Source organism: Ascidia mentula, chromosome 6, assembly GCF_947561715.1.
Source record: "Ascidia mentula chromosome 6, kaAscMent1.1, whole genome shotgun sequence".
In the NCBI taxonomy this organism is placed as follows: Eukaryota; Metazoa; Chordata; class Ascidiacea; order Phlebobranchia; family Ascidiidae; genus Ascidia; species Ascidia mentula.
Window position 1 is genome coordinate 4,950,137 of NC_138571.1, and position 104,377 is coordinate 5,054,513.

A 104,377-nucleotide genomic window follows, 5' to 3' on the forward strand; every position below is an offset into this window, starting at 1 on the left:
TTCGTAAACAGGATAATCGTCTCAACGTGAATTCCGATGTCTCAGAGCAACAAGTGTATTTATACTCTCTACAAATGCGAAGCTTTTAAAACCATAAACAATACGACATATTGTTACTCAATGAATATACCATCTAAGGCAAAGAGAGATTGTTAATAAAACACAAAAATATGGATGATATTTGTTTAATTTGCCGATAAAAGCGGTGTCGACATTTTTAACTTCGGAGTAATCTTGAAATTGAACAAATTGTATTTGAGTTTCGAGTGCTGGAAAAGAAACCTTGTAAACACATAAATATGTGAATTCTCTAGTAATTGCCCACATTTTACTCGTCGTCATCCATAAATGGCATCTTCATCTTCAAATGTTTCAACTTCATCCATTCCTGAGATACAAAAATGTGTTGGTTTTATAGTTGCTGCTATAATTGCATCTATACGTTACGAGACAAAACAGTTTGCAAAGTTAAGACGTTTGTGTAAAGCTTGTCTGACAACAAGCCGCATGTGACAATGTAGCCTCTAATCAACTGGTTCGCCCGAAAGACTATAACATACACACAAAACACCAGAAAAGTTGGCACTAAATTTATTTAATGTCGTATATGTAAATGTTGTATTTATAGCGGTAGAATTTAATTTTCGCTATGATTTGTCTGGCTACCTTCATCTCCATGCATCCACCAAGTTCTTTTCTTGCGGTAGCGTTTTAACTCGGCTGAGCCTGAAGCAAAAAGGACGAGTCCCAGAAGGAGAGCGATCTACAACAGTATGTTCATCTACACATAAAACGACCTTGTATAAAACCATTACAACACTTAATGTAAATTCCTTGCCTTATCGCCGAAAAGTCGCACAAACTTGTCACTTTTTTCCACTTAACTTGGTGATTGGCTGTCGCACTGTTACGTGTTTTGTAATACTTCGTAAACAGGATAATCTCTTCCGATGTCTCAGAACAGTAAGTGTCTTTATTTTTGGAAAGTGTTTTGATTTGTTATGCGGTAAAATCAGCTTTACAAAACCTTTCGAAAATGTGTATTAATTTCTGCATTCTCTGTTTCTGTGAAAATAAGCTCATCTAGCTTCGTTGCGACCTCTAACGGTAAAGGACATTCCAAAGTCAAAGATTTTTTTGCCATCAAACCGAGAGTTAAAGTGTTGCTAGCAAAGTTTTAAATCAACCTTCACAACTTAAAGCACCTTTGCTTCCGCAGTAGAATTAATAATGACCGTTGCGAATTAAATTTGTCCAGCTAAGTCGGAAGTTACGGATTATCCGATATCAAGGTTGGCAATCTTTACATAGAAGAATATAAGTATGAATTACCTTATTAGGAAATAGCTGTGGCATGTGTTCTGTTAAAGCGCCACAACACTTGTTCGGGAACTTACGAACTGAATCCCAACTGATTGAATTGACAAACAAATGACTGTTGGAGCAAGAAAAAAACAATACAAATTTTTAGAAGATTGGAATTGTCAAATTACAACTTAAAGAAAAGTTAACATTTCTTTCCTTCATATGTTGTGACCAGTGAAGTGTGACATTTTTTGTACCCTGTATCTTATCATTTCGCATCCTGTAAAATATTCCAACTTTGATTGCATAGGAATGTGATGAGCAGCATTGCCTATACAACCACGGTTGTCTTACCCAATGCGCAGTTTTGATTTGTCCGTGCTAATGTCTGATTCTGAACGAGTTCACAATGTCGAAGATCTTTTTCAACGATTTGTAAATTTTTCGAATTTATGCAAAAGCAGATGGAAGCTCAGCATGCAGCGCAAGAAGCACAGGAACGACGCCATCAAGAGCAGATGGAAGTTGTGATGACGTTACTACACTAAGGTATTTCTGCCGCCCATATCAACGCACCCCAAGACGAGTTTTCTGACGAATGAAACCGGTGCTGCACAAGCTTCTGGCCAAACCTCGCATCGCAAAGTACCCCACCCCTACCAGTAAACGATTTGAAGATGGAAGATATCAAAGTTTCCATGGATAAACAGTTTGACCCCAAGCGTTTCGTGGCGAGGAAAAGATTTAAGCTTTGGAGCGAAATGAAGCGAAAGCCGGGGGAATCGATCCAGGAACTTGCAGCACGCATTCGTTAAGACACCAGTACCTGTAAATTGCCATCCATTTCCGATCGATTGGACGAAGCATTAAGGAGCTGTTCTGAATGCTTTAAATTAAGTTAAAGAGCGATGAATTATTGTTTTCACGGGCCATTAAGATTGCCACAGACACCAAAGATGCTGCTCGTGTTGCCATGGAAACAGTTTCCGGTTTGCAGCACGGAATCGTGTACAAGATGGGAAAGTTTTTAAAACTATTGCAGTAAGCCTTCATATTCCAAAGATGCTGTAAAGAATGGAGGAGTTGCATGCTACCGATGTGGAAAGAAGAATCACCTTGCTAACGAATTCCGTTTTAAGCAAACTATCTGCAATTTTTGCAGGCGGAAAGTTCATCTACAATCGATTTGCAAAAAGAAAACGCAACAACACGGTCCGACGGAGGTGAAGTACATATCTAACAGCGTGTTTAGAAACGTTGATACAGCAGAAACATCAAAGTTGGAGGTACCGGGCCTTATCAACACAAAGTCCTGCTTGCTGGATATTCTTGTGTTGCCCACACCTTCAAAAAACGGATTTGCGCCATTAGTCTGCAACAGCTCATCCTATGCCAGTTCTCGACTATTACTCTGAGAAAACGAAGGCAACATTTATTGTTACTGACATTCCACGACTCAGCCTTCGTGTTTAAGACGCATCCGGCGACAGAAGATTCTCTTGACCGTCTTCAGTTTAAGTTTGATGCACGTCCAATATATTGTTGTTCCCATTGCCCTGCAAAAGGATCTAAGCCAAGCTTACGATGCAGGGATTGCGAGAAGGATATGGACCCCGGTCAGGTTTAATGAGCGAGCACCCGTCGTACCGGTTCGTAAAGCTTTGTTACTTGGTCAAACCAGGGCAAAAATACGAGTTTGTGTTGACTATTCTGTCACGGTGAATCACCAGCTAGAAGCCCATTGTCACGCTATGCCGCTCCCCTAGCAGCTGTTGAGGAGATTGAGATGTGGACACACTTTCACGAAAATTAATCTGGCAGACACCTACAACCAGATTAGACTTACTCCTAAAAGCATTAAAAGACAATCTCTCAGCACGCAGCGTGGAATTTTGCTGCAGAATGTCGCTATATAATGTTGCTATTTGGAATCGTGTTCAACCAACTGAAGAAGCTCCTTTCAAGCAATAATGTTTTAGCTCACTGTCTTGTAACGCTTTAAATGTCGTAATTGGAGATGTCCTATATTTAATGGCCTTACGAAGACAGTCGTGCAAAGATGTGCTTTTAGTCCAGGTTACAACGAAAAGCAGAACGCGGGCCGAATTGCCCCACAAACGACCAGACAGCACTTTTTGCGGCAAAAAAATGTATGTGGGTAATAGTTACAGCCATTATTCTATAGCCAAAAACCTAAAAAAGAACGTAGTTAAGATTGAAAACCAAGACACTTTATACTAGTATATTTAGGTATAACAGTTCACGAGATTTGCTTGAAACGTTTCATAAACGTGACACGGTTGATTGCAATGTGGTCAATTTACATATTGCCAAATCATGTACAAGCCAATATTATAAATGGTGCTGTAATAATTATTTTCTGAATTTACGTTTCTTCTTACAAGGCTCCTACCCGATGTTGACATTGTCTCCGTAACAAGTGAACTGAAAAAATGTCCATGATAAATATTTCATTCTTTTTTTTTGAACAATTTATTCCGTATTTTTGAGCATTAAATTTGAAAATATATCATGAATAGAAGGACAAGGAAAAAATAAACATGCACCGATGCGAAACGGTAAGTTCAATAATGCAAATGTATGTTATGCCGACCATTAGCATATTTGACCCATTTTATTAAGTCGTGCCACGAGTTTGGGAAGAAAGTTAAAACCAACTTAATATCTCGACTCTCTGATACGATATTTTATGTGTCCTCGGCTTTTTGTAACAATTTCAACAGAAAAAGTTTTCGCAGAACGAAGACAACTCACAAATATAGTAACCTTCCATGGATGAAAGGTGGGGACATAAGAATAAATCGCAATTAATCAGTTTGAAGCCTTCTTGTGGAACCAAAGATGCGAAGAAAGTGAAACTGATTGTTCAACCTGATTGTATTTAAAATAAAAAAGATTTTTTTCGACGATTTGACAAACAATTAACACAAAGGGAATCGTTTTCGTCTGGCCATGCAGTTGGGCCGTAAAACTGTAGAAAGAATCAGAAGCTGCATAAGATTACATTATTTACATCGATTGTCATGTTTTGCTCATTAGCTCTTTGACGATGTAAAGTTAGTTTTGCAAAATAGTTTCTGCTTTTGTCCGGCCCTAATACTTTTGAGAACTTTTATTTTGAAAAACATTTATTGCACCGGTAAAACGCCACGTACGCAAGAGTGTAGTGAGACAGACAAGAAAATAAGGCGCTAAATCCACATCCGCACTGTCTACCAACAGAGTACAGGTGCAAGAATGTCTCATGTCGCGAAAATGTCTATAATGCTTTAACACGTAATGCCTTCAAGATAGGGACAACAGCCAAACATATTCGCTAATACATCACATCCCGTACTTATTTGGGTCGGTTGCCTTGGTTAATGTTGCCGATTTGTATATAATTCGGTTATCTTGTCCATAGCGCCACCTAACTGGTTGTAAAGAAACACATTAAACGCATGTGGTTTATTATATAAAATCACCTAAAGTACTGGGGTGGTTTCCTTATATATGTAGTAATTAGCAACACGAACCTTTTTATACATCTGTGACATTGTTAACTTACAGTAGGTTTCAAATATATACAAAATCCTTTACCCTTTATTATCAAATCACCCTAAACGTTTTAATGTTTTTATAACAGCTAAACGAGACGGACATAATCGTCATTTGCGCGGCCGTAGCACTTTTCCTGGCTATGGTTGTATTCTTCTGATAGGGTTTTATATATATCGACGAAGGCTTGCAAGTAATTCAAGGTGGAACCAAGTTGAGGAACAATATTTATCACACGGGGTTGTAGAAGAAGAGCTTCTTCGGGTCACAATTTTCCGCTACCGTGAAACCATTGTTTAATGCTGATAAATGTTTGTTATATTTTGACGTACGTTTTGCAATGACTATTTTAGTGTCAAGTGATACCATTGTGATTTACGCGTGTTTTTTTTTCCATTAATTGCTCATACTGCATACCAGTACAAATTTTGCAGCCACGTGTTATTTATTTTGCATGAAATTTTTACATTTTTTAGATATCCGCAAATATGATTTAAGTAATTTGAACGTAAATTAGGGTCTTCAGTTTTTTACGACTGCAAAAACAACATTGTTCAGCAGTATACAAACGATGTGAGGTTGCTATACCCATACTGATAACTGCAACACAACAACACCATACTGGAAATGGGTTTTTATACAAGTCAGTTGGGCCAAATAGAAAGTCTAAGTACATGTTTTATGAGTATTGTAATTGAAACGTCATATATATAAGTGGGTGCAAAATATCTGGAGTTATGTAGTCTATATAGAAAAGCCAGAGCTAGAATGCTGTTGATCATATTGCTAGTAAACGTTTCGAACTCATGCAGGATTCATCATCAGTGCTCAAGTGGGCACTCTAGCTCTAAATAATATAAGTTTCTAAAATACTCGGCACAGTTACTGACAAACAAATATTTTTTACTAGCACGCTGTATTTTCTTTATATTTGATGGTTGCACACACAAAGGAACCCGCCAAAACGGGAATTATTTTTATCGTCGTGGGGTGCAGCGCTATTGGTGTGGAATTTTGACCACAATCGCTTGTGTTATATTTTAGAAATGCAAAGTTACAGTTGAAACAAAGAATCCGAATATAATGTTCCTGTTGCTGCCAGGCATATTGTAATTTAATAATCCGAAGTCTGCGCCAAACGAAGAATTCCTTATCTGAGAGTCAGTGTTTGCGAGAAAGTTAGTTAAGGCCTAATTTGCTTTCTAAACTGCACTGTTTTGATTAACCATTGCGTCTGGGTCCACTCGTTGCCTTGCAATAAACCCCTGGTGATTGTAGGATGATATATGGTCTTTTCTCTTCCCATTATATAATTAAAAAAAGCATGTGTCTAAATTGTTTCTGATGTTTACAAATGTAATGTACTGTAGCGAGATACTCTTTATTGCATGAGAATGTCCAGTGTGAATGATACAAGGCAAAACGCTTTGTCACACATCAAGAGAAGTTAAAAAGAAAGGCAAAATATCCGCTACACTGCACACTCCTTCTTTGAAGGTTGTGTTACTTCGACCAGCTCTGTGAGATCAACAAGGGCCAGTTAAATGCAGCCAATGGAAACCTTATGGTAACTAGTGATGCACCGAAACAGCTATTTTTATATTCGGCCGAAACCGAATATTCGGCAAAAGTTGCCGAATTAATTCGGCCGAATAAACCGAAACTAATTTTGGTATATCATCTCTTTCAACGCAATAAATTTAAACAAAACATGTGCTGGATTGGATCTAATCTTACCGTACAGCCTTTTTTGGCTCATAAAGAATAACCGCGTATTGTTCTAACTGCTATAACTTGATTTTTATCCTTTTACCCAACACATTCGTACAGTTTAAACAAGGATTCTAAACTTTGCGTATCAGCGTTACATGCAGTAAAAAGGTTTCGGTTTCCGCCGAATTTTGCAGAAATATTCGGCCGAAACCGAATAATTGCGAAAACCTTAGTTTCGGCCGAATAAATTCGGCAAACCGAACTTTCGGTGCATCCCTAATGGTAACGTCCACCCAGTTGTGGGATTTAAATATAAAGGCATAAAATATACGTGCTGTATTTCTTCGACGTTTCGTCTGCCATGCGGCGAGACTTCATCAGTTACAATGCAAAAAGTAAACAACACTAAAACACGCAGGGGCAAAAAAGAAAAAAGGACACGATGACACCGCTTGTCAAATTACGTGCTAGAGGCAAAAACACCAAACATTGCAAGAGACACAACAGTTACAACAAATTATTGTAAACTTCCGGAAAGAAAACACATTGTTCTTTGTCGTTGATGCACCCACTATGTTTGTGAATGTGAATCGCCTCAAGAAAGAGCCGCTTGATGTGGTCCAACTCCTTTTCGAGAACTTGGGCTTTATCGAAGGCAACTTTGCGTCGCAATTTCACCGCATGCTTGGACAACGCGGTCTTACTGGCAACTTTCGATGTGATATTACGGTGATGCTCTTTCAGCCGCGTCTCAAAGGCCCTTCCGGTTTCGCCGATGTATACACCACTGCAATCCTTGCATGGTATCGAATAGACCACCTCCATTGGCTCGGAAGCCTCCGTAGCAATAGGTCGTGAAATTAGATTGCCAAGCGTTGTATGAGGCTTCGTGTAAACTTTTATGCCGTAATCCGACATCAATCTTCGCAATGTTTCGGTAAGGCCAGGGACGTAGGGAATTACAACTGTTCCGCTAGTGGGCGTTTCATGCTTCTGGTTTAATGCCGCTCTCGCGCTTAACATCCAGGCAAGATATTGATTTGTTCGCAGCGTATTTTTGACGACACTAATCTCTTTTGCTTAGTCTTCTACTTTCGAAACATTAGCGATCTTTCAACCGCTCTTTTATGTTCTATCAGCAGGTGTGCCGAAATATTTCGGATTTTTCTTTCCTCCAATTAAGACATATTCACTTCTCCAATCATTTACACTGAAATGTTGTGTAAATTTAGAGTATGGACACTAAAAAACTAATCAATATTTTTGGGTGCAATCTTTTAGACAGCTAGCTTCACTAACTAATCTCCTATTGTTGGCGACAACATGTGCAACACTTCAATATACGCAGATATACCCTAATTCAATTAAAACAGATTTATTCAAAAGCAAATATGTCGTGTACTGTCGCTAGTGGCGCAAATCCGGAGTTTGGGGTGAGGAAATTGTGCATTACTTTGTCGAGTTCGAGTTTGTGAATGTCGCTAATTTTTATGACAACAAATTCCTTACATTGGCATGACGTGACAGACATTTTATCGCACGGAGTATTTATTCGAAATATTATTTAATTTTTAAGTGACAGGGCTGATCCTCAAAGGTTAACACGTCTTCAAATCTTAACTTGATCCGATCTTTGTCCTGGCCATTTGTGATGGCGCTGCAGCCTGTGTTTGAGGTGGAAGCGAAGGCGATGGAAAGTTCTGTTTATTGCCGAAAGATTCTAACATCTTTTTTTATTTTCAAGGTGGTTACATAGATGGCCATCGATAGCTTTTTTTAAAAAATTTTGCAATGGGGGAATAGCAATGATAATGGCCAGTAATTATTGTACTTATTCACAGAAAATTTCTCTGCATGGAAATTTTAAATGTCAACTTACGCGACGGCAGGACACATAGCATAAACACTTTCAGATCTCCCGTAAGCTCGAAATTGTATAAATCCAGTTGTAATAGGTTTAACTCTAGGTGGCAGCATTGAGTCAATATGATTTAATTCCGATAGAAAATTCAACCGTAACCGACAGAAAGTCGTCAAAGAGGCATCCTCGGCCTACAATGACACACAAATTCTGAATATTACAAAACACTGTTTTTGTTGAAACTGATTTTGGGTAGACTTACATATATCTCTAGTCTCTAAAATTATTTCCAAAATTTTTTTTCACTCCAGTTTGCTTTACTTACCTTGAGAATAAAGTGTATCCAAATAGTATATTTGATAAGGGACCATCATTGTATAACTTTATATCGTAATACGTAGAAGAGACGTCGTACGTAACACCAAAATTTCCGGTAGATTTCCACACCTGCATTTGTGAAAATTAATGATATTTTTCTGCGACCGATAACCAGTTGAAGGCAAAACAATCAAATAAAACATGAAAAAAAATACATGCTGTCAAGAGATAGACAAATTCCACAATTTCACCTGTTTGTTTAATACTGAAAAAATGACGTCACACAAGCTGGTCGCAGTCTTTCAATGTCTACATTTTGCTTCATAATTTATTGTAAAATTTGGTTCGTTGAATTCCCTTCCTAGAGATTAATCGCATCATATCACGATCTGTCAGAGTTAACCTAGACCAAGTTAACGATAAATTCAAATGGTTTCTTAAGCGACACCAGATGTGGAAACCACAAAAAGCAATGTGCAAGATTCTGGTAAATTGCGATGAAACATTTGTAAGACTTTGTGTGGCCGCAATGCGTTGTTTTAGATGTAAGATGATTTAATTTATCGAATTACAATATCTTACCGAAAAAAAACAGGTTATGAAAGCATTGATCAAAATTTCCAACACCCAAGATTCCGATAAACGGATGAGATTTGCGACTGGACCATATACAGTCCGATATCTCACATCTGTAATAACATTCTTTTCGGAATTGTTCTGCATTTCGCAAAATCAAAATATTTCTCACATGCGTATTTTAATGAATACGTTTTTATCACAAAAGAAATAAGAAAAAAGTAATATACTACGTACGTGTAACTGGTTCCGTAATCTCAGGTATGATCAAAGCAATCGTAGGAGGGTCTGCATTCTTGATCCAAACGTAGATATATTTGCAAATGCAATATTTAGTCTATATTTTCAAATTTTTTTTTTAATTACATACGTGAGCTTCTGCCGAACCACACACCCCATTTCCACCATCTCTAAACAGATCCTTGTCATTTCCAAAATCGTAGAAATGAAAATTAGGAATTAGGTTAGCAATTTCCTTGGATTTGTTGGCAGTTAGATCCAGTAACCGATCCACATCATAGAAAGAATCTTAAAAAAATAGTGTAGATATTTTGGAATTGGTAAAAAGATGATTAACACATACATTCTTTAGTAACAAGTAGTACTTTTTAAAAGTTTGTTGCATATTTCCACCGTAGTTTGCCATGAATTCGTTCTCTGTTTGATATTGCACAATTATCTTGTCTCTACTGCCGTCTACCGGTGTAAAATTTGGAACATGGCGAATCATGACGTCAATACCCTTCGAAAAAAGCTAAATTCTGCGATCCCAATCAAACTTCATGTATACGTTAACAAAACTGAACTCTAAAAGACTTTGTATTGTTCACAACAAAGCTTTAAAAGAACTATTCCCCTATCGTACCTTGTAGCCAAAGTGTACTTGGTTCTTGTAATCTAAAATAGTGCACGTTTCGATGTTCCCGAATGTGTTGTTGTTTGACCAATTGTCAAAGTAATCTGAGAAACGACGCAAACATATTATGTTTGTAATTTCGTCACACAAAGTATTTCGCGTTACCCATTTGTTCAGCAATAATATGTGTAGCTACAAACCAGTTATCATTGAAATTTGTATTCGATTTAAATGTGTTTTGGTTAACAGTTGCTACCAAAATTCATCCACGTCACAGTTTGAAACAAACAAAAATAAGTTTTCTGCAATAAGAAACAAAACAAAATAACCTTTTGAACACTAACATATAGTAGTAATAACTATATTCATAAAAAAGACTCTTGTTGCACTACAGTACTTAAAATAAGTTTTGATGCTAACAGAACATTTATTATATAATAGCAACAAATTAGGTTACATTTGGTAAGATTATTTCACCTATTTATGTATATTTATATATAGCAGTGTTTAAGAATTTCGCAAAAGTTAAAACAAAATATCGTAAAACAGAGAAATCTTTGAGGCAAAATATTTATATTCCTGCGCCATTACGATCCAACCCAAAAGTCCTTTCAGGCAAAGATTGATTTACTGATAACTTTCTTGGTGGTTACTATGAATTACTATAGTATAGTAATAAATTTCGATACAAGTCAGAGCGAGATCTAATAATGTAACTCCCGCTGAGGTTTGACTCACGACCCTGGGCTTACCAATCCCCACACTCTACCGACTAAGCCAAGCTGTTTTGCGGGTATGTTATGAAGTGCGCAAGCGAACAAATTGCCAGGCAAACTTCATTACCATGAAGGGGAACTCGATCGTTATGTTCAGATAACGCAGCAATGTTTCGTGATCGTAAGGAACTGCGCTGTGGGCGATGCTGCCAATCTTGTCATTGCACGAAAAATTGCAACATTCATACAATTTTGCCTTGTAAATAACTGAAGAAGTTGAAACCAATTCATCGGAGGAATTCATAATTCAGAATATCGTTGATTGCAGGGATTATGCATTTTTGAATTGGACTTGTCGTTTACAAAACATAGAAAAAATTGGACTGCAATAAAAGTAAAGAATTAAGCGAAGAATACACATAGTGTAATTTTTCATTTTGCTTGTTCGTTTGTGGAAGTGAAGTCATGTTGTTTGCTTCAGTAAAACACATATTTTTTGTTTCTCTCCGCAAAAAATGCCAAGTCAAAGTCAAGATTGCATGACGCCGTTATTTGCTCTCAAGCAACTTTGTAAATGATACACATCACGGGAAACTGTGAGGAATGTTAAAAGATATTTTACAAGTTTACGTTTGTGTTTAAAAATCCATTTTGCAAGCAAAGTTTTGGGTACAATGACATTTGCTTTGTGAATGATTTGTCAAATGTTGGAATTTTACATCAAAAAGTGCAAATGTAATTCGTCCATAGGTCAGTAGAAATACATAATCATGATATATGAAATAAGCATACCCAGTTGTGTACTTCTGTATGCTACATTAAAAAGTGATGAATATAAGCGTTAACAGACCTGGTTCTTTTCATACGAACTGCTTGCGAAGTGCCAGTCCATGTTACCACGTAAATTATCTGCTATTTAAAATGGAAAACTAAAAAAAAACTTTACGTCATGCATATTACAATTTGAAATAGACTGTTATTTTGGCATAAAATTACCGTACTGTATTCTTTCTACGTTTCGTCTGCCGTAAGGCCAGGCTTCATCAGGTATAAATTGTAATATGTCTGGTGGCAACAGTAGTACAAAAACTGAAAACGTGAAATCGGATGTGTAATCAAATATCAAAAATTTTGCGCATTAAGGAGGCGTTTAACTTTAATAAAATGATAATTGTTAGCAGTTGTTCTTAAACAAGATTTTGGCTTTTAAAGCAACCTCTTATTTCAGTCACTACGCCAATCACATATAAAAATGTTTTTATTCTTTTCCAAAATACTTTTTTCAGCTCATAAACTACCATGTCATCACCAAGTCTTTCAAATACCGCTGAATACAAAATTGATTCAAAATGTGAAAAACTTGATGAAAGCAATTGTCGGTGTAAAATTTGTGAAAAAACAATGAGGATTACGTCATTTAACAACCACGTAATAATGCACACTGGAGAAAAGTCGCATCAGTGCGATGTTTGCGAGAAGCTATTTTGGCATGCTGGAAGCCTGAATATGCATCTACGCATTCACACAGGAGAGAAGCCTTTCAAGTGCAATGTTTGTGGAAAACTCTTCGCACAAACTTCACAGCTCAAAACTCACTCAACGATTCACACAGGAGAAAGAAAACATAGATGTAAATTTTGTGAGAAGCGTTTCTCCAGCGCAGGTGGGTTAAGGCAACACATACATATCCATTCAGAAGAAAAACTGTATGAATGCAAAGTTTGTTCGAAACGCTTCGTCCATTCATACAGTTTGACTTATCACAATCGGACACACACTGGAGAGAAACCATATCATTGCGACGTTAGTGAAAAAAGTTTACGGCATTTGTTACTTTGAAGAATCACATGAAGATCCACACAGGCGAAAAACAATTCAAGTGCACTATCTGCGGAAAGAAATTTACTGGATTAAGTGGTTTAAAGAATCACGGCATGAATCACACTGGAGTTAAACCTTTCCAGTGCCACGTTTGCGAAAAATGTTTTCGGTTTAAATCAAGCTTACGAAAACACAGTAAAACTGATACAGCATAAACTATTGTAAACAGTTCTGGCAGTCGAATGTTTTACGTTAAATTGTTTACCCGAGGTCTGAACCTGCCACGTCAATGCGATCAAATACGCGTTCGGTATATTTCCGGCGAAGATTTAAAACCGACGGAAGAATTAAAGAACGACATCGGTAGCCTTCGTCAGAAAATAACGTTCCAGCCAATTCAGCACTCCTGCAGTCAGTCTCAGAAATCCGCAACACACTAAGCGATCGCGCAAATCTCCAGAGCGGTTTAAGTTGAGTGGGATTTCTATATTCGAACGCATCCAAGGGGCACAGCAGCGTAGTTTGTGGACGTGCCGCAATCTTTTTAGCGCCATTATTACTTGTGCGAGCTATGTATAATGCAACTATCTATATGCGTGAGTGCTGACCTTGTCTTCCATTTTAGTGTTTTGCAATCAATTAACAGACAAATACAGCAAAATTCAATTGTGCTAGGTTTGATAAATGTTTAATTCCATGTGAAACTATATGATGGTTACAATCAGAACATTTTAAAAGATATAGTCGAATAGCTAAGAACAAGACAGCAAAAAAATCAGAAATCCTTCGAATCTGTTTGCGAATGGGCAAAGTCGATAGGAGTGTTTTCTTTGATGATGGTACCCGGAAATCCATTCCAGCCTTACACTCGGTGGCGGCATAGAGTCTATATCAAAGGTGTCTCCAACCGAAAAATGATATGGTGACGTCATATTGTGTTTGCACATAGCGTTGTAAGATAAGGTTGTCTGTTAATTTGTGACGTTACCAATGCAAGAAATTTGCAGATATACTTAATCGATGCGAATTGACCTGCAAACAAGCATTGTCTTTAGAATGTTTTCAAAATAACGATGATGCAAGCACAATTATTTGATACCTTTTTCCTACAGTTCCTACATGCGTTTCAAAGTTAAAATCTGTTGACTACAGAAATGGGAAGTAATTCCCGGAATCGTTGAAGAGGAAATTTAGTAGAGTTTGCTCAATTACTATATCATTAAAAGCAAAAAGAGATCCTCAATAAAACACAAAAATATCGATGATTTTTGTTATTTTGCCGATGAAATCGGTGCCGACATTTTTAAATTCGGAGTAATCTGCAAATTGGACAAATAATATTTGAGCTTCGAGGAGCCGGAATGTAGAAGAATTGCCCACATTTTACTCGTCGTCATTCATAAAGTTATCTTCATCTTCATCTTCAAATGTTTTAACTTCATCCATTCCTGAGATACAAAAATTTGTTGGTTTTACTGTTGGTTATTTACTGCCGTAATTCCCTCAATTCGTTACGAGACAAAATAGTTTGCAAAGTTAAGACGTTTGTGTAAAGCTTGTCTGACAACAAGCCGCATGTGACAATTTAGCCTTTAATCAACTGGTTCACCCGAAACACTAAAACATACACACAAAACACCAAAAAATACGGCATTAACTATATTTAATGTCGTGTATATAAATGTTGAATTTAAAGAAGCAGAATTTAATTTTCCTGATGATTTGTCTGGTTACCTTCATCTCCTTTTCGGTATCGTCTCCTTATTCTTCTCCACCAATATTTCCTTCTCCACCAAGTTCTTCGCCACCAGCAACGTCTACCGCGACAGTAGTAGGACTCGGCTGAGTCTGAAGCAAGAAGGACGAGTCCCAGAAGAAGAACGATCAACAACAGTTAGTTCATCTGCACATAAACGACAATGTTTGAAATTTTTACTACGCTTTATGTAAATGCGACTTCCACAATGCAAAATGATGATTTTTAGACCTCAAGGTTGCTGGTTATATAGAGTTGAAGAGCGTATGTTGTCAGCTAACGTGTTGCCATTCATATCCGTTGTTAGATAAAGTGTATTTATTCTTGCAAAAGGTACCATATGCGAACGGTGTGATGCTTATCAAATCAGGAAGCGGTATGGAAACACGTGACACTTCGCTGTTCTGATGCAGAAGTTTCTTGTTGTAAGTTTGGATACGAAAAACATACAAGAAACCGCAGTCGTTATTAATTACCCCAACTGCTTAGCAACAACTTTAAATTCCCACTTTTCAACGTACGATATGTTTTGTGTTTCGTTTCAACAAACCCTTGATAACCACGACTTCGTTTTTCCTTTAGTCTCTCGGTGTTTAGACTTACAACAAACATCATGAGCAGGAAAAAGACGAAGTGTCACGTGTTTCCATACCGCTTTCTGATTGGATAAGCCTCACAACGTTAGCATATGGTTTATAGCAAAATAAAAATCTCAACAACGTGAGATCCGATGTCTCGTGGCAGCGTTTTCTTTGGGATTTCTCGCGCCAAAAAATGCGTTTTTCTTTTGACGAATTGTCACGTGTTTCCACTTAACTTGCTGGTTGGCTGACGCGTTGTCATGTGTTTTCTAATACTTCGTAAACAGGATAATCTTCTCAACGTGAGTTCCGATGTCACAGAGCAACAAGTGTATTTATTTTTGGAAAGTGTTTTGATTTGTTTTGCGATAAAATCAACTTTACAAAACTTTTTGAAAATGTGTATTAAATTCTGCAATCTCAGTTTCTGTTAATCAGCAAATTTTTTTTTGGTGGACAGGAATTCAATTTGATTTGTTTTATTTTATCTTCTTACATACTCTGCAAAACATTTTGAATCACTCCTCCAGAACCAATTTAAAAAATCTTGTTTAAATTCTAAAAATATTGTTGGATATTGCATGATGCAGCAAATGCAGTTGCAAAAAGCAACACCTGCAAAATTTTCCGCGCTTCAAGAGGGATACGCCCTCAACTAACAACGGATATGAAGCGCAACACGATAGCTGACAACATACGCCCTTCAACTCTATGTAACCAGCAACGTTGAGGTCTGAAATTCATTATTTTGCCTTGTGGAAGTCGCAACGCAAAGGATGAGGTAAGCAATTTACATTAAGTGCTGTAATGATTTTATACATGGTCGTTTTTGTGCAGATGAACAAACTGTTGTTGATCGTTCTTCTTCCGGGACTCGTCCTTCTTGCTTCAGACTCAGCCGAGTCCTACTACTGTCGCGGTAGACGTTGCTGGTGGCGAAGAACTTGGTGGAGAAGGAAATATTTGTGGAGATGAATAAGGCGACGATACCGAAAAGGAGATGAAGGTAACCAAACAAATCATCGGGAATATTGTACTCTATCGCTTTAAATACAAAATTTATATGCACGACATGAAATATATTTAATACCGTCTTTCCTGGTGTTTTGTGCGTATGTTTTAGTCTTTGGGGTGAACCAGTTGATTAGAGGAGAAATTGTCACATGCGTTTTTTTGTCAAACAAGCTTTACACAAACGTCTTACTTTCGCAAACTATTGTGTCTCGTAACTTATAGATGGAATTACGGCAGTAACTAACCAATAGTAAAACCAACACATTTTTGTATCTCAGGAATGGATGAAGTTGAAACATTTGAAGATGAATCCATTTATGGATGACGACGAGTAAAATGTGGGCAATTACTGTGGAATTCACATATTTATGTGTTTTTAAAAGTTTCCAACTCATCGAAACTCAAATATAATTTTTCATATTCCAGATTACTCCGAAGTTAAAAATGTCGACACCGCTTTCATCGGCAAAATAAACAAAAAACATCCACAGGCAAAATTAGGTTGTTGGTGTTACAGCTTGATTATTACTTGATCATTGCGAAAACAATTAAATAAATACCAAGTAAGACTTGAAACAAGCTTTCGGGAATAGCTTTTATGCTAACGTTGCACGAGGCTGCTATCAAAGTTTTATGAATGTCGAAAGCCTTGTTTTAGCAAATAGTCTCAGAAATTTACACGTGAAGGCATTAATTCAAAGATTACACTAAATAGCTTCTGTACAGGAAAAAGCTTTGGACACTCGTTTCTAAAGTGTCTTGTGATTAAAAATCCTTACTCACGTGGGTGTAAATAATCAACCGCCTTCAACAAAATCAACCACTAGTTCGACCAATTGAAAAGAGTACCTTTTCCGGGATCTATGTATTTAGTAACGTCCTCGATGTAGTACGTGACACATGTCATGTTATACCATAAGAGACAAGCATTGTGATCGGAAGTTAGTCAACAATACTGTAGCGTCAGCGAGCACTTTTCAATCAATTTGTTGCTTTACTGTGAGTATTTAACATTGGTTTCAGAAATAGGCCTGGTAGAGGAAGTATTTTAGGTTTAAAAATAACCAAAATAAAATATAACAAAACTATACTGTGCGACTAAAATAACAAAACTATACAACCACAAAACCCTGTAAAAACTGTGCGATTTATTTGCTCTTTATCGATTACAGCTCCTACCTTCATTGGTGTGTTGGTTCGTAAAGTTTTGTTTTAACACTCTTTGTTCGCATTATACACTCACAGACCTTTGTTTCAGCTGTTGAATTTTGTAAAACTTTAAATGTTCCGGCCCTCCAGTTTGGCCATTCCTACACTATGCTGTAGCAACCGTTCTATCTTTACCCACTCACCTTTATTAGCCATTGGTGATATATGCAATACTGCTATCAAGGTGAAAAATTAGTTTGTTTATTTTCAGCTCCTATCAAGATTGTTTTCACTTGCCTACTCACAACTTGAACACAACAATCAAAATGCTAGACTAACAAAGTTTACACAAAGCAATAACATTCTTCACTCAATAACATTTCAGGCACCCACATCCTGGAGCAGATTTAACTGCTACTCTCTATCTCCTTCCTACAAATATATCTGCATTGCACAACGAAGTTCTAAATTGTCCCACAAACGACCAGACAGGTGGGTAATAGTTACAGCCATTATTCTATAACCAAAAAACAACAACAAAACATAGTCAAGATTAAAAACCAAGACACTTAAAACTAATTTGTTTAGGTGACAACAGTTTACGAGATACTCCATAAACTTTTCGTAAAGCAGCAATATTTATAAATGGTGTTTAAGATGCTTATTTTCTGTATTTTTGGAGTTGTACATGTGAGAATATATGATAAATAGAAGGACAAGGAGAATGTAGCGCAATGAACATGCACCGATACAAAACGTTAAATTCAATAATTGCAATAGATACTATGCCGGCCACTAGCATATTTGACCCATTTCATCAAATCGTGCACCGAGCTTAGGAAGAAGGTTAAAACCAATTTAATATCTCGACGCCCTGATACGATATTTGATGTGTCCTCGGCTTTTTATAACAATCTAAACTGAAGAAAAAAGTTTTCGCAGAATGGACACAACTAGCAAGTCAAACTAAACTTTGAAGATGTAAAGTTAGTTTTGCAAAATTTTACGTCATGAAACGAATGCCGGCAAAAGTCACGCACGAAAGACTCTAGCGAGACAGACAAGTAAAAAAGCTATATCCGCATCCGCACTGTCTATACCAACATAGCACAGATGAAACTATGTCTCATGTCGCAGAACTGTCTGTAATGCTTCATCACGTCGTGCCTTGGTCTTGTGCTTGGATATCAATCCTAGGTAAGGTCAGCAAACACCCAAGTATATTCGATAATACATAACAGCCCGTACTTATTTGTGAAGTTGGGTTCCTAGACCAATGTTGCCGATTTCTGTACAGGTCGGTTATCTTGTCCATAGCGCCACCTAACTGGTAGTAAAGAAACACATTAAACGCATGTGGTTTACTATGAAGAATCACCTAAAGTACTGGGGTGGTTTCCTACTGTAAGTAATAGTTAGCAACACGAACATTTTTATACATCTGTGACATTGCTAACTTACAATATACTTGCTATATATACAAAATCATGCACTCTTTATTATCAAAGTAAACAGTTTAAAGTGCTGCCACGGACACAACTAAAACCCGAATTTTATTGGTCAAAATCATCAGGATCATCTTGTGGAGTAGAAGTGTACCGAACTGGTGCTGTGGTAGAATTCCGAGCTGAAGGCTTATTGCGGTTGCGACCATGTTTTACAAGAAAACTATAAACCAAAAAAAACGTAATGCCAAAAATAACGAAATAAAAGACAAGAATTCCTTCGGCTGGTGGCCTCCATTTAATGGTTGGATTTGTCTGCAAATTCAATAATAAAGGCATTATGTGATTGACGAATACCCGAAATATGCAAAGTGTTGTTTTACTTGTTATTATAATTTTATCAAATTGTGAAATGTGCCATTTCAATCTTATGTCTACCACTGAGTTGTCTTGCTTTTGGCACTCTTTGAGAAGACTGACTTTTATATTATAACGTCCACGAGCTCTCGCGTGTAACCCTCGCTTCATCAGGTGTGAATGACAAAGTGATAGAAAAAACAGGCGCAAATTGGGGTGAAGAAAATAGACACGATGAAACGAGTACATTAGTTTGCTCTTGCGGCATCGTCGTGTTTGTAATCCATATAATTTTATGGATCGCTTTAAAAAGAACTGAACAACACACTGCGATTTGGAAGATGATTTACGCCGACAAATGTAAGACACGTAACATGATTCCTAGTTCCATTAATTTTGTAAATAAGAAATTGTACCAAGTTGTACCTTTGCAATAACAGGCTTATCGCTGGGTGGTGATGCAGTAGTGGTTGTTGGTGTTGTTGTTGGATCTCCGTGATCCGTGTAGTTTTTCACAGTGCGTTTCGTTACCTCGCCAGCAGTGGTAGTAATAGCGGGTTCGGTTGAATCTCTAGTTGCAATGGTTTCAGATTTGGCTGTGTTGTCTTTTTGAATTGTTTTATTGTCAAAGTATTCCTGCTGTTCGTTGTTCGTTTCTTTTGTATTGTTTCTGCTGGATCCATGTTCGCAACGTCTGCTACGAAGTAATAATGCTGTATTCTTTTTTGGGGGTTATTCCTACATGTGTGCGAATGTGGGGCGTGCCTGCCTGGAGTTGCCCGGAGTTGTGCAATACCAGGACAACCCGTCGGCAGGTCGAAGCAAGCTCGGTCGACCGGCACCAAGCCCCCTGTCTAAAAATCAAGTTAACACAAAGACATGCAAGCGAATCGCTTGCGTTCCAGGTATTAAACTGAAAAGAACAGATAATGTTGTATTCTTGTATTTGTTGCAACAAAGTACAAATTAAGACTGGATTTCTATACAATCAGCATTGGAATGATTAACAGGGTGCGAAATGAAATAACACAGGAAACGAAAAATGTTACGCTTCAGCGATCACAACTGTAATCAGCAACCGGCAACGGTTTAAAGTGTGCAAAGCTTCAAAAAAGGAGTGTTTCCAGTATAATAATTTATATAAAGTCCCTGGCTCCTTAAGCTTGCTTTACCCATTTAGATTTAAAGCTATATGTTGTTTATCAAACAAGTTTCCCACAGGAAAGACAATCTCACCCGATGAAATATATACATTTTTTTCTTGTGTTTTTCTCGCAGTTTGTGTGACCATCAGGACAAGGTTTACAAATGTGGTTGTTCAAATATTCGTTTGCTTCGCACGATCCACTCTCAAACCCTTCATCTGTCTTAATTTTAACAGGCTCCTAGACAAAAGTGGATATATCATTTGTTCATGTAAAACTATTTAAACTTTCCACTTTATACCTGTGCTCTGCACAATTGGGAACTGTAGAAAGCGATTAAGACAAACAGAATATTTTTTTCGAGAGCATCACTTAACTGGTTGATGTTTAAAAGGTTGCATGTGACTGCTGGGAGAATAAGCAAAGGCAAAAGTTTGTAAATTGTCCTAAATCGTTATCTGCGAAATGTAAATTGATTAACAAGTCGGTTATGGACAAAATATCACTACAATATTTGTTTTGAGTAATAACAGACATAACTCCTAATGTGGTCATAAATGTGGTTACATAGTTTCCTCAAGAATTTGCACAAAGCATTTTACTTGTATTGATTGTCAAATACTCGCATGTCGCATCTCACATGAAAATAAGACATCACCACACAATTTCCAAATTTCTTTGAATGTGAAACGTTTGTCGACTTTCTAAAAACTCTGAACTTGGTGTATACCATAAAAGAATTCGACATAAAAACTCCCAGCATATCATGGCAAACTTTCTACAACTTAAAGTCTGTATTCCCACTTGCACCAAAAGTCAGTCCAAAGTGCACCTTGTTTTCAACGCACTCTTACTAGTCATGTAAACCCAGTCAGGCCTTCATAGGGAAAGAGTCAACATTAACACAAAAGCTTGACGTGGTGGCGGCCGGTTGTTGTTCATTGATATTGGATCATCTTTGCCACTGTGGATTGTCAAGCCTGGCTTTCGTTTCACAATGGTAAGTAATTTAAGATGGACGCAAAATGCTGTGGTGAAGTCACCATTTTAGTAGTAGTGGCAAACTAAATTAAATAAACCGGGCTTCACACTCATATTTGACAAACGAACGTCTATATTTGGTTTGAATCATCCTAAACATCGTCATCCAATGCTAACTTACCTAATTAAAACATGTTGTGAACAACACAGCAGTCACCTTATCTGGTAGCACTACTATCAGCAAAATAAAGTTGATTACAAAGTTGCCTTGTCATGTGACTGTACGATACATTCCAGAAATGCTACTCAAGATGCAGCGTGCACCAAACAAATCAGGTTTGTACTTATTTGGCACAACAGCATTAAATTGGAGTTGTCATCACATACATTTCCATTATCATCGCTGTCACTATCTGTACTGTCTGTCAAACGTTATTTCAAACCAATGATTTATTTCACACCAACAGATACAGATCAAAGAGAACAAAAGACACACATGTGGTCCAGCACACGGTTTAAATACACCAACGTACAAGGTTAGTTAGGAGCATGCAAAGCTAACACTAGTGGCGCTAAATAACAAACACTACATTTCCCGAACACTACCTTTATATAAGCAAAGGTGGAGCCAATAATATGACCTAGTTTGGTGCCTAACGGATGACGGTGATTGTATAGTCACCACAAAGTGGAAGTCTTTGCTGGCCGTTTGGTCAGCAAAGTCGTCTGAAAGTCGCACCAGCTGCACTGATGAGACCTTATAGGTCGAAAAGTGGCCATCTGTCTGCAGCTTACACAACTATATCAGAAATTAATTAATTGAATATTTTTTTTGACAAAGGCGCAAATTCTTTTGCGTTGATTCATTTTTGGACTTTGTGAAAACCTTTATTTTACGAAATATTGTAGATCAGTTTCATTAACGTAGTCATTTGCTGTTCCAACAGTAAACGCGACCAAATACTACATATGTCGTAAGTAAACGCCCCGTGCATGAATTTATACAGATTAATAAGTCAATTGTCGTATAATAAAACTAAATTGAGTTTCCTGTCAATTATTTTACCACACAAAGACGCTCAAGGTATTTTAGACGCCGAAATGATTTGCCGCGTTGGCGCCAACCGCACTGCAAGTGTGAATCCCCTTGCCGTTTACAAAAGCGCGGGAAAAATCCGCGACCGTTACGCTTCGCCACCCGCAATCGTCAATCGCGTCTGGTGTGTAGAACCCGTAAGGTTGCAGCCGCAAAACCCAACTTTCAATGGTTAAAATTTCGGAGAATAATTTATTGCAATAGTTTGTGATCTGTAACTAAGTCAAAATCACTTAGTACAAATACATAAAAAACTTCACTCTCACGCCCAGCCAAGAGTCAAATGCCTTCTTTTCTGTTTGTGAATTCCGGCGTTCTACATCATACAAACTCCTACTTGTAAAATAAATAATCTGATCTTCTATTGACTGTGTTTAAAACTAACCCAGCGCAATGACCAATAGGATTAGAGTCGGCAATCACTGGTCGGATTACATATAAATCTCCCACAAAACGGCGCTAAACAGCAACTTTACAACTTTTACACAATCTGGCAGCTCTATTTTACTAATAGGTCTTGAAAAGCAAATCCGTACATTGATAATGTGTTTATGCAATCAAAAATATACACTTTCGCTCTGTTAAAAGTGAATTTCAACGTTAGATGAAAAACTAAATTAAGTTTACACAAACAAATCGCTGAAGTAAAGGGAAATGCGGTTACTTGGTTACAATATACTGGAATAGAGTCTGTGCAGAGCGCTGACGATACAAAGTGACATAATTTGAAAAACTCAAAATCCACGTGACAAGCATCCAGCAACCTCAATATCATCATTTGCCAATATGACATTGTTTGTTGTAGTTGGATAAATTGTCGCCCCGCATCCATAACACCATTGTTCGGTTTGTGTCAACATTTAAGCCTGTAAGGGTTAACAAATGCTCAAAGTTTCAAACGAAAAAGCTGTTGTGAAGTTAGTGCGCATTTAAGGTTTCACGCTTGGTCATACAACGATATAGAAACTGGCCAAATACGCAAATAACCGAAATTTACAGGAAGTTGCCACACGTCGAACGTTTACACAATACACGATACAAGAGGAAGCGAACTTAACAGCGCTTGCACTGTGCATCATATTTGGGAGCAGTAACATTGAATTAAGACGACAAGAACAAATGTGCAGCAAACAATTTCAATTTAAACTGAATGAAAGTAGCTTCGATCAGAAAATATTGTCCAATGTTCACACCAGCATTCACAAAAGGAAACACCACTTATCTTGTATTCATTATATAAGTTGGATCGTTTATTCATTATATTGGAACATCTGCTTATGAGAACATACGAGAAAAGTTTCAAATGTTCTGAAATGCTTTGTTCATACACTTATCCACAGATTCCAATGTCAAAATTTGTGCCCTTATTTACATGAACAGGGTGGCATTTTCATTTCCTCACTGGAAAAGGATTGGAAGCACTCATGTTCATGTAAACACGTTCTTCTTTAACATTTTCATAAACGCGTGAAGCTCCTTCAAATAAAGATTGTTCGAAATGCGTGAACTCACTTTTAAACAAGGGTAAATGCAGAAATTAATCTATTGGCAAAATCACATCTATTAAACTACTACAGGAATTATCAACATACCTCTATTTAAATGAAGTGTTTCACCTCTAGGGGTGTCAACAACCACATTATGTCTCTTTCTGTTCTGAAATGAAAAGATGGATTATTGTTGATGGAAAAAAATCAGTTTAAACTTACCACTATGAAAACAATTGCAACAACGCCTAGTACGACAACCAGAACAATGAATCCAACAAGAATTAGAATATTCATCCGCGTAAAGTCGTTGACGCCGCCTATAGTTTGGACAAGGTTTTGTTATCGTTGTATTGAGATTTAATGTAGGCTTACCTTTTCCGTTGTTGGTGTTTTCTGTGGTTGTTGTTCTTGTTTCCGTTGTTTTTGTTATGGCTGAGGTTATTATACCTCTTTTAGGTTTATGTGTCGTTGCGTCCTTTGCGTAAACTTCCGAACGGCTGCCCAAGGTTATAAACGAAAGGTGAGATCCAACCTCTACAGAAAGTTGGCCGGTTAGAAACGCTCGTATCTGAAAAAGAAATCCAAGTCTATTCACAACTTTAACAATTTTTAACAACAAAAACAATTATGTGAAATCAAAACTGCACAAGATACTAAAGGTAAAGCATTTCATGGATGTGTGGAGTGAAGTTTGAAACAATGTGTCTACTCTCATCGCATGAAAGGCCATCGAGTTTCCATCGCTTGGGTTATCAACAGTTTTACTTTCGGTGTGCCATCCATTCAGTTTCTTGTTTAAGCGGTTGTGTACTATAGATAAGCATGTGGCAACTCGCACAGAGGTTTAACTGCAACGGTGTTTCAAACAGACACCAGTTCGTATATCACAAGTTTCAAACACTTACTTTCGTGCACATACATACCTCTGCTTCGTAATAAGTAGCTGGATTAAGGTTTGGAATGGTTATACTTTTGTGGTAATATGATGTTTTTGGTATTTGCTTGGATCTATTAACGTGAATCTCCACCTGTTTTGATAATCTATGATAAAAATTTACTTTAATCAACTATGGTGTGTACCTTGGCTGTTAAATTGTACTTGCTGATAAATGCATCAATTCCATCCCAATAAACTTGCACCTCAGAGGTATTGGACAAAACTTTTGCATTGCTAGAAACTAACAGCGAGCGTTAAACGTGCGACCAGGAATACTTGTTGAGAAATTATAATGCTTACGTTTAATTTGACAAGCGTAATAGGCAGGTTTTGTGCAATTTACACTTGAATGCTCCCATTCAGTTCCATAATGCAGAACACTTTGCTGACAGTTTGGGTTGTCAATCAGGGGATAATTGGTCCGAGTTCCGTTGATCCAGTACCGAGTATCGAGAGATGTGATAAAACTCCCCCCGATTATTACATTGATATCTGCAGTTGTAACAATTTTTATTACTTGCGCTGTATAAAGCTTTGATAACTCGCCTAAAAAAGTAAAGACTTTGCATTCCTCAAATACCAAGAATGAAAGGACTGATTAAGCTCACTGAGTTACTTTAATATAATGTGGAAATAAACAGCAATAATTCTGGCCATTAATCATATTTCAAGCTTTAGGCCTACCTGGAACATATAAGGGATATAAAAAATGATGAAATGATCTGTACGTTTGTTGCACGTTTCGTAACAAACTTGACCACAATCCAATTTTGTAATAATGATAAATAGGTTTGAAGCCTTTCTGTGGCACCCAAGGTACGAAGAGAGTGAAGCCGGTTTTCCAAACTAAATGTAACTAAAATTGTTCGACTATCTACCAAACAAATCATTCGACCCATACGATCGAAACTATGTCACATTCTGTACGTCGGTAACTTGTGCAGTCTTCGAAAAGAAGTTGCCACTTTTCAGAGGATGTTCTCTCATAAGCTTTACAAAAATTTAATCCACTTAAGTTTGCCTGGTTCCTCCAACTGCTGGTATTTCTGAAGCACAAGGGTTACATGATATAAAACCTTATTGCAACACTTAAAATTGGGATTTTTGAAAACGTTTAGGAGTTGGACTGAGGAAACTTTCATGAGACGGATGATATATAAGAAAAGATGAAACCGGAATAAGTGAAAACGTTCTCTGTGTGAGAAACGAAATTTATATTCCCTTCTAGCGTTATATTCTGAATTACGTTGTAAAGAAATCCGCGTAGTGCAGGAGTCCAATACGTTCAGTACTTTTCCATTCACCAACTTCTGTTGGATCCATAGAGAATCTCGTCACCTCATCAAACCCAAATTTGTAGAACATATAAACCCGTGTCAGTCCTAGAAGAAGATACACTGTATGTTTAATTTATATTTACATAAGTATGATTAAAGGTTGTTAACCTCTTGTGTATTTTTCATTTATTAACTGTATCAGAGTTTCGTTGATTTGGGGATCAACATTCATTGCGAGATTTCCACCCAGTAAAGAACATTTCTCCTGTGCAGTGTTTGAATCAGCAAGATCATCAGATAATACCAATATAGTGTCCTTCACTGCACTTATACCATGCCTTGATTCTAGAAGTTGTCGTTTAGCAGGTTTTCAATTTTGATATAATAATTCATAATGTACCTGACTTGGCTTGCGAAAGATGAAACAAAATCGAATAAAGAGTCGCAAGTGATTTGTAGTTCATTTTCTTTGACGTGTTAATAAAACAACCCGGCACAATTATTGATGAAATTTTAGCATTAGATTTGTTGCAGTGTGTTAATGATTTCTAGAAATATTTCATTCTGGTCAACAATGATCAAAAATTAGATTACTTATAGCCTATTTCTTTCCATACCACCTTTACTCATTTACGACATAAGTCACCAACTTTCTGACAAAGTTGCCTAATTTTGCGCAAGGATTACATTTACTGTTAGGGATTACCTTGCCTGGCTGTAAAAACACAATACCTTCTAGTCCATTATGTTTGACGAAGAATACGTTATGTACCGTGTAGAAAGTACAAAGCAGAGAAACCAGAGTACGCAACTTCCTGTTAGCGTGACTAATAGGTTCATCGTAAAGTGAACCCCACAAGAATAAAACTTCCTTAAGCCTGGAGATACGCGAAAGTTTTGGCCGGGTGACTCATCAAAGTACCAACTTAATTATTCATCGTTATAAATGCGGCTGTGTTATTATGCTTGTGTTATTCTCCACAAAGTTCCATTTAAGTGTGCTTGTAATTCCTTAAACTAACAAGAAAGACATTAGTTTCATAACCTTCGTCTTCGCTGTTTTTTGCGTTGTGTTTCAACTTATTTAGTTTAAACAAACCAAATATTAACTTTTGTGTCCAAAATAAGAGGAAAAACTAAATGTATGAAAACTATGATGGTGTGGTGGAGTGTAAAATAGCGGATATGTTGCCTTGTTTCTACGTTCTCTCGCTTTGTGTTAAGTGTTCCTGGTTTACGTTTGGTTTTCAAGATATGCTCGTATAATAAAGAGCAACTCGTTTCAGAGGTGACCCCGACCTATTAAAAACGGTAACTTTTTCATTTGCGTTATGAACAACAGCAGAACAGAGACGGAGAATGCAATGGCAGTCAAGCTGTCTCCTTTTTAGGCGGCGCAGCTAGGAATTTGGTTTCAGCAAGCAGAGGCACAATTTGTCCTTCGCAGTATTTCGAGCGACAGGACAAAATATTTTCATGTGGCAGCTTTTTTGGATCAACCAACCACCGTTCGCTTAATATACGTGCTGGAAAATCCGCCGTTGGGATCGCTATGTAACAATCAAGGAATGTTTATTAGAGACGTTTACCATGACACCTTTACTGCGAGAAAAGCATTTACTTCATATGCCTCGTCTGGGTGACAAATTACCTTCCGCCCTCATGGATGAAATGCTTGCGATGCTTGGCAGAGAAAAAGGTGGCTTTCTTTTTAGAGATTTGTTCATGAAACGTATGCCAGATGAAAAACGCACTAATTTAGTCGGTCAGCAATTTCTGGATTATCGCATAATGGCAAGACAAGCCGATTCGTTGTGGAAGGCCAGTCGAAATGATCAAGGTTTTGAAGTTGCGCTTTTTGTGAAGAGTGCAACGAAGAGAAACTGTTTCATCGCCCAGACGCGGAACTGACAGGCGTCTGTGCTTCTATCAAGTGTGCTTTGGAAAGAAAGCTCTCCAGCGTTGCCAACTTTGTGATTTTCAGGAAAACGATTCAGCCGGACGCAACTAGCTGCTGTAGCGGCCGGCATGTAGTAGCCTGTTTTTATGAGTAGTAGCCTGTTTTACTTCTGAGACAAAACCTCTGTAAGGAATATTTTAGATGATACAGGACCTGAAATCAACGTTTTACCACCAACTAGAATGGGAAGCAGACTTAATAAGCAATGTAAAGTCCTTGTAACTGCCAACGGAAGCAATATTCGAACACGCTTTTGTTTTGGTGCACTTGCCCACTTGCAAATTTAAATGCAGGTTTCCAAGCCTCTTCATGGAGCTGACTTTTTACGCCGCCAATTAATTAGCGCACCATCAGCAAAACGAATCCCATCTTAATGCAGTTGCCGCAAGCAAATCCGAATTTCCCTCCTTGACATCGCCACACTTGTCCAAAACATGGTGTGCAACACCAGATCGTGACCCCTGGACCACCAGTCCACGCGTGTGATCGACGTCTTTCTTCTGAAAAACTTATCCACCTGCATATGAGCGTTTTCCCCAGCACAGCATAGTCATTGTAGGGTCATTACCGCCGTCGCAAGGATGCATGTACTTGCTTACGATTGTCGATCACGCGATGGCTGAAGCGGTGCCAACGCCTAATGCCACCACAGTCACGGGCGCTAAAGGTTTCATTTTTCATTTGGTCGCTCGCTTTGGCATAACCCTAGACATTTCCTCCGACCGCGGTCCACAGTTCACGTCCGAGCTGTGGACCAACTTTACGTCTTTTTTGGGAATTCAGCTTCATCGCACTTCCTCCTTCCATGCGCAATCCAATGACTTAGTCGAGAGCATAAATCGACTCATGAAAAGTGCCCCCATGGCTAGACTAACGGGATCTAATTGGGTTGATAAATTACCCTGGATTTTGCTTGTTATCCGGACTGCTCACAAAGAGGACCTTTCTCAGGCAAGCATTCTCAGATCAGCTGGTGTACGGACCCACTATTTTTGTCCCTGATGATTTCGTGATTGGGCATCTTGAGTCTCTCACACCTCAAAAACTGTTGCCTCAATTGCAGGAGGCAGTGCGTCAGCTTTCAACAACCCCGATGTCACACCACGCCAATGTGCAGGTGGCACTGCTGGAGGACCTTCAAACGTGACGTTATGCATTTCTTCGAACGGACAAGCAGCGGCCATGGACACCGCATTACAAAGGTCCTTTTCGCGTTGTTGAACGCGACAGTAAAACTTTTACGCTGGATTTGGCCGGACGCCATCATAAAGTTTTCGTGGACAGAACCTCACCGAGCCAGTCCCAATGGCACAACCGCCCAAGCGAGGCAGACTTCACAAGCGTGCCAGCTTGCAGCAGAATGACATTTACGAAACGCCCGACCATCATTCTTCGCCCTCTGCAACACGAGCGCATATTGCCGATTGTGTATTTAAGCGATCCCGATTTGTGTTGGCAGAAATGATGTAAGTGTTTATGTTGTTGAGAAACTAGCAACGGTGATGTGTTGTGTGCGCTGGAGTTTAATACCGGGTGTTCATTGTGTCAACAAAGTGTTTAAGTTTCGCTTTCGAAAGAATAAACACTAGCTTATTGGAAAGTTTGTCGCTTTATTAAGATTTAAGGGCAAGCATACCAGTTAGACAGTGGTGGTTGTAAAGAATTTACTCAGTCTTTGCCAGGTTGGCCGCCTATCATAGCCCTCGTTAAAAACGTTCAGAAACCGTGTGGTCAATAAAGATTAAAATTATATTTTTCATGCCTGACTGAACCACATTGTCATCACCCAATCAAAAAATTTCGCCCGGGCCTTAACCGCTTTTCTTTGGTTAGCTTGGCAGATAGGTATGGCCCGTATATGGATTTCGAACCTTAGCCAGACATATATCTCTGGTAAAAGTTCGACAAAGAAACACTACCAGCGATGGCCGTAGATGCGGGTCTTGTTTGGCTCATCCTTGTTACTGAAGTTAGGCCGAACAATATAACTGTGCATGTTCAGGCCTATTATCTAACCTCAACCTACTATGTCCCGCACATACTGAATGATATACCCTGCATACAATTATCATTGACACAACAATTCCAATAACCTTTCTTTAATTTATTGAAACAAACAATTTGCGTAATTATGAGTTCGCCCACCATCGCAGTTCTCCACTCCGGACAGAGATGGGATTTTTTCAATCACTGTAAAATTAAAAACTTTTTAATGGCACATAAATAAACATAAGTAAATAGTTAGGCAAATTTGCTCGAAAATTAGGCTAACAGTACCACAGACACAAAAACAACAGAGGCAAACTCACAAATATATAACATGCTGCAATGTACTGTACTTACCATTGGGTCAGTTATGATATTTATCAAATCTGCAGCCATAATTCTTGTAGGTGCTGCATCCTTTTCTCTCAATTATACTTTCAAATTTATCATTGTACAAACATGGGTTTTCTTTTCTTAATACCTATAGCAGATAGTTAAATTAAAGGTAGCCTATCTGATGTACTACAAAATCTTAAAACAGAAGCATCTGCCACTATTAATGCTGACAATGACACAATATTATTCCCAAATGATGCAATAAAACGGATTCAGTCAGATCCGCAACAAAAAGAAGACATAACGTCTGTTCACAGCGGACTCGTCTTTACCAGACCACGCTTTTCACGCATGAATGAATCCGAAGTAAAATTGCGCAATTTATTCTCACACATTGAAAGTTCAACCACGGTAATGACAAAATGTGGCTATCATAATTCCATGACAACATCATGAAAATAAAATCGCCAAATTTTATCAAGAATAACACGTAATATCAAAATTATTTCGAAATAAATATGATAGATCGCAATAGAAAATTTGCCTTTGAAATCTCCAAAAAATTAAAGTGTTTGTATTATTGTTCGTAAATTCAATTTTATGCAAGGCACCGTAGAGATATTTAACTTAGTCACTAGGGCTAAATTCATTTAAGGCAAACATGTTCGAGCCTTCAACGTGTTGATACCTTACAACCACACGCCGCGCAAGCGTCGCAATGCCACAGTTGAACCTTAGTAGATTTTTTTAGCTAATTATCAAGCATGGCAACACCATACCTAAATCTATTATGTATGCACTCATTTCGTACGTTATTCACATGCTTGGCCGCACGAGACATAATCGCAGAACAGCCGATTGTGTGATTAGAATGGCCGGAGATAAACGGTAGAATTTTTTTGATTGGGCAATAGACTGTGTATTTGGCAATCGTTTGAAAAATAATCTGTGATTATCAGCAAGTAAATTGACATGAGGCGTCAATCGCAATAATAAAACCAGATTTTTTCCCTTTGAAATTACCTCAGCATAATTTGAACAAAAAACTCAAAGCTGGTATGCTACAGATTGAGCAGACGTTTGAAACAACGCTGTGTTTATCAACAGTGCTGACTGTAATTAAGTTACATCAAGACCTGCAACAATGTGCTGAGTTGTTGTTTTACATCTGTAGGTAGATAATTCTTCCGAGACGTTGTATTCATGATTTGGACATAGCGTACAAAAGAAGGCAATTTATTTAGTAACATCGCAGGCTCTTTGGATTATTGACATTTACCTAAGATTATAGAGATTTATGAGAAAACGTAAAATGGAAAGACGTGGAAACAATATATTTGGTTTGAGCATTTAGACCATTGCAAAGCAAGTATGTATTTTAGCGACAATAGGCTGCCATCCACGTCCTGATTTCGTTTACTGTTATATCAAACATCCAATATGACAGGTAGGAACTTACGTAAGAATGAAAATAAAAGCTAAGAAACGACACAAGAACATTATATGAAAGTGTTTCGGAACATGAACACTACTTGTGAGTTGTGTGGCTGGGTCTTGACTCTTGAGTAATTTCAGGACAGGATCTGGTATCTCTATACGTCATATGGTTTACAAAAAAAATAATGTAACATAGTGTCACATTTTGCTACACAAATTTTTGGATCCGTGGTAAGTGTTTAAATGTTGCAAAATCAACCAACAAATCATCTTTAGCAAACAAGGCTAGCATCATTCATTGCGCGACTTTTCCTTAAACAAAATTTACACACCCTCGTTTTGACAAGCATCTAATTTTTAGATATTTTATAACTGACAGGCAAAGTCAAGTTATCGATCTGCAAAGTTATCCGTTGAATAAAACGAAATTGCTTAATTAAAGTTTTGTTTAATAATTTTTCCTGATTAAGAAACCATAATTTAAGTGGACTGTCCACTTTGCTAAACTTACATTCTTACCTCCTGATGAAGCCTGTTGCATAACAGCCGAAACGTTGAGAAACGTAAATAAAATAAAGTTTGCCAGAAGGGCAGTATTCAGCAATAAATATGCCTGGCAGCATCAGTAACAATTTACATAATTTACATAATTTGCCTTTTTATCTGATTTTGAACTTCAGTAGAACATTCTTGTCAAAACACCAACTGATATAGTTGTTATTGTCTACAGTGTTTATAGAGTTTCTGTGGTTTTAGACGTGTGATCACCTGGCAGTTTGTGCTTAAAATTTACTAACAAACCTATGATCTTACCTAATTTGAACCACTCGATTCCACTCATCTAATTCTCCTTTGTGGTGTTACAGGTTCATACAGTAGAGTTTGTATAAAAATAATAAAGTTGATTTTGTCTGGAGTTCTATTGTTCGGCCGTCTTGTTATAACACATCAACAAGAACAGCAATGTAGAGTTGTGTGGGATGCAGTCTGAAATCAAGGAGATCTTATTCAGATAAGCGGAATAAAGGGAGAACCTGGAATCACAGGAAGAAGAGGAGAGAAGGGTGCACGTGGACCACGTGGAGAACGAGGGCCTCGAAGTGAAATCCGAAAACAAGGACCAGACGTTGAGGAAATGAGGAGTATTGTTTTCGGTACGTGGACAAAATTAGTGGTTGCGTCAACGACAAAGAACAATGTGTTTTCTTTCCGGCAGTGTATAGTAATTTGTTGTAACTGTTGTGTATCTTGCAGTGTTTGGTGTTTTTGCCTCTAGCACGTGATTTGACAAGCGGTGTCAATGTGTCTTTTTTTCCTCTCTGCCCCTGCGTATTTTAGTGTAGTTCACTTTGAAATTGCGTTTGCGTTATACCTAATTAAGTGTTGCCAAATGGCAGACGAAACGGCGAAGAAATGCAGCACGTATATTTTATGCCAGAAGAGCAGAATATTTTTAAATAAAATCAAGTTTGATTGGCAAAATAAGCTTGTGCAGGTAAATTTTTGTCTGCCAATATTAGTATTTCACTTAATTAAAAGAATTTTATACCCCTTGTTCTTCCACAAAACTTGGTGTATAAGTTTACTGATATAACCCAAGGCACATGCCTTTAAGGGTCACGGACCATAAACACTAAAGTTAGGTTCACATAGGAAAACTACGCCTAAACTAAACGCTACCTATTGGGTCAGTGTATCGTTCGTTATTTGGCTCCACTGGTGTCAACCTTGCATGCTCTGGTATGCCGGAATATTAAAACAGTGCCTGTGACCACGTGTCCCTAGTTCTCTTTACTCTCTTTGTGTTAAATAAATGATTGGTTTTAAATAACGTGCGATAGACGGTGCAGTATGTGATGACAGCGGAAAAAGGGAAACCAACAAATATCTGTAACCAACCACATGGACCCTAAATTCGTTTTTTTTTTACCGCAATTGATTCTGGAAACAGTGCAAACACGCAAACCGCTTCCCCACGTTTGTGGAATGGGAAAAAGTAAACATGATGTAATGTGTTTACGTCATTATTTTGATGGATCATTGCACTTTACGTCGCAACACATTGCAAGCCGAATAAGTACAGAAGCCGAATGACAAAATACAAGATGCAATGGCAAAAAGGTTCCGTAATATCGGTCACTGACTAATACTTTGATGGAACTTTAATTGTCACTCAGATTAAACAAGAATTTACTTTAGATTACTGAGAAGAACATAGAAGCGAATACCGAGGTGAAGTAATTACGAGTAATGTCAAATGTAATAATAATTAATAATGGAGTGCAGCAGGCATGGTAACTTATATCCGTCTTGAGTAGTCACAAAACTAAACAATGTATATGTACAAATGCGAAATCAAGAATTATTGGCTTTTGATTTATTGAACATTCATTAACGAAAATATACTTTCTTGGTAAGTTGCGATGTGAAAGAAGGAATTTGTTTCATGCCTTGGAACTTTGGATCAGTTGCATTTACTTCGTAATCACGTGCTATTTGATGATTAACTCTCGTCAAAATCTACAAAAAAGAAGAATTATCAGACATACAAAGCATTTAATAATTTTTTGTGATTTAAGTACCTCAAGCAAATTCAGTTCTCCTCTGTATTTTAGAAATTTCTGGCATAGAGTTTGTATAAAAATCGATCCAGTGCCTTTGTTTCTCCACGCAAAGAAATCTAAAATAAACCCAGTTTGACTTTCAACAGATCAGGTACAAAAAACTTCATACTTGGTGGCGTGGAGTGAGCCAAAAGAAAATCTGCCTCCACCGGTATTGTATTTGACTTGGACTCATCTTCTATGAAATACGAATCAGGCACATCTTCTTCCACATTAGCCCCAACGTCGACCGTTTGTCCTCTGCAAGCCTACAGCAACAAACGAAAGCTTTACTTACCGTATAAAAGGTATGATGTAAATTTTGCATAACTACAAAATGAGTCAACCAAAATACTTTGCCTGAATAAAGAAGAGTTTCGGTTTTCCAGCTAAAGAACTGCATTTGTCTGCCGTAAACATGCTCGTCATTTCACTGAGTTTGTACTTCAAATCACGACTTAAGAGAAAATCGTCTTTCTGTCCATGTGTGAGAATAGCGCAGACAAAGCAGTCGTTTTTTGTGTGATCTTGATTGGCGTCTATTAATACAACTGGTGGTTTCCTGGTTTCCAATTACTATTTACTACTTCGTAATAATCCTGTGCTGTTCGCCATCATTATTTACTAGTTCGTAATAATTATGTTCTGGTTCGAAATCATTATAAACTGGCTCGCAATCATTATTTACTGGTATATACTTCTTGCAAGGGTAATATGGTATTTTGTGGTAAAAACCTACAAAATGTAAACTTCGACTTGAGTTCATCCAAGTTGAAATCTTTGTGTACTTCAACATTACGAAATCCCATTGCAGTTGCCAAATCAGATAACGCTTTTGCATCTTTTTCAGTTCCCTCTCTCAAACTCATCTGATTAAATTCCTAGGAGTTCATTGAAAACACAGTTGTTTGCAAAATTAAAAGGTATTAACAAACGAAAGTTTTTCATACAAAAAGCTACCTCATGGTTAAAAATGACGAAATACCCTCGGCTTGCGTGTTGCATGTTATATTCAAATTCACTTTGTAATGGTGCTTCCACGCTTGGTCCTGGTGTTTTGTTCGCAGATTTTTCTGAATTTGTAGCTGCTAGAGTGCTTGCAGGGGTGAAAAACAAAACAGGAGCACTTGCTGCTTCTGCAGCTGTACATTTAAATTGCACATAAAAATGTTAAAATATTGTTTTGAAATCTCGTTTTTGCATTATTATTCCATACCTTGACCATCAGTCACAGATTTGCCAAAAATATTTTTCTGCTCGTTTCCTGTACTTTTCTGTTTATTGCTTGTAACTGGTTGTCTTTCAACGCTTCCAGACCTTTTTCGTATGGATATTTCTAGTTGTGAATTTTCCTAGTAGATTGTATACCTTCAGACTTTGATCAAATTTAAACAGCCAGGGAGCATAACTAACACTTACCGGGAGTTTGGTACATACAGTTACTTCGTGATCCATGTTCATAGAAAAGGACGCTAAAACTTAACTTCCTATAACTCTGGTTAAAATAGGCAATTTTCGTGTGAATATAGCTTTGCCTCTGTAAAAAGGTTCAACTCTTTGTAACTCACCTCAGGCATGCACTGTAACTTTTCCCAAACGCGCATAAAGTAAATGCGGCGTGTTTGTGAAACTCACCTTGCCTTTCTTTGTTCATGAGTGCGCTCCTATAAAGGAAACCGTAAGTAAATATACATTGCGTTTTAATGGCCCTGTGACGCTGTGACGTTCAATAAACGAAAGTTGACGAACTTTCACATCACAATGAAACAACAACTTGTCATTTGTGGTACGTTTTAAATTTATTGCTTCGTCTGATGGAATTTGTAAGACTTGGATCCATCAGTGGAACTCAATTCCAAAATTTAGCAACTATATCAAGCTTTACTCAGGACATGATCGAGAAATAATTAAAACTCAAAAAGTGTTGTTTTCTTTCTGCACTTGTGCTATGATGTCCAAAGCGTCACAGACCATGTAACTGCGTATTGCTGACTGTTGGTCAAATTTCTTCTTAGCCTATCTAAAAATACGTAGTTGTTTATACACAATCAACCAATAATAACTGTACTTTAACCTGCTGCGGATTTATAACCTACACATACAAAAGTATAATCCTGGTTTTAATGTTTTGCGAATCTTTGTATCTTTGTCTTAACTTTCTTCTTATGAGTAATGGAGATCTACGGTAAATGTGATTTAACCAAATTAAACGTGTGTTTTGTGTTGATTGCTCTTTCTATACCGCAAAACTTAATCAAAAAAGCATCAACCTCTTGTTTAAACAAGAACCGTTTTTTTAGTTTATAGTACTGGTTCTCCTTGTCCTGTTGTCGTTCCAGTTTATCTTAAATGTCAAACAGAACTAACCGTGACCGGGATAACCTGAAAACGATTTTTTACGTAACAGTTTAAATAAAGCGGCAATCACGACACAAGAAAACAGCAATGCACGCCTCGATGCGCAAGCGAACTGTGCGGTTGTCACTATGTCATCATGATTTTGACTGATGAAATTTACTAACCACGTTTACATAGCGATACAACAGTTACCATCTTTCCTGTCGAAACACTGTACATGGAAACTGTGTGTACACTAACTGTCTACAGCTCACTTGTCTTTGTATATTATTACAGAATCCTTTTCAGTAGACCGCACTCCAACCCCAATGGAAAATTTTCCTTTAGAAACGAAAGAAACATTTGAAAGCATTCTGTATGTTAATTACTTTAAAACTGAGAATAAATGTGATAGTTACTGCAGCAAACAAAAACAGTTGACGGAAGATCAGACATTAAGACGACTTAAGTCATTTGCCTTTATCTCGAACCGATGAATCCTGTCTTAAACCGGCATGTCAAGAGAGTGACGAATCCCTGAAATTTCACGAACGTTTCGTCACCCGTTATTACATCACACAAAGTTCTAAACCAATCAGGTTGACAGAAGTTTGTGGGCGTGTCAAAAGAAAATATCCATTTTCTCATCTGACATATTTTTGTGTTGAGCACAAGTTACCACAGCTGTTTGTTAGTTTAGCAGGAGACTTATCAAAGGAATGTTGGCATTAAGTAAATATCTCGATTACCAGGATATAAAATTTCTGCGTATTTGTTTTGCTTTTAGCTGCTCGTGCATTATTTTTCGTATTTCGTAGTTAAATTTTGGTGAACATGTCGATGAACCACATTCTCCTTGAGGTTTTGTTGTGTTTTATTTCACAAGTTGCTTCGAACATCGGATTTCTTTGCAAAGCAGTGGAACCAAAGCTCATATTTACTGGATTAGGATACGTTGATGGTGTATGCAAGCCAAGTCAGTTTTGGCACGACGAAAAATGTCACCGATGTCCCGCCGGTTTAACCAATTGCTGTCCAAACACATTAAATACATGTTATTGGGATGTTGGGTAAGTAAGGAATGTTTAGTAATTTGCTACTTTAATGTGTCACAAGGTATCAGCTTAAACGTGCATAACTTATTGGGTATAAGAGGATATAAGGCATGCCCTTTCGGTTGTGCATTCTGAAGTAGTCACTATCTATAACAATCAGGAACATGCTTCAAGGCTAACTTCTAAACAGACGTTCTACAGATTTGTAAATTATTTAATTACGTTTCTTTGATGTGTATATTTAATAGTTACAAGATAAATTTAGATAATTTATGTTAGCCTGCCTTAAGCTACGTGTTTGTTTAACGCTGTAGGTTGTTACATAGATCAATATTTGCCTTCCTATTTAACTGCTCAACAACCCTTTGTCGTCACAGCCAATGTTCGTCCACATACAACTTTGAGAATCAATTTTCTGCGTCAACCGTTGGTGCTGCAGGTGATGAACAGGAAGAAGGTGCATTCAGCTCCACTTTGCAACATACCGCAACAAGGACAGCAATTCATTCCGATTCTGGAAACAACGTTGAAAACCAAACCGAAGTAGGGAACCAAGCCAAACCTTTTATAACTTTGACGACTGACGGAAAGGTAATACATTATAACATGGCTACACTTTGGTAATGCAAGGCTCTTCTGGCAATAAAGAAAAACTAGTTCGGACGACGTTTCGGTCCTTATTAAACAGACCTTCATCAGGACAAATGAAGTACAGCGCATAACACGGCGATAAATAGCCAGGAGTGAAAAAACTAAAAGAGCGCGAAAAAACGTGGAGGCGGCATAAAGAATTGACAACGCGCACCAACAAGGAACGATACCGGGGTCTAACGCACAGCGCCCTGAGATGCTGACATGAGGTTTAATCAGGGGGCGTGTCGCGCAGACCGTTTATCAAATTACGATAAACAGAAGGAAAAAATGTCTCCCTCTTATCATTCAGGGCGGATTCATGTGAATTTATATACAAAAACTCGATAAACAATCTCTTATATCTGTCATTCTCCCTGTCCATAATTATTGTATCTTTGAAATTAACTGCGTGTCCTGTTTCTGCCACATGTTGGGACAGAGCCGTCCATGCAACCTTCTTGGGTTTTCCGACATCCCGTTGATGCTCCTTTAACCGTGTTCGTAAGGCGCGTCCAGTCTCACCAATGTACACCTTCTCACTCTCTCGTGGTACTTTTGTTTTACGTTAGGCTTGTTACTTTGATTAACCATTGTGTCTGGATCTACTTGTGTTTTGTTTGTAACTAAAATATTGTATTTACCTGTCTGTTAATCTTGTTGTTCATTCTGGGATTCTTTAAAATAAAACTCGCTAATTTTGTGCTGATTATACTTTCGTGTCACAAAAAAAACTCGGAGCAAAAAAGAAAGAATCTTAAACAAAAATGACATTTGCATTTGGAATTCGTCCGGCTACTTGCTACAGATTCTCAGGTTATGCACACAACAGCCAAGCACCACAACTGAACGACGCGCAATTTGTTTATAGTTAAGCCATGAGAAAATATAATTCACGGGTTTATAAATCGTCAAGACAAAACAATATATCCCTTGTAACTGCTATGAAAATCGTGCTTTTTGTAGTATTTTTAATAAACTAGGATATAAATACTGACAAAATTTTGAAGATATTATATTGTACACGATCATAGAAGCAAACAAAGATAAACTAACTTGATAATTTAAAGACGCTGATCATACAAAGTGGGTGTAGGGAGCATAGCAATTTCGCAGTGCCTAAAACGAAAATTTATTCGAAAAAGTTCGTCTATGTGTTAACCCCAAGGTGGCAACCTTGAGCAAATATGATCCGAGTATCATCTTTTTTTATTGTTCACTGGGTTTCCTTGTGTCAAAATATTTTGCCTCAGATACAAGTTTGATTTTTTATGTCAAAAATTGTTTAATTCCAAGTTGTTCATCTAGCAATCGTGTTATTTTCAATACAAACAAAATAGCCAATAGTTGAACACTTCATGCTACAGACGTTTCGATTGTTATACTACAACCGTAAACTATCCACAACATGAGCAATACAATGATTTAGATATGGACATATTTTATCAAATAACATCAGCATTTTTGCAGAAGGCACAAGCACTTACGTCAAGAACATTTCTTTGTTTTATACTTTTTTCGCCTTCTTGTCTTAAATCACACGGTCCTTCAATTTTTTATAGATACAGAAACAAAGACGTCGCCAGTCAATAGTCATGTGTAGGCCTATATGGAAATAAAATAAATCAACTGATTTAATTGACTGATCGTTATGGACACCTACTTTTGGCATCTTCTGGTGGGAAAAGGTTTTGTCACAAATGGTTATGCACTGAAAAAGAAATGACATTCTAAGAGGATGTTTAATTTTCTATTCATTTCATAAACTCATCCTACCAGCAAATACTGTTGACTCAAGACTATGGCGTCACTGTGTATACGGAAACACTTTCACTTTGATTGTTTGCTCAGTCGTGTTAAAACCGTTGACGAAAAACTGATTGCGTGAACATTGGGTGCGCATACAATGTATTATTTAAAGATTTTGAGCATTGCTCTATGTTAACCCAATACCGGTTCATATTACTACACTTGATCCAGTGACTAGATAGGAAAGATTACTTACGCATGTTTCTCATCCTGAGTGGTGCAGTATCTTAAATGATTTGTTTGGGTACTTTTCAAGATTGGACACATGAGTCATGTTGGACACTTATGTTTTTATTCCACATTGGCACAAGTTGTTTGGGTACTTTTCAAGATTGGTCACATGAGTCAAGTGTTAATTACACATGTAGTAGTGAAATCTCACAAAGCATTGGTCCAGAATTAAAAGGTGAAATTGTGTGATTTGAAATTTAAAACTAGTTTATGAAATATCGCTATAATTGGTACATTTTTAGGAATTAGTTCATGATTGCTGAAATTAGAAAAAAATATACTTTTTATGATATTTGTGTATGAATTTAGCGTTGTTTGAATCCAATATTATAACGTGTAACCGCAGTAATATATTCTGGATCATGTTGTTATGCTTTCCAGTTATTTCACTATGTGCAGTTTTCCAAAAACCCACAGATAAATTTTAATACGAGCAGTGTTAAGAATTTCTTACGTGTGGAGTGGTTGAATAGTTAAGCCCATTAGAACTTATTTCAACGAACTGTCCTTCTGGAACAAACATTTCACTGTAACGGGCGTTTCGTCTGCCATTCGGCGAGACTTCTACACGATAACAATAATCTTGACGTAACAAAATTTACAATGCTTTTTTACAATTTACAAAACCGTAGCAATTAATAATATTTAGTTCAACACTTATAAATTTAGAGAATGTAACCACCTTATGTTGAAACAAACAAGTTGTAGTCGTTTATATTAATTGCTCAATATAACCAACAAGTCTTGCTCGCTTGAGATAACGTCACTGTGACAACAAAATCACTTTCACTTTAACCCTTTGCTGAAAACGCTTGTCAACATTCTCAAGGTTTTCTACAACAAGATGTTTGAAAATAAAAATATAAATATAGTAATGAAGATTCTGTTCCCGTAACTGAAAATACTACTCCAAAAACAACTTCTTTTTTTCCAGAAACGAAATTGTCTTCCAGAGATATTTTTATCTTCTGGAAAGGATTTATATAAAAATATCAAATTTTAATGAAATATGAACGTATGTTAATGAGCAAAACTACGTTTTATTTGTCCCTTCATCGACATCCAGTGTTTGCTTGATCGATTTCCGGAACACTACTTTTGTTCCGATAATACCCAAATCCTGATTTGGGGAACATAATTCAAAGACAAAAATGTGTTCCAATAAAATAAGAATGTTCCCGGAACGGTTTTGTAACGAAATTTCAAAACAAAGGCAAATAATATTGCTGAATACTGCCCTTCTGGCAAACTTTATTTTATTTACGTTTCTCAACGTTTCGGCTGTTATGTAACAGCCTTCATCAGGAGGTAAGAATGTAAGTTTAACAAAGTGGACACATTTGCGGCACATAAACAAAGAAAAAACGCTACAAAAGTAAGAAGAAGTGAAAAAACGATAAGAAAGAGCGAACACACATGCACTGTATACTATCATTAACTACACGGGTTATCATGGTTTTTGGAGTGCGCGATGTCTATCGGGATAATTTTCTAGCAGGTGTCGGTGCACCGGCGGAAACGGAGTTCGCTTTTTGTCATTCAGTGATGACGCATGCGTATTATTGTTCAATGACTCTAGAAACATCCTTCATACCTATCGAACTCGCGTTCCAAATTGATCGTTCTTGTGAAGTCCACCGCATGTCCTGTTTCGGCCGCATGTTGAGAAAGAGCTGTTTTATCTTCATGTTTTTTTACGTCACTTTGGTGCTCTTTTAACCTTGTTTTTAGCGCACGGCCAGCTTCCCCAATGTATACGCCGCTGCAACCACCGCGCGTATACATTAAAATTTTTTTTGTATATGTGCCTCAAATGTGTCCACTTTGTTAATCTTACATTCTTACCTCCTGTTGGCTGTTGCATAAAAGTGGTTCCTTTGCCAATGATACGTTCACGTAAGCTTGGCGCTACATTGGTGTTGCTCCTAGCTGACGAACGACATCTCACAAGTTAGGCAACTGTTGCTGAGTTTGAGACTTAAGTTGCGTTTTCACAAAGCACCCAGAACTAGTATAGAGGAGCCTTACCTCAGTTGAGCTGAGAATGCTTACAAATATTACACTTGAGTACGATCCGCTTAAACATCAGTAATTTGTTGTGCTGCAGCGAGTGCCAAATACTGACAATTCATTGGAATTCGCACGGCATTATTGGAATATCTTGAAAGAGTATCGGTAACTTGATTGCGTTTACCTACGATGTCGCACATTCGTGATAAATTCAAAGATTGCGCTCAAATGTATTTGCTGATATATTGGCCAATGTGCGGAAATCTTCGCAAACGCAACAGTTAAAAGCTTGTGACAGGCTTATGATAGTATATGCGGTAACGACAAAAAACATCTGGAAATGGCCATCTGTTAAATGAAATGCAAGTTCCTTGCCGAAGGCACCGTACTTTACATAAGTCTAGAGAAGCTATTTACCACAAAATGCCAACGGTCGCCTCACGCCATTATTAAATTGCTGTAGCAATGCGTCAAGAGCATTTTGCGAGACTTCAGATACCATGGTTGTATGTGCATTGGGTAATGGGTGATGTAGTCCCTAATAGGCGTTTTTTTGTCAATCTCACATCGGTGCTCTTGTGGCGGGTTTATGAGGACATCGATTAAACAAACCGCTGTTGACTGATCAAGAGAAGTTCCCACTTAAAATTATTTTGTCGAGTCACTTGAAATGTTCCGAAGAGAGAATTGGGCCTCTACTTGCTGGAACCTCATCCTCAGCTATGTCGTCTATAAAGTAGGCAGCTTAACTGCCACTGCATTCTGCGACTACTGGCTGTGGCCCAACGTACAAATGTTTTTTTTTGCGTTTTCACTAAACCACCAAGACCTATTGTGGAGGAGCCGTACACCTGCTGAGCTGAATGCTTGAAGTCATCTTTAGTGGCATTCCGAATATCAAGCAATACCCAAGGTATATCGTCAACGCAGTTGGGTCCTGTTACCCTTGTCACGAAGGCACAATGCACGATTTCCAGCGCCGTTGATAAAGTTTTTTGTTAAAATTGGTAAAGTTTTGCCCTTTGAAGCCTTATATGTTTAATAAATATTGATGCTGACGCGTGGACAACCTTTTAAAGCGATTGTCTTTTCTTAACTGATGTTACAAGAAGAGTTTGGTTAAACGCCAACTTCTTTCTGCTTTTTGTTTGAATAAGAATAAGAAAGCAAACAGTCATTCAAATCCAAAAAAGTTGGATTAATGTCGTTGTGGAAGCTTTAGCCACGGACTGGTAAAAACTTAGTTACCCAACTGTTGGTTTGTTTTACAAAATTAAAGCTTCGGTAATCGTCTGCTTTAAATACCTTGTGAACCGGGCAACATTAATTGCAGTATCAATTATAGGCAAAGTGTAAACAATTAAGGGAGATTTAACTTGTAAATCATAATCTTGCAAACTTTCCTAAGATTACTTACTACTATGGACGCCATAATTTGTGCTTGTCATAAAAAAGCGCCATATACCTACTCGTAAAGAAGAATATTACTTGTATGTACAAGAGTTGGTCGTCCAAGAGGGCAAGAAAGGCAAAAGAGCCAAGGAAATCTCTGGCAAAGGGCGAGACCTATAGGGCTGTACAATATTACTGTGGAGATTGTAATACTGCCGTAGGGATATTTTAGGCGTTATAAAACGACTAGTTTAACAGCGAGGGTGACAGAAAAGATCAATTGAATTTTAGTGCTTCGGAGAAACTGTTCATACAACGTCATTTTATTGATGTATTTGACCTAATAAAATTATATGGATCAGAAGAAAGTGAAAGTGTTTTACAGATTGGAGATAATAAAATGTATAAACTGCTCTGTTGCTCCTGGATTACTTCAAAAGTTGGTCAAGGTCGAACTAAGTGATTCCTAACGCACGGCCAATCTAATAAACACGAAAGAAGGTTTTAAATCACAAGTGCGATGTGGAGGTCGAATCAACACACATTTTTTTGATCTAACAAATAAATTTTACCACAAGAGCAGACAAAAAATGGTTAAATGTTTTCGCAACTAAAGCTAGCTATTTGCAGTTGCAAAATTATTTGATTTTGGTTTCACGAGTGTTGAATGATTTGTTACCACGTAATAAACTAGTCATCATAAGAAGCTTTCAGGGGAACTATTTTGAACATACGCCAATATTTACAAAGCAGTTAAACGCCAAGTTCCTTGTACTGTCCGATAAAGTGAATGTAGTTGACGGCAATAAAACCAATCGCTTTTTCACCTTCGCTGTGTTGGTTGTGACTGTACAGTTTAGTAGGGATGCGTTCAATTCTTGATTAAAACTGTTTTGTGTTGTCAGTTCGACAGTGAATCTGGGATTGAAGATAGAGGTCTTAACGGTTGTGCATTGAATGTATTTCAGATAGTAAGCAGTCGTAATATAAGAGTATAATTTGTATGCCTAAATTAAACATTATAATTACAGTAATATTTTGATAGCGAAAACGGTGTTTGCGACTGTGCCTTTAATGTAGTTTAGGGCATTGCGATGGCAAACTATTACGTCAATGAAGACGCCAGCTTATATGAAAGTGTTGACGTTGCGAGGGATCGCAGACCAAAACCTCCAGGAAGAAAACCAGGCAACAGTGCACAAAATGTGAGGAACTTTTCTGGATACCAAGACAGTGGAAATATAAGTTCCTCAAACGACACTACGGAGAGTAACCTGTACTTGCAAAGCAGTCCACAAACAACTGGGGGTGAGGAAGATAAATGGTTTCCAAAAAATCCGGAAGTTGGGCGAAAAAACTTGTCACCTTCACAAATAAATGCTGTTATCGAAAATGACTACACAGGAACAACAATCAATTTTCCCGTGACTGGCCAGGCAAATAATGCGACAAGGAGAGGTACGTACCGTCCGCAATGGCGTAAAATCTTAGAAAATGAAACGTTTTCCTAAGCTTCCGTGACATTGACTTTTCTAACACCATAATTCAACTACAGCTCGTTCTGGTCCTTTGCAACTAGTAGTTTTCAAATACAGAGAAGACTAGCAATGAAGCGAAATCCAAGTTGCTATTATGTTGTGTTGGATGGTTTTAAAGCAAAACAAAACCATTTGAAGACTTCAGATTTATTTTTTTAACTTATTTAAACACTGTGCTAACAGCCAGTCAGATGGTTCCGGCAGTTATCCGGAAAGGCCTGTTTTAGATATTACGGTTAACAGCATAACTGGCTGTTTTCAGAACAAATGAATATTTCACAAACTTCGCACGGTGCTTCTGATTCACCACCCAAAAGAAAATCAAAGAGCTTGTGGAAACCCTTACTTGTGGCTGTTGGTTTTGTCGCTGTACTTGTAATAACTACAGTGTTTGGAGTGCTTAATTTTGTAAACACACCAGTAAGTTGATTCACTTGTTTTATTTACTTCAGGTTTCCCTAGTTTTGTCAATTCTTTGGGTATGTTAGTAGATGTTTATGATATTTTTTGTTTTAGATTCCAGAAAACTCCTACGAAGGCAGTAAGTGAACGTTATCACCGTTCTTTTCTCTTTCGCAAAACTGATATTACACAATAAACTTGTTAAATACAAATTGTGATATACTTGCAGCTTCAGCAAATGTTCCAAACACCACTTCATCACCAATAACGAAACCAGAGCTTGGCACATATTCAAACCCAGCGAATTCATGTGTTCAACTAAAAGATGCAGACTTTGCCGATGGTATATACGTGATAAGAAATTCGGGGGATTCATACCAGGTAAAAATGTTGAAAGCGAAGTTTTTGCAAACCAACCATTATTTTACATTATTTGTCTGCTATATGTGATTGTTGTTAGAACTAAAAAACATTGAAAAGTATGGTCTGATGTCAATCAAAATCTTTTTTTAATGAAATAAACTTTTTATCGCACTTTTGTTGGTTTACAATCTTGGCAACATTGTTTGTGCAATTCTTTAGGCATTTTGTGATATGACAGCAGCGGGAGGTGGTTGGATATTGGTTGCAACTGTTGACCAAAAAATATTTGATTCATCAGAAAACTTTGGCGACGATTGGTTTCTAGATTCCAGTCTCGATATTGCATCTACCCAAAGTTTGTAATATTTTTAGTGAATCATCAGTAAATTTTGAAAGTTTTTAAATTAAAAAATAATGCAGCATTTCAGAACTGGATGAACAAAAACACTTTTGGAACAATTAACACTTGCACAAGCTTGGACTATAAAAATAGTGCTTACTTCGAATACCAAGTACGTTTATATCCTTATTAAGCGTTCTTTAAAAATTCCTACTGTCCATGCGACCGCATATATTACATTGCACTAGGGACGTGACATTATGCTGCGACATGTACCAAATTTTACACCAGCAGAGCGTAGTAGAGAGAATAGGTTTTTGGAATACCGAACGGAAAACGGAGTGATGACCATCTATGGCGGAAACTTACAGAGAATGTTTTACCACCATCTCCCTTTAGTTCCTAAAGATGGTCTGTTAAGCAAATTTCCCCTTTTATCACCTGGTTTAATTTGTTAATAATTATTTACCACTTTAGAAATTCACCTCAACGTCACTGCAATGATTAATAGTCTTGCTATCCGTGCAAAGGAAATCACCAAATTAATTCCGGATTTTTACAATTATGAATATGGAAATAATCCCTCTGAAATTCAGTCAGAGCCAAACTCTTTGTATCATCCAAGTGGCATGCAGGTTTATAAAGATTGAGTGTTATATCTCTTATTCAAACAAAAAAATTTCAAGGTTTATCTCAATTATCGTCAAACATCCGTTTCTTTGACAAACTGTTACGGAATTAACATTGAATACGGAAAAACGTACAGGTAAATTAATTCCATTCTCTTGTTTAAGTTTATTACCTGAATATGTATGAATGCTAAACTTCTTTGGCCACAAGTAATGAAACTACATTTAGTTGTAATGACGGAAACACAACATGGTCAAGTATAAAGACTCATCCTTTTATTGGACTATTGAGAGTGGGTACTTCTGACGGAAGTTTTGATAGCCTCACTCTTCAGGCACGATTTGTATTTACTTTTGTCTGTGTATGTGGTAATGATATGCCAAAAATATGTGGTATTTTAAATTCTACTAAATTTCCTCTTTAACGATTCCGGGAATTACTCCTCATTTCTGTAGTCAACAGATTCTAACTTTGGAACGTATCTTTGCATAACTGTAGGGAAAAGATATCAAATAATTGTGCTTGCATCATCGTAATTTTGAAAACATTCCGAGGACAATGCATGTTTGCAGGTCAATTCGCATCGATTAAACACAGATCTGCAAATTTCTTACACTGGAAACGTCGCAATGCAACAGACAACCTTATCTTACAACGCTATGTGTAGATACAATATGACGTCACCTTCCATCTGTGACGTAATGTTTTACATCCACAACACTGCGGTACAATAACCTTACCAAAACAGACCACCTTACTAGTTGTTTCTAACGTGACAAATATTAAATATTGACTGCAGGCATGGAAATCTTACGGTAACCTGAATGTGACCATGTCTCCCGAATACTCTCCTTACAACATATACATGACTTCTCATGCTGCAGTGCAAAACATGGTAATGGGATATACAATGTTTTCCAGGTAAGTGTAACAAAAATCAATAACACAATGTGTCAAATGTAGTGCAAATATATGTGCAGACGCAGCGGAGTTTTAATACCGAAGGATGATCTAGAAGCAGCAATGGAAAAGATCTTGGAGATTATATCTGAAAGTGCTTAAATTTAAATGATTTACGAAACAAAAATATATCTTTGCTTTTGTATAGGTACGATGTACGACGATGTACTTGCGGTACCAGTTCATTTTTCGGTTGGAGACGTCTCTGATGTAGACTCTATGCTGCCACCAAGTGTAAAGCCTTTACCAACTGGGTTTATTCAATTTCGAGCTTACGGCATTACTGGAAGCGTCTATGCCATTTGCCCCGCAGTAAAGTAAGAGCAAAAATATGCGTGTTTTTAATCATGTTAACAAGGTCAATTATCAAGGGTAAACGATTGGAGAAGTGAATTTGTTTGCATTGGGGGAAGAAAAAACCCGCATGATGAAACTTGCAGGGATTGCAACGACTTCACACGTAAAATGATTCATTTTTCCATTCGCTTATATTTACGATTTAATCAATGACATAATGTTTTAGACTGGAATGGATTTCCTGGTACCATCATCCAAGAAAACACTCCTGTGGACTTTGCCCATTCGCAAAGAGATCTTAATTCAACTATTATGATATTCTACAGATAAATGCCAAAAATACCTGAATATCGAAATTGAATTAAGCATGATTTGTACCAATATCAACAAAACATTGTCGAAATTTTCTTATTTTTATATTAATACTTTTTTCGTCATAATTGGCCAAAATAATCCAAAGAATTTCTGATTTTTTGCTGCCTTGTTCTTTGCTATTCGACTATATCTTTTGAAATGCTCTGATTGTAACCATCATATAGTTTCACATTTATCAAACCTAGCACAATTAAATTGTGTTGTATTCGTCTGTTAAATGATTCCTAAACACTAAAATGGAAGACAAGGTTAGCACTCACGCATTTTGATAGTTGCATTAAACATAGCTCACACAAGTAACAATGACGCTGGAAAGATTGCGGCACGTTTCACCAACTACGCTGCTGTGCCCCCTTGGATACGTACAAAGATAGAAATCCCTCTCAACTTAAACCGCTCTGGAAGTTTGCGCGATCGCTTGGTGTGTTGCAGATTTCTGGGACCTAACCCAGGAGTGCTCGGATTGGCTGGAACGTTAATTTCTGTGGACGAAGGCTGCAAATGTTGTTCTTTAATTCTTGCGTCGGTTTTAAACCTTGGTTTAACGGCAGAATTTCGTAGCTGGTATCTGTACACCGGTGGAAACAGAGTTTGCTTTTTGTCATTGAATGATGACGCATGCGTATCAATGTTCAATGACTCTAAAAACATCCTCTTATACCTATCGGACTTGCGTTCCAAAATGATCGTTCTTGTGAAGTCCACCGCATGTCCTGTTTCGGCCGCATGTTGAAAAAGAGCGACTGTACGTTTAACGTATGGTCGTTTCTCTTTTAATGATAAATGGTTGGTGGGTGCTTGTCCGTACGAAGGAACGATTAACGCAATGTTAGGGGTTCCTTTGGCAATGCTACGTTCACGTAAGCTTGGCGCTACATTGGTGTTGCTCCTAGCTGACGAACGGCATCTCGCAAGTTAGGCAGCAACTGTTGCTGAGTTTGAGACTTAAGTTGCGTTTTCACAAAATCACCCAGAATTATTATGGAGGGGAGCCGTACCCCAGTTGAGCTGAGAATGCTTGCAGGTACTTCACTTGAGTACGATCCGCTTGAACATCAGTAATTTGTTGTGCTGCAGCGAGTGCAAACAATGACAATCCATTGGAATTCGCACGGCATTAATGGAATATCTTGAAAGAGTATCGCTGACCCATTGTCCAATGTGCGGAAACTTTCGCAAACGCAACAGTTTAAGGCTTGTGACAGTATTATGCTGTAACAACATGTCCTTGTATACAATATCGGAAATGGCCAACTGCCAAATGAAAGGCAAGTTCCTTGCCGAAGGCACCGTACTTTATACAAGTCTAGAGAAGCTATTTACCACAAATTGCCAACGGTCGCCTCACGTCATTATTATTATTAAGTTGCTGTAATAATGTGTCAAGAGCATTTTGCGAGACTTCAGATACCATGGTTGTTTGCGCATTGGGTGATATAGTCCCTAATAAGCGTTTTTTTGACAATGTCACATCGGTGCTCTTGTGGCGGGTTTATGAGGACATCGATTAAACAAACAGCTGTTGACTGATCAAGAGAACTTCCCACTTGAAAGTATTTTGTCGTGTCACTCGAAATGTTCCGAAGAGCGAATTGGGCATCTACTTGCTGGAACCTCATCCTCAGTTATGTCGTCAATAAAGTAGGCAGCTTAACTGCCACTGCATTCTGCGACTACTGGCTGTGGCCCAACGTACAAATGTTTTTTTTTGCGTTTTCACTAAACCACCAAGACCTATTGTGGAGGAGCCGTACACCTGCTGAGCTGAATGCTTGAAGTCATCTTTAGTGGCATTCCGAATATCAAGCAATACCCAAGGTATATCGTCAACGCAGTTGGGTCCTGTTAGCCTTGCCACGAAGGCACAATGCACGATTTCCAGCGCCGTTGATAAAGTGTTTTGTTAAAATTGGTAAAGTTTTGCCCTTTGAAGCCTTATATGTTTAATAAATATTGATGCTGACGCGTGGACAACCTTTTAAAGCGATTGTCTTTTCTTAACTGATGTTACAAGAAGAGTTTGGTTAAACGCCAACTTCTTTCTGCTTTTTGTTTGAATAAGAATAAGAAAGCAAACAGTCATTCAAAAATAAAAAAGTTGGATTAATGTCGTTGTGGAAGCTTTAGCCACGGACTGGTAAAAACTTAATTACCCAACTGTTGGTTTGTTTTACAAAATTAAAGCTTCGGTAATCGTCTGCTTAAAATACCTTGTGAACCGGGCAACATTAATTGCAGTATCAATTATAGGCAAAGTGTAAACAATTAAGGGAGATTTAACTTGTAAATCATAATCTTGCAAACTTTCCTAAGATTACTTACTACTATGGACGCCATAATTTGTGCTTGTCATAAAAAAGCGCCATATGCCTACTCGTAAAGAAGAATATTACTTGTATGTACAAGAGTTGGTCGTCCAGGAGGGCAAGAAAGGCAAAAGAGCCAAGGAAATCTCTGGCAAAGGGCGAAACCTATAGGGCTGTACAATATTACTGTGGAGATTGTAATACTGCCGTAGGGATATTTTAGGCGTTATAAAAAGACTAGTTTAACAACGAGGGTGACAGAAAAGATCAATTGAATTTTAGTGCTTCGGTGAAACTGTTCATACAACGTCATTTTATTGATGTATTTGACCTAATAAAATTATATGGATCAGAAGAAAGTGAAAGTGTTTTGCAGATTGGAGATAATAAAATGTATAAACTGCTCTGTTGCTCCTGGATTACTTCAAAAGTTGGTCAAGGTCGAACTAAGTGATTCCTAACGCACGGCCAATCTAATAAACACGAAAGAAGGTTTTAAATCACAAGTGCGATGTGGAGGTCGAATCAACACACATTTTTTTGATCTAACAAATAAATTTTACCACAAGAGCAGACAAAAAATGGTTAAATGTTTTCGCAACTAAAGCTAGCTATTTGCAGTTGCAAAATTATTTGATTTTGGTTTCACGAGTGTTGAATGATTTGTTAACACGTAATAAACTAGTCATCATAAGAAGCTTTCAGGGGAACTATTTTGAACATACGCCAATATTTACAAAGCAGTTAAACGCCAAGTTCCTTGTACTGTCCGATAAAGTGAATGTAGTTGACGGCAATAAAACCAATCGCTTTTTCACCTTCGCTGTGTTGGTTGTGACTGTACAGTTTAGTAGGGATGCGTTCAATTCTTGATTAAAACTGTTTTGTGTTGTCAGTTCGACAGCGAATCTGGGATTGAAGATAGAGGTCTTAACGGTTGTGCATTGAATGTATTTCAGATAGTAAGCAGAAGTAACATAACAGTATAATTTGTATGCCTAAATTAAACATTATAATTACAGTAATATTTTGATAGCGAAAACGGTGTTTGCGACTGTGCCTTTAATGTAGTTTAGGGCATTGCGATGGCAAACTATTACGTCAATGAAGACGCCAGCTTGTATGAAAGTGTTGACGTTGCGAGGGATCACAGACCAAAACCTCCAGGAAGAAAACCAGGCAACAGTGCACAAAATGTGAGGAACTTTTCTGGATACCAAGACAGTGGAAATATAAGTTCCTCAAACGACACTACGGAGAGTAACCTGTACTTGCAAAGCAGTCCACAAACAACTGGGGGTGAGGAAGATAAATGGTTTCCAAAAAATCCGGAAGTTGGGCGAAAAAACTTGTCACCTTCACAAATAAATGCTGTTATCGAAAATGACTACACAGGAACAACAATCAATTTTCCCGTGACTGGCCCGGCAAATAATGCGACAAGGAGAGGTACGTACCGTCCGCAATGGCGGAAAATCTTAGAAAAGGAAACGTTTTCCTAAGCTTCCGTGACATTGACTTTTCTAACACCATAATTCAACTACAACCTGCTCTAGTGCTTTGTAACTAGCAGTTTTCAAATACAGAGAAGACTAGCAATGAAGCGAAATCCAAGTTGCTATAATGTTGTGTTGGATTGTTTTCAAGCAAAACTAAACTGTTTTAAGATTTAGCATTTGTTTTTTTTAAACTTATTTATACACTGTGCTAACAGCTAGTCAGATGGTTTGGGCAGTTATACAAAAAGGCCTGTTTTTCATATCACCGTTAACAGCTTAACTGCCTGTTTTAGAACAAATGAATATTTCACAAACTGCGCTCGGTGCTTCTGATTCACCAACAAAAAGAAAATCAAAAAGATTGTGGAAACCCTTACTTGTGGCTTTTGGTTTTGTCGCTGTGCTTGTTATAACTACAGTGTTTGGAGTGCTTAATTTTATGAACACATCAGTAAGTTGATTTTTATTTACTTCCGGTTTCCCTAGTTTTGTCAATTTTTGTGAATGTTAATAAATGTTTATGCTATTTTTTTTAGATTTCAGAAAAATCCAACGAAGACAGTAAGTTAAAGTCATCACCGTTCTTTTTTCTCGCTGAATTGATATTACGCAATATCCTTTTAAATTCAAATTGTGATATACTTGCAGCTTCAGCTAATGTTCCAAATACCACTTCACCAGCAATAACAACCCAACCGACACCAGAGCTTGGCACATATTCAAACCCAGCGAATTCATGTATTCAACTGAAAGATGCGGACTTTGGTGATGGTACTTACGTGATACGAAATTCAAGCGATTCCTATAAGGTAAGAGTATTGTAATGAAACTCTTGTCAAACGAATCTTTACTTCGCATTATTTTTATGCTAACGACGATTTTTATGAAAATTTTTCGTCAAACGTATATTTGCTACCGCTAATTCAAACACAATAAACTGAGTTCGGATTTAATTTCTTTCAATTTATTGGGTTTAGGTTTATTGTGATATGACGGCAGCGGGAGGTGGATGGATGTTGGTTGCAACTGTTAACCAAAACACATTCGATGAATCTGTTCATTACGACGATAATTGGTTTCTTGACTCTAGACATGACACTGCATCTATCCAAAGTATGTCACACGACTTTCAATACACTATCCTCAAGATATGCTTTAATAGATTAACAATTTTACAGCATTTCAGAACTGGATGAACAAAAACATTTTTGGAACAATTGAAACTTGTACAAATTTTGACTACAAAAATAGGGCTTATTTTGAGTATCAAGTAGGTTTTTATTATCATTGAAAGGTTTGTACAGAACATAGTGGCAATTTCACTGTGCACTAGGGTCGTGACGTTTTGCTTCGTCATGTACCAAATTATACACCAGTGGTTGTCAGCAGAGAACAAAGCTTTTTGCAATATCAAACTGAAAATGGATTTATGGGTTTTTACGGAGGAAACTTGCAAAAACTATTTTATCACCATTTTCCTCTGCAACCTACAAATGGTGAGTTTAAAATATTTTTCACTAAAACTTGCTACTTCTGCACACTTACTAATAACTATTGCAATGTTTTAGCATATCAGTTGGACATCGATGTAATATTGGATAGTCTTGCTATGGCAGCTGACGAAATCACAGAATTAATTTCCGATTTTTACCCTTATGAATATGGTAGTGACCCCAACGAGCTTGTTAATAATGATTCCATATTTTATAATCCCAGGGGTATGAAGGTTAGCATAACATCGAAATGTACTCTTTCATACTGTAACATTAACACAAACTGAAACACTTGTTATATTGAAGGTCTCTTTCCAATACTGTGCAAGTGGATGTTGCCTTATTGAAATAGAATACGGACAAACGCACAGGTACCAAAAAATAGTGCTATGATTATTTTAAAATAATCTGTTGTTAATATATAATTTATATAAACCTATTAAAACAAATTTCTTTGATAGTTGCAACGTTTCAAACACAACTTGGTCAAGCATAAAATCTCATCCATTTCTGGGATTGTTTAAAGTAGGAAATGTGGATGAGAATTTCAGTGATTTTTATTTACGGGTAAAGGAAGATTTAAAAAATGTAACCGAGTGTGCAAGCGATGTAATACTTTAGTTCTAAGAGATCTTGTGCCTTTAATTGAGTATAAATTTCATCATCTATAAGTCAATGTTTTTGGTTGCACATTGATCCCTCACAACGTTTGGTACTTTGTTTTGGAAATTTCAGAGTGCAGCCTAATTATTTGAACAATCGCAATTTGTTTGTAGGTTACATCATACCGACCTAGTACAGATCAGCAAATACGATTTCAAAAAAACATTACGTCAGACCAACAAATTACTTTAACGTATGATGCTACATGTAGATACAATATGACATCGCCGTCTATATGCGACGTCATGTTTTACGTCTCCAATGAAGTGGTATCTTCTTTCAGTTACTTGCATTTTTTTTAATCTAACACAAAAATATGTCTGTGATAAATAAAGGCTTGGAATTCATTCGGCAGCTTTGAGGTGATCCAACAGAATACTTCGGATACCTACAACATAGACATGTCAACTGACGCTCCAATGCAAAATATATTGGTTGGATATACAATGCTTTCCAGGTATAATTCGTTTAACAAGAAACAGCCAAACTGAAACACTTTTGCAACCTTTAGGGAGAATGGAGTGCTAATTGAAGAGACTGAAATATTTCTGGCAATGGAGAAAATATTGGAAATTGTGTCTAAAAGTACGTTAAATTTGAAAGTAAATAAAAAAGATGCTGATTTTAGAAGTTTCAGATTATTTGTATGACAATGTACATGCTGTACCCGTTCAATTCTCAATTGGTAACAAATCAGTTGTTGATTCGATGCTGCCTCCCAGCGTAAAACCCCTTCCAAGTGGATTTATTCAGTTTCGAGCTTACAGTAGTTCTGGAAGCGTTTATGCCATGTGTCCGGCAGTGAGGTAGGGATATAAATCAGTTTTGTTGAAAACAAAACTAATAAGGTTAATCTTATGATGAAGCGTAAATGATTGGAGAAGTGAATATGTGTGCATCGGTGGAAGGAAAAATCCTCAGGATCAAGATTGCTATGATTGCAACGACTTTACGCGTAAATTTATTGAAATTTGGCAATCTTTTTTATTATTTAATGATATTTTGCTTCAGACTGGAACGGATTTCCGAAAACCATAACAGAAGATGACGCTCCGGTGAAGTTTGCGCATTCTAAAAGAGATCTCAATTCAACCATCATGATATTTTACAAATAATTTTTAAATGTACATGTATATTGCAAATTCAGTAAAACATCCTCTAATAGGAACAGAGCAAAATCTACATGATTTTATAAAGGGGCATATATTAGCATACATTCGTATGTGCTTAATGTCAAGCTTCGTATACTATTGAATCTAGCTGTAGTATGCTATACATGACTAGCCATCATATTCTTTCCGCAGTATTACTAAAATTTTGTAATTAACACATCACTATTGTACGTTGGAATTAAATATTCATATATCCCATATTAGTGCTACTAAAACTTTAGTACGGCGAGGTTGCCGATTAAATTCACAAATGCAATCTCTAAAATATGATTTCACCACCTTTATCCACTTTTCTCTGTTTGTAAAATGTATCAGTTTGAAATCTTCTTGGCTCTCACATTGTCCCAAATTTCATGTCTTCTTCTCATCCACCGGAATTCAAAACCAGGTATCCTGGCCATGATTCCGTATCTTGTTCACATGTTGGTATGTGGATCGGGCGCTTGACCGAAATCGTGTACAAACGATACATGCGTTCGTAAAACTACGACAGCTGACAGTAAAACAATCTGCACCGCTTGTGCCCGAGAATGTAAATTTCAAAACGGAACTGTTTTACGCTTTTGTCAAGTAACTATTTTCTTGTCTGAAATGTCAACAACATTGTGTATTTTAGTTTGTTTACTTAAACATTGAAAGAATATTGTTTAATCTAATATCACATGACAGGTAGCATCACAAACGGCGTTAGTAATTCATTGTCGTTTATTTTTCCTTCTGGCGTTACCTAACTCATTATTGGTGCTCCCAACAGAATTAGCACTAGAATAAATGGAATAGGATATATGCAAATGTGCATGCGAAAATTGTGACAAACAACTTTAAATCCGTGTATAAGCTGCAGACAGATGGCCACTGTTTCGACCTAAAAGGTCTCATCAGTGCAGCTGGTGTGACTATAAGACGAACTTTGCAGACCAAACGGCCAAGCAACTTTAACTTTAAATTTTGAAACGATAAATCGTTTAAAACGCAATGTGTGCAAAAGTTGCAACATATGCGAGAAACAATATACTTTCTAAGTAGTTTCTGCACACGAGCGTACTCAAAACTCACATGTGATGCAACAAAGTTTTGTTTGCGATTGACAAGTAAATTTTCACCTTAAACCGGTTGATGCTTTATTGCGAGAGTTAGAAAGGGGCTAGCAACACAAAAAAAACACGAGTATATAAGGCGGCAATCGCGATATGGGAAAAAGGCAATAGCACGCTTCAATTCACAGGCGAACACTAAAGTGGCCACAGGACCCCCCTTTCAGAAGCGGACAATTGTCACGCTTCGTCGCCTGCAGGGGCAATAAAATCACCAGGAACGGTCAAAGTAGTACCGTAAACAAGCTCTGCGGAAGAGGCCTGCAGGTCATCTTTGGGTGCGGTACGAACACCAAGTAACACCCACGGTAACTCGACAGATACCGAGCAGTTGACCAATGGTTGTCCACAATTCGGACGTGAACTGAGGACCCCGATCTGACGATACGTGACTAGGAATGCCGAACCTCGCAACCCAATGAAAAACGAAAGCACGTGCACAAGTGATGGTGGTGGCGTCATCGATTGGTATCGCTTCCGGCCATCGGGTGAAGCTGTCGACCACAGTTAATAAATACCTTTGACCTCGACAAAGTGGAAGAGGACAAACGATGTTGATATTTATGTGTTGAAAACGAGATGTCGGAGGGCTGTACTCGGCAAGTGGAGCCCGAACGTGCTTCTGAACCTTGGCGTGCTGGCAAGCTACACATTGCTTGGCCCACAACGCTACTTGCTTCCTTAACCCATGCTAAACAAATTTGGAGGCAACAAGGTTGTTAGTGGTGCAAATGGACGGGTGGGACAACCCGTGAACGGCATCGAACACCTTCTTTTGCCAGGACGAGGGAACGACGGGCCAAAGTCTTGCAAGGGATGTGTCAAACAGCAGCGTGGTTCTTGAATTGCCAACCGGGACATTCTTCAGACGGAACCCGGTAATTGCTGTGCGATAAAATTGCACTTCATCGGTTTGTTGCGCGCGTGCCAGAGCCTCGCAATCAAGGTCGAATAGAGGCACACGTAGGGCATTCAAGAGAGACCTGGAAAGTTCGTCCGCGGCAGCATTCGACTTTCCGCTCATGTGCCGGACATCGGTAGTGAACTCTGAAATAGAAGAAAGTTGACGCTGCTGGTGAGCAGACCAAGGATCGGCAGCCTTCTTGAATGCGAAAGTAAGGGGTTTGTGGTCGGTGTACGCAGTAAACTTGCGCCCTTCCAGAAAATAGCGGAAATGCCTGATAGCCAGATGCAGCGCAAGAAGCTCGCGGTCAAAGGCGCTGTACTTCGTTTCCGGCTTTCTCAACTGACGGCTGAAGAAAGTAAGTGGGGCCCAATGACCGTCGGAAAATTGTTCAAGGACTGCACCAACAGCAGTCGCAGAGGCATCTGTCGTGAGCGCGGTGCAGGCTTGCCACTGTGGATGATGCAAAAGCGTAGCATTGGCGAGGGCGTCTTTAGCCTTATCGAAAGCCCTCTGCAGGTCGACCGATCACACCAGTTGTTTAGGTTTGCCCGCTAAAGTACCATAGAGCGGTTTCATAATATTGGCAATATTGGGCACGAACCTGTGGTAGAAATTGACCATCCCTGAAAACTCCTGTAAAACTTTGATGGTGGTCGGCACAGGGAAGTTCTTTACCGCGTCAACTTTGCTGGAGAAGGGTTTGATGCCGCATTGGTCGATGAAATGCCCAAGAAACTCGATGCTGCTTTTGCCAAACTCGCACTTTTGTAAGTTGACGACGAGATCGTGGTCCGAAAGCCGTTGGAAGAGCTGCTCGAGATGTACCATGTGGGCTGCATGTGTTGGACTTGGGACAAGAATGTCGTCCAGATAGACAAAAATAAAATCCAAACCTTGAAAAATGGCGTCCATGAGCCTTTGGAAAGTTTGAGCCGCATTCCTCAATCCAAACAGGGTTCGAAGAAACTCACACAGGCCAAATGGCGTGATTACAGCTGTCTTCGGAATGTCAGCTTCAGCCACGGGAATCTGGTGATAACCACGTACCAAGTCCACCTTTGAAAAAACGGAACAACCCGCGAGACGCGCGGTGAAATCATGGATATGCGCTATGGAATAACGATCGGCCTGTGTGGCATCGTTAAGGCAACGATAATCGCCGCAAGGGCGCCAGCCACCGGAAGGCTTTTCCATCATGTGGAGAGGGGATGCCCAAGGACTGGCTGATCGGCGCACTATGCGTAAATCCGCCTGACGCGGCAATGTACAGGTCGGCCATCAGTTACAATGTGGTGCTGAACACCGTGCTTAGGCAAGAAATCACAAAATCTAGGTGTTTTTACCTTTGGAAACTTCTCCAGCAACTTCTCGTAGGGGTAAATCGTGTACGTTTAACGGCAGCACGGATATCATAGATTTTAGAGTCAACAAACGATTTTTTATCTTTGGGACTTTTTCTTACTGCCAAAGTTCAATCATTTTATCCAGCCTCTGTTTATTCTCTACTATGACCGATATTTTTTCAAAAACTCAATAATTGTTGCCTTCTCGCGATTTTTTGCCGTGATGTCCGAAGTATCCCCGACCACGTGACGACATAGAAATTCTTAAACTATGGCCGTATTTTTAAAGGTTACACAAAATCATCATTGGCCTATCCAAGAATACATATTTGATTATGCAATCAACCCAAAATTACTGCATTTTGATTAACTGTGACAGATATATAACCTTCCACATACAAATTGAAAAACTTGGTTTCACTGATAAATTGACTTTTTCGATTATAACTTTTTGAGCAGACATGATTTAATTCCAAAGTTCCTGTTAACGTTTGATGGAGACATAAAGCTTTTGTAAAAGTGTCTTAACAATACCTAATTGTGACGTAAAATACCTGGTCCGAGGTATCCCCGTGTCCGAGGTATCCCCGGTCTCCCCTACCACACGATGGGAATAATATTAGCAGGAAACCTTTAACACCATGTTTCAGGCCCATCGTCTAAATATTTCGCGTAGAAAGTTCCCACAGTTTAGAGTATATCCACTCCATCACATTAAAGCAACAACTGACTTGCAGTAACTACGGCATTTACGTGGCAACTTGTACTACATGCAACAAGACAAAATTCGTTTCAGCACGAGGTGAAATGGACATCGCTCCACTTGTAGGGCGGGAAATGTATTTGATAACGGAGGTTCCTCGTAAATATGCTGATTACTGTGGTTGGTTGTTTTATCTTATCTTTCTTCTCGCTGCCACTCTGTACCCTGTGGCCTGTTGCGCCCTTTCTTTTGCGCATTTCTTGATCCGCTTGTTTTGTCGTATTCCATTGTTCGCTTTTTGGTGGCATGCAAGGGTTTTATTGAGATTTTTAATGAGGGTGCTTTTTTGTTTCTATTCGTTTTTTAGCACAGAATCTGACGACGCCCGTATGTAAAAATTAATATTTCTCTTAAATCCAAATAAAAGATATCCCTGACGTTGCTCGTCCACATTCTGTGTGAGTTATTTGGATTTAAAAAGATAAATAATTATAAAAGAGAAGAAATACCACGCAGTGGTGGACAAATTATGCACGTAGTTAATATAAAAGCCTATTACGTTTTAAATAAATTTTACACCGACAATTGCTTTCACCAAGTTTTTTAACATTTTGAATCAATTTTATATTCAGCGTTAATTGAAAGACTTGGTGATGACATGGTAGTTTATGAGCTGAAAAAAGTAATTTGGAAAAGAATAAAAACATCTTTATATGTGCTTAATGTATTAAAGTGACGTGATTTGTCACAGTTGAAATTTCGTAGGTTGAATGCATTGCACAAAACGAATGATACACGTTTGAAATACGACTGAGATAAGAGGGTTTTTTTTCGCCATTATCTTGTTCAAGAACAACTGCTAACCATTATCATTTTATTAAAGTTGAACGCCTCCTTAATGCGCAAAATTTTTGATATTAGATTACAACCGTTTTCAAATTTTTAGTTTTTGTACTACTGTTGCCACCAGACATATTACAATTTAGTCCTGATGAAGTTTCGCCTCATGGCAAAAGAAACGTCGAAAGAATACATAACGTTAATTATATGCCAGTGTATTAGTCTATTTCAAATTGTAATATGCCTGACGTAAATTTTTTTTTCGTTTTTTATTTCAAATGAAGATATTTTACCTGGTAGCATGGACTGCACTTCGCAAGCAGTTCGTATGAAAAAACGACGTCTTTTTACGCATATATTCATCAAACATTTTACTTGAATCTGGTGATTATGACTTAATATGACCTTTTAGCACTACTTTATGTAGGGTAATATATTCACATATATATATTATTTTATATATATTTTTATATATTAACGCCCTTGCAACTGTAAACATATTAAATAATCGCACTGCATTAAAAGTAAAGCCAATCCTTTTGTTGCTTGCTGTCAGTTGGCTAGCAAAGTTGATTAATGCATTCTGAAACTAAAATCTGTCTACTTCGAGCCGCTCGAGGCATTGTGTATACTGTATATACTTTTTCACTGTTTAATGTAGCATACATAAGTACACAACTGGGCACTACAGAAGTACCACACAATCTTAAAGTTACAAAAAAAATATACTTATTTTAAATGTTATGATTGCGTTTTTCCACTGACCTCTGGGTGGATTTTAAAGAATACATTTGAATTTTTAGATGTAATATTTAAACATTTCAGAAATCATTCACAAAGCAAATGTGCCAGCACAGCGCACAGTGGCTGCAAGGGGCCGATTGGCCAGTGTCCAGAGGCTCGGTGTGATGGGCAAGCTGCTTGTAGTGGCATAGTTTGTTAAACATCGTTGGTCCTCTCCGATAAACGATGGAAGCATTTGCCTGCAGACTCAATTCCTTGGGCGAAAGACGCAGTATATTAGGGAATGCTGTTGCCCAGATGAGTTTGTGCGGGCTTGGAAGCGAGTCTACCGACTTGCTGTGGAAGAATCTAGACTTCCAAGTGCTGGCTGTTGCTAACACATCGCATGTCATCCTCACCGGGAAATTGGATTTCACAGCTTTATCTATCAGCCACAATAGGGCCTTTTTGTAGTCGCTTTCATTCTCGTTTAAGCGCCGAATTCGTATGGCTTCGGAAAACACAATTGATTTAAACACATGGATTGGGTGGTGAGAACGCCCATTAAGAAAGCAACGATCAAGTGCTGTGGGCTTAGTGTGATTGGTGGTTTTGAAGCCCGCCAGTGACATGGGGTCGATAATGTGGCACACATCAAGAAATTCAACACCAGTGCATGGCTTTGCCGTTGTGGCTTGGCGGAAAGTTAGTTCCAAGCCTGCGTTACGAAAGCATTCCACCAACTTCTGTTGTATGACATTGGTGGTTTTAACCTCAAGCGACACCCATATAATGTCATCAATGAACCTCTTAAATATATACGCCTTTTTTATTGCTGTGGCAGCTTTGCAAACAATGTAGTGAACAGCAATGTTAGCCACCGATACTAAGTTATTGTCACCTGTGACAATGCCTTCTTTTTGGCAATAAAAAGGATCTGCATTCCTCAGTATGGCGTTGTCAATTCGATGATGGTGTTTCTTGCCCACGCGGTGAATGTTGAGTGACCATTCACAGCCGCCTTCTAGGCCTGGCGTATGATGGATCTGGGAAGGTTGGGATATAATGATTTTACATCTCCTGCCACAATGCATAGTTCCTGGCGCCGCATTTTCTTGGAGAGGTGTTGCGCATTTTCCATCTTCCACTTGTGGAGTTCTTCTAAATAGTCTTTACTGTCCCGGCAATATTCATTTACGTTTGCCTTGCAGTAAAGTACACTGATCGGTTGCAAAATGCTTTCCAGAAAAATCGTAGTTCGGGACGTCGTGGTGTTTCCAGATGCTTGCACCAGTCTCACTGGCATCTCTCCAATACTGCAATGCAGCAGCTCTTCAGGTGCGAGCTTGTGGGTTTTGAACAACGGATACGCATATCAGGGTTCGTTGCACGCAAAGAATTTTGCTGTAGGACCAGAGATATGTCGATAGTTGCAACCATGGAGTTTAATGCCAGCCGTGTTATATAGGATGGTATCGCTTACGACTCCAAACTTGTGCAGCTTAATGAGCTTATCATCACAGGTGTCTTTAATCTTTTGGATCTCCGAATCTACTGTGGAACGCGTCAAGGGTAATTGGTGATAAGCGGAGAATTGTTTTAACATTGTGGTGTTGTAGTCTTGTAAGTTCAGAATGATGATTTTCCCATCCTTGTCCGCCCTGCATATTACTATTTGTTTCTCCCTGGTCAATTTCATTAATCTGTGCAAACTCTCTCTGAAATTTGAAGTCAGATTATTTAGATTAACGAATAGGCGTCTTGCGGATGTCTCCATATTCCTGACTTTGGCAAAAACCATTTCTGATTAGGCTAGAACTTCTGCACTTAGTTCACTTTTGTTGGGCCTGTTAAGCTTCGGTATTTTAAGCTTTTTAGGGATCGGCTCTTTGATCTCGTCTTCTTCACCATAGAGACTCTGCCATTCTACACGGCGAACATGTCTAATGGCCTAAACCCATTCTGAATGTTGTGTTGTTTCATTCCACCGCGGCGTTGGCACAAAATTCAGGCCATACTTTAAGAGAATTTTATCGTTTGAATTGAGAACGTAGTCGGATTTATTTAATATCATGTGTTCCGCTCGATCCAAAAGTTGTTCGTCCAAACGTTTTTTGTGATGATAAGCTCATTAAGCTGCACAAGTTTGGAGTCGTAAGCGATACCATCTTATATAACACGGCTGGCATCAAACTCCATGGTTGCACCCATCGACATATCTCTGGTCCTACAGCAAAATTCTTTGCGTGCAACGAACCCTGATATGCGTATCCGTTGTTCAAAACCCACAAGCTCGCACCTGAAGAGCTGCTGCATTGCAGTATTGGAGAGATGCCAGTGAGACTGGTGCAAGCATCTGGAAACACCACGACGTCCCGAACTACGATTTTTCTGGAAAGCATTTTGCACCCGATCAGTGTACTTTACTGCAAGGCAAACGTAAATGAATATTGCCGGGACAGTAAAGACTATGAAGAAGAACTTCACAAGTGGAAGATGGAAAATGCGCAACACCTCTCCAAGAAAATGCGGCGCCAGGAACTATGCATTGTGGCAGGAGATGTAAAATTATTATATCCCAACCTTTCCAGATCCACCATACGCCAGGCCTTGAAGGCGGCTTTGAATGGTCACTCAACATTCACCGGGTGGGCAAGAAACACCATCATCGAATTGACAATGTTTTGCATTGACAACGCCATACTGAGGAATGCAGATTATTTTTATTGCCAAAAAGAAGGCATTGTCACAAGTGACAATAACTCAGTATCGGTGGCTAACATTGCTGTTCACTACATTGTTTGCAAAGCTGCCACAGCAATAAACAAGGCGTACATATTTAAGAGGTTCATTGATGACATTATATGAGTGTCGCTTGGGGTTAAAACCACCAATGTCATACAACAGAAGTTGGTGGAATGCTTTCGTAACGCAGGCTTGGAACTAACTTTCCGCCAAACCACAACGGCAAAGCCATGCACTGGTGTTGAATTTCTTGATGTGTGCCACATTTTCGACCCCATGTCACTGGCGGGCTTCAAAACCACCAATCACACTAAGCCCACAGCACTTGACCGTTGCTTTCTTAATGGGCGTTCTCACCACCCAATCCATGTGTTTAAATCAATTGTGTTTTCCGAAGCCATACGGATGCGGCGCTTAAACGAGAACGAAAGCGACTACAAAAAGGCCCTATTGTGGCTGATAGATAAAGCTGTGAAATCCAATTTCCCAGTGAGGATGATTTGCGATGTGTTAGCAACAGCCAGCACTTGGAAGTCTAGATTCTTCCACAACAAGTCGGTAGACTCGCTTCCAAGCCCGCACAAACTCATCTGGGCAACAGCATTCCCTAATATACTGCGTCTTTCGCCCAAGGAATTGAGCCTGCAGGCAAATGCTTCCATCGTTTATGTTTAACAAACTATGCCACTACAAGCAGCTTACCCATCACACCGAGCCTCTGGACACTGGCCAATCGGCCCCTTGCGGCCACTGTGCGCTGTGCGGGCACCATGGTAACCACGAGCCCATGGTGCCCACAACTACCTTAATGTATATGCTCGGTGTGATGGGCAAGCTGTTGGTCCTCTCCGATAAACGATGGAAGTTGCGTCAGCGATTAACATGTCGCGACCATGGGATATATGTGGCCTCGTGCAGAACTTGCGGAGCCCAGTATGTTGGGCAGACAAAAAACAAGTTCTCCACTCGCTGGAATGCTCATAGGTCTACTTGGTACCAGTTCGAGTGCTCGCTAGATAGCGATGTTACGGCGCTAGGTAACCACTACCTGAAGAAGCATAGCGAAACCTTCCAGCAAAGACCCATATTGCCAAGTTGCTATGACGTGACGATCGTGCAAAAACCACCTGCAGGGAGTTTGGATCTATATGAGGACTTATGGTTGCACAGAATACGGGCACAAATCAATGTGCAAACCATGGTAACACCATCATGCAAATAGTTTGTTTTGCTATTCCCCGCCCGTAGGTCTATGTTTGCGCTTGTTTTCGCTGTAACGGGTTTTACTTGTGTTGTTAACCTGTTTTTATCGTCTTATCATTCACCGAGTCTTATCGGTCGTACCTGTTCGCCCACAGGCCTACCTGTCTGCAGTTCGTGACGTCCATTCCCCTTCCTCTTTTTTTCTGTTTTTACATTTAGTTGCTTCTGTTTGTTTATGTGCTCTCTCGGCGTCAGCGCCAGTGGTTTTTTGAAAGTAAAGCAGTACAGACAGGTCTAACCACATGCAGTTAATTCATACTTTTATTATTTCTTAGTTAATGCTTGAAACCCGAATATTTTTATAGTTTTTATTAAATTTTTATTTATTTTTAGCTTTCGTAACATTTTTGCGTTAGATTCTTGACTCTTTCCTTTCTGTTTTTCCTTTTTGCAGTTTTGGTTAATGGAGAAACTGATGATGCCGTTTTGGGCGAAATATATTTTTCTCTTTATAAATCCATCTGAGCTGTCTAAAGATCGCTGTGTTGGGATTTTAATACATTATTATTGATACGGTGTGCGATCGACAGCCTGCCAGGGGCCTTTGGTTTTTTGATCCAGTTTTTATTTACTAATCACATTGGAAATTAGAATCTTTTAACAATAAACAGAACTTTCCATCGTCTTCGCTTCCACCTCAAACACAGACTGCATCGTCATCGCAGATGGCCAGGACAAAGATTGAATCAACTTAAGATTTGACGACCTGATAACCTGCAAATCTAACCTTTATTGTGCATTTACACCTTAAGTATGTCATTGGTTTACGATAAAATGTCTGTCACGTTATGTCCATAAACTGAATTTGTTGTCATAAAAATTAGAGAAATTTACAAACTCGAACTGGACAAAGTAATGCACAATTTCCTCACCGGCAATCTGGCAGCCGCATTTGCGCCACTAGCGACAGTACACGACATTTACTGTTTTGATTAAGTTCTATCTGCGCATATTGAAATGTTGCACATGTTGGCGCCAACAATAGGAGATCAGTTTGTGAAGCTAGCTGTCTAAGAGAAAAATATTGATTTTTTTAGTGTATGATAACGATATTTGTGTTTGTGTATACAATTCTATGCATAAAATGTACACTAAATTTACGCAAAATTTCAATGTAAATGATTGGAGAAGTGAATATGTCTGCATTGGAGGAAAGAAAAATACGAAATATCCTTTTTGCGATGACTGCAAAGATTTTACACGTTAGGATTGATATATTTTGCTTTTTTTGCTCCACAGCAACAATTAACTAAAAATTGTATTTAAATTGGAATGGATTGCCGGGAACGATCCATGGTGAAACGTATCCTAATGATTGTTCCCATTCTCAGAAGGATCTTAACTCAACCATTAGGATATTTTATTGCTAAATTGTTAACTAAATAATCATATCATCACTTCTGAAGTTGCATCACTGTTGATTTTACATAAAAAATTCACTAGAAAGACAATAAACTACTTTTGACAATTTGTGCTTCGATCTATACAAGCTAACTCAACCAACCAAAGTGAAAAATTTTGCACACGTGAATCTTAAATGTGTTTGGTGGGAATTAAACATTGCCAAATTTGGTACAGATAAAATTGAAAAAAAATTGTGAGGAGAGAATGTAAAAGGTATTACCTGGCTACATTTACCATTGCTTTGTTGATATTGCTACTTTTGTTATTGGCCATTTAAGTTTAAAATGAACATAAAACAAAAAAGTTAAAGTGCAAAAATTCTGGAAAAAGGTGGTTGCTTATTTTAACAAAATGAAATCAATTAAAAATTGCTGCATGTCAATCTTACTTAGCACTGACTATGAACAAAATGGTTTTTGAAACGTCTGCTTCGGCAGGAATAGCATATTATCTTTAACTTTTCTATTTGAAAATAAAACTTAAATAAATCTATTAGCGGGCGTAAGTCTATTTCGTACAAAAAGCCTATTTCGCACAAATGTATAAGTTTATCACAGTACGATGGAACGTATGTCATTTAACCTGAGAAAGAACCCTTTCAGGTAAGAAGTAAGAAAAATGACAAACAAAGTCAATGTACAGTTCAACTAGGTTAAATTTGTCCACAAAATTTAGTCCCGATTCAGAAAGTTCCGGAAGTTGATTAGAAAAGTTAATAATATCTAGTTAAACATAGAAAGCACATTTTTGTCTAACCAGAAGATACAAAAAGCCCTAACCTCAAGCATCGATGGTCATCATAAAATCATGGTAAAAATTGTCTGTGGCGTCAACACGCAACATTTATGTGGTTGTTAGTGATTTGATGTTAAAATGGTGAAGTGATAATTTATGACAAGAATTTAACTGCAGGTAGTTGTCATAGATAATTATGCAACCAAAACATGGTTTGGTGATGATGGAAAACGTTGAAGCAGGAAAATGCGATCATGCGCTGCTTGTGGTTTTTAGTCTGATTGTCCGTGGAATAACATTAAATTTAAATGAAATAGTTTTTGTTCAAATCGCAATGTCATTATTTATGATTTAAGTGTATTTTATATTGCGTGGTGATTTAAGATTGTTTATTGTGGAGATGCGTTGAAATGAAACTTTTTTTTTACAGTGATAAACTTATATATTTGTGAGAAATAGATTTAAGCACGCTTCTTACCAAACACTGTGGCATTCAAAATACATTAATTTGGGTATAAAGTCCCCCAGCATTGACATACTCCTATGTTGCCGATTTGAAATGTAAACGACACATGCACTTTACACAAATGATTTTTGTAAGAAAACTTTTCTCTCACTCGGTTGGCCATAAAAGGAAACACCACGTACTTTCCATGTAGTCACTCAAATTAAATTAGTTTAACATCAATTCCACATCACCGCAGTTCAACACAATAACAACCCGTAATTAATGACATGTTCACCAATGGTAATTAAGTGTTAACTTCTGACAAATTAACGATAGAAGATCATAATGGTTGAGTTGAGATCCCTCAGAGAATGGGCGAAATCAACTGGAGACGTTTCGTCCAGAATAGTTCCAGGCAATCCATTCCAATCTACGTATAATTTCATGTCACTGTTTTGTCTTTTGTGGAGGAGCTAACAAATAAATTCTAACGTGTGAAATCGTTGCAATCATCGCAAAACGGATAGTTAGGATTTTTCTTTCCTCCAATGCAGACATATTCACTTCTCCAATCATTCACACTGAAATATTGCAAAAAATAGTGCACGATTATGGATGTGACTGTACTGATCAGCTCAAAAATATTTGCATATGAAGCTCAAAAATATTTATAAATTAATTACGTTTGCACGCAACACACGATTTCGGAGTAGCAAATAACACTAAAGCATTTTTTCCAAAAACATCACGTAACAAAACAAGTTTCTTGAAATTGTTATTTTGTTTCGCATTTCTTATATACCTTACTGCAGGACACATGGCGTAAACACTGCCAGAACTTCCGTAAGCACGAAACTGAAGAAATCCAGTACATAGAGGTTGTACGCTAGGTGGCAACATTGCTTCAACAAAAGCATTATTTCCCACTGAGAATTTAACAGGTACTGCCAAATAGTCATCATACATGCAATCTTGGCCTAAAATATGAGTGCAAACTGTTTTTTTTTTTACTGCGGACATATTTTGTCTAACTTACAGATATCGGTGATTTCAGATGTTATTTCTAGCATTTTTGACATTGCTGCGACTATTTCAGATTCCAATATCAAAACACCGTTGTCTCTAAAAATAAATATTAATATTATTGGATATTGGTGCTTTTGGCCATGCGTATTTACCTAGAAAATAAGGTATAACCGAGTAGCATATTCGATAAACGATCAACAGGTCTAATGTGAATGTAGTAATATGCTGTCTGGTCGGTATAATCAACATTAATGTCACTTTCAGATTTCCAAACCTGCAAACGTTCAAAAATAAAATATATGTTAATGATCACAAGAATGCGCAAAAGCTGTTTTGCATCAATAACTACTTTAATTCATTATTTATTTTGTTTAATATAGTATTTGTCACCTATGATTTTCGTATAAAACTTTGCTTTTTCACTTTTTCACCTCATAGTTCGATATGGTAAAAATGACGTCACACAAGCTTGGTGATGTCATTCCATATCTGCATTTTGCATAATATGCCAAAACTAAGTTTTGATTAGTTATATTTTCTTGATAGAGAACCATCGAATCATTTGACGGCCTGTCAGACCGAACCTTAACGCAAAACAAAACAAGTTTAGGTTTGTTTTAAACTACGAAGTGAAATCCATTCACACCACAATTGAATTAATTCTCATTAAATTATTTTGACCACTTACCGAAAAGTCTAAGTAATCAAAACAGTGATCAAAATTGCCAACGCCCAACAATCCAATAAAAGGATATGACTTGCGGGTAGACCATGCTGAATTTGATACGTCACATCTGCAACAAGGCTTATTATAACCTAAGGTCTAAACTTTGATCAGGGTACTATTGCTCTGTGCAAACTACGCCAAGAAATGATAAGTCTAACAATATTTTTACTTGTAAATTTCGCCGTAGTTCACATAACGACCAAAACATTCGTCAGAAGGCGAGCAGTCTTGATCGAAACCAAGATAAATCTGTGATTCAAACAAGCACCAGTTGTTTACAACATTATAACAACAAGAACTATCTTACGTGAACTCCTGCCGGCTCATACATCCCGTTTCCGCCATCTCTAAACTGATCAACATCATTTCCGTAGTCGTAGAAGTAAAAATTGGGTATTAGGTCAGTAATTTCTGACGATTTGTCAACAATAAGATCCAGCACCCGATCCACATCATAGAATGAATCTTATTGAAAATGGAACCAACTAGCGTTTAGTATTTAGTTAACAAATCAAATATTAAGTTTAATGTTTAGTTTCATTGCTTTACAGAACTTCATTAGGCATTTAACAACATCTGGTAATACATACAGTCTTTGGTTTGAAGTGGGTAATATGCACTAAAAATATGTTGCAAGTTTCCCCCATGAATAGCCATAAAACCGTTTTCTGATTGATATTGCAAGAAACTCATTTCTTCACTGTCCGCAAATGGTGTGAAATTTGGAACATGACGTATCATTACGTCATCGCCCTAAAAAGGAAGAAAAATTATTTGTGCGTTTATATTGATAAAAAGTTATTTTCTAAATTTGCAGGATTTGTTAAGTATGAAATGTAGAATATATTCTGTTTTGTACCCTATACATGAAATAGGCACTATTTTTGTAGTCCAAAGAAGTACATTCAGCAATTGTCCCAAAGGTGTTGTTATTTGTCCAATTTTCAAATGAATCTGTGAAGAAACTGTGAAATAATAATTAAATTTTCTCCAAAAAAATTGGTGTACCTTGCAAATGTGTAATGTTGGTGTACGAATCTGTAAACCATTTATTGTCGCAATTTGCAGAACGATCAAATGTGTTTTGGTTTATAGTTGCAACCATCATCCAACCTCCGCCCGCTGCTATCATATCACAATAAACCTGAATATAAAATCTAACTAAGAAAAACTGTAATTTGTGAATTTCAAATTTCTTTGAATAGTTGCAGAAAAGTAGCCTTCAGAAGTTTCAGGAACGACTCAATTAACTTCTGTACCACAGAGGGCACCGTCAGTCTATGTATTTTCGTCGAAGGCAATTGTATAAACAATGTAATTCAAATCATTACCAAGAAGAAGTAAACATTAATATCGACCTGAAACGACTCAAGTTCTAACTTAAGATGATAAATTCCATTCACAAATCCCGCTTCGCGCAACTCAATGCAAGATTTTGCAGGACGTACAAAACTCCCAAGCAATGGTTCCTTGTCGCTATTATTGTTACCTAGAAATCATTAACTGTGTAAAATTCAGTTGTAGACATAAACTTATACGGCACGTTTTATAATTTGATGATAATATTAATAAACCTCTAAAATTGAATTGAATATAACATTTTAGTTTATAATATACGCAGCTTTCGACTGTGGTAAGCTTTGAGATAAAAATAACCTCACCTTGCACCGAGACAACATGTACTGCCATGATAACAAAAACTAGATTACGCAATGCAGATTTCCATGACTGCGCCATAACTTCCTATGCAAATGCAAATGTACAAAAATAACATTATACCTGCTGGTTACAGCAAATATCTTCAAAAACTTCACTCACCTGTAAATATCAGAGGTTATCAAGGATGATGTTGAACAACTTTATAATTTCAACAATAAAGATCTGTCAATACTGTCCCTACAGAGTGCAATCAACAACAGAAAGACATGTGATATGTCGCTTTCATTCCCTTCATTTAAAGATAAACTATTCTGTCTGGAGTGAAGAAGGCAACAAGTCAAACATTGACAACGGCAGAGTTGCGACACGTTTCGTATTCTTCAATGTCTGATATAAATTGCATGATAACTTTGTCATTGGTTTTGGCAACGTCAGTCAAAGGCCCGATCCATATATCAAGAAAAAACCTTTATGAGATTCGTGGCTAGGATAACCTATGTTGGGATTCCGTTGCGGACAAAAAATAAAAATATAAGAAAAAAGGTTCAACTCTATAGAAACAAATTCTATGATAAATAGCTGGGTAGAAGTTCCACTTGGGCATCACTTTTTGAATAGTTTATTTCATTCTAGTTAATTTTATTTTTCGTTTCCCAATCTATACAGTCGAATTTACACTAATGTAGAACATATATATTAATATGTGTTACTTAGCCTGGAAAAGATATGAAACTAACATTCTCATTGTTTAAACACTCCTTTAGCGATGCGAAAGGAAAAAAGTTGTTCGTTATCTTTTGTCAACAGAAGGTAATTGCTTGTCCCACGTATTAAGTCTACAGTTAATGCTGTACAAAGGCCATGAACACCATATTGGCAAAGAGTCTGAACTGTGAAAAGCCTTCCATTAGCAGAACAAACACATTTAGATAAACTTGTGTCGATAAGCAGATGGCTTAAGTCGCAGACAAGGATCAAGACTTTCCCAATAAGGTCGTTGACTCGTTGCTTTGAACGTGATGCAATGTGGGGCGTTCGACATGAAGGTGATTTACACACAACGATCGTTAGCTGCACTCAATCCAAATCCGTAGATGGAAGTAACGTATGGGATATAGCTAGAGAAAATATCAAAAATGATTACATTATTCAACCTGTGCAGGTCGGTATATGTCAAAACCACACAAGCAAAAGCAAACAATTAGCAGTCAAGTTAAATATTGGTTAAGGCTCATTCCCACTGGCTAACGATAGGACACCGATTGGAAAATACCCATGCAGCGCCCGATTTCGCAAAGCGTCTCTGATACGACGCTGCATTAGCGTATGCACACAGAAATAAAGAAAAAATTGATAAACTCCAACCACATAATCAATGTCAACGCTTCAAAAAATTGTTTAGTTTGTTGAAATAATTCCAAAAATACTGCTTTAATGTTCATTATTATTAGTGTATCTTAAAAATTGAGATTTCAAAGTTTTGTAGAAAAATAGAAACCAAAGTCATTACCAGGGTTTGCAGGCATTGCATTCCAGCTGGATAAACCACTGATGGGGCGATCTTGCCAATTATGCTCTTGCATTAAATATTAGTGCGTTATTCACGAGGGGTTATATTTTTTGGCATCAAATCAAAACTAAACCGCTTGTGACACGACATACCGGGTCAACTTTATAACAGACCATTTTGCAACGACGCGCTCATGACGTATGACGAAGTAGAACTCAATCCTACTCTGTCGTAACGTCCTAACATCGACTTCCCTCGTCGTAAGAGGCGCCTCTGACGCAGTGGGCATGCAAGTGCTCCGACGGTCGTAGCCGTCGTATTGTAAGCCTTAGAATTTAATCTGTGCGCAGACAATCTTCTGTCTGTTATTCACAGAAAAGCATCTTGTCACAACTTTTTTTATTAAATTAGGTGTCGGCCTTTTGATCGTTTTGTCTGATGCGAATGTAAAACAATTTCGTAACGTCCTAACATCGACTTCCCTCGTCGTAAGCGGCGCCGCTAACGCGGTGGGCATAAATTTATAATTTTCCCATTTTATTGATTTTAAGCGTTAATCTCATGAACCTCTGTACAAATAAATACTAATTATTTCTTGATTAATTGCATGAGCAAGTAGTAGTTTTATCACATGTTATTCTACCGTAGAAGTTGATCAGATTTTTAATTGTTTTGTTTTACCCGGGATCCGAATCCAGGATATCCAGGCCACGAATTACGATCAGGTTTTCTACGTGGAATATCGGTCGTTCATGGATTTCAGAACATTTCATGTTTTGCCAGCTAAAAACGCTGGATGGCAACCGTGGTCTCCGGTCGCCATCGCAAGCGACAGCAACCAGGTGAGGGTGCATATAGGTGAGATATGCCCGTCTTATCGCGGACAAGATGCATGCCGATATAATTCCGGCCGACAACTTGGTTCGGATAATTGGTCGCGTACCAGAATCAGAGACCGGTCTGGAGCCATAGCATACTCGGGTATGCAACACCTATTTAGCTTCAATAATCTGAGACGTAATGTTTCGAATTTTGTCTCAATGCTGTCACCTAGCGTGAAATCTAACAATCTGTTTTTATCAATTAACATGTTTACGTTATGTGCTGCCATGAAAGCAATGTTTCCTGCCATTCCATCTAAGAATTTATCAGTGTTTAAAATCTATATGAGGTTATTGCTTTTTGATTCGTTGTACAAATTCAGTTGTTGTTAACAAGTGCAATTGAGAAAATAAAGCTTGTGTCAGCAACACATGTATTTGTTATTAAATTCTGGATCAATCCGAAAAGTTCTCAGTAACCTGCGCGAAAAAACTAAAATGACACAAACCGGAAGTGCACAGTTCTCCAACTTCTGTTAAATTTCCTTCTGATGCATCCTAATCGAAGTCATCAGTATTTATATTTGCATGACACTGAATGACACTTTTTTACCAAAAATTCTCAATGTTGACATTCTTCAGAAGAATCAACCACATGAAGATTCCAAATTCTGTTAATACAAGTTTGTCTATTTTGAATAAAAAGAACATGTAGTCAAGCGCCGACTTTGACACAAGCTCGTATTTCTGTTTAATGTCCCCGGAACGTTTTTGACCATTTTGGGAACGAAATTTCGTACCGAAAATCAAGACAAATAATGTATTGTGACTTTATCCACACGCATTAAATTAATGCGAGCACGTTCTGTAAATGGGAGGTGAAGATTTCCATATTTCTTCTGTTGCAGAATTTTCCGACGTGCAATTCTTGCCGTCTGTGTAACATCGCACGTACGCATACATTGTAAGTCACATTTTATTTGTATTTGAATTGAAATCATTTAGTTTCGACGTGTAGCTGTTATGTCCCGTCTCTCTGTACCTTCACACTGATTATTTGAAAGCATTGGGCGATATTTCAACACTCAAATATGCCCTTTGTTTCGCACGCAAATCAATGTGTATATTTTATGCGATTAAATGTTTTGCCACAACCTCTATAGTTTAATATAAATTTTACGTCAAATAAACAGGGGGGAAATTTCTGATACAATCCATTTACTTAATAGCCATATAGATCGTTAAGGCAAATTTCCTATTTTTATTTAGTAAAATGTACATCAAATTTGTAAGAATATGTACACTTTTGCCTTGCAAACATGATAGGAGAGTTTTAAATCAGCTACAGACACCCATCGCTAACTAGACACAAAAATTATGTTAAAAAAACTGTAACGCTGTTGCTGCAATGTGATGGAAACAAATACTTTTAGAATTTTTTCCTGTGGCATGGCTTTAAATATCGGGTTGCTTGGTGAGATCATACACTAACCGCAAAATAACCCTGTCCCAGCAACAGTTTTAGTAACGAAACCAAACAAGTCCTAATAGGTCGAAACAGCCGCCCCCCGTTTGCAATTCAAAAAACAATCAATATACGTTTGTTGCACTTGTTCACTGGTTGTGCTTCTGTTTAAGCCTCGCTGGACATTCCTACACATAAGCCCCGCTGACAGCTCTCGCAAGACTGATGCGCCTTGTATGAGGTCACGCAACAGTATTCTCGAATTCGCACGATTACGATAGAAACGTAAAAACGCAACTTTGATCAGCTGTATCCCAGAAACCTGTTGCCGTATCAAGCTACCTTTTTTCGCCGAAAATTTTTAAAAGTAATGACCATTTTTTAGTCTGATTCTTGTTTAATTTAATTTTTCATGTCACATGCACTTTAAGGGAAATTTCCAATGATTTATATAGTAAAATGTACATCAAAATTTGTACAGAAATGTGTTTAATTTGGCCTTCCAAACATGATAGGAGTGTTTCAAACCAGCCCCAGACATTCAAAGCCAACCAGTGACGAAAATTATGTTGTGAAAATTGTAACGTTGTCTCAGAACTGTATTGAACTCTGTGATATATAATTGCTGAGCAAACGTAGCCAACTAATGGTTTGTTTGAAAGTATAATTGCAACCGACTATAAATTTGTTTACCATCGATACGTGTTATGAGACATAGGCGGACTTTCTATCGTATTATGTACAATATAACTCTTCCAAAATAAAGATAACTATATTTTTTTACAAATAAAACAAGAGACTGAAATGCAGAAAGCTTTATCACATACGTATTTTAAAAATTTTGCATTTAAATGGATTCTCCAGTGTGAGATCGAACGTGTGGCCTGAGATGGCATGATTGACTGAAAGCTTTGTCACAAATACTGCATTTAAATGGTTTCTCTCCAGTGTGAATTCGTTGATGGATTTTCAATTCTGAGCGAGTTTTAAAACATTTTTCACATACATCGCATCGGAAAGGTTTTTCTCCAGTGTGAATTCGAACGTGTGCCTTTAGATGGTTTAATTGATTGAAAGCCTTATCGCAAATCTGACATTTGAATGGTTTCTCTCCAGTGTGAATTCGTTGATGGATTTTCAATGGTTGTCGAGTTTTGAAACATTTTTCGCAAACTTCGCATCTGAAAGGTTTCTCTCCAGCATGAGTTCGAAAGTGCTTCATTCGATAACTTGATGTACTGAAAGCTTTATTACAAATGTTGCATTTGTAAGGTTTCTCTTCAGCATGAATTCGTTCGTGTGACATTTGACGACATTTTCTACTGAAAGCCTTGTCACAAATCGTACACTTGAATGGTTTCTCTCCAGTATGAATTCGTTCGTGTGATATTCGATGGCTTGATCTACTGAAAGCCTTGTCACAAATCCGACACTTGAATGGTTTCTCTCCAGTATGAATTCGTTCGTGTGACAATCGATGACATGATCTACTGAAAGCCTTGTCACAAGTCCGACACTTGAATGGTTTCTCTCCAGTGTGAATTCGTTGATGGATTTTCAATTCATGAAGGGTTTTAAAACATTTTTCGCAAATATCGCATCTGAAAGGTTTCTCTCCAGTATGAATTCGGAAGTGCTTCTTTCGAGAGCTTGATGTACTGAAAGCTTTATCACAATTGTTGCATTTGTAAGGTTTCTCTCCAGTGTGAATTCGTATGTGTCTTGTTCGTTTATTTGCATCAATGAAAGACTTATCGCAGAGGTTACACTTGTAAGGTTTCTCTCCAGTGTGAATTCTAAGATGACTGTTTAGATTGGATTTCTTTGTGAACGCTTTATAACATAACGTGCACTTGTAAGGCTTCATTCTGTAAACTTTTTTAGAGTAACTATTCAGAACAGTAACTATTGTTAGCTTTTTCGTGCTTCTTTCGCCTTTTTTCACTCGTGACTGTTGTCCTGATGAAGGTCTGTTGAATAACAACCGTAATGTCGTCCAAACAAGTTTTTTTTCTTTTTGCCAGAAGAGCCTTAAATTACTGAGTATACCGAACACTTGTATCCGAAATGTTAGTACGGCAGCTGTGTTGTATTGTTGTTTCCATTTCCATCTTTATTTCGTATTAAACCTCAGATGTTCTTTGATTCGTAATAATCCTATGTTAATCATCAACATTCTGTTCAGAATGTATAACAGTGGTTATCAAAATCATCTCCTCAGCAATGCTGAAACAATTTCGTAGTTGAATAATGTAACGTAGCTGAAAATCATTCATGCATGTCCAGATAAATGAAATTATTAAACGTTTTTTCGTCTCGGTTGTTTGGTGCTCAGTATAGAGTAACCAATGGATCGACCTTGACTGAAAGGTACCACAATGTGGAAAGCAGTGTGCCTGCTAGTGTCAAATCTAGCATAGTGCCACAGTCAATAGCTGCACTGATGAGACCTTACAGGTCGAAACACTGCTGTCATTTCGGCGAAATAATTTTGTTTAACAAACTCTATTTCACGCAAGACTGAACACAACTTCAAGGGATTTATCAAAAACAAAACACAAGTATATACACAAATTAGAACACAATGGCTTTCCAAAATCATCAAATGTAAATTTAGCATCCCTAGCCTGACTATTTCGTTCAAAAAATGACTATTTTCGGTATACATTAAAGTGCATATGACACGGCCATGACAACTTTGCGTAAAACTAAAGGTACATCTACAACAAACATATATCCAAAGTTTTACGGCTCTACGTCAACTAAAAAATGTAGAAAACTGCACGAAAAGTAACGGCGACCAAAAATCGTGAACCTTTTGCGAGGAGAAAAGGACATCACATAAGGCACTCGCGTCGAAAAAATGCATTGTTTAGATAGGAGAAGGCGCCTTTTGTGCAGATATCGAATAGTTTCAAACTTAGGAGAATCCACAGATTACGTTACCTTAGAGGTCAGGATAGGGTTTTGCATCACACAAAAATTTGGCATTGTGACGTCACGAATCGAAGGCTTATTTGTCCCTAATTAACGGAAGACCATAGGGAAAAGCAGAAACGACATAACTGTGAGTGGACAAAACGACAATGCTAAACTAATGGTTTGTCTCTGTCGTGTTTTCAAAAGTTCATGTATCACGTTAGCGATCATAAATGCTGTAACAACAAGAACACCCTGTCCCAGTAACTGTTTTATTATTACACAACTAAATTAGACATAATAGGTCGAACAGCGGCCATCTGACTTCAGCTTAAATTAAAATCAAAATCCGTTTATTGCACTTGTTCACTTTTTGTCCCCTGTTTAATGCAATATTATGCTTAAATCAGTTTTACAATGTTTTCCATTCCTACGCATAAGGCTTGCTGCCAGCACTCGCGCACGACCGAAGCACCTTCTATGACGTCACGCAACAATATCTCGCTTTCGCACGATTTCGTTCGCAGCGGCAAAAGTGCGACTTTGATCAGCTGTATCTCAGAAACCAGTCGTCGTATCAAGCTACTTTTTTCGCCAAAAAATGTTCTAAAGTTATGAACATTTCTTAGTTTGATTATTAACATGTTTGATTTTTACGTGTCATATGCACTTTAAAGGCAACAAAACATGTAAATTTGGATGCGATCATACATCAAGTAGATAGTAGTGTAGTCGCTTGATGTAGGCGAACATTTGAAACATTTCCGGTCCATACCATATTTTAAATTTTGCACAGGGCTTGCCTGGAGCATGCTGATGAACGTGGTATAAGTTAAAATACCATCTCATATCAAATTTTCTCAGCGAAATGAACTGAGTCACAAGTCTCTGGCTTTGACGGCATAGAGCCCATTGTTCGCGTAAACCTTGTCGACAAGGTCTCTTGCATAGGCGAACATTTGAAACCTTTCATTGGATTTTCAAAAATTTTGCTCAAAGCTTACCTGGAGCAGGCAGATGAACGTGGAATAAGTTAAAATACCAAAATTAATTCGTCGAAATGACAGTAGTGTCGAAACTGCGCGTGTACACCCTGTCTGCAGCTCTCATAGATTACAAATACTTCTCCGGTAAACACACGTGACGTGAACTCAATGATATGCATGAATGGACACAAACATACAACAGCTAGAATGTGAGAAATTTGCCACGTGTGTTAACAAGTGACATAAAATAAATGGTTACTAATGGTATTTCATAATTCCAAAAACTAGGTATCGAATTATTAAAGCCTTGTTTCGTATAACCAAACCAACCTATTATGTTTAAAGATGTCTGTTTCCTGCAAATCTCTGTTATATGAGAGTTTGATTTTTTTGAATCGCCTGTATAGTGGCTAATAGAGACTCAGTAACGGATTAGTACAAAATATGATAAATAATCCTAAGTCGTCTGTCTGTTTCAAGGTTTTACGGCTTATATGTTTAGCCTGTGTTTGCAGGCATCATAGGTATTGCTAGAAAACAGCACAACAATGCAGTTAACCAACAGTAATACAAGAATATAAAAATGTAAATCTAGAAATACCTTATAGAAATACAAACTGACAATTAGATTTAACGATTGGGCAAGGTGCAACTGAACTGTCTCCTGTTATAATTTCATATACCTCCACATTCTCGTTGCCCAGTCTGTTACTCATACCAGCCGTTCGTTCACGCAGTTCCCTGCGCGATATTCACATAGTTTCGTGTCTTGTCGGTCACAAACGCTGCCGCTTCGCGAGAAAGGAAGTTATTATACTTTACACTCATTTATCACCACGGCTTGCATAGAGTTGTCATGTTGTAAAAAGCGCAAGAAAAAAAGTTATATGCTGTAATGGGAAACACTTGTAAGCACAACATATCACACTAGTAAAGTAGACCAATTGTAATTCTATGCAATAATCACTCAGGAAACAATTAACATTCTGTTCAGAATGTATAATTGTGGTTATCAAAATCATCTCCGCATCTCAACAATTAAATGTAACTTAGTTCATGCATGTCAAGATAAATGAAATTGTTAAACGTGCTTTATCACTCTTTATATGTCTACGAACTTGATTCTCTTGATCTGGCACTCTTTTAAGAAGACTGACTTTTGTATTCAACAAGCACACTAGCTTTTGCGAGTGCCTCTCGCTTCATCAGGTGTAAACACAATGCGATACAACAAGCAAGCGCAAGACGGCCAAACAAAAGCACTGTGAAACGTCAAACAGACTTTTTTTCCAAATTGCACAGTTGAGTGGTTTCTCTCCAGTATGTATCAGAATGTGCCTTGTTCGATCACCAGAACGGCCACAACGTGCATTGCGTTCTGTGAAGCAAGGTTCCGTGATCGTTTATTTAGATTTCCTATCATGACTAAAACTACAAACATGTATAGCACATATGATAAATTGGGTTTTAGCCTTTAGCACCATCAGTTACCAAGCCATAATGTTTGGCCACAGTGCGCTCCACGGTGGTTCGTCTCTGTTGTTTGGTACTCAGTATAACACTGCTGCCATTTCGGCGAAATAACATTTTTTGAAGAAATATATTTCACGCAAGACTGAACATTACTTTAAGGGATTTATCAAAAATAAGACACAAGTATATACACACACAAATTAGAACACAATGACTATCCAAAAACATCAATGGTAACTTTCCCTATGCTATGAATGCTGACTATTTTCGTTCATACAAGGTATACATTAAAGGCAACAAACCATGTAAGTTTGGATGGGATCGTACATCAAGCTGATAGTAGTGTAGTCGCTTGATATAGGCGAAAATTTAAAACCTTTTTCGTCCATAGGATGTTATTATTTTGCACAGAGTTTGCTTGGAGCATGCTGATGAACGTGGTATAAGTTAAAATACCAAAATGTTTTCGTCAAAATGACAGTAGTGTCGAAACTACGCGTGTACATCCTGTCCGCAGGTAAACAGACGTGACGAGAACCCAATCATATGCATGAATGTGCACCGACACTTTGTGATTAAACGTCATTTTTGTGTTAAATTGTGCAATTTGATTACCTAGCGTGTACGTGCACATCTGGGATTTTGCGTTAATCACTTCGCTCTCTTCGCCAGATGGGTTAATCTCGCACATATGTGCTAATCGGTTTGGTTTTAATTTCACATCGACGTTTTATAATAATCCGTCCGTATTCGCATTTTTCTCGTTGATATTATAAATACCGTCACACGGCCTTAAAGCTGGGAGAGAGAACGAATTACGCGCATGCTAAAAACATCGTTGGGAGAAAGTTGCATTGAGCGCTTACGTGTATTGAACCAAGGTATGTTTGTTTAGCGTTTTATGTTTTGATTAAAAAGTTGCAAAGGTAATTCTTGGTAGATGATTTTAACAGTCTTAGGAGTCAAATAGACGGAGTGTTTCGTTCTGCAAACCGCGGTCCCTGCAAATGACAACAAATATACGACAGTTAGAATATGAGTAATTTGCCACGCGTGTTAACAACTGACATAAAATGTGTACAAATTATAGCGGTGCAACATATTGCTGTCCTTGCAACACATGTGGCTGATTTACTACTACAGAACACAAAGACAACTCTATGCAAGTCGTGGTGATAAATGAGTGTAAAGTAATGATAACTTCCTGCCCAGCAAAGCTGTAGCGTTTGTGACCGACAAGACACGAAACTATGTGAAAATCGCACAGGGAACTGTGTGAACGAACGTTTAGTAAGAGTAACAAATTGGATGACAAGCATGTGATGGTATATGAAATTATAACAGGAGATTTTCAGAAAACAGACATATTTAAACACGGTTCGTTTGGTAATACGAAAGAAAAGGATTTGATAATTCGATACCTAGTATTTGGAACTATGAAATATCATAACTAACTATTTTAACTGATATAAATCAACAATAAAGCACCGAGTTGGTGTCAATTGATTAATGCATATTTTAACTACAAGATTTTTGCGGTTAAAATATGCATTAATCAATTGCACTTTGCTGTGCAATAAAGCTGTTCTAGAATATGTAACGAACCATACTTACATTTAGGATACAAGTAATCAGAATAGTTAATCTGAAGAAGAGTACAGAATGAAGCCCTACAAATGCACGTTATGTTCTAAAGCAGTGCTTTTCAACCTTTTCCGCACTTTTCTGTGGCACGAAAATTTCATCCGCACAACGCGGCCAACCCGCGCATGAAATGTTTGCGAACCCCAGGATGTACATAACTGTGTTCCTCTATGTAGACATTAAAGTTTCTGGAAATTAACGGCGCAATGTTACGTCACAGACGCCAAGCTTCACAAAAGCGGAAATTATACTAACGTATACTCGGATTTGTATTGGATTCGATGCGGACTGGGGAATCTAAGGAAAAATAGCGGGAGACAACTTCGTACGTACATTGTGAAACCTGTTGTACGTCAGTTTAAGAAATTCATGGCATTCAACGTAGACTCTGCTTTTAGTGTACAGTTGCCAGGGCTTTAAGTTAAGAAATTCGTTGCGTTCAACGTGCAAGTTGGTTTTTATGTACAGTAGCAAGGACTTCAAGTTAGAAAATCATTGCGTTCAACGTCCACTATGGTTTTTGTGTACAGCGGCAAGGGCTTTATTGTGTTTGACGCCAACTACATTATTCGTGGACAATGCTATGTGCTTTTAGTCCAGAAACGTATTGGGATTAACTTCTGCTGTAATATATGTATAAAGTCGCAAGGGCTTTAAGCTAAGAAATTCATTGTGTTCAACGTCCACTATGGTTTTCGTGTGCAGTTGCAAGCGCTTTGTAGGTTAGGAAATTCATTGTGTTCAACGTCCACTCTGGTTTTCGTGTACAGCTGCAAGCGCTTTATAGGTTAGGAAATTCATAGCGTTCAACGTACACTCTGGTTTTCGTGTACAGTTGCAAGCGCTTTATAGGTTAGGAAATTCATTGCGTTCATTGTACACTCTGATTTTTGTGTACAGTTGCAAGCGCTTTATAGGTTAGGAAATTCATTGCGTTCATTGTACACTCTGATTTTCGTGTACAGTTGCAAGCGCTTTATAGGTTAGGAAATTCATTGCGTTCATTGTACACTCTGATTTTTGTGTACAGTTGCAAGCGCTTTATAGGTTAGGAAATTCATTGCGTTCATTGTACACTCTGATTTTCGTGTACAGTTGCAAGCGCTTTATAGGTTAGGAAATTCATTGCGTTCATTGTACACTCTGATTTTCGTGTACAGTTGCAAGCGCTTTGTAGGTTAGGAAATTCATTGCGTTCATTGTACACTCTGATTTTCGTGTACAGCTGCAAGCGCTTTATAGGTTAGGAAATTCATAGCGTTCAACGTACACTCTGGTTTTCGTGTACAGTTGCAAGCGCTTTATAGGTTAGGAAATTCATTGCGTTCATTGTACACTCTGATTTTTGTGTACAGTTGCAAGCGCTTTATAGGTTAGGAAATTCATTGCGTTCATTGTACACTCTGATTTTCGTGTACAGTTGCAAGCGCTTTATAGGTTAGGAAATTCATTGCGTTCATTGTACACTCTGATTTTTGTGTACAGTTGCAAGCGCTTTATAGGTTAGGAAATTCATTGCGTTCATTGTACACTCTGATTTTTGTGTACAGTTGCAAGCGCTTTATAGGTTAGGAAATTCATTGCGTTCAACGTACACTCTGGTTTTTGTGTACAGTTGCAAGGGTTTTAAGTTAAGAAATTCATTGCGTTCAACGTACATCTAAACGTACATCATAAATCTAAACAACAACACGTGGGCGAGGTAAACACCCCCAGGAATGTTATAATTCAATCAGACACGACACCAATTAATCAAATAATTATCGCAAACCTGGCGCCAGCACGTGCCTCAACACAAATCCACAGACGTGCCAAGATATATCTTCACACCGTCTAATGTGTTCTGCTAAGCTTATTAATGATAGATACATAACACATCTTTTGTTGTTGTTGTTTTTTTTCAAAAAAAAACAAAAAAATATATAACTAGTTAACATAAAAGGAAAAAAAAAAAAAAAAAATGAGAAGTTTTTCTTCCAGTTGTCGATATGTGTTTTTCTTTTTGCAACGCCCGTACCTTCCATAGGGCCGGTCCTATGACCAAGAATGGTTCCACCGGTCCTTCGTCACGTCACCAGTCGAAATGATTGCTGCAAGTTGTTGTGCGTATTCGCTGACGTTTGCGAGAAATAAAATGAATTGAATTGAATTGAGTTCGAACGTGTGGAGTTAGATAGCTTGATTGAGTGAAAGCTTTATCACAAATCTTACATTTGAATGGTTTCCCTCCAGTGTGAATTCGTTGATGGATTTTCAATTCGTGACGAGTTTTAAAACACTTTTCGCAAACATCGCACCTAAAAGGTTTCTCTCCAGTGTGAATTCGAAGGTGTGCGTTTAGATAGGTTTTCTTGGTGAACGCTTTAGAACATAACGTGCACTTGTAGGGCTTCATTCTGTAAATTTCTTCAGATTATCTATTCAGATCACTTGTATCCTAAATGTAAGTATGGTTCGTTACATATGCTAGCACAGCCTTATTGCATTGTTTGCATTTCCCTCTTTATTTCTTGTTATTCCTCTGATGTTGTTTGATTGTATACAGTTCTTCCACTGTGAAGCAACATTGCCACGAACCACAATTCAAGGGATTAACACTATAAACTTTGCTTCTACTTATTATAGCAATAAATATACACGTGCGCAGGACAAAAATCTTGTGGTTAAATATACATTAAGTAATTAACACCAACTCGCTGCTTTATTGTTGATTTATGTCAGTTAAAATGGTTGGTTATGATATTTCATAAATCCAAATACTAGGTATCGAATTATCAAAGCCTTGTTTCGAATTACCAAACCAACCTAACTTGTTTAAAGATGTCTGTTTTCTCTCAATCTCCTGTTATAATTTCATATACCACCACACGCTTATCACCCACTCTGTTACTCTTACTGGTCGTTCATTCACACAGTTCTCTGCGCGATTTTCACATAGTTTCGTGTCTTGTCGGTCTCAAACACTACAGCTTTGCTGGACAGGAAATTATCATTACTTTACACTCATTTACCACCACGGCTTGCATAGAGTTGTCTTTGTGTTCTGTAGTAATAATTCAGCCACATGTGTTGCAAGGACAGCAATGTTGCACCGCTATAACTTGTACACATTTTATGTCAGTTGTTAACACACGTGGCAAATTTCTCATTATCTAACTGTTGTATATTTTTGTTCATTCATGCATATAATAGGGAAACAAACACGACGCAGGTGGGTGGTACATTGGAATTCTTGGACGTTCTCCATGTTATTCCACGAGATTCTTGGTTGGATTTTGAAACCAAAGACTTCACTAAGCCGACAAGTGTTGGGCGTACATTCATCAATGGAATGTCACATTATCCCCAGCACATCTTTAAGGCAATTGTGTACGGGGAGGCTGTAAGGATGCGCCGCTTAAATGAGGAGCAAGAAGATTACATTGAAAGCCTCAATCGCCTCCAGAAAAAGTGTGCTGCCTCAGAATTTCCAATGCGCAAAACGAAAAAACTCATTGCTATTGCGCGTAATTGGAAGGAGAGGTTTGGGCCTAAAAACAACCACGAGGAAAATACCGGCGCCAACAAGTGTATATACTGGGGTACATTCTTCCCAAGCTATATGTCGCTTTCTGCCAAAGACAAAGAACTGGAACCGAATGCCAGGGTAACTTTTAAAAAACCACGGACATTGCAAAGTTGGCTAACTTCCTTTAAAGCAACTGCCACAGTCACCCACACGGGGCCGGGCTATTCAAAGCCTTGTGGTAGCTGCGGCCTGTGTGGACACTGCAAGGGTCTCAAAAGCATGGTGGATGAGGTTCATCATGTCGGCACTCCGTCTGGTTTGGTGAAGCTCCACGACCAATGAAGCTGCACCAATTATGGCATATATGTGGCAATATGCAGAATATGTCATGACAAATATGTGGGACAAACTAAAAACAAGTTTTCCACCAGATGGAACCAACATCGACAAATGTGGAGAACTTTTAACACCAGGGCCACGGGTGACAAAAGTGCATTACTCCGCCATTACGAAGTGCACCACCATCAACAATTCAGCGAAAGACCAAAGCTAGCTGAATGCTACTCTGTGGTGTTTTTACAACAACCGCCCATGGACCAATTGGACATATACGAGGACAAATGGCACAAACACTTAAACGCAAAAATCAACATTCAAAAATTAATTTTACCGTCAGTTACGTGACCCTCCACCCATTTCATTTCATTTATTTATTTTATTTATTTTATTACAATCTTTTTATCGTTGTTTCACCTGATTAACCAATGTACGCCTGTGGTGATAAAAAAGTAGGTCACTTGTAACATCTGATCAGAGCGTCGTGCAGTATGTTAGCACCAGAGGTTTCTACTGTTCGGCCAGTTTTATCGTTTTATCATTTTTAGCGTCTAACTATGTCTTTTCTGTTTATTTTGTTTGTAGAACTGAAGATGCTTTAATAAAAAGCGAAACATGTTTTCTAAAACCAGAAGCGTGGACACAAAGTTGTAAAAGTAACATTTAAAATTGAATTGATGGTTAACTTGTGTCACGTGAAAGAAGTGCTGCTGGTTAGGTAGATTTCATGAAGTAAAAACATTTTATTGCTTTCCCATTATACCACTTTACTTACTATTTCAATGAAAAAAAAGAGTTTTTAATGTTTAAAAAAGATTATAAACATTTCTCTGTAAACACACGTGACGAAAACACAATGATATGCATGAATCGACACAAACATACGACAGTTAGATTATGAGACATTTGCCACGTGTGTCAACAACTGACATAAAATGTTTAAAATTATAATTGAGCAACATTGTTGTGTTGGCATTAAAACGACACAAATGAATACTGAAAATCTGTTCATGCTTCAAGATAATCTGTGCAACACATGCGGCTATTTCTACAGAACACAAAGACAACTAATGCAAGCCGTGGTGCTAAAGAGTGTGGGGTAATAATAACTTTCTATCCTGCAAAGCTGCAGCGTTTGTGACCGACAAGACACGAAACTATGTGAAAATCGCACAGGGAACTGTGTGAACGAACGACTAGAAGAGTAACAAGCATGTGGTTATATATGAAATTACTACAAGATTTTTGTCCTGTGCCCATGTATATTTATTAGTATAACAAGTTGAAGGAAAGTTTAACGTGGTAATACCATCAATTAGGGTTCTTTACAATTCTGTTGCTTCACAGAAGAAAGAATTTGATCTGAATCTCAAAACAAGAAATAAATAGGCAAATGCAAACAAAACTGTTCTTAAGCTTACTAGCATATGTAACGAACCATACTTACCATAAAGATTTCAGTCAATCAAGCCATTTAACGAAGCACTTTCGAACTCACACTGGAAAGACCATTTAAATGCAACATTTGTCAAAAATATTATAAAAAATCTTCATCTATTGAAATTCCACCACGCAGGTATCAAACCATATGATTGTGAGGTTTGTAAAAAAGCTTCCACTGAATTTAAGCAATTAAAGAAAACGCAAACAAACTCATATTGGAGATAAAAACCTTCAACTGTAACCTATGTGATAAAGCTTTCTGCAGTTTAGTCTCTCACACAAATCACGTTGGAACACAAGGAGTGGAACTGTTTTAGATGTTCTATGGGACTGCTAAATGTTTGTATTCTGAAAAAGGATATAGTTCTGCATTTTTGGGAGAGTTATAACGTACATAGAATGATTGACCGCCTTTGTCGCAAACCACGTTTTGCTACTGAACGAATTTCTAGCCGTTGCAATGGAATTAATACTTTCAAATAATTGCCAGGCCACTCGTTGGCTACGCTTGCTTATATATCACAGACGTCAATGTATCACCTCACCAAGCCGATATTCAAAGCCAAATGTCGTATTCTGGGAAAAATTCTGAAAGTATTCTTTTCCATCACAACAGCGTTACAATATTCACAATATAATTTTTTATCATTAGTTTTCATGTACATTTTACTACATAAATCATTGGAAATTTTCCTTGAAGTGCACGTGACATGGAAATTAAATTAAAAAATAACTAAACTATGAAATGGAGTTTTGTCAGGCTTTGTGCGACATATTTTTTGTTGGAATTTTACTGGCAGTCAGTTACTAGTTCTTTTCTTACATATCCAGGTTTTTATTTGCATACTTTAATTTTTAATTTTTTAATCCTTATTTAATTTTTATTGAGGTACTTTCCTTTATTTGGCATCGCAAGCGACAGCAACCAGGTGATAGTGGATAAGTGAGATACGCCCGTCTTATCGCAGACAAGATGCCTGCAGGGTTCGTTCAAACCGCATCGAACTGGGTTTCGAGGACATGCATTCAAGCAAAAGATAAGCTCTCCTCTGTCTGAAAAATAGAAGGAAGCCAGGAACAAAATTATCCGTCGCAAAAACACCAGAGACCCGACTACATAAAGGGAGCAGATGGGTAGCAAGTACAGTGGTTATAATTCCGGCTGACAACTTGGTTCGGATAATTGGTCGCGTATCAGAATCAGAGCCCGGTGTGGAGTCATAGCATACTCGGGTATACAACACCTATTTAGTTTCAAAAATCTGAGACGCATTAGACGTAATGTTTCGAATTTTGTTTCAATGCTGCAACCAAGCATCAAGTCCAACCACCTGTTTTTTTTTCAATTTAGATCTTTACGTTATGTGCTGACATAAACGCAATGTTTCCTGCCTTTCCATCTAATAATTTATCAGTGTTTTAAAACTATATGGCGTTACTGCTATTTGATTCGTTGTACAAATTCAGTTGTTGTTAATGAGTGAAATTGGGAAAGTAAAGCTTATGTCAACAACACATGTATTTTTTATTAAATGTTGAATCAGTCCGAAAAGTTCTAAGTAACCTGCACGAAAATATTTTTCAACTTACATCTGTTAAATTAGCTTTTCATGCATCGTAGCAGAAATCATCAGTATTTATATTTGCATGACTGTGATTGACCTTGTTTTTACATAAATAATTTCAAAGTAGTCTTCAGATGAATCATCCACGCGAAGATTCCAAATTGTGTTAATTCAAGTTTGTCCATTTCGAATTAATACAACGTGCAGTAAGATGTCGCCTTTGACAAAAAAGCTTTGTCACATAAGTTACAGTTGAATTTTTTTACTAAAAATTAAAATATTTTTCACAAAATTTGCATTTAAATGGTTTCTCCAGTGTGAGTTCGAACGTGTGTCCTCAAATGGCTTGATTGACTGAAAGCTTTATCACAAATCCTGCATTTAAATGGTTTCTCTCCAGTGTGAATTCGTTGATGAATCTGCAATTGTTGACGAGTTTTGAAACATTTTTCGCATACATCACATCTGAAAGGTTGTTCTCCTGTATGAATTCGAACGTGTGCCGTTCGAGAACTTGATTGATAAAAAGCTTTATCACAAATCTTACATTTAAATGGTTTCTCTCCGGTATGAATTCGAAAGTGCTTCGTTTGAGAGCTTGATGTAGTAAAAGCTTTATCACATATGTTACATTTAAATGGTTTCTCTCCAGTATGAATTCGTTCGTGTACAATTCGATGACTTGATGTACTGAAAGCCTTATCGCAAATCCTACACTCAAATGGTTTCTCTCCAGTGTGAATTCGTCCGTGTACCATTCGATCACTTGATGTACTGAATGCTTTATCACAAATGTTGCACTTGAATGGTTTCTCTCCTGTGTGAATTCGTAGATGTTTCTTTAGATAAGATTTCTGAGTGAAAACCTTAGAACATAACGTACACTTACAGGGATTCATTCTGTAAACTTTTTCAGAGCAATATTTCAGAACTTTTCCCTCTTTAATTCTTCTTATATATCAGATGTTGTTTGATTCGTAAAACGTTTTTCCACTGTGAAGCAACAGAATTGCCACTAACCATAATTGAAGGTTTAAATCGATAAACTTTGCTTCTACTTGCTATAGCAACAAATATTTATGTGCAGAACAAAATCCTGTAGTTAATTATACATTGATTAATTTACAGCAACTCGCTGCTTTATTGTTGATTTTCATCAGTTAAAATAATTAGTTTTGGTATTCATAGTTCCAAATACTAGGTATCGAATTATCTGTTTTCTGTCAATCTCCTGTTATAATTTCATATACCTCCACATGCTTCCCACTTACTCTGCTAATCTTACTAGTCGTTCGTTCACACAGTTCCCTGTGCGATTTTCACATAGTTTCGTGTCTTGTTTGTCACGAACGCTGCAGCTTTGCTGGACAGGAAGTTATTAACACTTTACACTCATTTACCACCACGGCTTGCATAGAGTTGTCTTTGTGTTCTGTAGTAATAAATCAACCACACGAGTTGCACGGACAGCAATGTTGCACCTCTATAATTTGTTCACATTTTATACCAGTTGTTAACACACGTGCAAATTTATCATAAATTATCTGTTGTATATTTGTGTCCATTCATGCATATAATTGGATTCTCGTCACGTGTGTTTACAGTAAAATATTTGTAATCTTTTTTAATTATTTGAAACACGTTTTTAAACGGCACAAATATACCGAATTATTAATGTTAACACTCAACACTCCGTTTAGAATGTATAACTGTGGTTATCAAAATCATCTTTACATCAATGTAGAAACAATTTCGTATAATTTCGTTGAAAATTATTCATGCATGTCAAGATAAATGAAGTCAAACTTAAAGTGTTTCCATGGCAAGCTTCCTACAAGATTTTGTTCACAGCTTAATTGATATACACTGGAGATACAACATTACCCTGCAGTTCTCGCAGCTAAGTTTTAGTCATGATAGGAAATCCTTCTACACGATAACGGAAACATCCGGCCTGGAACGAAATGCACGCTTTATCCGTTCCAGTGATCGAACAAGGCACATTCTAACTCATAATGATGAGAAACCATTCAAGTGCGCAATTTGTTAAAACTTTCCTTTTTTTAACAAATTGCACAGTTGAACTGTTTCCCTCCAGTGTGAGTCAAAATGTGACTTGTTCGATCACTGGAACGGATAAAGCGTGAATTTCGTTCCAGGCCGGATGTTTCCGCTATCGTGTATTTGATTTCCTATCATGACTAAAAACTTAGCTGCGAGAACTGCAGAGTAAATTTGTACCAATCTGTTTTCGAAAGTTCGTAGGATGCATCGTAAAAAATACTTCTAGTTTGGCTTCGTTTATCTTTCCATGCATTTTAATAAGCCTTACAAAAATGCGTTTATATACATTGAAAACTATTGCAAATATATATTGCACTGATATTGAATTGGGTGTTAACATTTAGCTCTATCAGTTACCAAGCAGTTTCGTTTGGCCATAGTGCGCCTCACGGTGGTTCGTGTCTGTTGTTTGCTAGTATAGGGTAACCACCTGATCAACGTGTACCGAAAGGTACCACAAAGCGGAAATCAGTGTGCACACAAGAGTAAAATCTAGCACAGTGCCAACAACTGCACTGATGAGACCCTACAGGTCTGATCACTGTTGTCCTGGAGCATGCTGATGAACGTGGTATACGTTAAAATACCAAAATTATTTCGCCGAAATGACAGTCGCGTCGAAACAGTGCATGTATACCCTGTCTACAGCTCTCATAGATAATAAACATTTCTGTGTAAACACACGTGACAAGAACCCATTGATATGCATGAATGAACACAAATAAAGGCAGTTAGATTATGAGAAATTTGCCACGTGTGCTAACATCTGACATAAAATGTGCCAAATTAAAATTGTGTAACAATGTTGTGTTGGCAAAAAAACGACTCATTTGAATGTTGAACAATCACCCGATGCTTTTATATAATCCGCACAACACATGTGGCTGATCTATTACTACAGAACACAAAGACTCTATGCAAGCCGTGGTGATAAATAAGTGTAAAGTAATTATAACTTCCTGTCCAGCAAAGCTGTAGCGTTTGTGACCGGCAAGACACGAAACTATGTGAAAATCGCGCAGCAAAATTATGTGAAAATCGCGCAGGGAAGTAAAGTTTACAGTTAAGATATGAAAGGCTTTGATAATTCGATGCCTAGAACTTGGAACCATTAAGTACCAAAACTAACAATTTAACTGATGTAAATCAACAAATTATTGCATACCAGACGTTGTAACTACCATGAAGCAATGAGTTTATGTTTGAATTGGTCGGAATAATGTTTATTTTGTCTACAAGATTTTTGTCCTGTGAACGTATATACTTATTGGTATAACAAGTAGATGCAAGTTTATCGTGGTAATACCTTCAATTGTGTTTCATGGTAATTTTGTTGCATCACAGTAGAAAAAACATTATCCGAATCATAAAACAAGAAATAATGAAGGAAATGCAAACAAAACAAGTAAAGGTGTTCTGGCACATGTCATCGAATGTTACACGAGCGAATTCATACTTTACAAATGCAACATTTGTGATAAAGCTTTCAGCACATCAAGCTCTCGAACGATACACTTTCGAAATCATACTAGAGAGAAACCTTTTAGATACGATGTTTGCGAAAAATATTCCAAAACTCGTCAACAATTGATGATCCATCATCGATTTCACACTGGAAAAAAACTTTTGGATGTAATATTTGTGAAAAGGTTTTTAAAACTTTTGGAGGATTGCGAAAACACCGACGAATTCATACTAGAGAGAAACGATTCAAGTGCAAGATTTGTGGTAAGGCTTTCAGCCAATCGAGCCATTTAAAGAAACACGTTCGAACTTACATTGGAAAGACCATTTAAATACAACATTTGTTAAGAATATTTTAAATATCTACATCAGAGTGACATCACATTGTAACACAAGGAGTGGAACTGTTTTAGATGTTCTATGGGACTGCAAAATATTTGTAAATTGAAAAAGAATATATTTTTGTGCATTTCGGGAGAGGTATATCGTACGGAGAATGAAGTCGGCCTTTGTCTCATTGCCAGTTTTGAAGGTGAACGAATTTCTAGTCGTTTGCAATAGCATTTATACTTTTAAAAGCTTGCGAGTCCATTTGTTGGCTACGTTTGCTCAGCCATTATATATCACAGAGTTCAATACAGTTCCGAGACAGCGCTAAAATTTTCACAATATAATTTCTGCACTAGTTGGTGATGGATGTCTGGAGTTGGTTTAAAACATTCCTATAATGTTTGGAAGGCCAAAGTGAACACATTTGAGCAGAAAATTCATGTACATTTTAACAATTTTTCCTTAAAGTGCATGTGAAATGGAAAATTAAACTAAAAAGTAATTAAACTATGAAATGGTCATTGCTTTTATTCATTTTTGGCGGAAAACGTAGCTTGATACGGCAACAGGTTTCTGAGATACAGCTGATCAAAGTTGCGTTTTTGCCGTTCCTATCGTAATCGTGCGAAATCGAGAATATTGTTGCGTGACGTCATACAAGGCGCTTCAGTCGTAAGGGAGCTGCCAGCGAGGCTTATGCGTAGAAATAGCCAGCGAGGCTTATACAGGAGCACAACTAGTGAACAAGTGCAACAAACGGATTTTGATTGTTTATTTAAAATGCAAACGGAGGGTGGTTGTTTTGACCTATCAGGTCTTGTTTAGTTTCGTTGTAATAAATCTGTTGCTGGGACAAGGTGCTTTTGTGGTCAAACCTTATGTGATGTCATACTTTTTAAGTCTTAAAATCAAGGCATTGATGATTGCTAACATCATACATAAACTTTTCGAAAACGTCAATTAGTACTTATTGAAGCGTTTTCGTTTTGTCCACTCCCGGCAGAAGATAAGTAATTTAATATTGGGGCTGGCAAACATCGCCGTGAAAAACCGACCAAACCTACTGAAACGATGTGGTTATTAATTAATCGTAGTTTAAGTACAATATTGGTGTAAAATCCGCTACAATCAACTACTAGTGTACAAATTTTAGAGATTACAAAGGTTATGAAATCATCCACTGAGGTTAAAGTAATGACATGACGCATCAGAGTAACGTATTTTTGTATCGTGTCACAGCTTGACCTTTGTGTTACCCTTATTTGAAAGTCGACCTATGTTTGAAACTATTCGATATCAACAATATAAGACGGTTTTCTTATGCAAACAATGCATTTATTTGCATTGACGTAGAACCGAAATACTTTGAAAATATGTTTATTGTGGATGTAACTTTAGTTTTACGCAAAGTTCCCATGGCCAAATACACGACCAAGGAAACATCCGGCTTGGAACGCAATGCATGCTTTATCCGTTCTGGTGATCAAACAAGGCTCATTTGGACTCACACTGGAGAGAAACAGTTCAAGTGCACAATTTGTTCAAAAATACTTCTCTTTTTGCTGCCAGGCATAGTAATTAATGGGAATTGCACTTCTGGCAATTAAGTTTCGAAAGTGTTTATTTGAAACCGACGTTTCGTCTACCATCTGGCGAGACTTCCTCAGGGTTATGTCAACAATACTCCACCAAGCGTACAAACACTAAAAACGCAAGAAAAACACAAGAAAAAAAGGGAATGGATAACACTGGCGCCGCTTGTATCGTCACGTGACCAAGTGTGTAGCTGGGCGTATCACTTACAACAAGTTGTTGTAAACCGCTGGAAAGTACACACATTGCTCCTTGTCATTCACGCAATGGTTGTTTTTTGGATGTTGAGTGTTTCCAGGAATATACGTTTTGTGTGGTCCTTGGCAATAGCGGATGATGAGTGTATGGTGTCCTTTGACGTGGTGTCTCTTTTCACCAATTTGCCAATATCGGTAGCTGTTACTAATGTCATGGCACGCTTAGAGGTTGACAGTAACCTTGAGCAGTGCACGTTGCTATCCTGTGAGGATATCGCAGAAGGGATGAAATTATGTTTAAACGCCACCTATTTTTCCTTCGCGGTGTGTTTTACCAACAGGTTTTTGGTACGGCGATGGGTTTTCTTATCTCTGTGGTAGTGGCGAATGTAGTTATGGAAACAATCGATCATAAGGCACTCGCCACTTTTGCGCATTCTCCCCGTTACTGGAAGCGTTATGTCGACGACACCTTCGTCATCGTTGATGAAGCACAGCTCCAGTTGTTCCTTACACACATTAACCGTGTGGAAGATTCTATGAAATTTACTTTAGAAAAGGAAAGGGGTGGTACACTACCATTTTTGGATACAGAGGTTATCCGTGATGAGAATGGGTTGATTAGCACTCGTGTGTATCACAAGCCGACGCACACCAATCGGTACTTATCGTTTAAGTCGGCACATCCGATATAGCATAAGACAGCGGTAGTGCGGTCGCTGATGGATAGAGACGAGGATCTGGCTTCCAGAGAAGAAGACCGTGAAAAAGAGGTGAAGTTCATCAAGAATGCACTGCGGAAGAATCTGTATCTGTCATGGATGTTTAGAAGAAAGCCCGCGGTCAAGCCACAAGAAACAGCGCCAACTACCGGTACGATATTTTTGCCATACGTTCTTGTTTTAACAACCTTATAATTTCAACAAAAAAATATCTCTCCATACTTTCTCTACAGAATGCAAGCAAGAACATCGGCCAAGTTGTAACATTTTGCGTTTTCTTCAATGCCTGAATTGCATGATAACTTTATCAGTTGTTTTGGCAACGTCAGTCAAACGGCCGATCCATATATCAAGAAAAAACCTTATTTGGATTCGTGACTAGGGTAACCTGGATTCGGATTCCGTTGCGGACGAAAAAACTGAAAATATACGAAAAAAAGGTGCAATTCTATACAAACAAATTCCTATGTGATAAATGGCACAGGCATCACTGTTTGAATAGTTTTTTTATTCTAGTTAAGTTTATTTTTAATTCCAAATATATACCCTCGAATTTAAATTTATGTGAGACATAAGTACTAAAATTCAGAAAAATATGATTTTCAGTCATGAAGTTTTTAATATAGTTCCTAAGGCCTGGAAAGGATTCGAAACTAACCTTCTCATTGATCAAACACTCTTTTAGCGATGCGAAATGACAAAAGTTGTTCGTTATCTTTTGTCAAAAGAAGGTGATTGCTTATCCCACGTATTAAGTTTACAGTTAATGCTATGCAAAGGCCTCGAACACTATGTTTGTGAACAGTCTGAATTGTGTGAAGCCTTCTATTAGCACTACTAAAACACATTTAGATAAACGTGTGTGGATAAGCAGGCGGCTAAGTCGCAGATAAAGATCAAGACGTTCCCAATAAGGTCGTTGATTCGTTGCTTTGAACGTGATGCAATATAGGTCGTTCGACATGAAGGTGATTTGCACACAGCGATCATTAACTGCACTCAATCCAAAACCATACATGGAAGTAACGTATGGGATATAGCTCGAGAAAATGTCAAAAATGACTACAGGAATCAACCTGTACAGGTCGGTTTATTTCAAAACCACACAAGCAAAAGCAATCAACTAGCTGTAAAGTTAAATATTGTTTGACCTTGTTTTTACAAAAAAAATTTCAAAGTTAACAGTCTTCAGATGATCATCGACTCGAAGATTCCAAATTCTGTTAATTCAAGTTCGTCCATTTCGAATTAACAAAACGTGCAGTAAGATGTCGCATATGACAGAAAAGCTTTATCACATAAGTTAAAGTTTTATCATATAAGTTACAATTTTTTTGCTAAAAATTAGAATATTTTTCACAAAATTTGCATTTAAATTCTCTGTCCAGTGTGAGTTCGAACGTGTGTCCTCAGATTGCTTGATTGATTGAAAGCTTTATTACAAATCCTGCGTTTAAATGGTTTCTCTCCAGTGTGAATTCGTTGATGGATTTTCATTTCTGAACAAGTTTTGAAACATTTTTCGCAAATATCGCATCTGAAAGGTTTTTCTCCTGTATGAATTCGAACGTGTGTCGTTCGAGAGCTTGATTGATTGAAAGCTTTATTACAAATCCTGCATTTAAATGGTTTCTCTCCAGTGTGAATTCGTTGATGGATTTTTAATTTTGATCCAGTTTTAAAACATTTTTCGCATACATCGCATCTGAAAGGTTTTTCTCCAGTGTGCATTCGAACGTGTGTCGCTAGATGGCCAGATTGATTGAAAGCTTTTTCACAAATCTTACATTTAAATGGTTTCTCTCCAGTGTGAGATCGTATGTGTATTGTTCGAGAGCTTGATGTAGTGAAAGCTTTATCACAAATGTTACATTTAAATGGTTTCTCTCCAGTATGAATTCGAAAGTGCTTCTTTCGAGAGCTTGTTGTAGTGAAAGCTTTATCACAAATGTTACATTTAAATGGTTTCTCTCCAGTGTGAGATCGTATGTGCTTTGTTCGTTTATCTGTATCAATAAAAGTCTTATCGCACATGTTGCACTTGTAAGGTTTCTCTCCAGTATGAATTCGTTCGTGTACCATTCGATGACTTGATGTACTGAAAGCCTTATCGCAAATCCTACACTCAAATGGTTTCTCTCCAGTGTGAATTCGTTCGTGTACCATTCGATAACTTGATGTACTGAAAGCCTTATAGCAAACACTACACTTAAATGGTTTCTCTCCAGTGTGAATTCGTTGATGGATTTTCAATTCTGAGCGATTGTTGAAACATTTTTCGCAAACATCGCATCTGAAAGGTTTTTGTCCAGTATGAGTTTGAAAGTGCCTCGTCCGAGAGCTTGATGTACTGAATGCTTTATCACAAATATTGCACTTGAACGGTTTCTGTCCAGTGTGAATTCGTAGATGTGTCTTTAGATAAGACTTCTGAGTGAAAACCTTAGAACATAACGTGCACTTATAGGGATTCATTCTGTAAACTTTTTCAGAGCAATATTTTAGAACATTTCCCTCTTTAATTCTCCTTACGTCTCAGATGTTGTTTGATTCGTAAAAAGTTCTTCCACTGTGAGAAACAGAATTGCCACTAACCATAATTGAAGGTTTAAATCGATAAAATTTGCTTCTACTTGCTATAGCAATAAATATTCATGTGCGCAGAACAAAATCTTGTAGTTAAATATACATTAATTAATTAACAGCAACTCGCTGCTTTGTTGTTGATTTCCATCAGTTAAAATAAATAGTTTAGGTATTCATAGTTCCAAATACTAGGTATCGAATTATCAAAGGCTTGTTTCGAATTACCAAACCGACCACGTTTAAAGATGACTGTTTTCTGTCAATCTCCTGTTATAATTTCATATACCTCCACATGCTTCCCACTTACTCTGCTAATCTTACTAGTCGTTCGTTCACACAGTTCCCTGTGCGATTTTCACATAGTTTCGTGTCTTGTTTGTCACGAACGCTGCAGCTTTGCTGGACAGGAAGTTATTGACACTTTACACTCATTTAGCACCACGGCAGCATACAGTTGTCTTTGTGTTCTGTAGTAGTAAATCAACCACACGTTTTGCACGGACAGCAATGTTGCACCGCTATAATTTGTACACATTTTATATCAGTTGTTAACACACGTGCAAATTTATCATAATTTATCTGTTGTATATTTGTGTCTATTCATGCATATAATTGGGTTCTCGTCACGTGTGTTTACAGTAAAATATTTGTAATCTTTTTTAATTATTTGATACACGTTTCTAAACGGCACAAATATATATATATTAAATTATATGGTATAATGGAAAACACTTGTAAGCACAACATATCACAGGAGTAATATAGACCAATTGTGATTTAATGCAGTAATTACCCAGAATCATGTTTGACCGAATTATTAATGTTAACACTCAACACTCCGTTTAGAATGTATAACTGTGGTTATCAAAATCCTCTTTACATCAATGTAGAAACAATTCCGTATAACTTCGTTGAAAATTATTCATGCATGTCAAGATAAATGAAGTCAAACTTAAAGTGTTTCCATGGCAAGCTTTATATAAGAATTTTTTAATACACTGGAGGTACAACATTACCCTGCAGTTCTCGCAGCTAAGTTTTAGTCATGATAGGAAACCCTTCTACACGATAACGGAAACATCCGGCCTGGAACGTAATGCAAGCTTTATCCGTTCCAGTGATCGAACAAGGCACATTCTGACTCATACTGATGAGAATCCATTCAAGTGCGCAATTTGTTAAAACTTTCCTTTTTTTAACAAATTGCACAGTTGAATTGTTTCCCTCCAGTGTGTGTCAGAATGTGACTTGTTCGATCACTGGAACGGATAAAGCTTGCATTACGTTCCAGGCCGGATGTTTCCGCTATCGTGTATTTGATTTCCTATCATGACTAAAAACTAAGCTGCGAGAACTGCAGAGTAAATTTGTACCAATCTGTTTTCGAAAGTTCCATGCATTTTAACAAGCCTTACAAAAACGCGTTTATATACATTGAAAACTATTGCAAATATATATTGCACTGGTATTGAATTGGGTGTTAACATTTAGCTCTATCAGTTACCAAACAGTTTCGTTTGGCCATAGTGCGCCTTACGGTGGTTCGTGTCTGTTGTTTGCTAGTATAGGGTAACCAGCTGATCAACGTGTACCGAAAGGTACCACAAAGCGGAAATCAGTGTGCACACAAGAGTAAAATCTAGCACAGTGCCAACAACTGCACTGATGAGACCCTACAGGTCTGACCACTGTTGTCCTGGAGCATGCTGATGATCGTGGTATAAGTTAAAATACCAAAATTATTTTGCCGAAATGACAGTCGCGTCGAAACAGTGCATGTATACCCTGTCTGCAGATCTCATAGACTACAAACATTTCACTGTAAACACACGTGACAAGAACCCAATGACATGCATGAATGAACACAAATATAGGCAGTTAGATTATGAGAAATTTGCCACGTGTGCTAACATCTGACATAAAATGTGCCAAATTAAAATTGTGTAACAATGTTGTGTTGGCAAAAAAAACGACTCATTTGAATGTTGAACAATCACCCCATGCTTTTATATAATCCGCACAACACATGTGGCTGATCTATTACTACAGAACACAAAGACGCTATGCAAGCCGTGGTGATCAATGAGTGTAAAGTAATTATAACTTCCTGTCCAGCTAAGCTGCAGCGTTTGTGACCGGCATGACACGAAACTATGTGAAAATCGCGCAGCAAAATTATGTGAAAATCGCGCAGGGAAGTAAAGTTTACAGTTAAGATATGAAAGGCTTTGATAATTCGATGCCTAGAACTTGGAACCATTAGGTACCAAAACTAACAATTTAACTGATGTAAATCAACAAATTATTGCATACCTGACGTTGTTCCTACCATGAAGCAATGAGTTGATGTTTGAATTGGTCGGAATAATGTTTATTTTGACTACAAGATTTTTGTCCTTTGAACGTATATACTTATTGGTATAACAAGTAGATGCAAGTTTATCGTGGTAATACCTTCAATTGTGTTTCATGGTAATTCTGTTGCATCACAGTAGAAAAAACATTATCCGAATCATAAAACAAGAAATAATGAAGGAAATGCAAACAAAACATGTAAAGCTGTTCTGGCACAAGTCATCGAATGTTACACGAACGAATTCATACTGGGGAGAAACCTTACAAATACAACATTTGTGATAAAGCTTTCAGCACATCAAGCTCTCGAACGATACACTTTCGAAATCATACTAGAGAGAAACCTTTTAGATACGATGTTTGCGAAAAATATTCCAAAACTCGTCAACAATTGATGGTCCATCAACGATTTCACACTGGAAAAAAACTTTTCGATGTAATATTTGAGAAAAAGGTTTTTAAAACTTTTGGAGGATTGCGAAAACACCGACGAATTCATACTGGAGAGAAACCATTCAAGTGCAAGATTTATGATAAAGCTTTCAGCCAATCGAGCCATTTAAAAAAACACGTTCGAACTTACATTGGAAAGACCATTTAAATACAACATTTGTTAAAAATATTTTAATTATCTCCATCCATTAAAATTCCACCACCGAATGCATACAGGTAATAAACCATATTATTGTAAGATTTGTTATGAAACTCTCACTGAAATCAAACAATCAAAGAATACACGAGCAAATTAACTCATATGGGAGAAAAAAACTTGAACTGTAGCGCATGTGATAAAGCTTTCTGCAGTTTAGTCTCTTACCCAAATCACATTGTAACACAAGGAGTGGAACTGTTTAAGATGTTCTGTGGGACTGCAAAATATTTGTATATTACAAAAGAGTATATTTTTCTGCATTTCGGGAGAGGTATAGGTATGTATAAGTTTTGACGGTGTACGAATTTCTAGTCGTTTGCAAAAGAATTTATACTTTTAAAAGGTTGCCAGTCCATTTGTTGGCTGCGTTTGCTCAGCAATTATATATCACAGAGTTCAATACAGTTCCGAGACAGCGCTACAAATTTCACAATATAATTTTGTCACTAGTTGGCGATGGATGTCTGGAGCTGGTTTAAAACTCTCCTATCATGTTTGGAAGGCCAAAGTGAACACGTTTGTGCAGAAATTTCATGTAAATTTTTGACAATTTTTCCTTAAAGTGCATGTGAAATGGAAAATTTTATTAAAAAATAATTAAACTATGAAATGGTCATTGCTTTCAACAACTTTTGGCGGAAAAAGGTAGCTTTATACGGCAACAGGTTTCTGAGATACAGCTGAACAAAGTTGCATTTTTGCAGTTTCTATCGTAATCGTGCGAAATCTTCAGTCGTAAGGGAGCTGCCAGCGAGGCTTATACAGGTGCACAACTAGTGAACAAGTGCAACATACGGATTTTGATTGTTTATTTAAAATGCAAACAAAGGGCGGTTGTTTTGACCTATTAGGTCTTGTTTAGTTTCTTTGTAATGAAAACTGTTGCTGGGACAAGGTGCTTTTGTGGTCAAACCATATGTGATGTCATCTTTTTTAAGTCTTAAAATCAAGGCATTGATGATTGCTAATATCAGACATAAACTTTTCAAAAACGTCAATTAGTACTCATTGAAGCATTTTCGTTTTGTCCACTCCCGGCAGAAGATAAGTAATTTTATATTGGAGCTGGCAAACATCGCCGTGAAAAACAGAACAAACCTACTGAAACGATATGGTGCTTAATTAGTTGTGTTTTACGTATAATATTGGTATAAAATCCGCTACAATCAACTACTAGTGTACAAATTTTAGAGATTACAAATATTATGAAATCATCCGCTGAGGTTAAAGTAATGACATGACACATCAGAGTAACATATTTTTGTATCATGTCACAGCTTGGCCTTTGTGGTAACCTTATTTATAGGTCGCCGTAAGTTTGAAACTATTCGATATCAACAACATAAGACTTTCTTCCTATGCAAACAACGCATTTTTTACATTGACGTAGAACCGAAATACTTTGAAAGTATGTTTATTGTGGATGTAACTTTAGTTTTACGCAAAGTTGCCATGGCCAAATACACGACCAAGGAAACATCCGGCCTAGAACGCAATGCATGCTTTATCCGTTCTGGTGATCAAACAAGGCTCATTCGGACTCCATTCAACTGCGCAATTTGTTCAAAAATACTTCTCTTTTGACTGCCAGGCATAGTAATTAATGGCAATTGCTCTTCTGGCACTTAAGTTTCTAAAGTGTTTATTTGAAACCGACTTTTCGTCTACCATCCGGCGAGACTTCCTCAGGGTTATGTCAACAATAATCCACCAAGCGCACAAACACTAAAAACGCAAGAAAAACACAAGAAAAAAAGGGAATGGATAACACTAGCGCCGCTTGTATCGTCACGTGACCAAGTGTGTAGCTGGGCGTATCACTTACAACAAGTTGTTGTAAACCGCTGGAAAGTACACACATTGCTCCTTGTCATTCACGCAATGGTTGTTTTTTGGATGTTGAGTTTTTCCAGGAATAGACGTTTTGTGTGGTACTTGGCAATAGCGGATGATGAGTGTATGGTGTCCTTTGGCGTGGTGTCTCTTTTCACCAATGTGCCAATATCGGTAGCTGTTACTACTTTCATGGCACGCTTAGAGGTTGACAGTAACCTTGAGCAGTGCACGTTGCTATCCTGTGAGGATATCGCAGAAGGGAAGAAATTATGTTTAAACGCCACCTAATTTTCCTTTCGCGGTGTGTTTTACCAACAGGTGTTTGGTACGGCGATGGGTTCTCTTATCTCTGTGGTAGTGGCGAATGTAGTAATGGAAACAATCGAGGATAAGGCACTCACAACTTTTGCGCATTCTTCCCTTTACTGGAAGCGTTATGTCGACTACACCTTCGCCATCGTTGATGCACAGCTTCAGTTGTTCCTTACCCACATTAACCGTGTGGAAGATTCCATCAAATTTACTTCAGAAAGAGAAAGGGGTGGTACACTACCATTTTTGGATACAGAGGTTATCCGTGATGAGAATGGGTTGATTAGCACTCGTGTGTATCGCAAGCCGACGCACACCAATCGGTACCAGTCGTTTAAGTCGGCACATCCGATATAGCACAAAACAGCGGTAGTGCGGTCGCTGATGGATAGAGACGAGGCTCTGGTTTCCAGAGAAGAAGACCGTGAAAAAGAGGTGAAGTTCATCAAGAATGCACTGCGGAAGAATCTGTATCTGTCATGGATGTTTAGAAGAAAGCCCGCGGTCAATCCACAAGAAACAGCGCCAACTACCGGTACAAACGTTTCGCCATATGTTCTTGTTTTAACAACCTTATAATTTCAACAAAAAAATATCTCTCCATACTTTCTCTACAGAGTGCAAGCAACAACATCGGCCAAGCTGTACGCACTTTGCGTTTTCTGTTGTTTGGCAACGTCAGTCAAACGCACTTTGCGTTTTCTTCAATGCCTGATATCAATTGCATGATAACTTTTTCAGTTGTTTTAGCAACGTCAGCCAAACGGCCGATCCATATATGAAGAAAAAACCTTATTGGGATTCGTGACTAGGATAACATATGTTGGGATTCCGTTGCGGAAAAAAATAAAAATATAACAAAAAAAGATGCAATTGTATACAAACAAATTCCAATGTGATAAATGGCCAAGAAGAATTTCTACTTAGGCATCACTGTTTGAATAGTTTGTTTATTCTGGTTAAGTTTATTTTTTATTCCAAATATATACCCTCGAATTTAAGTTTATGTGAGACATAAGTACTAAAATTCAGAAAAAATGAATTTCAGTCATGAAGTTTTTAATAGTTCCTAAGCCTGGAAAGGATGCGAAACTAACCTTCTCATTGATTAAACACTCCTTTAGCGATGCGAAAGGACAAAATTGTCCCTTATCTTTTGTTAAAAGAAGGTAATTGCTTGTCCCTTGTATTAAGTCTACAGTT

At 37.7% G+C, this 104,377-nt stretch overlaps 8 protein-coding genes and 1 non-coding gene across 10 annotated transcripts; 2 read left to right on the forward strand and 7 right to left on the reverse strand.

Moving 5' to 3' along the window:
• Nucleotides 1-19,791: 19,791 nt before the first annotated feature.
• Nucleotides 19,792-19,989, reverse strand: LOC145907506 (U2 spliceosomal RNA). Its single transcript, XR_014402891.1, has one exon. It is a non-coding gene; the product is annotated as a U2 spliceosomal RNA (small nuclear RNA).
• Nucleotides 19,990-22,891: 2,902 nt separating this feature from the next.
• Nucleotides 22,892-26,480, reverse strand: LOC145905374 (uncharacterized). 2 transcript variants are annotated; one of them, XM_082992559.1, is made up of 12 exons: nucleotides 26,353-26,480; nucleotides 26,121-26,297; nucleotides 25,922-26,057; nucleotides 25,603-25,721; nucleotides 25,360-25,521; nucleotides 24,976-25,167; nucleotides 24,819-24,916; nucleotides 24,662-24,766; nucleotides 24,111-24,306; nucleotides 23,958-24,055; nucleotides 23,841-23,904; nucleotides 22,892-23,649 (listed from the first exon to the last, which is right to left on the reverse strand). In XM_082992559.1, exons 1-12 carry the CDS (start codon nucleotides 26,414-26,416, stop codon nucleotides 23,639-23,641), a joined length of 1,422 nt encoding a protein of 473 aa, XP_082848685.1. In that variant the 5' UTR covers nucleotides 26,417-26,480; the 3' UTR covers nucleotides 22,892-23,638. The 2 variants fall into 2 exon arrangements, with proteins under 2 accessions (XP_082848685.1, XP_082848684.1); XM_082992558.1 differs by having other exon boundaries at nucleotides 22,892-23,724.
• A 7,351-nt stretch (nucleotides 26,481-33,831) lies between these two features.
• LOC145905382 (caspase-3-like) lies at nucleotides 33,832-35,837 on the reverse strand. Its single transcript, XM_082992570.1, has 8 exons — nucleotides 35,694-35,837; nucleotides 35,491-35,626; nucleotides 35,235-35,416; nucleotides 35,014-35,155; nucleotides 34,635-34,813; nucleotides 34,405-34,543; nucleotides 34,254-34,351; nucleotides 33,832-34,191 (listed from the first exon to the last, which is right to left on the reverse strand). Exons 1-8 carry the CDS (start codon nucleotides 35,733-35,735, stop codon nucleotides 34,063-34,065), a joined length of 1,047 nt encoding a protein of 348 aa, XP_082848696.1. The 5' UTR covers nucleotides 35,736-35,837; the 3' UTR covers nucleotides 33,832-34,062.
• Nucleotides 35,838-44,832: 8,995 nt separating this feature from the next.
• LOC145906959 (uncharacterized) lies at nucleotides 44,833-48,598 on the forward strand. The gene is given in 14 exon segments (XM_082994406.1): nucleotides 44,833-45,196; nucleotides 45,539-45,696; nucleotides 45,793-45,817; nucleotides 45,908-46,059; nucleotides 46,261-46,396; nucleotides 46,462-46,553; nucleotides 46,630-46,792; nucleotides 46,859-47,016; nucleotides 47,068-47,147; nucleotides 47,679-47,736; nucleotides 47,811-47,932; nucleotides 47,992-48,288; nucleotides 48,343-48,431; nucleotides 48,495-48,598. Coding segments are annotated over 14 exon segments (1,998 nt in total).
• Nucleotides 48,599-52,034: 3,436 nt separating this feature from the next.
• On the forward strand, nucleotides 52,035-55,719 carry LOC145906960 (uncharacterized). Its single transcript, XM_082994407.1, is given in 15 exon segments — nucleotides 52,035-52,398; nucleotides 52,742-52,899; nucleotides 52,985-53,009; nucleotides 53,097-53,257; nucleotides 53,426-53,561; nucleotides 53,627-53,718; nucleotides 53,782-53,944; nucleotides 54,017-54,174; nucleotides 54,248-54,312; nucleotides 54,403-54,550; nucleotides 54,718-55,061; nucleotides 55,116-55,189; nucleotides 55,236-55,410; nucleotides 55,471-55,559; nucleotides 55,616-55,719. Coding segments are annotated over 15 exon segments (2,256 nt in total).
• Nucleotides 55,720-68,307: 12,588 nt separating this feature from the next.
• Nucleotides 68,308-71,423, reverse strand: LOC145906961 (uncharacterized). Its single transcript, XM_082994408.1, has 14 exons — nucleotides 71,396-71,423; nucleotides 71,093-71,223; nucleotides 70,743-70,878; nucleotides 70,594-70,688; nucleotides 70,325-70,487; nucleotides 70,042-70,199; nucleotides 69,904-69,983; nucleotides 69,696-69,801; nucleotides 69,439-69,591; nucleotides 69,160-69,281; nucleotides 69,018-69,103; nucleotides 68,784-68,958; nucleotides 68,474-68,562; nucleotides 68,308-68,411 (listed from the first exon to the last, which is right to left on the reverse strand). The coding sequence occupies exons 1-14, from the start codon at nucleotides 71,421-71,423 to the stop codon at nucleotides 68,308-68,310; spliced, it is 1,626 nt and encodes a 541-aa protein (XP_082850534.1).
• Nucleotides 71,424-75,609: 4,186 nt separating this feature from the next.
• On the reverse strand, nucleotides 75,610-77,411 carry LOC145905383 (uncharacterized). Its single transcript, XM_082992571.1, has one exon. The coding sequence runs from the start codon at nucleotides 77,054-77,056 to the stop codon at nucleotides 76,037-76,039; it is 1,020 nt and encodes a 339-aa protein (XP_082848697.1). The 5' UTR covers nucleotides 77,057-77,411; the 3' UTR covers nucleotides 75,610-76,036.
• Nucleotides 77,412-84,282: 6,871 nt separating this feature from the next.
• LOC145906962 (uncharacterized) lies at nucleotides 84,283-89,962 on the reverse strand. The gene is made up of 3 exons (XM_082994409.1): nucleotides 89,696-89,962; nucleotides 89,393-89,482; nucleotides 84,283-84,489 (listed from the first exon to the last, which is right to left on the reverse strand). The coding sequence occupies exons 1-3, from the start codon at nucleotides 89,960-89,962 to the stop codon at nucleotides 84,283-84,285; spliced, it is 564 nt and encodes a 187-aa protein (XP_082850535.1).
• Nucleotides 89,963-96,804: 6,842 nt separating this feature from the next.
• LOC145906964 (uncharacterized) lies at nucleotides 96,805-97,908 on the reverse strand. Its single transcript, XM_082994410.1, has 2 exons — nucleotides 97,811-97,908; nucleotides 96,805-97,726 (listed from the first exon to the last, which is right to left on the reverse strand). Exons 1-2 carry the CDS (start codon nucleotides 97,906-97,908, stop codon nucleotides 96,805-96,807), a joined length of 1,020 nt encoding a protein of 339 aa, XP_082850536.1.
• Nucleotides 97,909-104,377: the final 6,469 nt, after the last annotated feature.

Excerpts from the sequence above, each read along its gene's own strand:
- LOC145906962 (XM_082994409.1), bottom strand. The coding sequence starts at position 89,962 with ATGAATCCCTGTAAGTGTACGTTATGTTCTAAGGTTTTCACTCAGAAA. Across the intron at positions 89,483-89,695 it reads CTGGAGAGAAACCATTTAAA|ATTCATCAACGAATTCACAC; the intron begins TGTAACATATGT and ends CAACAATTGCAG. Across the intron at positions 84,490-89,392 it reads CAAGCCATTTGAGGACACAC|TGTTTTAAAACTCGTCACGA; the intron begins GTTCGAACTCAC and ends GTTTGCGAAAAG.
- LOC145906961 (XM_082994408.1), bottom strand. The coding sequence starts at position 71,423 with ATGGCAGTACATGTTGTCTCGGTGCAAG. Across the intron at positions 70,488-70,593 it reads GTGCCTATTTCATGTATAGG|GGCGATGACGTAATGATACG; the intron begins GTACAAAACAGA and ends CTTCCTTTTTAG. Across the intron at positions 68,563-68,783 it reads GCCATGTGTCCTGCAGTAAG|TGTGAATGATTGGAGAAGTG; the intron begins GTATATAAGAAA and ends GCAATATTTCAG.
- LOC145905382 (XM_082992570.1), bottom strand. The coding sequence starts at position 35,735 with ATGAACATGGATCACGAAGTAACTGTATGTACCAAACTCCCG. Across the intron at positions 35,156-35,234 it reads TCGTCATTTTTAACCATGAG|GAATTTAATCAGATGAGTTT; the intron begins GTAGCTTTTTGT and ends ATGAACTCCTAG. Across the intron at positions 34,814-35,013 it reads CAAGTCGAAGTTTACATTTT|ACGCCAATCAAGATCACACA; the intron begins GTAGGTTTTTAC and ends TTGTATTAATAG.
- LOC145905374 (XM_082992558.1), bottom strand. The coding sequence starts at position 26,416 with ATGAACTACAAATCACTTGCGACTCTTTATTCGATTTTGTTTCATCTT. Across the intron at positions 24,917-24,975 it reads TTACGCTTGTCAAATTAAAC|TTTCTAGCAATGCAAAAGTT; the intron begins GTAAGCATTATA and ends GCTCGCTGTTAG. Across the intron at positions 24,307-24,661 it reads CTACTTATTACGAAGCAGAG|ATACGAGCGTTTCTAACCGG; the intron begins GTATGTATGTGC and ends TTTCTTTTTCAG.
- LOC145906964 (XM_082994410.1), bottom strand. The coding sequence starts at position 97,908 with ATGAATCCCTATAAGTGCACGTTATGTTCTAAGGTTTTCACTCAGAAG. Across the intron at positions 97,727-97,810 it reads ACTGGACAGAAACCGTTCAA|ATGCGATGTTTGCGAAAAAT; the intron begins GTGCAATATTTG and ends AAAACCTTTCAG.
- LOC145905383 (XM_082992571.1), bottom strand. The coding sequence starts at position 77,056 with ATGAAGCCTTACAAGTGCACGTTATGTTATAAAGCGTTCACAAAGAAA.